Source organism: Tachyglossus aculeatus, chromosome 22, assembly GCF_015852505.1.
Source record: "Tachyglossus aculeatus isolate mTacAcu1 chromosome 22, mTacAcu1.pri, whole genome shotgun sequence".
NCBI classification, from domain to species: Eukaryota; Metazoa; Chordata; class Mammalia; order Monotremata; family Tachyglossidae; genus Tachyglossus; species Tachyglossus aculeatus.
In genome coordinates, this window is record NC_052087.1 from 43,367,389 (window position 1) to 43,511,567 (window position 144,179).

General features: G+C 44.7%; 1 protein-coding gene and 1 non-coding gene across 2 annotated transcripts; one reads left to right on the top strand and one right to left on the bottom strand.

Moving 5' to 3' along the window:
- Positions 1–5,716: 5,716 nt before the first annotated feature.
- Positions 5,717–97,902, bottom strand: RRAS2 (RAS related 2). The gene is made up of 6 exons (XM_038765351.1): positions 97,762–97,902; positions 22,193–22,280; positions 20,338–20,440; positions 16,953–17,061; positions 9,256–9,374; positions 5,717–7,105 (listed from the first exon to the last, which is right to left on the bottom strand). Exons 1-6 carry the CDS (start codon positions 97,900–97,902, stop codon positions 7,018–7,020), a joined length of 648 nt encoding a protein of 215 aa, XP_038621279.1. The 3' UTR covers positions 5,717–7,017.
- A 17,154-nt stretch (positions 97,903–115,056) lies between these two features.
- On the top strand, positions 115,057–115,194 carry LOC119944373. The gene has a single exon (XR_005455858.1). It is a non-coding gene; the product is annotated as a small nucleolar RNA SNORA7 (small nucleolar RNA).
- The last annotated feature ends 28,985 nt before the right edge of the window (positions 115,195–144,179 follow it).

Here is a 144,179-nt window from a genome sequence, read left to right on the forward strand (position 1 = left end):
CTAAATTTGGGTATAACAATAATAATAGTGGTATTTGTTATGCGCTTACTATGTGTCAACCACTGCAATGAGTGCTGTGGTAAATAAAAGATAATCAGCATGGCATAGTGGCTAGAGAATGAGCCTAGGAGACAGAGGGTCATGGGTTCTAATCCTAACTCCACCACTTACCTCCTTTGTGGCTTTGTGACATCTCTGTGTCTCAGTTACCTCTTCTGTGAAATGGGGATTGAGACTGTGAACTCCACAAGGGACAGGGACTGTGTCCAACCCAATTTGCTTGTATCCACCCCAGCGCTTAGGAGAGTTCCTGGCACATATTAAGCGCTTAATAAATGCCACAATTATTATTATTATCATCAGCCCTACATAGGGCTTACAGTCTAAGTAGGAAGGAGAACAGGCTTGAATCACCATTTTACAGTTGAAGAAACAGGGACATGGAGAAGTTAAGTGACTTGCCCAGGGTCACACAGCAGGGACGTGGCAGAGTTGGGATTAGAACCCAAGTCCTCTGATTCCCAGGTCCAGGCTCCTTCCGCAAGACACTGCTAGTGAAAGCACAAAAATGCAAGAGGCATGAAAAAATGGATTTTGAATTATCCAATGTTTTTATTCAACACCAACTGTTTTTCAACTATCCACTAGGCAGAGAGCCATTTCAAACTGCCCCCTAATCTGAATAAACCAACGTGTGTTCAACATCACCATCGTATTGAGTTTGCTACAGAGTTGGCCTCCATCATCATCATCGTCAATCGTATTTATTGAGTGCTTACTGTGTGCAGAGCACTGTACTAAGCGCTTGGGAAGTACAAGTTGGCAACATATACAGTCCCTACCCAACAGTGGGCTCACCTCCTTGCCTAGAGCCCCCCCAAAGTAGAGGGCTTTAAGAGTATCCTTATCTGTATATTTCTGTCGAGTTTTTCCCTCACATCAGAAAGATTGTTAATCAAACCACTTTATCCTGTTTTCCTATGAGGTAAGAAAGAAAGCAGTGTGACCTAGTGGTGAGAGCATAAGCCTAGAAGCAGAGGAGCCAGAGGAGAAATTCAGTTCTGTCACTTGTCTCCTTTGGGCCCTTGGCCAACCATTGAAACTTCCCTGTCCAAGCCCTCCTTTCCTCTTCTCCCACTCCCTTCTGTCACCCCGATGTGCTCCCTTTATTCATCCCCCCTCCCAGCCCCACAGCTCTTATGTACATATCTGTCATTTATTTATATTAATGCCTGCCTCTCCGTCTAGACGGCAAGTTCATTGAGGCAGGGAAAGTCTGTTTATTGTACTCTACTCTCCCACGCACTTAGTACAGTGCTTTGCACACAGTAAGCACTCAATAGATATGACTTGTTTTGTTGCCTGTCTCCCCCTTCTACACTGTGAGCCTGTTGCTGGGTAGGGACTGTCTCTATATGTTGCCAACTTGTAGTTCCCAAGCGCTTAGTACAGTGCTCTCCACTCAGTAAGTGCTCAATAAATGATTGAATGAACGATTGAATGAATGAACTGAGCCTCGGTCACCTCTTCTGAAAAATGGGGATTAAATACCCCTCCCTCCAATTTATGCCGTGAGCCCCACGTGGGACATGGACTGTATCTGACCTGATTCTCTTTGTATCTACCCCAATGCTTAGTACAGTGACTGGCACATAGTATTTAACAAACACCTTTAAAAAAAAAGAGGTGAGAGAAGATTATTAATAGAAGGCTTTTAGAAGGGTGTTCCATTAAGTCATGGGAAAAAGTTCTGTTTCTTCCATACATTAACATTCAGACAAGCTTTGTGCCCATTGGCACTAAAATAATGTCCCATTTTTTCTCTCCACTCCGGGCTGTATATCCCAGGCTGTTAAGACTGACTGACATCATGTTCATCCCCTCTAGACTGTAAGCTCGTTGTGGGCAGGGAATGTGCATGTTTGTTGTTGTATTGTATTCTCCCAAGCACCTAGTACAGTGCTCTGCACACAGTCGGTGCTCAAATACGACAATGAATCATCATCATCATCAACAGTATTTATTGAGCACCGACTGTGTGCAGACCATTGTTCCGAGTTGTTGGGAGAGTACAATACCCCAGAATTGGTAGACTTGTTCCCTGCCAACAATGTTGTTATATTGTACTCTCCCAAATGCTTAGTAGAGTGCTCTGCACACAGTAAGCGCTCAATAAATACGACTGAATGAATGAACAAGCTCACAGTTAATGTTCCAAAAGACAGGATCCCATAATCTGCAAAAGACAGCAGTGCTGGCTCTGCCCCCAAATAACAATTCAACTATATAAATATAATATATATGTTCTATTAAAATCCAAATTTCCCAATTCTTCTCAGGACCAGGGCCAGGATTTGGCAACAGGAATATCGATTGAGGGGCCCAAAGATAATAATAATGATAGCATTTATTAAGCGTTTACTATGTGCAAAGCACTGTTCTAAGCGCTGGGGGGGATACAAGGTGATCAGGTTGTCCCACGTGGGGCTCACAGTCTCCATCCCCATTTTACAGAGGAGGTAACAGGCACAGAGAAGTTAAGTGACTTGCCCAAAGTCACACTGCTGGCAATTGGTAGAGCCGGGATTTGAACCCATGACCTCTGACTCCAAAGCCCGGGCTCTTTCCACTGAGCCACGCTGCTTCTCTGTGGGTAGCGAGAAGGCATCCTTTACACTGGTCTTTCCTGTCTGTGAGCCCCTGGAACCACTTTCACAGGTTATAGGCGGGGCCCATTTGAGACTCGTTACAGAGGTGAGATTTGCTGGCATAGGTCTTCTACCAGGAAGTCTCACTCACTTCTAGAAGTGAGGCAAGAATTCAGGGTTTCCCTTTGAGCCTGGAATGAATGAAATTTGAACTCTCCTCCCTGCTGGCAAGACGAACATTTTGGAAACTTGTTACCTCAAACATTCTGAAGGCCACAGATAGCAACAATATTTGCCAGGCGTTTATTGCTTCTCTACTTAGGAGAGACTGGAGTAGAGCAAGAAGCGAGACAGATCTCACATGTAAGAACCTTTAGGATGGGGTGTTGAATGTTGGTGAAATGGCCCCGTTGTCCTCCTAGCTTGGGCAATGCAAAGGACTGGGCCGACTGCCATCTTTGCAGCACTTCCATGTCTGCTGCTAAGGCTTCTGGGTTTTTTATAATTGTGGTTTTTGTTAAGTGTATCAGGAACTGTACTAAACACTGGGGGGGCTACATGCAAATTGGGTTGGATATGGTCTCTGCCCCACATGAGGCTCACAGTCTCAATCCCCATTTTACAGACCAGGTGAGTGAGGGACAGAGAAGTGAAGTGACTTGCCCAAGGTCGCACAGCTGACACAGTTGGCCATTACTCCCATCTTTTTGTTTTTTTCTTGTTTTTATAGTATTTGTTAAGCGCTTACAATGTGCCAAGCGCTGAACTCAGTGCTGGGGTAGATTCGAGATAATTGGGTTGAGTCCCTGTCCCCTATAGGGTTCACTGTCTTAATCCCCATTTGACAGACGAGGGAACTGAGGCACACAAAAGGAAGTGACTTGCCTAAGGTCACACAGCACATAAATGACAGAGCCAGGATTAGAATCCAGGTCCCATTTTCTACTCTACCGTCCTCCTCCCACCCAACTGCTCTTCTCTCTCATTCAATTGTATTCACTGAGTGCTTCCTGTGTGCAGAATACCATACTAAGCTCATTGGAAAGCACAATACAATACAGTGGCAGACACAATCCCTACCCACACAGGGGGTTTTCAGTATTCAGGGGGAGACACTGAACTCTGCCAGGAGAGGTGGGTAAAGGTAGCATCTGGGTTTTCACTGCGAACCCATATAAGATGCCTCCTTTCTCAATGTCCTTTTCTTTCTCCCTGATCATCATTCAGCCAGTGGCATTTATTGAGCGCTTTTTAAATGGTATTTTTTAAGCCCTTACTATGCACCAAGCACTGTTCTGATTAATACAAATTAATTCTTTCAATTGTACTTATTGAGTGCCTACTATGTGCAAAAATCAATCAGATTGGACACAGTCCCTGTCCCAGGTGGAACTCAACAGTCTAAGTAAGGGAGAACAGGTACTGAATCCCATTTATTTATTTTTTTACAGTTGAGGAAATTGAGGCACAGAGAAGTGAAGTGATTTGCCCAAGGTCACAGAGCAGGCAAGTGGTGGAGCTGGGATGAGAATGCAGGTCTTCTGACTCCCAGGCCCGACCTCTTTCCACTAACTCAGGCTGCTTATTGTGTGCAGGACACTTAATTAAGCACTTGGGAAAGAACAAAAGTCAGTAAGCATGCTTCCTGCTCTTCATCAGTTTGCCATCAAAAGCCTGCCATGGTGGTTTGGTGGGCAGCGGAGGATATCATATTGCACTCTCTCAAGCACTTAGTACAGTGCTTTGCACACAGTAAAGCACGATAAATAAAACTGACAATGAATAAATGGATACTGGGAATTCGGCAAGAGAGAAAAGACAGTCATGTGGAGAAAGGGAATACCAACAGCCTACACTTCTATTTCAAACTCATTTACCTCTTGTGATTATAAGGGAAAGAGATCTTAAATTGCTTTTTCAGGTGAGAGTTAGCGGTGGGCTGTGGGTACTTAAAGAGAAGTTGGGGAAGCGAATTATACATCAGCTCATTAAAATTCTGGGTAAAGTAAAGAACATCTAATCCCACCTCCTCCACTGGTCTGCTGTGTGACCATGGGTAAGTCACTTCTCTGTGCTTCAGTTACTTCATCTGAAAAATGGGGATCGAGACTGTGAGCCCCATGTGGGACAGGGACTGTGTCCACCCCAATTTGCTTGTATCCACCCCAGCGCTTAGTCAGTGCCTGGCACATAGTAAGCACTTAAACACCACAATTATTATTATTATCATTACGACGGTTAAATTTAGAGGTTCCTTTCCACTGAACTCTTAATGCAGGGAAATTTTCTTGAATGGTCTACTTCGTTCCACAATGTCTGGGGTGAAACAAACGAGATTCTGGATCCTTATGAAGTACATTACATTGTCCTCTCCCAAGCACTTAGTACAGTTCTCTGCGCACAATAAGCATCCAAAAAATTCATTTGATTGTTCAACTGATTGATAGATAATCCAAATGTATTTTATGAGTGTCAAGCATCTCACCCTTTAAGGGAGGCTTCTGTGAAAAAACAATCACCTAAACTTCTAAAAACTGCATCCTTCTATTCGGATACACTCTCTTACCCTCTCAGTACACTGCCACAGAACCACATAACCACAACCGACCCTAGTTTGAGAGTCAAATCCATCCCGATTCCACAGACTGAGATTTCAACTGGCAGTCTTCATCGTGTTCTTTGGCTGCCAGGGCTGAAATACGACGGAGTGGGAAGAGGTTCAGTACTAGAGTTCAAGTAACTCGCCTTGGACGACTTCCGATCCACCCCATCTTTATCCGCCCCCTTGAAGTTGGTTGATCCTTAAGGAGCATAGCACAGATGATGGGACGGGGCATCGGGGGTAGCCATCGGGGGAGAACTTAGATCATCTTTAATTCTAGCACCTAAAGCTACGCACAGGTTCGTTTTATCAGTTTCATGGGGCTGGTGGACCCATTCGGTATGGTGACAGCCATGCAATACCATTTCATAACACTTAATAACTTAAAAGAAATTAGGGAACACACTCTTGAACTGATTAAAACCCAGATCCACTAGGACTCAAAAATCAGAAGCCATCCACATTTACTAATAGTAAAAAGTCTTGAACCGTTTAATACTTGACGTTTAAATGATCCATCTCTAGGAAGGGACACCAGAAATAATTTTCAATCTCCACCCTGTTAGTTGAACTCTGTGTAGTAGGGTTGGCCAGCAGAGAACTGGAGGGGATGGGGGCATGGGGGTTCAAGCAAAGCCAGAACAGTACGGAAAAAAGTTCCGTACAGGGTTGGCAACTTCCACACATGATTTTTGTCAGGTAAAAGTGAACTGTGAGAATTAAATACTCATCTTTACATATACACAAGTTATGCCGTGAAAGCATATTGGTTTACAAACATATAAAAATACTTGTTAACTAGTTTGATAAGAAAATAATGTATAAAAGTATATAGCAAAAACATTTAATCATCTCTGGCCCTGGAAAGATAATTTCCATTTTTTTTTATATTACATCAAAACAAAAGAAAAAAAAACAACTACAGTTTCAGTTTTCTTGAATCCCTTACCCAGAAACACTTGAATCAAAGGAAGACAGACAGGCATGATTAGTTTTCCCCTGACACACATATGAAAACATCTTAAAAAAACCAGAAATGGCTAAGTCCAGAATGAGCCCAGGTGTTTGGCCACATAGTTTTTAACAACAAAAACAATAATACAATAGCAATAATAATAGTAGTAGTAGTAGTAGGAATAGCCCCACAACTGTACTGGATTCATAAAATAAATACAGTAGACTATCTTGTGTTTTGGCCACTGGAAAACCCAAGCCGCAGCATTAGCAGGGTCTGAGACCCTTATTTTTGCTGACATAATTCAGTGTGTTTAAGGCAAAGAAGTTGAAATCAAAATTCTAGTTGATGGGGAGGAAAAGAAAGCTCAGTGACACTCTGTTTGTCTCAAAAAACTCTTTAGGCCCAGAATAGGATGAGAGTAGATGATGTGGTGGTGTCAGAAGTTACAAAAGAATTATTTCATGGAAGATGATTTCACCTTGGCAAACAATTTAGCTCGCAGGGCTGCTTCATCTATTCGCTGACTAAAGGCTTACGTAAACCCTGAAAATAATAAAACTTTTTTTAAAGAAAAAGAAAGAGGAAAGAGGTGGTCTTAGAGAAGCAGCCTTAGTGTTTTGTTTTAGTTTGTCCTTAAAAATGGCCAGAACATCTTCAAGGACTGGATTTAGCCAGCTTCTTCTACTAAGGCTAACCTGGTGGCTGTATGACATGCATGTCTAAGGCTAAAAAGATACCCAAAATGATGTAAACTGGAGGGAGGAAGGGAAGGGTTTTCTGGCAGTCGATAGCTAGAATTCATGGGATTCTTAGAAAATGACACAATGGCAGCCTTTCTTGTCTTTTTCTTTCCGTGCTGGTTCGGGCGAAGGAGGACATTCTTGCTCTTGAAATTTTCTGTGGACAGAAAAACATTTTTGAAATTAATGGCGCCTGGAGTAATAATATTTCCACATGTCTGTGTAGTGCACGGACTGCGTTCAACCTGATTAGCTTGTATCTCCCCCAGTGCTTAGTATAATGCCTGGAATATAGTAATATTACTACAGAGAGCTTTTTTTTCCCAAGTGAGAGTGAGAATTTTGCTCAAGTAAAGCACACATTTTAATACAGTTTTCTGTGCTTTCACAGCCTAGAGAGCCTCACCATGGTTGACAAATGCCCAGCTATCATAAGCTAATTCATGAGATTATTTTAATCAATAAAAAATAGAATCTAGGAGGCTTACGTAGCTTAGTTCCATTTAGTTTCACTCAAATCAATTCTCCATTAACACTTGTAATATTTAACTCGTATCTACCCCAGCGCTTAGAATAGGGCTTGACACACAGTAAGCGCTTTAACAACAACAACAAAAATGCCCTAATTATTATGAAAACACTTTTGCCTCCAGACTATGAAGCTCTCAGGGGTTAGATTTTGTGATTGCCTGAAAGCACCATAGAGATGAAACCAAAACAGAAATGTCAAAAAGGCGGTGATGGGAACTTTGTTTTGAGGAAGGAGTCTCACGTGAGTTAATGTGAAATCCTCCCGGTCTTTTTTGCTTCTTTGATTAAAGAAACAAAGTTGCTCTTGGTTGACTGTTGGTTCTTTTCTTCACTGGAAGGGGGGAGCCCGCGGGGAGGGCTGAGGGTGCCCAGGGGAGCTCAGTGGTGGGGACTCAGGACGGTGAAGGAAAGTGGCCCCCAGTTGAATCCTGGCTCCTTCCCCTGCTCAGAAGGCTGACTGGCTGGAGAAGCGCAGCCCCAGGAGATGGGGTTCAGGTGCCTGTGGGACCTGCGCTGGAACCCAAGTTTCCTCCCAGCACCCTCAGGGCCATTCACCTGCCAAACAACCCTGTTCAAGAAAGATCGACCTGACACTGCCAGAACAGGGACAGCACTGGATTTGAAGCCATGTGGCCTAGTGGATAGAGCGCTGGCCTGGGAGTCAGAAGGACCTGCGTTCTAATCCCGGCTCTGACGCTTGCCTGCTGTGTGACCATGGCCAAGTCACTTCACTCCTCCTCTGTCTCAGGTACCTCATCTGTAAAATGGGGATTAAGATTGTGAGCCCCACGTAGGGCATGGAATGTGTCCAACCTGATCAGTTTGTATCGACCTCAGAGCTTAGTATAGTGCCTGGCATATAGTAAGTTCAAATATCATTTAAAAAAAGGCCAAATCCCTAAAAGTCACATGCTTCAAAAAGGAAAGAGCGATCATTCTTCCAAACCCCTGTGCTGCTGGCTTCTTCTTCCTGTCTCTAAATAATAGTAATGATAATAATAACACTGATTATATTTGGTAAGAGCTTAACTATGTGTCAGACATTGTACAAAACTCTGGAGTGGATACAAGTAAATAGGGTTGGACACAGACCCTGTCCCACGTGGGGTTCACAGTCTAAATCCCCATTTTACAGATGAGGTAACTGAGGCTCAGAGAAGTGAAGTGACTTGCCCAAGGTCACACTGGCCTCCCTGCCTGTGTCTCAGAGCCAGCCGATTCCCAGGATTTCACCTAGGAAGGTTGATGTTGTGTGACTTGACCCGGATCCAGAAAGCAGAACTCTGGGATCCCCAAGAACGTGATGAGAAGGGCCGGTTCCCAGAGATTTTCGTTTTCAGTGGCCTTCAGCCACTGCTTGGTTCTGTTGAGGCTCCTCACAGTCCCCCGTCAATGACAAGCATTGAGTAATATCCGTTTTCCTTTTTCCATTTACTGCACAAAACCTGAAGCTAAAACCTAGTGGACAACATTCATGAAACCAGGTTTTTATTATTATTATTATTATTATTATCATTCTTATTATTAATAATAATAATAATGGCATTTGTTAAGCGCTTTCTATGTGCCAAGCACTGTTCTAAGCACTGGGGTAGATTCAAGGTAATCAGGTTGGACACAGTCCCAGTCTCCCATGGGGCTCCCAGGCTCAATCCCCATTTTACAGATAAGGCAACTGAGGCAAAGAGAAGTGAAGTGTCTTGCCCAAGGTCACACAGCAGACAAGTGGCGGAGCCGGGATTAGAACCCATGCTTATCCCCGAGCTTCTAGCCTACCTTATAACCCTGACGAGTTCATGGAAAGCTTGGTCTACATTCATTCTAATTTTGGCTGATGCTTCCATATATGTGACTTTTAGTTGTCGCGCTAGTTGTTGTCCCTCTTCTTGTGTTACCTGAAATTGAAAAACGAACATCCAGGTTAGAGCTGAGGCACGGACAAATAACAGAAGCTTTAGGGAAGGCTGTCTCTCATAAGCTCATAATTTTGAAGTCTATTTTAAAATGCATGTGACGCCATGTTCCTTCCAATGCAACCAAGTCATCAGGCTTTTCCTAAGTGCTCAGTACAGTGCTCTGCACCTAGTTAATGTGCAGTAAATACCACTGATTGACTTGGCTACAAATAATGGATGCAGTACACTTGTGTTTATGTGGTCTGAACAAGTCAGCAACCACTCTACCTCTAAAAACTAAAGCATTCTCAATCAGCGGATGGTATTTCTTGAGTGCTTACTAACCACATGGTAAAGGACAATACAACAAATTAGCAAACACATTCTAAAAGGCCATGCTGCTAATAGGGAAGCAGCTTGGTCAAATGGAAAGAGCACAGGCCTGGGAGCCTGAGTTCTAATCCCGACTCTACCAACTGCTCTGCCAATTGCTAGCTGTGTGACCCTGGGCAAGTCGCTTAACTTCTTTGAGCCTCAGTTTGTTTCCTCGACTGTAAAATGGGGATTCAACACCTGTTCTCCTTCCCGCTTAACAGTGTGAGCCCCATGTGGGACAGGGGCTGTATCTGACCTAATTGACTTGTACTTACCCAGCGCTCAGAACACTGTTTGATACATAGTTCATGCTTAATGAGTACCATCAAACCAACATTCCCTGTCCATAAACGCAGTAAACCCTCAGGCTTCCCAAGTACATTGATGATGACACCATTGCTCCAACCACCAGGAAAATAGTTCAGTGATGTCTCGTGGAAGCTTCCCCTCCACCTTAGAAGAGGTACTTCTCAAAGCCCAAAAGTGAGCCATTCAAGCGTGATAACTGATTGGCACATTGACCTTTGGATGCTGTTTACCCTAATGATGGTATTTAATAAGCACTGTGCTAGACACAAGCTAATCAGATCAGACCCACAAATCAGCCTAATAATAATGATGATACTTGTTAAGCACTTGCTATGTGCCAAGCACTGTTCTAAGCACTGGGGTAGATACAAGGTTATCAGGTTGTCCCATGTGGGGCTCAATCTTAATGCTCATTTTACAGGCCCAGAGAAGTTACATGACTTGCCCAAAGTCACACAGCTGACAAGTGGCTTACCTGGGATTAGAACCCAGGACTTCTGACTTCCAAGCCCGTGCTCTTTCCATTAAGCCTTGCTGCCCAATGCAGGGCTCAGACACTAAGGGGGAGGGAGACCATGTATTTCATCCTCAATTGACAGATGAGGACACTGAGGCCTGGAGTCATTTAATGATTTGTTCAGCCCCAACCAGCAGGCAAGTAGCAGGGCTGGGAACGGGACCCCGGTCTTCCTGCTCTTTTCATGAGCCCAAACTGCTTCCACTATTAAAGGAAACTACTCAAAAGGAAAGTAAAAATGAAGACTGGAAACCTGCAACTTCGTTTTCCCACAAGCCTTTCCTCAGCCAGCTTTACTGGCTATTGGCCTCCTGGCTCAGTGGAAAGAGCACAGGCTTTGGAGTCAGAAGTCATGGGTTCAAATCCCAGCTCTGCCACTTGTCAGCTGTGTGACTTTGGACAAGTCACTTAACTTCTCTGGGCCTCAGTTAACTCAACTGTAAAATGGGAATTAAGACTGTGAGCCCCCCATGGGACAACCTGATCACCTTGTAACCTCTCCAGCGCTTAGAACAGTGCTTTGCACATAGTAAGTGCTTAATAAATGCCATTATTATTACTGGTTGTCTTTCCCCTCAGTTCTCATTGACGAGATAAACAAACACTTTGAGGCAAACTAACTCAGGTCCTTCACTCGAGATAAAATAAGACCAAGCCCATTACAAGAATGGCAGGAGGGCCCAAGGGAGGGGGGCAGGGGGAAGAGAGGGGACGAATCATCCGTCTACATAAAAATAATACACCACTATGATCTCATACTTCATTGGTTCATCGCTTTAAAAAAAGGCCGGCATAAATCTATGCAAGTTTCTTCCAGGAACCAAGGTCAGAAAGAACTGGACAAATCACTCACAGTGTGAAACAAAAACATCAGCAGTATATAAAGCGGCTTTGTGAACCCTTGAACAACAACATATGGCCCAATTAGATCTAATGACTTCTAGTAGCAATTCTGTAGCCAAAGCTAACAAAAAGGAAACATAAAAGGACGCCCCTGTCTGGGATCACATGACAAAAACACACACAGGGGAATGTCTTTGCTTTTACTAAGCCAGAAATCCACAAGAGACTGGGGAATGTACAAAATGTCTAGACTCAGTTCACACAAACAAAACCCAAAGTTTTTTTTTTTAAAAAATCTGCTCAGATCCACGAAGTAACCCCAGTCTACCCAATGAACGCCTTTCATTCATTCATTCATTCAATCGTATTTATTGAGCGCTTACTGTGTGCAGAGCACTGTACTAAGCGCTTGGGAAGTACAAGTTGGCAACATATAGAGACGGTCCCGACCCAACAGTGGGCTCACAGTCTAGAAGGGGGAGACAGACAACAAAACATATTAACAAAATAAAATAAATAGAATAAATATGTACAAGTAAAATAAATAGAGTAATAAATATGTACAAACATGTGTACACATATACAGGTGCTGTGGGGAGGGGAAGGAGGTAAGGCGGGGGATGGAGAGGGGGAAGGGGGGAAACGAAAGAGGGGGCTCAGTCTGGGAAGGCCTCCTGGAGGAGGTGAGCTCTCAGTAGAACATGCTAATTGTATGCAGATTAACCTAAATCTACTATTTATCAAGTGAACACCTCAGGCTAGTTTTGGAATTGGGCATTAACCCTTTCAAGATCAGTTCACAGAAGTTGGGGGGACAGAAGGATATTTGGTTCGACTATTATTTTTTTTCCTTCAGGGCAAGATGGGTATCTTTTGGAGGTCTAATACTGTCACAGTCTAGACTCATTAAGAATATGCCGGATTAATAAATAAATTCAAAAAAAATTAGAGTAGGTTGGTTTGGGCAAAAGACGCGCTGTTACAAGAATCACTGCTTACATTTCTGAGAAACCTGATAAGCTGATCTTGAATGACCTCATAAAATTAACTGCAAGGCTCCCAACTGAGCACTGATAGCACAAGAGCTGTATTCCTTGAAATATCGATTCATCTTTCTACGTGGCTACTCTAGACTCCACATTTCACTCAAAATAGCCTGCAGTCACTCAAATTCACAGTGTGCACCAGTCGTTCACTTCCATGGGATAAAAATATCTGGCTTCCTCCGGTTCACTCATACTACAAAAGGACACCAAATCTGGTTAATAGTCCATTCTGAATGTGGGGGAGACAGATGAGGGTTGAGGATTCTTGGGCAATTTGGCTGCAGAACTGCCACAAGAATAATCATCAGTAACAAAGAGCTCCCCTGATTTTCAATTTAAACACCACGGAAAAGGAAGCTATTGCACTGCTGCCCAAAATTCTACAAAAGTAATTCTAATTATAACCAACTCCAAGAGCGCATCCAAAATCATCTGTTAATTTTAAAATCTTTAAGACGACCTATTTTTAAAGACTGGAGTCAATTAAGAGAACAAAGCTGCTTTAGTGCTGGGAAAAATAAAATGTCAAAAATAAAAATAACCTTAAAAACAACTGCCGCTTTTTTTCTCTTCTTCCTCCCTGCTGCTGCCTCTGGGATTTAGGGTAGGTGGGGCTCATGGATGCATCTCTGCCTGGCAATGGCATTTTACTGCCACCATGAGGGGGAAGGGGGGACCGGAGTACCCCAGAGTCACTGAGGTTGGGGTACTAAGGCAAGCGCTTAGTACAGTGCTCAAGCGCTTAATACAGTGCTCTGCAAACAGTAAGCGCTCAATAAATACGATTGATTGACTGATTGTCCTATGTCAGCTTCTCTCGACTTCAAGCGTCCAAGCTTAGAGTTTACGCTAGAGAAGAATGTGTCGGTTATACTGTTGTGTTGTACTCTCCCATGTGTCTGTTTATTGTTTTACTGTGTACCCTCCCAAGCGCTCAGTACAGTGCTCTGCACTCAGCGCTCAATACTCGGCTCTGCTCACAGTAAGCACTCAATAAATATGACTGACTGACTGACTGACTTGAGCCAACCGGAAGTTTGTCCTGAAGAGAAACCAAGGGTAGAAAATGGAAACGTGACCTAGTGGAAAGAGCGTGGCACAGGTAATCAGAGGATCTGGGTTATAATCCAGACTCTGCCAGTTGCCAGCTGGGTGACCTTGGGCAAGTCACTTAATTTCTCTAATGCCTCATTTTCCTCATCTGTAAAGTTGGGCTTCAATGCCTGTTCACCCTCTTCCTTAGCCTACAGGCCGGCCACAAGAGGGAGAGGGGCAGTGTTCGATAATAACAATAATGGCATTTATTAAGTGCTTACGATGTGCAAAGCACTGTTCAAAGCGCTGGGGAGGTTACAAGGTGATCAGGTTGTCCCACAGGGGGCTCACAGTCTTAATCCCCATTTTACAGATGAGGTAACTGAGGCACAGAGAAGTTAAGTGACTTATCCAAAGTCACACAGATGATAATTGGCAAAGCCGGGTTTAGAACCCATGACCTCTGACTCCAAAGCCTGTGCTCTTTCCACTGAGCCACGCTGCTTCTACCCCAGCTCTTAGAACAGTGCTTGACAAAGAATATAAGTGCTTAACAAACATGATAATAATAATAGCAATTAAAATAATAATCTTGGGGGAAGTGAGGTTGATATATCTCTGATTTGATTTGCTATTTTGAAATTCTTTGTTGTCTACTGAAATACCATTGGGGACAGAGGTTTTGAGGGGACTTTGTAAATGTCTTTGGGTGGTTTTTAAATGGTATTTGTTAAGTGCTAACTACATGTCAGACTGTTCATCCAAACTGCTACCACATTAATACAAGCACTTATCCTTTCCCTCAGTCTCCTTGCTGACCTCCCTGCCCCTATTTCTCCCCGTTTCTGTCCATACTTTGCTCTGCTGCCTGGATCTTTTTTTTTTTAATGGTATTTGGTCATTTATGGTATTTGTTAAGTGCTTACTATGTGCCAGGCACTTTAGTAAGCAGTGGGATAGATACAAGGTTGTCAGGTTGGGCACAGTCCCTATCCCACATGGGGCTCAGACTCTTAAATCCCCATTTTACAGATGAGGTAACTGAGGCACAGAGAAGGAAGTGACTTGTCCAAGGTCACTCAGCAGACAAGTGGCAGAGCCGGAATTTGAACTCAGATCCTTCAGACTCCCAGGCCCAGGCTCTATCCACTAGGCCACTGTGCTTCTACAAATGTTCAAGCCATGTTTCCCCACTCCTTAAGAACCTCCGGTGGTTGTCCACCCAGCTCCGACTGAAACAGAAACTCTTTACCATCCACTTTAAAGCCCTCAATAACCTTGCCCCCTCCTATCTCACCTCACTTCTTTCCCACTACAACTCAGCCCACACACTTTGCTCTTTTAATGGAGGTTCTTGAGAAGTAGGGAAATAGGGACTGAACAGTTTTGTATCAAAATGATCTGGGCAGCAAACAAAAGTATGGAGTGGAATGGGGAGAGGCAGGAGGCAGGAAGGTCAGCGAGGAGGCTGATGTAATAATCACAGCAGGATAGGAGAAGTGGATTAACGAAGTGGCAGTGTTGATGGAAAGCAAAGTTCAATCAGTTCAAACAATGAGGAAACAGATTTCCCCTGCCAACCATCTATGTTAGATTTCTAACTTGGTTGCCCAAGACTTCTGGGGCAAACGGAGATACAGATTCCACGACTCTGGTCACCCCCCTCTAAATGGGATTTGCTTTGTGATGGTCAAAGTCAGGGTTCCAAGCTCGCCCTTTGCACCAGGAAGATAACTAAAAGTGGTCCAATGTGCAAAATTCATCTTGACCTACTTCTGCTGCTCTTCCTACTTAACATTGATGCTCAAAAGACCCCATTATTTAACTAAGTTGACTTTCCTTGCCCTCTCCACAAATTTCTGGCTCACTGTGCTTCGAGGCTCTGATAAATGGCAAAAATCACAATGAAATTGAGAGAAAAATGCAGTGCATGGGACAGGATCTTAGTGGTATGAAGTGTAAGGCAAAAAAATGAGCATGAGGGGCAGCAACCCCTCAGCAGCCATTTCATCTTTGCGATGAGGACCCGCGGGTACATGGAGTTGGGAGCCTGATAGGGCAGAAAGAGGTGAGAAAGACTGACAGTCTGAAATGATCGGCTGCAGGCTGATTTGTGGACAGGGACAATTTTGTGGACAGGGACAAGCCCGGGTAGTCAGAATTGGGCCATCCCTGAAGCAAACATAATATTCACAATATTATGCAGGGACACTCAAAATGGTGACTGGAAGAACCATTGTTCTTGTTGTTGTTCCCATTGTTGGGAAAGGAAAGCTGTCCTTCAACTAAAGTTATGAAAATACCAACTATTAAAGTCCTTCCAACCGTGCCAGCTTCAGTGACTAATCAGAAATCTACTTCTCCCCATCATATAAAGAAAGAACAGGCTATTGGAGATTTTCAACTCTAGTCAGAATTTAATATTTTACTTAGTATTCTTCTCTTTCTTGGTAGAGAAGAATCAAGTCTATTGGTCTAGTGGAAAGAGCACAGACTTGGAAGTCGGAGGTTCCGCGCCATCTGCTTTGCGACCTTGGGCAAGTCACTTTAACTGATCTGTGGCTCAGTTACCTCATCTGTAAAATGGGGATTAATTCCTACTTCCTCCTACTTAAAATGAGAGCCCCATTTGGGAGAGGGGCTGTGTTTAACCTGATTAACTTGTATCTATCCCAGCATTTAGAACAGTGCTTGGCACACAGTAAGCTCTTAATAAATACTATAATAATAGTAATAATTTTTATTATTTCACAAGGAGATATTGGGAACCCAAACCACACAACTCAATTTGAGCATTCTCTCACAATATTCAACTTAAAACAAAGAAGATGGTTTAATAAAACTAAAGTTACAATTCAGAAGTAATCCTGTACTTCCGCAAGTATTCAATACTCACTTCCATTATGAACTTGCAGTAATACTAAGAGTCTGAGGGAAAGGGTAATAAAAGTTGGTCAGATTTTAAAACTGTCTGCAAAGCTGTGTGAAAAATATAATCAATGACATTTACTGAGTGCTTACTGTGTGCAGAGCACTGTACTGAGCATTTGGAAGAATGCAATAAGACAGAGTTGGTAGTCATGTTCCTTGCCTGCAACGGGCTTACACTTAGCAAAAGAACTATTTTTTTCTTTATTTCGCACCTGGAAGTATCTTTTGGCATCTTTTGGTATCTTCTGGGACATGGTGTGTCCCATGTCACACACCAAAATTTAAAGCAATCAATATTTATTAAGCAGCTACTATGTGAACAGCATTGTATTAAGCCCTTGAGAGAGTACCACAAAATTAGCGGACATGATCCCTGCCCTAAGAGAGCTGACAATCTACTCAGATGCTGAAATAAATTGCAGATGAGGCAGATACGGCAGAAGGAAAAAGCGATATGCAAACAGCATCCAACCTGGGTGACTTAGTAACAACTATTCTTTCAATTTTGTGATTGTTTCTTACCTGTCTTTGATGGTCGAGATCGGCTTTGTTACCAACTAGAATCATTGGAAACTCATCACGATCCTTCACTCTGAGAATCTGTCTCTGAAACTTATATACTTCTTCAAAACTAGAAGAAAATACACACACACAAAAAGTGAATCAGCTGACCAGAATTATCTTAGGGCACGTGTCAAAACATAACAATGAGCAATTCGCAGAAGTCATTTTGATTCATAAAGTTGTGGGGAATTTCCCCTGCCCCTCTCAAGAAAAAAAAAAGGCTAAGTTGTGATACAGGTCTGAGTAAGAGACTGGAGGCGATAACTGCATTATTGACATTCGTGTAAATTGATGTGGAGACTGAACACTACCCAAGTTAAAAAAAATGCACTGTTGATCGCCACATAATCTCTTGCAGACCTTTTGGGGTAACAGCTCCCCCAAAAAGCTCCTATTGGTTTGAAGAATATACGTCGTGTCAAACGCTTTAGGAATAACTTCATTGGTTGGGGGGGGGGGGGGGCGATGATTGAGCCAAATTCCACCCCCACTAGCCAATATGCCTCAGGCTAAGTTAACTCTCTCTCTTTTCATTGTACACCATTAGAGATACTTTAATAATAATAATATCAACAATAATAGCACTTGTTAAGCATTTCCTGTGTGCCAAGCACTGGGGTAGATACAAGTTAATCAGGTTGGACACAGTCTCTGTCCCTCAGGGGGCTCACAGTTTTAATCCCCATTTTACAGATAAGGAAACTGAGGTACAGAAAAGTGAAGTGACTTTCCCAAGGTCACATGGCAGACAACTGGCAGAGCTGGGATTAGAACCCAGGCCCTTCTGACTCTCAGGCCTGTGACCTATCCATTATGCCATGTCAGAAAGCAGAGGGAAGTGAGGTAACCTTTTGTCTAGTACTTCTGCATCCTCCAGACCTTCCCACTGGCTTGACCCAGAAGGGGAGAACTTCTGGGAAGTGTGGTTCTTTGGCCTCTAACTTTCTAGCTAACTTTGTGAGGAGGAAAAAAAAAATGACAGCTTATGGACATGTGTCAGCCTGCTTGTGGTATTTAGGTTTTGTTTTCTTCTTTCCTGTTTCTTCTAGCTACATCTGTCATTTCTGAATGTTTCCCTTCCCATTTCCTCCTGGCAGTCAGTGAAGAACCTAAGGAATACAGCAGAGACGAGCATCTATCTCAGCAGTGAACAAAGGCAAGTGGCTGAACTTCTGACTCCCAGGCCTGTGATCTATCTACTAGCCCACTGCTGCTTCTCCCAGTAAACACCATAGCAATTGAATACTTCAAAGCTCCTTGTGTAAATCAGCCTTAATTTTCTTCCAGGTCCTCAGATGTTTCCAAAAGGGCTAGCTAGGCCTATAGCTGGGAGGATGTCAGGCACAAAATAGGGCACGTCTGCCGGCTGGAAACAGCATGCTGAGAAGCAGCATGGCATAGTGGCTAGAGCACAGGCCTAGGAATCAGAAGGTCATGGGTTCTAATCCCAGCTCCACCGCTTGTCTGCTGTGTGACCTTGGGCAAGTCAGGATGCTTCTCTGGGCCTCAGTTACCTCATCTGTAAAATGGGGATTGAGAAAGAGCCCCACATGGGACAGGGACTGGGTCCCACTCAATTTGCTTGTATCCTCCTAAGTGCTTGGTATAGTGCCTGGCACATAGTCAGTGGGGCAATCATATTTATTGAGCGCTTACTGTGTGCAGAGCACTGTACTGAGCACTTGGGAGAGTATAATATAACAATAAACAGACATATTCCTTGTCCATGAGTTTACAGTCTAGAGAGGGAGACAGATATTAAAATAAATAAATTACAGATAGGGACATAAGTGCTGTGGGGCTGGAAGGCTAGAGAATTCTGTTAAGTACTCACTGGCACCTCCTCCATCTGTTGCTCAGAGATGTGTCTGCTCATGATAAGGTGGTAGAATGACCTAGCCGAGAGTGTCAGTCAACTGTATTTACTGAGCGCTTACTATGTGCAGAGCACTATACTAAAAGCTTGGGAGAGTACACTATAACAATAAACAGATACATTCCCTGCCTATAATGAGCTTACAGTCTACAGGGAGCACCAGATTGGTAGTCAAGAAACCCAGCCTCTAGCTCCATCTCCGTCGCTTGCCTGCCGTGTGACCTTGGACACGTCACTTCTGCTTACCTCAGCTTCCTCTGCTGTAGAATGGGGATGAGATACCCACTCTACCTCTTGTGCATGGTGAATGAACCGGGAAAGGGCCCAACAGACATCTAAGGCCCAGGAGCTATTCTACAACCGCGGGGTTCCAGAGAAGAATCCAGCTGCATCTGTACATTGGATGTGAGCATCTCACTCGACAACGGGTAATACACCAGATCAGGGCACAGCAAGGTTACTTGGGGAAGTGGGCACAAAGTGAAGTGCTGTTCCACTACCACAGAAATTTCCCTAGCCTAACCAACAATCTCCCTGTTAGCCACAGGGGACCAAGCAAGGGCCTGGTTGTCCCATGGCAACCTGTCATCACTACTGAATCTAAACTCAAGTGCAGCTCCTGATGCCACAACAACCACCTCAACAGCGCATGCGCGTGGGACAATCTGTGTGCAAACAATGTGAATGGGGCTCTTAATAATAATAATGATGGCATTTATTTAGCACTTACTATGGGCAAAGCACCGTTCTAAGCGCAGGGGAGGTTACAAGGTGATCAGGTGGTCCCATGGGGGGCTCACAATCCTAATCCCCATTTTACAGATGAGGGAACTGAGGCACAGAGAAGTTAAGTGACTTGCCCAAAGTCACACAGCTGACAATTAGTGGAGCTGGGATTCGAACTCATGAACTCTGAATCCAAAGCCCATGCTCTTTTCACTGAGCCACGCTGCTTCCCCATCAGCATGGGCTCTTGGTCCCATGCTGATCTCTTCAACTACACAAACACCCATGGGTGAACTTCCCCGTCGTGGATAGCACCTTCTTATGTGAACATACAACAATAACAATGATATTTGTTAAGTGCTTACTATGTGCCAGGCACTGTATTAAGGGCTGGGGTGGATACAAGCAAATTGGGATGGACATAGTCCCTGTCCCCAATGTGGCTCACAATCTCAATCCCCATTTTACAGATGAGGTAACTGAGGCCCAGAGAAGTGGAGTGAATTGCCCAAGGCTACACCGCAGACAAGTAGCAGAGCCAGAATTAGAATCCATGACCTTCTGACTTCCAAACCCTCTACACCACGATGCTGGATGTAAAGTTATGCCTCCATTCCTAGGTGTAGGCGTGCATACATTTAAAGGGTCTAAAAATGATAATACTTGGGCTTTTGATTAAAAAAAAGAGCTTAATGGAAATTCTCAGGCCGGTGGAAGTACCTTTTAAAGAAACTCACATACCTTCCTCGGTCAGTGACTGAGAAGACCAAAAGGAAACCTTCTCCAGTCCTCATGTACTGTTCTCGCATAGCCCCAAACTCTTCTTGTCCTGCTGTATCCAGAACTGCATAAAACGGAAAGAAAATAGGGACTGATTTGTCTGCATCCCTTCTCCAGTAGCAGTGGGCCTCCCCAAAAGTCCAGACTGAATAAACAATAATAGCAGCAATAGTAATGATAATAATAATAATAATGATATTTAAGTGCTTCTATGTGCCAAGCACTGTACTAAGCACTTAGAACAGTGCCCAGTGCTTAGAACAGTGCTTTGCACATAGTAAGCACTTAACAAATGCCATCATCATTATTATTATTATTATTATTACTAGGTAACTGAATTGGACATAGTCCCTGTCCCACATAGGGCTCACAGTCTTAATCCCCATTTTACAGGTGAGGTAACAGGCACAGAGAAGCTAAGTGACTTGTCCAAGGTCACAGAGAAGTGGCAGAGCTGGGATTAGAACTCAGGTCCTTCTGACTCCCAGGCCCGTGTTCTCTCCACCAGGCCACGATGATTCTCGTGCCTGGCCCTCTCTTTCTTCCTCAAAACATCAATCAAAAGGATTTACTGAGGACTTACTTTCTGCAGAACACTGTACTAAGCGCAATAGAGTTAGTAGACATGATCCCTCCCCTCAGGGAGCTTACACTCTAGATGGGGAGCCAGACACTACAGTCAATTACAAGTAGGAGGAATCAATCCCCTCAAAGTAATGAGCCAACATATATGCTAATCCCTGGCCATTTCCAAAGCATCTCTTAAATGTCTGGTAAAACCTTAGTGGGAAAATTTCCTTGAAAATTCAAAATGAAAATTGCTCAAGCTGAGACAGAATAATAATAATAATGATGGCATTTGTTAAGCGCTTACTATGTGCAAAGCACTGTTCTAAGCACTGGGGGGGATACAAGGTGATCAGGTTGTCCCATGTGGGGCTCACAGTCTTAATCCCCAGTTAACAGATGAGGTAACTGAGGCTCAGAAGTTAAGTGACTTGCCCAAGGTCATACAGCAGACAGGTGGCGGAGCCAGGATTCGAACCCATGAACTCTGACTCCAAAGCCCTTACTCTTTCCACTGAGCCACGCTGCTTCTCTATTCTATTCTGAATGCTCTCGGTCATTTTTCATGGAAAGAAACAGAAGAGAAAGGATACTGAATTGGGAAATTCCCTAGTGAAGAGTTGGCTCTATAGGTAAAATCCCAATTTTTATAGTTATGTTATAGTTTCCATCAGGAAAATGCATGGATGGAATCCATCCTTAAAGCTCTCCAACAGAAAACATGCATCAAAAATATGGGACTTTTATATGACGAGAAAAATGCAGTTATGCAAAAGAGTTAAGCCAACAAATAATGTTTAAGCAAACTTGTGAAAAACAAAACAGGAATGATTTATTTAAACATATCTGGGTCACTCAGAATGCTTAAACAAGATGTGGTGGCTATCCCAGCCCAATATAAAAGATTTTCAAGATGATATATTCAAAATCAAGTCTCACTCAGATAATTTTGGAAAAGTCTGAAAGGTTAACCCATTTGCTCAATACATTTAACACTCCAAATTCAATGAACAGTGTAGACTGGTACAAGAAGCAGGGCAAATGTGATAATCAACTTTATACTTGAGGTTTCAAAGTGACCTTGTCTGAATACTAGAAAATAAATTCATGAAAAATAATAGCAGGCTTGATTTTGGGACAGTTCTGAAAGTACAGAATTTGTCACCAAAATAAGATCTTTAAATAAACTAAGTTATGATACATTTATAAAGGGCTTTAGAGACTAGAGATTGAAACAAAAATAACTTACTATCTAGCCGAGCAGCTCTGTCATCTATCACACACTGTTTGGTATAAGAATCTTCAATTGTGGGATCATAATCTGTGACAAAATAGGACTGTAAGAAAGAAAAAACAGCAACATTTTAGAATTTATGTTTTATGTGGAAACAGAGAACTCATTAATGCCTTTATTCATTCATCAATTATCAAGGCAAAGTGGAACAGAGAAGGGGATAGTTTCCGGCCAAGAAAAAAAAAAATATCCATGTTATCTTTCATCTGAATCAACGTCACCAGCATACTGCTACAGCAAAGCTATCAGTTATGAGGCTATCAGTTAGGTCAATACCACTCAGCCTTGATAAGGTGAATTTATGCAGAATACCACGATATGATAGCTGTTTACCGATATGATAGCTGTTAACCAGCCACCCTCTGAGCAATGTGGAGGCTCCCTTATAACAGGTCCTCGGTTTCTACAGGCTCCTTGCCCCATTCATCCCTGTGCCTCCCCAAAAGTGAGGTCGGTGGACAGTGAAGCCAGTGGAACAGGCAGTGGAGAAGCAGTGTAGCCCAGTGGATAGAGCATAGGCCTAGGAATTGGAAGGACCTGAGTTCTAATCATAGCTCTGCCACTTGTCTGCTGGGTGACCTTGGGCAAGTCGCATCACTTCTCTGGGCCTCAGTTACCTCCTCTGTAAAATGGGGATTAAGATTGTGAGTCCCAGGTGGGGACATGGACTGTGTCCAACCTGATTAGCTTGTATCTACTCTGGCACTTAACAGGGCCTGGCACATAATAAGTGCTAAATGAATACCATGAAAAAAAAAATAGGTGTTGGTGCATGGCTGGGCCACAGTCTGACTCATGTCTACAGACTCCTTCTTCACAATAACATTTTGAGAAGATTCTGACATCTTGTCACTTGAAGCGTACCTGAGTACCCTGTCGATTCTTGATTGGGGCTACCCTTTGTCACCCATGGTGGGAGAAGAGTTTTAAACCAAGGCTACATTCAGGGGAAAGGAAGAAGGCCATAAAGGAGAGCAGAGAAACAAGAAGAAGCAGGCTTAAACCCACTGCCGATGAGACTAGACTCAGCTTTACCTCACGTCCTCAAAGTGATATCAATAACAATAATAATAATCACGGTATTTGTTGAGCGCTTATTGTGTGCCAGCCACCGTCCTAAGCCCTGGGGTGGGTACAAGTAAACTGGGTTGGACACAATTCCTCTCTCACATGGGGCTCACAGCCTCAATCCCCATTTTACAGATGAGGTAACTGAGGAACAGAGAAGTGAAGTGACTTGTCCAAGGTCACACATTAGACACATGGCAGAGTTGGCATTAGAACCCAGGCCTTCTGACTCCCAGGCCCATGCTCTATCTACGAGGTAGGGGAAAGTGAGGGAGCACCAGCACCACTGGCTTCAAACCACTAGCTGTTTCACACATAACTACTGTTCAGCCTTTATTCCCCAGCCCTCATGCCTCCTTTCTCCAAAGATGTCTGAACCGTATGTGGCTTGCAACTCTGTCGCCTCCAACCTCTTGCTCCCCTGGCCTTAGGCTTCCTCCCTTGCAGCCTCGACCAGATCATCTCTCTCCATTTTCAAAGCTCTCCTACATCCCCACCTCCTCCAGGCAGCGTTCCCTGAGTAATTCTCCACATTGCAGCCCCCACCACCCCGACCAAGCCCTCTTTTCCCTGGCTCCTTCTCCCTTATGCATCGTTTAAGTACTTGGATCTGTGACCTTTGGACATTTGATATTCTCCCCACCTCCCACCCCACAGTACTTATGCACATAGCTTTAAATTATATATTATATGCATTAAATATATTATAAATTACTTATTAATATTAATGACTTTTTCTCCCTCTAGACTGTAACCTCATTACAGATAACCTATTACCTTCCACTGAGGTAATTCACCCCAATCTCGACACACTGCCCAGACTTTTCTTCAGACACTCCTCTCACTGTATCCAGAGAGACACGTATTGTCAGTGGAATTTTCCCCTAATTCTGCTGTATTGTAACCTCCCAAGAGCTTAGTATAGTGCTCTGCACATAGTAAGCACCCAATAAATTCCATTAATTGATTGACTGATTGTGGTCACCTCGACCCAACGCCACCTTTTTGCCCTTAGGCATTTCATTTCTTTTCATTTCTTCATTTCATAAAGTAGCATGGCATAGTGGATAGAGCACAGGCCTGGGAGTCAGGCATTCATGGGTTCTAATTCTGGCTCCGCCACTTGTCTCCAGTGTGACTTTGGGCAAGTCACTTCATTTCCTCTGTGCCTCAGTTACCTCACTTGTAAAATGGGGATTGAGACTGTGAGCCCCATCTGAGACAGGGACTGTGTCGAACCCAATGTGCCTGTATTCACCCTAGCGCTTTGAACAGTGCCTGGCACAAAGTAAGCGCTTAACAAATGCCATGATTATTATTTTTATTATTATTTCTAAACATGGCAGTCACATGAGCAATTCAGTGCTCTCCTGCCACCCAACCTCTAGGGTCCACCTCTCGGGGCAGATCCACTCTACCCTCTCTCACCAGAGATTCCCACTGGCCCTCCAGTCCAGGCCGGAAACAACTCAGAAGAGCAGCTGCCCGTGTCCTCCTACACTTTTAGAATGTGAAAAAGGTCCCCATCGTGGCCACACCTGGGACTTCATCTAAGGTATGAAACGCCTGAAATCCAGCTGCTCTTTTGGAGTTGGCATCTTTTTTTTTCTTTCTCCAATCAACGGAATTTTACTGAACGCTTACCGTGTGCAGAGCACTATACTAAGCACTTGGGAAAATAGAAGAGAGTTGGAACATACATTCCTGGTCCACAAGGAGTTTAGAGGCAAAACCTTATGAGGTTACCAGTTAGGTAAATATGGTACAGCCTTCACAGGGCAAATTTATGCAGAATAACACAATGTGGTTATTATTTATCACCTTTTTATCATTTTGTTCACCCAGCCTTGAAATGGAAAATGTACACAGAATAATATACAGCGGTTGCTATTTATCAATTTTTATCTGTTCGTTCACCCTTCCTTGTGTGTCTGTCACCAAGCCCCTTGCCCCTCCTTATTCTTAGACTGGAAGACCCTTGGGGGACAAGAATAATCCCCCCTCTCGACTGTATGCTCATTGTGGGCAGGGAACATGTCTACCAACTCTGTTATATTGTACTCTTTCAAGCGCTTAGTACAGTGCTCAGTAAGCGCTCAATACAATTGACTGATTATACTGCATCCATGTACTTCTTTCCCAGAACTAGTAGTGTGCTTTGCGCATAGTAAGCACTTAAGAAATCCCACTGGAAGGTGATGGTATACCACTTAGTATTTTTACCAAGAAATCTCTAGGGATATACTACCAGAACGATTGCAGATGGAGAGTGGGGTGTTCTGGGAGAGATGTACCCAAGGAGTCACTATGGGTTGGAGTTGGCTCAATAGCAAAAGACAAGACTACTTCTACCCTTAGCATTTATGTACCTATGCAAATTGTACATTAATTTGTTCTCCTATAACATGTATTTTGCATTCTTGATGAACCTGACATTAAGGAAAACTCCCACTGTGTTAACTCACCCTGCTCCTGACATACGAGCCCGGATTTTTGTTCAAACTGCCCTCTCGCTGTATCCAGACAGATGCGTACTGTCAGAAGAACTTTCCCCTACTTCTGCTGACATATTCCAGCCAAAGCGTGTAATGCAAAAACACACCCTTGCAGAAGTGGGTGTACTCTAAATTTGTGCATAAAGGACAAAGAAACTTATCTAAGTTATGTCAATTCCCCAAACCTTTGAGAAAGACTCCACCTTCTAAGAACTATTATGGATATTAATAATAATAGCTGTCGTATTTGTTCAGTGCTTACTGTGTGCCAAGCACCGTACTAAGCGTTGGGATGGATACAAGCAAATCGAGTTGGGCATTGTCTCTGTTCCAGATTGGGTTCACAGCCTCAATTCTCATTTTATGGAAGAGGTAACTGAGGCCCAGAAAAGTGAAGTAACTTACCCAAGATCACACAGCAGACAAGTGGCAGAGCTGGGATTAGAACCCAGGTCCATCCTGACGCTCAGGTCTTTGCTCTAATAATAATTATGGTATTTGTTAAGAGCTTACTATGTGCCAGGCAATGTTCTAAGTGCTGATACAAGCAAATCAGATTAGAAACAGTCCCTGCCCAATTGGGGCTCACAGTCTCAATCCCCATTTTACAAATGCGGTAACTGAGGCACAGAGAAGTGAAGTGACTTGCCCACGGTCACGCATCAGATGAGTGGCAGAGCCAGGATTAGAACCCACGACATTCTGACTCCCAGGCCTGTGCTTTATCCACTTCACCATGCTGCTTCTCAATCCACTAGGCCAAACTGCTAAGTGCTGGTGGAGATACTAGCTAATCAGGTTAGACACAGTTCATATCCCACATGGGGTTGACACCCTTCATCCCCATTTTACGGATGAGGTAACTGAGGCACAGAGAAGCTAAGTGACTTGCCTAAGGTCACCCAACAGACAAGTGGCAGTGCTGGGACTAGAACCCAGGGCCTTCTGATTCCCAGGCCCGTGCTCTAGTACAAATAATGGGCACAAAGGAACACCTTGAGAGTGTGAAACGTGGACGATAACATTCCCTTTTTTATTGTAATTGTAAATCTTAATTTATTGTAATTTTTAATTTTATTATATTGTAATTATAATTGCAATTTTATTGCAATTGTATTATATTTATTGGAGGTAGCTACAAGCTAAACAAGTTCGACATAGTCCCTATCCCTCATGGGGCTCACAGTCTTCATTCCCATTTTACAGATAAGGTAACTGAGGCACAGAGAAATCAAGTAACTTGTTTGAAGCTACACAGCAGACAAGTGGCAGAGTCAGAATTGGAACCCAGGTCCTCTGACTCCCAGGCCGGTGCTCTATCTGCTAGGCCACACTGCTTCTCATAATAGGGAAGGCGATGATGACAATGTGAAGGTTAACAAAGTTAGGAAGGAAGAAAGACGAATGGAATCGCAATGGTGGCAAGTGGGATTTTATACTGAAGGTAAGATGTCTTCAGTGGGTACCCATACCATGCTTCCTTTCCTTTTGTGTTCCTCAGTTTTTTATTCCAGTGTATACATACACATAAACCCCCACACACCCACATGCTTTCCCCCCACACAAATTTCAATTGGTACCTCAGTGCTACAAATAAGTAGCACTGAGAAGCACTGAAGCAGCGTGGCTTAGTGGAAAGGGCACAGGCTTGGGAGTCAGAGGACGTGGGTTCTAATCCCGGCTCCGCCACTTATCTGCTGTTGACCTTGGGCAAGTCACTTTACTTCTCTGTGCCTCAGTGACCTAATCTGAAAAATGGGGATTAAAAGTGTGAGCCCCACGTAGGACAAACTAATTACTCTGTATCTACCCCAGTGCTTAGAACAGTCCTTGGCATATAGTAAGCACTTAACAAATACCATTATTATTATAATTATTATTATAAATAAGTGTGAGTCTTAGTTCTTCGTCCATCACTTTATGCTCTTTAGAAAGAGGCAATATACCAAATAAGAAATCTAGGCTTTGGGCAAGTAGCAATTTTAAACAACTGAAGAATTCCACAACAATCCCAACACTAAATCTTCAGACAAGTCATGGCCAAAGCCACCAGATGGCTAGGACATAGATGAAAACTGGATAATGAAATATTTAAGCACTTAATATACAACTAGCACTGTATTAAGCGCTGGGGTAGATGCAAGTTAGGTCGGACATAGACCCTGTCCCACAGTTTTTTATTTCACAGTCCAAGTGGTGGGGGTGGGGACAGATACTGAATCCCCATTTTATAGATGAGGCAACTGAGGCACTGAGAAGTTAACTAATTTTCTCCAGGTCACACAGCAGGCAAGTGGTAGAGTTGGATTTACAACCCAGGTCCTCTGACTCCCAGCCCTGTGCTCTTTCTAGTAGACCACACTGCTTCCTTATGAGAACTTTTTAAAAAACAAAACTATTTCCAAGACTGGCTGGGTATAATTTTACAAAATAACCCATGAAAAAGTCTTCTCTCCTTCAAAAATCATTTGTACATTTTCACAAATCTGATTTTTTAAAGGAATATTTTCATGTGGTTTTAAAAAATCTGATTTCAGTTGACTTATCAACTCCAGATCCTTAAAATACTTGCACACACAAAAAAGGATGTTAGTCACTGGGTAAGTTATCATTGTCTACTCAAATTACTCTACCAAGAAATGCTTTTATCTCTTTTTTTTTCCAAGAAGAAAAAGTTATTTGTGGGGTGTGGGGTTTTTTTGTGGGGGCAAAGAGGAAAGAGACTTAAGGTTTCTTTTTTAAACAAGCTCTGAGATAAACAAATCAATTTACCATCAAGTTTACATGAAAATAAGGTTTAGAAAGTCCATGTTTTTGTTCTTAATTGCACAGGGAGACAGTCCATACTTGCTCAATTAGAGGAGAGGATATTTTGTGGCCTGGAAAATTGACTCGGGAAAACCGCCAAACCTTCCTCCCAAATGTTGTTCTAACCAATTTTTCCCCACTGTCAAAGCCTTCTCTATTATATATGGATAGGTGTATCTATATTTAAACTCACCCACTTCAAGAAGTGCTTTATTTACTTAACAAAAATGCAAGCTTAAAAAAAGGGGGATGCCTGAAGACATTTATTAAAGAGAACACATAAAAAATTCCAAATTTTGAGTGTTTGTGATACAGCCACTTGCTGAAAGCAGTGAAGTCAAATGAAGTCCGAGATGCAGCGTGGCCTAGGGCCTGAGCCTGGGAATCAGGAGAACCTGGGTCCCAATGCTGGCTCTCCCACTAGTCTGCAGTGTGACCGTGGAGAAGTCACTTCACTTCTCTTCCCTCATCTGTAAAATGGGGATTTATGACTGTAAGCCCCATGTGGGAGATGGATTGTGTCCAACTTGATTAGCTTGCATCAACCACAGTGCTTAGTACAATGCCTGGCCCAGAGTATGCACTTAAACACTATTAAAAAATGTTGGTAGAGGTGAGAATGATCCAGTACAAGGGTCTCTGACTGTGTGTTCTAAAGACACAGAAATGAACACCTTTATCCTCCCGCAGAAAGTTTTACACCACTAACAACATAAAATTTCTTTTTATCTGCAAAGTTATTTGAATAAACAGCCTTTATGATGTGTTAGTTTGTTGCAATTAGTTATTTATGGCTAAAGAAATAAGTTTTCATGTTAACACTTTCTGGCTTCTATAACTTCCATAAAACACTTACCTAAATGACCTTCGCTTGTTGAAAGCTAATACTTTTGTGCTGAATAAATCTGGTACATAAGGCTTATTAATTCAGACCTCTATTCTTCCAGCCACAAAAAACATATTTTCTAAGTGCATGAAATGTAAAAGCATGAAGGGATTTGATGCAATTCATTTATTCTCAGATCCCATTAAACATTTTGCAAAACAAACAAAAAAAATCAGAGATTAAATTTAAGAAAGAGCCTCTCTCAATAACCTTTCAAATTATTTTAAGATAAGCTCATTGTGGACAGGGAATGCGTCTGCTAATTCTCTTGAATTGTACCCTCCCAAGCACTTACAACAGTGCTCTGTACATAGTAAATGCTCAATAAATTCCACTGATTGAGATGCATTTTCCAGTGCTTTTTTCCATTACCTGCCCAAAAGATTCAAAAAAGAAAAGAAAATGGTAATAATAATAAAAATAATAATAGCATTTAAGTACTTAATAATAATAATAATAACAATGATGATGGCATTTGTTAAGCATTTATTATGTGCCAGGCACTGTACTAAGCTCTGGAATGGATATAAGCAAATCGGGTTGGACACAGTCCTGGTCCCATGTGGGGCTCACAGTCTCACTCCCAATCTTACAGATGAGATAACCGAGGCACAGAGAAATGAAGTACTTGTCCCAAGTCACAGAGCTGACAAGCAGGGGCGTTACAATTAGAACCCATGACCTTCTGACTCCCAGGGCCGTGCTCTATCCACTATGCCATGCTGTTTCTCACCATAGTAACTGCAGGCACTGTACTAAGCGCTGGGGTGGATACACGCAAATTGGGAAGGACACAGTCCCTGTCCCACGTGGGGCTCACAGTCTCGATCCCCATTTTACAGATGAGATAACTGAGGCATCGTGAGGTGAACTGAGTTGCCCAAGGTCACATAGACAAATGGCAGAACTGGGATTAGAACCCATGACCTAATGACTCCCAGGCCCGTGCTCTACCCACATTTTATATGATAAAAAGAGAAGCATCGTGGCTCAGAGAAGCAGTGTGGCTCAGTGGAAAGAGCACGGGCTTTGGAGTCAGAGGTCATGGGTTCAAATCCTAATCCGCCAATTGTCAACTGTGTGACTTTGGGCAAGTCACTTCACTTCTCTGGGCCTCAGTTCCCTCATCTGTAAAATGGGGATGAAGACTGTGAGCCCCCCGTGGGACAACCTGATCACCTTGTAACCTCCCCAGCGCTTAGAACAGTGCTTTGCACATAGTAAGTGCTTAATTAATGACATTATTATTATTATTATTATTATTATTAAAACAAAAAAGATTTTATGCTCTTGTCCAGCTGAGTTTCCGGGAAACCAGGAAATTTTATCATTTCCTCCAGACTGCCCTCTCCAATCTCTGCAGGAAGTACAATAGGGGCTAAAATCTCAATTATATACTTCCTGATTTCAAGGCAGGGGAGATTTAAACATTACCCAGGTTTTGTTTGTGTGTGTGTGTTGTTGTTTTTTTCTAGAATGTTGGTTTATTCAATTTCTCTGCAACACTTTACTATGTAAAACAGACATTCAGCTCCAATCGAAAACTGGAGGGAGGGACAGGCATAGTGAGATAGTGGGGTCACAGTGAAGGACAGTCACGAAGAGAAGCAGTACGGCCTAATGGATAGAACAGAGGCCTGGAAGTCAGAAGCACCTGGGTTCTAATCCTGACTCCGCCACGTGTCTGCTGTGGAATCTTAGGCAAGTCAGCCAGCACTTAGAACAGTCGTTTCCAACCCACAGTGATACCACGGTCACATCTCTCCCAGAAAGCCCTGCTCTCCATCAGCAATCGTTCTGGTACTGTATCCATAGTTTTCTTGGTAAAACTCCGGAAGTGGTTTACAGTTGCCTCCTTCCGCGCAGTAAACTTGAATCTCCGCCCTCGACTCTCTCCCATGCCACTACTGCCTAGGACAGGTAAGTTTTGACTTGCAGCACATTGCCTTCCACACGCTAGCCACTGGCCAAGCTAGGAATGGAATGGACAGGCCTCTGCATGAATGTCCCTCCCGTAGTCGAGACTGGTAGAGTACTGGAAACTCTCCAGGTGAGACCCTGAGAGAGCGCCTGGCATAAAGTAAGCACTTAAATAGCATTAAAAAAGGAAAAAAAAAGAGGGGGGAGTTGGAGGAACAGAAGAACAAGAGAACTAGAACAGAGCAAGTGACAGGCAGGTTAAAGAAATCGCTAGACCAACAGAAATTTTAGCAGATGAGGAGAAATGGAGGAGAGAAGCAGGAGATAAGAAAATTACAGGAAGGGAGAAAAGGAGAGGGAACAGAAACTCAAAGGCTGGGTATTTCCACAAGTGTGTAGGAAAATATTCCACCCTATATAAACCAAAACCATGTGCATTTGAAGGTCTGTAATATCACTTGTTTCAAATGTAGAAAGCTATATGCTGGAAACAAAGTATACATCTAAAAATTCCACACGATGGAACATTTTGGCCTTCCATACACAAACGTAACGACATTACAATAATATTACTCTCCATCCATTCTCTCTCAGCAAAATGAAGTTTCTAAGCAATGCCACTGGCCTAGACACTCATCAACCCTTTGAAGAGAAATGTAAGGCTTTTGAGAATGTACAACTGGGGAGTCCCACATTAGAAGATCCGTGGTAGTATAATTTCTTTCCTGCCAGGGGGAGTAAAAGGCAACAGCTGGCCTTTGCAAACTTCTGATTTTAGGAGAGTTAAGGGAAGAACCCAATTAATTGCAGACAAAGTAGTGGTAATCAATATGTAATCTACTGCAACCCACTTTAACTAGAACATTGGTTGAAAAAACACGTCCTTCTAATTTAAAGAAGTTTGTAATAGTGTCCCCAGTTGAGTTAACAGTTACCACAACATTTGTGCAGGTGTTTGAATGATGTTAAGTTTAATGGGGAAAAAGCTTGAAGAGGCCACTAACAAGCTAAATTTGATTGGAAGTAGAGAGGTCAGTGAGGAGGGGGATATACACATACAATAACAATGATGGTATTTCTTAAGCGGTTACTATGGGTCAACCACTGTCATAGGCGCTGAGGTAAATACAAGATTAAGATAATCAGCTTGAACACAGTCCCTGACCCTCATGGGGCTCACAACCTTAATCCCCAATTGTATATCCACTTGTACATCAATTATTTACTCAGATATTTAGGCTGACATACTAGTATTACCTGTTATAATCTTGTATTTTCTTTTTAAAAAAAACGGTATTTGTTAAGCTCTTACCATATATGTCCCAGGCACTGAACTAGCCACTAGAGTAGATACTAGATATTGGGGAGGCAGCGTGGCCTTGTGGGTAGAGCTCAGGCCTTGGAGTTAGGAGGACTTGGGTTCTAATCTTGACTCCGCCATTTGTCTGCTGTTACCTTGGGTAAGTCATTTAACTTCTCAATTACCTCATTTGTACAAAGGAGACTGTGAGCCCGTATGGGACAGGAACTGTGTTCAACTGGATTACCATCTATCTACCCCAGCGCTTCTTAGTTCAATGCCTTGGCACACAGTAAGTGCTTAAATACCATAACAAAAAAAAATCAGGTAGGACACAGTCCATGTCGCACATGGGGCTTAAGGTTTTAATTCCCATTTTACAGATGAGGTAACTGAGGCACAAAGGAAGACACCCCACAGATGAATGTCAGAGCCGGGATTAGAACTCAGGTCCTCTGACTTCCAGGCCTGTGCTCTTTTCACTAGGCCACACTGTTCCACCTCCAACTCCATCTAGCAGTAAATAATTTGTATCTGCCTGGGCTTTCCTCCTCACTCCCCTTTTAGACAGTAAGCCTTCTGAGGGCAGGGTGCATTTCTTTTGATTCTGGTGTACTCTCTAGCCTGTGGGCAGGGGCCATGTCTACCAACTCTGCTGTACTGTACTCTCCCAACTGCTTAGCCATGGCACTGTGTGCACACCACTGTATTAAGCACACAGTAAGTGCTCAATATATCCCACTGATTGATTTTTTTCCACCTTTTGGCAGGGCGGGGAGGGTGGTCTATCCACTATTTTCACTCCTACAGGCTTTTGGGTTGTCCTTCCAACCTCTCCTCAAAGCCAGAGCATCTAAGCAGGGCTCAAAAGACTCCAAACTCGGTTTCTCTGGTACATTCATTCAATCATATTTATTGAGCACTTACTGTGTGCAGAGCACTGTACTAAGCACTTGGGAAGTACAAGTTGGCAACATATAGAGACGGTCCCTACCCAACAGCGGGCTCACAGTCTAGAAGAGGGGAGACAGACAACAAAACAAAACATATTAACAAAATAAATAGAATAGTAAATATCTATAAGTAAAATAGAGTAATAAATATGTACAAACATATATACAGGTGCTGTGGGGAGGGGAAGGAGGGAAGGCACGGGGGACGGGGAGGGGGAAGAGGGGGCTCAGTCTGGGAAGGCCTCCTGGAGGAGGCAAGCTCTCAGTAGGGCTTTGAAGGGAGGAAGAGAGCTAGCTTGGTGGATGTACGAAGCGAGGCCATTCCAGGCCAGGGGGAGGACGTGGGCCGGGGGTCGACGGCGGGACAGGCGAGAACGAGGCATAGTGAGGAGGTTAGTGGCACAGGAGTGGAGAGTACAGGCTGAGCTGTAGAAGGAAAGAAGGGAGGTGAGGTAGGAGGGGGCGAGGTGATGGACAGCCTTGAAGCCGAGAGTGAGGAGTTTTTGCATGATGTGTATAGGTTGATTGGTAGCCACTGGAGATTTTTGAGGAGGGTATACATGCCCAGAGCGTTTCTGCACAAAGATGATCCGGGCAGCAGTGTGAAGTATAGATTGAAGCAAGGAGAGACAGGAGGATGGAAGATCAGAGAGGAGGCTGATGCAGTAATTCAGTTGGGATAGGATGAGAGATTGAACCAGCAGGGTAGCAGTTTGGATGGAGAGGAATGGGCAGATCTTGGTGATGTTGCGGAGGTGAGACCAGCAGGTTTTGGTGACGGATTGGATGTGAGGGGTGAATGAGAGAGCAGAGTCGAGGATGACACCAAGGTTACGGGCTTGTGAGACGGGAAGGATGGTAGTGCCGTCAACAGTGATGGGAAAGTCAAGGAGAGGGCAGGGTTTGGGAGGAAAGATAAGGAGTTCAGTCTTGGACACAATGAGTTTTAGATGGCGGGCAGACATCCAGATGGAGATGTCCTGAAGGAAGGAGAAGAAACGAGCCTGAAGGGAGGGAGAGAGAGCAGGGGCAGAGATGTAGATTTGGGTGTCATCAGCGTAGAGATGATAGTTGAAGTCGTGGGAGCGAATGAGTTCAAAGGAGTGAGTGTAGATAGAGAACAGAAGGGGACTAAGAACTGACCCTTGAGGAACCCCTACAGTAAGGGGATGGGAGGGGGAGGAGGAGCCCGCAAAAGAGACTGGTACATCACAGCTCTGCCACTTGTCCCAGGTTACCGAACAGGCAAGTCACTTCATTTCCCTGTGCTTCAGTTTCCTCATGTGTAAAATGGGGATTAACACTGTGAGCCCCCATGTGGAACAGGGACTTTGTCCAACCTCATTTGCTTGCATCTGCCCAACCAGCACTTAGAACAGTGCCTGGCACATAGTAAGCACTTAAGCAATACCACAATTATTGTAATTATTATATGTGGGAAAGGGACTTTGTCCAACCTGATTTGCTTGAATCAACCTCAGCGCTTAATACTGTGCCTGGTACATAGTAAGCGCTTGAACACCACAATTAGGATTATCATTATTATTTCCTTCCCAAACCAGGGACGAAAAGGTGGCCTCGATGCCCCGAGAATGTCTCTGGTTCCCAGGCAGGCATGAGGGGCCCAAAGCCTCCATATACGGACTCCCCGGAAGTTAATGGTAGCCGTGACCGTCGGGAGCCCTGGAGGGGGATCCCAAAGTGGTGGATCCTCAGAGATTCCCCAGGGCCTGACTCACCACCAGGAGCCTCCTCAGGAGGCAGGAGCAGATTCCTCCTGCGCCGCTGCCACCCTGACAGAAGAGCAGGGCTGGGGCAGCCGCTCCTCACAGCTGTGCCGGCCCCCCTGGGCAGCCTCTTCCTTGGGTCCCTTTTCAGGGACAGCTGCCAGATCACAGAGCAGCTTTGTTCCCTCGAACACACTCCTGCAACGTCTTGTCAGATGGGTTTGTTGGAGTTTTTTGGGGGAAGCTGCCAGATTGGTTTGCACCCTGTAGGCTAGAACACTTGCCCCCTCATGATGTCTAATCCCCCAACTCCTTTCCTTTTTTTCTGCCCTGCAGAAACTTTGACATCAATTTGTGTTCAGAGGAAAGTGACCCGGGTGAAGGCGATGCTCTCTTCAGTTAAACTGCCTCTCTAATTTACAGTTCTAACGTTAGAGTAGTCGGCTTGCGGGAGACTTTGAGAGACTGACTGACTCAGGTAGTAGAATGGTCCTTTTCCCCAGTGCTCCGCTCCCAGAATTGAGTCCCGGGTTCAGAACTTCTTGCCCCTGTACTGCCTTGTATTTGAAACCCACAACTGGGTTTTTTGAGCAGCCCCCCGGCCTCTGAAATAAGCACAATTCCAAGCAAACTCTTTAAGCTCTAACATATACATGCACCACTTCTTCCTCCTTTCTTCAAATTGTCAAAGTGTCTCTCTCTCCCTCTACACTGTAAACTCTTTGAGCATAGGGAGAAGCAGTGTGGCCTAGTGGAAAGAGCACAGTCTTGGTAGTGAGGAGAGCTGGTTTCTAATCCTGTCTCTTCCACTTCCCTGCTGTGGAACCCAGGGCAAGTCACCTAACTTCCCTGGGCATCATTTACCTCAACTGCAAAATGGAGATTCGATACCCATTCTTCCTCCCCCTTGACTCTGAGCCCCAGATGGCTCAGGGATTGTGTCTGAGCCAACTATTTTGTATCTACCCCAGCACTTGATACAGTGCTTGGCCCATACTAAGTGATTACTACCACGATTATTATTATTACTACTGTCATCTTATCTACTCATCTAGAGTAGATCATCTCATCTCAGTAGATCATCTACTCATCTCATTATCTAGAGAAGCAGCGTGGCTCAGTGGAAAGAGCCTGGGCTTGGGAGTCAGAGGTCATGGGCTTGAATCCCGGCTCTGCCACTTGTCAGCTGTGTGACCTTGGGCAAGCCACTTAACTTCTCTGTGCCTCAGTTTCCTCATCTGTAAAATGGGGATTAAGACTGTGAGCCCCACGTGGGACAACCTGATCAACTTGTATCTCCCCCAGTGCTTAGAACAGTGCATCACACACAGTAGGCACTTAACAATTACCATCATTATTACTATTATCTACTAATTTAATGGCATTCTTCCATGAACACTGTACAGTGCTCTTCCCTCAGTGGACACTCAGTACACTTTGCAAATTGATGATGCCTATTCCAACTAAGCAGGATTCGGACACACTGCATGAGGAATTCCCACACACCTGAAATGTATCCCCAACTAATTAAATTTGGGTGCTTTGTGTACATAATCCTCTTTGGAGAGACACAGAAGCAGTATAGCCTAGGGGGTAGAGCACAGACTTGGGAGCCAGAAGGACCTGGGTTCTAATTCTGGCTCCATCATTTGTCCTCTGTGTGACCTTGGGCAAGTCACTTCACTTCTCTATGCCTCAGTTCCCTCATTGGTAAAATGGAGATTAAAAATGAGCTCCATGTGGGACATGTAGGGTTTCCAACCCAATTTGCTTGTACCTAGTGAAGCAGTGTGGCTCAGTGGAAAGAACCAGGGCTTGGGAGTCAGAGGTCATGGGTTCTAATCCCAGCTCCGCCACTTGTCAGCTGTGTGACTTTGGGCAAGTCATTTAACTTCTCTGTGCCTCAGTTACCTCATCTGTCAAATGGGAATTAAGACTGTGATCCCCACATGGGACAACCTCATGACCTTGTATCTCCCCAGCGCTTAGAACAGTGCTTTGCACATAGTAAGTGCTTAACAAATACCACTATTATTATTATTACTCCAGCACTGTACAGTGCCTGGCACATAGTAAGTGCTTAACTAAAATCACTACTACTATTGTTATTATTACTTCTCCAAAGCAAATATTTGCTCACATTTTATATACTGAAAACATTTTCAAACCTTGAGGAATAAATGTAACTGAAAAAAGTGATTTAAAATAACTGCCCCAGAGAAGCAAAGTGGTAGAGGGAAGATCTGAGAATCAGAGGACCTGGGTTTTAATCCTGGCTCTGCCACTTGCCTGCTGGTGTGAACTTGGGCAAGTCATTTCACTTCTCTGTGCCCTAGTTTCCTTATCTATAAAATGGGAATTATATAGCTGTTCTCCCTCCCTCTTAGACTGTGAGCCCCATGTGGCGCAAGGACTGGGTCTGCCCTGATTATTTTGTATCTACCTCAGTGTTTAGTACAGTGTTTGGCACATAGTAGGTGCTTAACAAAACCCACAATTATTAAGGCCCCCATCTGAAATATACATTATGATTATGATCCACTCAATAAATCTTTAGAACCTGGTTGATATATGAGCCCTAGTTCACCTGTTTCCATGTCATCCTGTCTCTATTTCTCTAATAATTTTCCCTTATAATGTACCTTTAGAAGAACCTTTAAGTACCTTGGAAATTTAAGATTTAAAGGTTTAAGATCCTTTGTAAGTACCTTTAGAAGAACCATTAAAAGGTTGTGGATTATAACAGAGGGCAGGATGTTCTGGAGAAAGTATATCCATGGAGTTGCTATGAATCAGAAACAACTCGATGGCACATAATAATAATAATAATAATAATAATAATAATTATGTGTCTTTGCTATTTACATTGGAAAATAATCACAACAGTCCAGAATCCTAACATTGATATTTTCTCTGCCAAACTGGATATATTTGATGACTCAAAAGTCAATCCCTAATATTGCTACATCATAATATTAATAATTGTGGTATTTGACAAGTGCTTCCTATGCACCAAGCACTGTTCTAAGCACTGGGGTAGACATAAGATGATCAGCCTGCTATTTAGACTGTGAGCCCCATGTGGAACAGGGACTGTGTCCAAACTGATTAGCTTCTTCTATCTACCCCATGACTTGGTACAGTGCCTGGCACAAAGTGAGCAAGTAATAAATGCCCCTGCCCTCCCACCCCCCACATACGTACATATCTATATGTGTGTGTATGCATATGTATATATGTGTAATAAGAATAACTGTGGTGTCTGTTAAGCACTGTGTGTTAAGCACATAGTAACTACAGAAAATATCTTTAAATTATACATTATAAATTATTTACTATATTAATGTCTGCGCCCCCCCCCACAAGACTGTAAGCTTGTTATAATTAGGTCCTCTGACAATTCACTGATGGTCTCTAGCACTGATGATCAGAGCACTGCATACAACTGAAGTTACCATCACTCCAAGACTGAAAGCAACAAAATTTGCCCAAAATATTTATTTGTTACTATTTCAAGAAATGGATTGATTCAAGATGTGGGTTTCAAGGAGACAACAAGAGTTTCCCATGGGATCAGAACTCAGGAAGATTGGGCGGCAATGGAAAATGCAAAAAGTACAAAGCCAAGAGGTGAAAACATTCAAATGCTTAGTACAGTGCTCTGCACACAGTAAGCGCTCAATACAATCGAATGAATGAATTCCTTTATAAACAACCTAATCTACAATGCAAAGGGGAACGTGCGCGCGCACACACACACACACACACACACGAGCTTGCGTGTGTGTGTGTGTGTGTGTGTGTGTGTGTGTGTGTGTTCATGCCTGGGCACCTTTAGCTTGTCTATTTCAGTCAAGGAGAGTGCAAGAATTTGCATTTAATTTTAAGTTAACTGTAACTATGTTCTTGCCAAAAATGTCTCTAACCCATAACTGCATTGCAATTGAGCCATCCAAAAATTTTGACTGAGACTCAAAATAAAAATCCAGCTCAGCCCTAGCACCTAAAAACCATTGGCAATCATTCCTTAAGAAAAAAAGGACACATTTTACTCTTGTCTGTCTTTTAAGGTGTGGCCTCTGTATTAAGTCTATCAAAGAGAAGGGAAGGAAAAAATGAACATGTGGACAGAGAAGCATTAGAATCTAGCCACGTTTTTTCCACCTGTTAAACTTTCTGGCTTTTTAATCTATACTAGTTAAATTCTCCACTGTCAAATTTGTAGTTACATATATATGAAGTGACTAAGAACTGCTCTACGAGCAAAATACACATTACATTTCTAAGGAGACTATTCTGCTATTTTGTCACTACATGAGTACTTTCCTCAGAAAAACAACCCAAATTAGAATGCTGTCAAAATAAAAAAGAATATAAAATATGATATTAAGAATGTGGTTTTATTTATGGGCATACCTTTTTTTTCCCTAGAAGCAGTGACGGAGGATCCATAACTAATAAATTTCTCATGCTTAGCTTTCTGGTTAGCTCAAATTGGTAAATGTCCTGCTTAACCCAAAAAAGCAAGAAAAAAAAAAGCCACAAAAAAAAAACCCCCATGGCTCTGTGGGAGGCAAGTGTTTCACATGCAATTCAGGAGATAAAGTGAAAATGTTTACACATGCAGCAATCCTTTAAGGTATTTGTTAAGCATTTACAATGTATAAAGTATATAATATACAGTAGTCATTCAATCATATTTATTGAGCGCTTACTGTGTGCAGAGCACTGTACTAAGCGTTTGGGAAGTACAAACTGGCAACATATAGAGACGGTCCCTACCCAACAGTGGGCTCACAGTCTAGAAGTCTATATACAGTGTATATACAGTATATACATAGTAAGTACTGTACTAAGTGTTAGGGTAGATACAAGCTAATCAGGTTGGACACAGTCCATGTTCCACCTGGGGCTCACAGTCTTAATCTGCATTTTCCATTCACTCATTCAATTGTATTTATCGAGTGCTTACTGTATGCACAGCACTGTACTAAACACTTGGAAAGTACAATTCAGCAACATATAGACAACCCCTAACCAACAACGGGCTCACAGTCTAGAAGGGGGAGACAGACAACAAAACAAAACAAGAAGACAGGCATCAATAGCATCAAAAATAGATAAATAGAATTATAGATATATACACATCATTAATAAAATAAACAGAATAATAAATATGTACAAATATACACAAGTGCTGTGGGGAGGGAAAGGAGGTAGAGCAGAGGGAGGGAGTAGGGGCGATGGGGATGAGGTAACTGAGGCACAGAGAAGTGAAGTGACTTGCCCAAGGTCACACAGCAGGTAAGTGTCAGAGCCAGAATTAGACCCCAGGTCCTTCTGATTTCCAGGCCCATGCTCTATCCACTAGACCACAATGCTTCTCTGGATTAGTCAATGGTATTTATTGGGCATTTACTGTGTGCAGAGGGGTTTGGACTACCCACTTGGAAGGGAACAATACGACAGAGTTGGTAGACAAGAGATCCCTGCCCATCACAAGTTTATAGTCTATCGTTTCATTGAGTTCTGTTTTCTAGACTCTCTGGGAAACACAAAGCCATCACTGAACTAGAGATCACTCTCTTCCCTCATTTCATTAGCTAACTAACCAATAATCGATTCTGGCCTTAGGGAGGTACAAGCAGTTCCTATTAAACAAACAAAAAAACCCCACCCAACTTCTCACTTGGAGTGGTCCAAATACAACTCAGTCAGGATTAATAATAATAAAAACAATGATTATGGTATTTGTTAAGCACTATGTGCAATGCTGTTCCAAGCACTGGGGTAAATACAAGGTAATCAGATTGTCCCAAGTGGGACTCACAGTCTCAATCCCCATTTTACAGATGAAGCAACAGAGGCACAGAGAATAATGATGGTGTTTCTTGCGCAGACTATGTTGCCAAGCACTGTTCTAAGCACTGGGGTAGATACAAGGTAATGAGGTTGTTCCAACGTGGTGCTCACAGTCTTCATCCCTTACAGATGAGGGAACTGAGGCACAGAGAAGTCAAGTGACTTGCCCAAAGTCACACAGTTGATCAGTGGCAGAGCCAGGATTAAAACCCACGACCTCTGACTCCCAAGCCCGGGCTCTTTCCACTTGCCCAAGGTCACACAGCAGACAAGTGGTGAAACTGGGATTAGAACCCACAACCTCTGACTCCTAAATCCATACGCTTGCCACTAGGCCCTGCTCCTCCATTTAAGATTAAGGGATCAATTTCAACTTTTTCAAGTAGAGGCTGATGCATTTGCTATCAAATGCCAAAAATTCACAGCCCTCTTAGTAAAACACCCAAATATGTAGGTTAAGAAACCCAAGAGATAAATAGCCTCTCTAAGACCCTGGTCACACTATTTCAAGCCACTAATTATATGGTGTCGGTACAAATATTCAGCCTAATTTCATGCTAAAGAATGCTTCGTTTATAGCAAGCCACATTAAGAGAATGTAAACATATATCTAAAATTATACATTCATGGGGGCCGTGCATGCATGTCTCTGTGTGTACTGAGAAGCAGCACGGCATAGTGGATAGAGCATGGCCCTGGGGGTCAGAAGGTCCTGGGTAAAGTAAGCGCTCCATAAATACAATTAAATGAATAATCCTGACTCTGCCACCTGTCTGATGTGTGACCTTGGGCAAGTCACTTCACTTCTCTGGGCCTCAGTTACCTCATCTGGAAAATGGGGGCTAAGAGTGTGAGCCCCATGTGGGACAGGGACTGTGTCCAACCTGATTAGCTTGTATCTACCCCAGCGCTTAGAACAGTGCTTGGCACATACTAAGCGCTTAACAAGTACCGTTATTATTTCCCCCCTTCTAGACTGTAAGCAGTTTGGGCAGAGATTGTCTCTCCTTATTGCTGAATTGTACTTTCTAAGTGCTTAGTACAGTGCTTTGCGAACAGTAAGCGCTCAATAAATACGACTGAATGAATGAATATAAGAGTAGCATACAAAATTCTAGACCAATTCCTACAATTCTTCTAGCCTGTAAGCTTACTGTGGGCAGGGAAGGTGCCTACCAACTCTATTATAGTGTACTCTCCCAAGTGGTTAGTACAGTGCTCTGCACACAGCAAGTGCTCAATAAAAGCAACTGGTTGATATAATCAAGCTACTTCATTTGGTGAAGAATCAACTGCTTCAGTCCGTGGAGAGGCTTATCCACCTGCAGATTTTGGCTCATTGCCCCTAGAAAAGCAGTGTGGCCTACTGGATAGAACATGGGCCTGGGAGTCAGAAGGTCCTGAGTTCTAATCCCATCTGCCATTTGTCTGCTGTGTGACCTTGGGCAAATCACTTCACTTCTCTGTGCCTCAGTTATCTCATCTTTAAAATGGGGACTAAGATTGTGAGCCCTATGTGAGACAGGGACTAGGTCCAACCTGATTAGCTTGTATTACCCCAGTACAGTGCCTGGCACTTAGTAAGCACTTAAATGCCATAAAAACCAAAAAAGAAAATAGTAACATGGCTATTGTTCCTTGTTTCCATCTACTACAATCTACTGAGCACTCACTAGGTATAATACACTGTATTAACCACTTTAAACCCACAAAACAAAGAAGTGACAGGTTCTCTGCTCACAAGGAGCTTACTGTGAAATGGAAAAGAATGACACAAAAATGCTTATAATCAATAAGATCAGGATTAAATAATCAAGAAAAATACTCAAATGTACAAGTGATTCACTACACAAGTACAGAAGTGCTAGTCAAATCCTGATTCTCCACAAGGCCTTGTTCCACCTGTCCCCATAGCCAAGCAAGTTGGAATGCTTCTCTCTACTGTTGGAACCCAGAGTTTTCTGACCAATTTTGGAACCCAATAATCACTTGTATTTGTAGAGCATTTTCTGTGTGCAGAGCACTGTACTAAGCACTTGGGAGAGTACAACACAACAGACACATTCTCTGCCCACAATGAGTTTTGGAGACTGCATTAAAATAAATATATGTTACAGATACGTATATAAGTGCTGAGGTGTTGAATAACAGTACATAAATTACTGTTGGTAACAGCTCAAAAGAGGTACGGACATTAACAAATGTGAGTGTAGGTTGTTCCATTGCGTGCTAGTTTATTTCTGACAGAAGGTTATATCCATCAATCGATGGTATTTACTGAGCGCTTGCTGTGGGCTATCCTTAAGTGCCTGGGAAAGCACAATTCAACAGAGTTCGGTGACATGCTCCCTGCCCATATGGGAAAGCACAACACAACAGAATTGGTAAACCCATTCCCTACCTAAATGGAGCTTACAGTCCAGAGGGGAAGCAACATTGAAGAGGCAACTTTGTTAGAGCCAATGGCAGTCAAGGAAAACCACCAATAGCTTTCTTTATATCCACTACCTGGGGGATAGACTTTACTTCAACGTTTTAAATAAAAACCATTTTCAGGATTTGTGTTTATAGTAAAGGAGCATACTCTCAAGACAAGGAAATCAGGGGTTTGCTACGGAAATTCTGATCAGACATTAATGAAATGTTTACTACAGTTGCGGGGGGGCGGGGAGGGGGGCTGTGCTTGCCCAGGGGGTTTCCAGTAGGGGGCTTTCCCTAGATTATTTTCAGGTCCTAAGTTGTTTTGGCTCTAACCAAAATTTACATACCTACTGGGAGTTCAAATTTAGAGAAAAAAACATTTTGAAGTTTAAAAAATGGATTAACCCAGCATCAATAACTTAATAAATTTAGATACACAACCATGTTCACAAAGATAGGGGAGATTTGTTTTTATATATATACAAGGTAGGAAATTTTCACAAAATTGGCATAGTAAAATAAAATATCACCAAAACACAGCATATTCACCAAACAACTGCCAAAACAGTACCAGAAAGCCCATGGCCCAAGAACATGAGGGGAAGCTTTAAAGAATTCAGGAAATGAAATCTGTGATTTAACTGTATTTTACAATAACTTGCAAGTGTTAAGCCCTTACTGCGATTTCTTGTAATTTCCTGAAAAGGCAGGTGTTTCTTAAAACTAAAAAAAAATTAACAAAAAAACTAAAACCACCTCTTAAAGAAAAAAAAACCAACCAAAAACAAAAAACCCTTCCTCCACAGGTAAACAGAACAAAAATTCGGCACTTTCAAAAGACTTGACTAGGCCCTAGATAAGCTTTCCTTATCGCAAATGAAAACGTAAAAGATTAACTTAAGAAAAACAAGAACAGCAAAGTGTTTTTTTCCTAATAGAACCCTGGAATTTCCAAAGCTTTGCTTTTTTTCTGACTGTTTAGTTATTATCACTTTGCTCAAAAGTGGGCAGCAGGGATCCGAGCTGTGGGAAGGTAAAGGGGATACGAGGTGTGCGTGTCTGGGACCCCACAATTCTGGAAAATGATAGTAGATGGTGCTGCAGAAAGCCCAGGCATTTCTGGGCTCAAGTCCTACAAATTTTTCTAAGAAGAAAGCCCTCAACCATACAGAAGCAGCATGGCCTAATGGATAGAATTTGGGTATGGGAGTCAGCAGGACCTGGATTCTAATCCTGGCTCTGTCCCTTGTCTGCTGTGTGACCTTGGGCAAGTCAGTTCACTTCTCTCCACCTCAGTTACCACACCTGGAAAATGGGGATGAAGTCTCAATCCCCATTTTACAGATGAGGTAAATGAGGCCCAGAGAAGTCAAGTGACTTACCCAAGGTCACCCAGCGGACAAATGGCAGAGCTGGGATTAGAACCCATGACCTTCATTCATTCATTCGATCCTATTTATCGAGTGCTTACTGTGTGCAGGGCACTATATTAAGCGTTTGACTGTGAGCCTGTTGTTGGGTAGGAGCTGTCTCTGTTGTCGAATTGTACTTTCCAAATGCTTAGTATAGTTCTCTGCACACAGTAAGCACTCAATAAATACAGTTGAATGAATGAATGAAAGTACAGTTCAGCAATAAAGAGACAAACCCTGCCCACAACAGGTTTACAGGCCCGGGCTCTATCCACTATACCAGGCTGACCAAAAATAATGGGGTCAGAGATGGATGATTCAGAAAGGGACTGGGCAAGAGGCATCCAGTCATACAGGAAGTACAACCAACTCATTGGGGGACAATGTTTTCACAGAACCATTCAAAAAGTACTGTGAATGAACGAAAAAGTTCATTCAAGATGGTCTCTTGATTATTAAAATTAAAAAAAAATTACTTTAAGCCATTATAAAAGCATCAGTAAGGATGTAGCTTAGTGGTAGAGCGCATGCTTCACATGTATGAGGCCCCAGGTTCAATCTCCGGCACCTCCAATTATTTAGAGAAGCAGCATGGCTTAGTGGAAAGAGCCCGGGCTTGGGAGTCAGAGGTCATGGGTTCGAATCCAGCTCTGCCACTTGTCAGCTGGGTGACTTTGGGTAAGTCACTTCACTTCTCTGGGCCTTAGTTCCCTCATCTGTCAAAGGAAGACTAAAACTGTGAGCCCCCCGCGGGGCAGCCTGATGACCTTGTATCTACACCAGCGCTTAGAACATAGTAAAAGCTTAACAAATACCACAAGTATTATTATACAGAAGCGGCGTGGCTCAGTGGAAAGAGCACTGGCTTTGGAGTCTGAGGTCATGGGTTCAAATCCCGGCTCTGCCAATTGCCAGGTGTGTGACTTTGGTCAAGTCACTTCACTTCTCTGGGCCTCAGTTCCCTCATCTGTAAAATGGGGATGAAGACTGTGAGCCCCCCATGGGACAACCTGATCACCTTGTAACCTCCCCAGTGCTTAGAACAGTGCTTTGCACTCAGTAAGCACTTAATAAATGTTATTATTATTATTATTATTATTATTATTATTATAGACATTCTCAAGTTAACGGTAGGAAGGAAATTTCTCAGATGAAATTGCCCTAAGGAAATCAAACTCTAACCAAGTCAGCTGCACTCAGGTAAAAGAAGAAACAAACAAACATATGTCCTCTATAGATCTGGGGTGGTGAATACATCAGTGATATGACAACATAAAAATGGGTGAGTTTGTAAACTCATATGATGACACAACAAAGCAACAGCATACATTTCTATGTGAGTGGGACATATAGAGATGGCTCTCCAAGCAGTAGGGCCAAGTGTAGAGAAACTAAAAGGCTATAATAATGACAATAACTGTATTTATTAATAATGATAATAATTACAGCATTTGTTAACCAATTACTATGTGCCAAGCACTGTTCTAAACACTGAGGTAGACACGATAATCAGGTTGTCCCACGTGGGACTCACAGTCTTCATTCCCATTTTACAGATGAAGTAACTGAGGCACAGAGAAGTTAAGTGACTTGCTCAAGGTCACACAGCAAAGTGGCAGAGCCAGGATTAGAATTCACATCCTCTGACTCCCCAACCTGTGCTCTTGCCACTAGGCCATTGTGTTTCTTGCAGTATTTGTTAAGCACTTACTATCTGTCAAGCTCTGTTCTAAACGCTGGGGTAGGTAAGGGATAATCAGATTGGACAGTCCCAGTCCCACCATCCTTATCCTATACAGGTTTACAACAGTTTGAGAAGTAGTGTTCCCTAATGGATATAGCATGGGCCTGTGAGTCAAAGGACCTGGGTTCTAATCCCCGCTCCACCACCTGTCTGCTATGCAGCCCCAGGCAAGTCAGTTCACTTCTCTGTGCTTCAGTTCCCTCATCTGTAAAATGGGGATTAAGACTATGAGCCCCATGTGGGACAAGGACTCTGCCCACTTGATTAGCTAGTATATGACGCAGCACTCAGTAAAGTGCCTGGCATGTACTAGGTGCTTAACGATACCATAAAAAATGTTTTTAAAAAATTAAAAAAAGAGATAGGATGGCTTTATTCTAAACTAGGAAAAGACCCCCTTCCTGGTAACAATAATGCTGGAAGGAGCATGGTCTAGTGGGAAGCAGCATGGTCTAGTGGATAGAGCACGGGCCTGGGAGTCAGAAGGATCTGAGTTCTAATCCCACCTCAGCCTCTTGTCCATGGTGTGACCCTTTGCAAGTCACTATTTCACTTCTTTGTGCCTCAGTTTCCTCATCTATAAAATCGGGATTAAGACAGTGAGACCCGTATGGGACAGGGGCTGTATCCAACCTGACTAGTTTGTAGCTATCCCAGTGCTTAGAATAGTGCTTGACACATAATAATAATAACTGTGGTATTTGTTAAGTGCTTACTTTGTGCTAGGCACTGTACTAAGTGCTGGGATAGATACAAACTAATCAGGTTGGATACAGTCCCTGTCCCACACGAATGAATGCTGGGGGATATACAAGCAAATTGGATTGGACACAGTCTCTGTCCCACATCGGGTTCACAGTCTTAATCCCCATTTTACAGATGAGGGAACTGAGACAAAGAGAAGTGAAGTGACCTGCCCAAGGTCACACAGCAGACAAGTGGCAGAGCCAGATTAAAACCTATGCCCTTCTGACCCCCAGGCCTGTGCTCTACCCATTAGGCCATGCTGCTTCCTAGTAAGCATTTAGCAAATACCATCATTATTATTATTGTTATATCTAGAAAGGGAGAAAATACACAACCAGAACTCAGAACAGTCTTGTGGGCATGTTTACTTAACCTGCTAGCAGCACATTCAAGAGGGCAAAGTTTGGGGTAATAATAATAACTGAGGTATTAATGGAGATTAATAATAATTATGGTATTTGTTAAGTGCTTACAATGCCAAAGACTGTTCTAAGTGGAGGGGCAAATAAAAGGTAATCAGGTTGTCCCGCCTGGGGCTCACAGTCTTAATCCCCATTTTACAGATGAGGTAACTGAGGCACAGAGAAGTTAAGAGACTTACCCAAGGTCACGCAGAACACAAGTGGTGGAGCCAGGATTAGAACCCACGTCCTCTGACTTGCAAGCCCATGCTCTTGCCACTGGGCCATGTGGTTAAGGGTGTGAGTCCCATGTGGGACAGGGACTCTGTCCAACCCGATGAACTTGTACCTACCCCAGCACTTGAACAGTGTGTGGAATATAGTGAGTGCTTAATGAATATTATTATTATTATTAATACTATTTTAGAGCTCTGAGTACCATTTAGTGCATTCAGCAGAGCAGATAAGGTAAGCAGCAATGCACTTCACAGTTCCCCAAACGTGACAGAGTGAACACTTCTCCCAAAGTACTTCACACAACCAGGTGATCAGCTTAAGCACTGGGAATGCTCAATATAATAATTATTATTATTATGGTACTGCTTACCATGTCCCAGGCACTGTTCTAAGCACTGGGGTAGATTCAAGTTGGTCAAATTGAACACAGTCCCTGTCCCACACTGGTCTCTCACCCTTAATCTCCAATTTACAGGTGAGTTAACCAAGGCCCAGAGAAGTGAAGTAACTTGCCCAAGGTCACACAGCAGACATGTGGCAGAGATGGGATTAGAATCCATAACCTTCTGATTCCCAGGCTTGTGGCTCTATCCACTAAGCTACGCTGCTTCTCATGCTGCTTCAAAATGTATGGTTTTAGAAATAGGCACCGTGAACTAGAAACCCCTGAGAATATCAGATCATAAGAAAAGCCCATCTTTTCATAGGAAAAGCCAATCAACGTAAAAAAATAAAGCCTTATCAGAAGCCCCTACTCAGGTTCCTGAGTCAGAGGAAGAAGCTTGCTCTAGAGGACAGAGCACGAGCCTGGGAGTCAGAAGGACCTGGGTTCTAATCCTGACTCTGACACTTGTCTGCCTTGTGACCTTGGGCAAAATCACTTCACTTCTCTGTGCCTCAGTTACCTCATTTGTAAAATGGGGATTAAGACAGAGTTCCATGTGGGACAGGGACTGTGTCCAACCTGATTAGTTTATATCTACCCCGGCGCTTAGTACAGTGCCAGGCACAAAGTACGTGCTTAAAAGATACCATTAAAAGAAAAAAAAAAAGATGCTTAGAGGGACAGGGTGCTTGCTGTTCTCCTTAAAATATTATTCATCCTTAATTCCCAAATCAACTAAAGAGGTGTTACATGGCTGTAATGCAGAACTAAGATTTGTCTTTAGCTGTCATGATGGAAAAATCCCATGTGCAAAGCAACAGTGATTTTTGTTGACAAACAGATTCTGGAAGGTTAATAGGCCAAGTGCCTACTTAAAAAATAGAGGGTAGGAAGATGCGCACCAGGCAGAAACTCCTCACCCTCGGCTTCAAGGCTCTCTATCACCTCGCCCCCTCCTACCTCACCTCCCTTCTCTCCTTCTACAGCCCAGCCCGTACTCTCTGCTCCTCTGCCGCTAATCTCCTCACCGTGCCTCGTTCTTGCCTGTCCCGCCGTCGACACCCGGTCCACATCATCCCCCTGGCCTGGAATGCTCTCCCTCCCAACATCCACCAAGCTAGCTCTCTTCCTCCCTTCAAGGCCCTACTGAGAGCTCACCTCCTCCAGGAGGCCTTCCCAGACTGAGCCCTCTCCTTTCTCTCCCCCTCATCCCCCTCTCCTTCCCCCCATCTTACCTCCTTCCCTTCCCCACAGCACCTGTATATATGTTTGTACAGATTTATTACTCTATTTATTTTACTTGTATATATCTATTCTATTTATTTTATTTTGTTAATATGTTTGGTTTTGTTCTCTGTCTCCCCCTTCTAGACTGTGAGCCCACTGTTGGGTAGGGACTGTCTCTATGTGTTGCCAACTTGTACTTCCCAAGCGCTTAGTACAGTGCTCTGCACACAGTAAGCGCTCAATAAATACGATTGATTGATTGATTGATCGATTGATGAAAGGTACCACTGAATAATTCTCAGGGTTAAAAATGGATGGAGAAAACCAAATAATGAGAGAAAGAGGGAGAGAGAGATGGAGAGAGAAATCAAACTCAAAATTTGGGCAAAAACCTAGAAATTAAAGAAGTCCTAAATACAGAGTTGGGAAAAGTCAAAGACAAAAATGAGATATGGAGTGACATAGCCTTACAAAAGGGGAAAAACAGAAGAAAGTAAGAGCTTTCAGGGGACACCCTGATAAAATTAATTGTAATCTTTTCAAGGAAAGGGGCCACACCTAATACTTTATCTGTACAGTCTAATACAGTGTTCTAACCATAGGACACAATCAATATTGTTGATTCTGGAAAATGAAGCTAAAACAATGAAACCCCACTAAAGAATTGCTGAAGAGTAAACAAACCAAATACAAAGGTGACATTAATGAATAGAGGATTTAGTTGACAAAAAAGCCATCCTAAATATCTTTAAGGGCTAAAAGTGACACTAAATGAGTGAATTTGCCACTAAATGTGCAACTCTTTAAAGGAGAAAAAAAAAGCCTTACTCCATGTCTCAATTTGTTTACTGTGTTGTAGCATCTGCTAAAAAAAAAACCCAGAAAAAAAAAAGACATGGCTTTGAGGTTGTTATTTTACCTTTTGCTATTTCCTTTTGGTATGCTTGCAAAGTAGTGTGATATGTGGTGATAGCATTCATTGAACAGAAAGAAAATGAGTAAAATATACACGCTACCAAGGCTATACAGCATGCTGTAAAACCACATAAAGAGTAAGATCATTTTTTTCTCATGTCTTGAGATATTAAAGAAAACAAGTTGTTTTCTTTAACTGTAGCACTTGTAAAATGACAAGACTCTCTAACCCTCACTGAGATTGTCTTATCACCAAATCCTGGGCCAACACACAACCTAGAAATTAATATCAGGAAAAAAAAGGAGATAGCCCATTTTATTTACCTTCTACTTTGGCCAAATTCATTCTATAAGAAGATAGACACAAGAAAGACCAAAGTGACTTTGTCATTTTCAAGACAGCCTGGTAAAAAATCTCTCAAAAGGCTCTGTTATCCAATGGAATAAGAAAAGCGTAAGCCCCAATTTACAGAATCTTAAAGTTATTTCCTTAGTTTAACCTAGTGGATGTAGCATGGGTTTGGGAGTCAGAAGGACCTGGGTCCTAATCCCAGCTATGACACTTGTCTGTTGTGTGACCCTGGGCAAGTCACTTAACTTCTCTGTGCTTCAGTTACCTCATCTATAATGGGGCTTAGACTGTTAGCCCCATGAGGGACATAGACTGTGTCCAACCTGATTATCATATATCTATTTCGATGCTATCACACTGCCTGGCTCACAGTAAGTTTTTAACAAATACCACCAAAAAAAAAAAAGTGGAATTTAAGCAAGGATGAAGCAGATTCAGTTCTGAATACTCTGCAATAAGCAGAGAAGCAGAGAAGCAGCGTGGCTCAGTGGAAAGAGCCTGGGCTTTGGAGTCAGAGGTCATGGGTTCAAATTCCGGCTCTACCAATTGGCAGCTGTGTGACTTTAGGCAAGTCACTTCACTTCTCTGGGCCTCAGTTCCCTTTTCTGTAAAATGGGGATGAAGACTGTGAGCCCCCCTTGGGACAATCTGATCACCTTGTAACCTCCCCAGCACTTACAACAGTGTTTTGCACATAGTAAGCGCTTAATAAATGCCATTATTAATTAATACCAAATCAAACACCTTTCCCAGCGAAGAAAAAGAAATCACATGGAACTGTCCTTCAGAGAAACTGAAAAATCCAAACTATGTAAGCGCCAAGCCTATTTCTCCATTCCCAAACATTTCACATTCATGAGGACCTACCCATTGGCCCTAACAACCCTTTCTTGTTCTTCCTGAAATTAGAAAATGAGAAAAAAAGGTGAAAAAAACCCTGTGACATTCAGTACTTTTAAGGCCGCTGAAAATAGCACCACTGACTTTTCACATGGAGCCATTCTGACCTGCGAGGTCAGAAGTTCAACAACAACAAAAAAAGCTCAGTTTCAACCAGATCCCACTGGAGATAGGTTGTTCTTATATTTTTTATTTTAAAAACAAAATGGAAACTGAAAAATCCAGTCAGATCTGTATTTATGCAGATTAGTTTATTCGTAAATTGCTTCCTGCAGGTCATTTCTAGGCCTAAGAAACATCCCTTTGAGTTTAAAGTGCCTAGCACCCTCCCAAAGAAACACCACAGACTCAATGATAAAGAAATAATGGTGTCTTCTAATTGGAGGCAACAAAGTTCAGTACCTTTTTCAAAAATCACAGAACACATCTCCAGTGGGGCAGAGGTCTAGATTCATTCATTCAATCATATTTATTGAGCGCTTACTGTGTGCAGAGCACTGTACTAAGCGCTTGGGAAGTACAAGTTGGCAACATATAGAGACGGTCTCTACCCAACAGTGGGCTCACAGTCTAGAAGATAGATAAACAGCTGGTTCACACGACTTAGTTCTTGTGGACAACTCATTTGGGACCACTGCCTTTTAAAGAGGCACTTGAGATACTTGTGCTATTCTCTCTCCTGAGTGCTCAGTCCAAGGCATTGCATGCACTAAGAGGGTGTTCAATAAATGCCATTACTTCTCCTACTATTTTAACAGTGAAGACAATCCCTATCCTCAAGCACCCTAAGGGAGAGAATAAACAAGGCCACCCACACTCACAAACATATCACAGAGCAGGTTTCTGGATCTGGCTAGGGATTTAGTGTCCTGCAAGGGTCACTTCTGTGGTCCTCCATGCCTTGGTCACCGCAGACCTCTTGCCCACAGTCAGCCTCTGGCCTGGAATGCTGTCCCTCATCATATCCAACAGACAATTACTCCCCCAGCTCCTTCAGGGTCTTATTGGAGATCCAAATCCTCGAAGGGTCTTCCCTGACTAAGCCTTCCTTTCCTCTTTTCCCACTCCCTTCTGCATCACCCTGACTCGCTCCCTTCATTCATCCCCCCTCACAACCCTTTCTGTCCATAACTGTCATTTATGTATTACTATTCATGTTTGTCTCCCCCCCTAGACAGTAAGCTCATTATGGGCAGGGACTATGACTGTACCTCGTTCTCACCTGTCCCGCGGTCGACCCCGGCGCACATCCTTCCCCTGGCCTGGAATGCCCTCCCTCCACACATCCGCCAAGCCAGCTCTCTTCCTCCCTTCAAAGCCCTACTGAGAGCTCACCTCCTCCAAGAGGCCTTCCCAGACTGAGCCCCCTTTTTCCTCTCATTCATTCATTCATTCAATCGTATTTATTGAGCGCTTGCTATGTGCAAAGCACTGTTCTAAGCGCTGGGGGGATACAAGGTGATCAGGTTGTCCCACATGGGACTCACAGTCTTCATCCCCATTTTACAGATGAGGTCACTGAGGCTCAGAGAAGTGAAGTGACTTGCCCAAGGTCACACAGCAGACATGTGGCAGAGCCGGGATTCAAACCCATGACCTCTGACTCCAAAGCCCGTGCTCTTCCCACTGAGCCACGCCGCTTCTCTCTTCCTCCCCATCCCCCCCACCCTACCTCCTTCCCCTCCCCACAGCACCTGTATATGTATTTGTACAGATTTATTACTCTATTTTACTTGTACATTTACTATTCATTTTGTTAATGATGTACATATAGCTTTAATTCTATTTGTTCTGACGATTTTGACCCTTGTCTACATGTTTTGTTTTGTTGTCTGTCTCCCCCTTCAAAAACTGTGGGCCCGTTACTGGGTAGGGATCGTCTCTTTATGTTTCCAACTTGTACTTCCCAAGCACTTAGTACAGTGCTCTGCACACAGTAAGCGCTCAATAAATATGACTGACTAACTGGTCCATTAGGACATGGTGTCCCAGGCTGGCCTATGCTGAACCAGAAGTGATTTCCAGGACTGTCTGCTACTTGACCTTGAGCAAGTCACTTAACTTCTCTGTGCCTCAGTTTCCCTATCTGGAAAATGGGGAGTAAAGAGCTGCTCTTCCTCCCTCAGACTGTGAGCCTGTTGTGGCCCAGGGGCTGTGCCCAATCTGTCTGTGCTATTTCCAACTCAATGTTCAGTGCAATGCTTGGCACGCTGTAAGCTCTTAAATACCACAATTATGACTATGGTATGACTCTGGGCCAACTTAGCACAGGAATGGTATACATCATCCAGCAAATAGTCTCAACTCACCAGGAAGAGAGAAGCATCATCAAATTCATCAATCAATCAAGAAAGCAATGGTATTTGCTCTGCGTCGCCTATTCAATCATTTATTGAGCACTTACTGTGTGCAGAGCACTGTACTAAGTGCTTGGGAGAGTACAATACAACAAGAAACACATTCCCTCACCGTATCAACTATGCACTTCAATCTGTGACCCTTGGACATTTGATATTTACCTGCTTCCAAACCCACAGCACTTAACGTACGTATCCTTAAATTAGCTATTATAAATGACTTATTTATTCATATTTAATTCACTCATTCATTCAATCGTATTTATTGAGCGTTTACTGTGTACAGAGCACTGTACTAAGTGCTTGTGAAGTACAAGTTGGCAACATACAGAGATGGTCCCTACCCAACAGTGGGCTCACAGTCTAGAAGGGGGAGACAGACAACAAAACAAAACATATTAACAAAATAGAATAGTAAATATGTACAAGTAAAATAGAGTAATAAATATGTACAAACATATATACAGGTGCTGTGGGGAGGGGAAGGAGGTAGGGCGAGGGGGATAGGGAGGGGGAGGAGGGGGAGGGGAAGGAGGGGGCTCAGTCTGGAGGAGGTGAAGTCTGTCTTCCCCTCTAGACTGTAAACTTGTAACAGGCAAGGACTACGCCTGTTAATTGTTGCATTGAGCACTTAGTACAGTGTTCCACACATAGTAAGCACTCAATAAATAAACTGATTGATTGACTGATTGAGCACTTACTGTGTGCAAGGCACTGTATGAAGCTGCTGCATACCAAACAGCAGCAGCCCCAAAATGCTCCAGTATTTTCTGTGGGGAAAATGTTCTCAGCCGAAGCATCTGTCACCTCCAACCTCTAGCTCCAATTCATCCAAGCCCCAGAAGAAGGTGACCCCGAAGAGGAAGAGAAGTACCGGAGACAAAGTCAACCATTTCCCAGCTCGGTTTGCTCTCCCGCATCCTACCAATCTGGAGAGCTGGCTGAAGAAGCAGAAGGGGCAAGGGAACAAAAATCTCCCTAGGGGGTGTGCCAGAGAAAATCAAAAGCAGGAACCAGAAGGGAGGAGAGAAGGAATCAGAGTTGGAGGTAAGGAGGCCTCAAATCAGCTACTGCGGCGGTAAGAACTATTGCACACAAATATGTTGTTAGAGCAACTAAAAGAGTAACAACAGAAGCCTATGATTTTGGCGCAATCCAAGGGCATAATATTGGTGAGGCAGATTTCTTTCCAGGAAATGACAAAGAAAAATGTTACCAGGCACACTTTGTGGTCAGTCATGCAACCAACTTGGGGTCAGACCAGCCCTACTGGGATAGTTGAACACTGCTGGCTCAATCTCTCATCCTATCCCGACTGGATTACTGCATCAGCCTCCTCTCTGATCTCCCATTCTCCTGTCTCTCCCCGCTTCAGTCTATACTTCACGCTGCTGCCCGCATCATTTGTGTGCAGAAACACTCTGGGCATGTTACTCCCCTCCTCAAAAATCTCACCTCCTCAAGGAGGCCTTCCCAGACTGAGCCCCCTCCTTCCACTCCCCCTCCCCATCCCCCCACCCTACCTCCTTCCCCTCCCCATAGCACCTGTATATATGTTTGTACAGATTTATTACTATTTATTTTACTCGTACATATTTACTATTCAATTTATTTTATGTTGTTAATAATGTGCATCTAGCTTGACTTCTATTTATTCTGACGACTTGACACCTGTTCACATGCTTTGTTTTGTTGTCTGTCTCCCCCTTCTAGACTGTAAGCCCATTATTGGGTAGGGACCGTCTCTATATGTTGCCAACTTGGACTTCCCAAGCGCTTAGTACAGTGCTCTGCACACAGTAAGTGTTCAATAAATACGATTGAATGAATAGTTCCACCAAAAGAAGCAGCATGGCTTAGTATGCAGAGCCCAGGCCTGGGAGTCAGAAGGACCTGGGTTCTAATCCTGTCTCTGCTGCATGACCTTGGGCAAGTCACTTCACTTCCCTGGGGCCTCAGTTTTCTCATCTGTATAGTGGGGATTAAGATTATAAACCCCATGTGGGACACGGACTGTTTCCACCTTGATTATTTTATCATCTACCCAGAGCATAGTACTATGCCTGGCACATAGTAAACACTTAAATCAAAAAAAAAAAAAAAGAGCCCTAGACTGCACTGTAGAACTAGCTAGATACATATACACTGAAAATCCTTAGTGGCAAGAGCCCAGGCTTGGGAGTCAGAGGTCATGGGTTCTAATCCCCCCTCCGCCACTTGTCTGCTGGGTGACCTTGGACAAGTCACTTCCCTTCTCTGGGCCTCAGTGACCTCATCTGTAAAATGGGGATAGAGACTGAGAGCCCCACATGGGACAATCTGATCACCTTGTATTTACCCCAGTGCTTAGAACAGTGCTTGGCACATAGTAAGCACTTAGCAAATGCCATCATCATCATCATCAATCAATGGTATTATTGAGCATTTACTTTGTGCAAGTGCTTGAGAGAGCACGGTTAAAAGCCACTTAGGCCTGAACCAGAATGATCTATCAATCAATCAACTGTATTTATTGAGCGCTTACTGTTTGCAGGGCACTAAGCGCTTGGTAGAGTGCAAACAACAATAGAACAGACACATTCCCTGCCCAGGAGCTTACAGATCTAGGTTTATTCAGCACCTTTCTATGAAATCACTAATTTCAAGAGGTTAAGCCATCATAAACACTAAGTAACACAGACTTTAGGGAAAAAACAAAACAATCATATCAACTGACCTTTCCAGAGGCAATCAAAAAAGCAAAGTAATAGGAATGCAGCTGATTATTGGCTTAGCACTTGCTAAGATGTCAAATGAATCCACAGCAGTTAAAAGCTCGTTGTGGGCAGCGAAGGTGTCTACCACTCTGTTATATTGTACTTTCCCAAGTGCTTAGTACAGTGCTGTGCAGACAGTAAGTGCACAATAAATGACATCAACTGATTGACTGAAACACTTTCAAAAGCTAAAACTTTGCCAAGTACTGAACAATACAAACTCATTCCTGTTCACTTTGATGCCTAACCTTTCATACAACCTTCATTAATTGGGATATTTCTTGTTGGTCTTCCCCATGGTTGATGGCTACCCCTGGCCTGAAGTGGCCCAATTAGAAAAAGTATGGTCAACTAATCATGCGCACTCTGAGTTTTGGTTATGGCCATTTTTTAAACGCTTCCTTTATCTTAACCGCAACAAGATGCTAGAATGAGCCCGTGGATGAGGTAACAGAGCCCGGGCTTGGGAGTCAGAAGGATCTGGGTTCTAACCCCGGCTGCTCCGCCACTTGTCTGCTGTATGACCTTGGGCAAGTCACTTCACTCTCTGGGCCTCAGTTCCCTCATCTGTAAAATGGGGATTAACATCCTGAGTCCTTTGTGGAACTGTGTCCAACCTGATTATCCTCTATCTACCCTGGCACTTAGTACGGTTCTTGACACATAATAAATGCTTAACAAATACCACAGTTACTATGATTATTTCCCTGGAGATCTTCAAGACTGCCACCTGTCATTCACTTTAGGCGACTGGGTATGCTCCTGCCTTAAAATAGAACCATGTACTAGATGACTCCTAGAATTACAGGTCAGTATGACCAAAGCCCCACCTGGGCCTCAGTGCTGGCGATGGAAAGGCAGGCTGGGGCTGACTGAACTCCTCTGTTCTCCCTCACCATTCTCATCTTGGGTTACCTCAACCAAAATCACAGGGCAGGAGAGTGACTAAGACATCGTCAGACACAGATGTATGTCTATTTGGGTGCATATAACCATACATACCGTAATCTCCCTCCCCTACACTGTAAGCACCTTGTGGGCAGGGAGTGTGTTTTCCACCTCTTTTGCATCATAATTGCCCAAGAGTCAGTCAGGCAATCTTATTTATTGAACGCTTAGTGTGTGCAGAGTACAGTACTAAACGCCAGGGAGAGCACAATACAACAATAAATGGACACATTCCCTACCCACAACAAGCTTACAGTCTAGGGAAGCTTAGTACAATCCTGTGCACAATGTAAGCGCTCAATAAATAGGACCGACTGATAGATGGAAGTCGCTGTGCCCGTAAGAGAAACTATGCGTCAGCAACTAACAATTCCTTTCCCCTAACCCCCTAGAAGTGAAATGAGTCCATCTGAGGGAGGGGCTGAGTACAAATGGAAGCAGCATAGGGAAATGGATAGAGCCCGGGCCTGTGAGTCAAAAGGTCATGGGTTCTAATCCCGGCTCCACCACTTGCCTGCTGTGTGGCCTTGGGTAAGTCACTTCACTTCTCTGGGCCTCAGTTACCTCATCTGTAAAACGGGGATTAAGACTGTGCCACCATGCAGGACAGAGACTGTGTCCAACCCGATTTGCTTTTATCCACCCCAGCAGTTAGTACAGTGTCTGGCACATAATAAGCACTTAACAAATACCGTTGTGTGTAGGGACTGTCTCTATCTGTTGCCGAATTGCACTTTCCAAGCGCTAAGTACAGTGCTGTGCACACAGTAAGCACTCAATAAACACGACTGAGTGAATGAACAAATGAAATACCACAATTATCATCATCATTATTATTATTACTACAAGCCCTACATTCCTTGGGCAGGGCTTGGGGCCTGATTTGGGACCTGGAAGGCTTTTTCTTATGGCCACTCACTCCAGAAAGGACTTGAGTTGAAATCACAAATTATTCACAATATTCATTCATTCATTCAATCGCATTTATTGAGCGCTTACTGTGTGCAGACTGATGCTTTGCATGTTCCAGACTAAGCCCCCCTTTTTCTCAGCTCCATCTCCCCTCCCTATCACCCTGACTCCCTCCCTTTGCTCTACCCCCCTCCCCACCTCACAGCACTTGGGTATATGTACATACCTAAAATTATATGTACTTATATTAATGCATGTTTACTTGTTTTGATGTATACATATCTATAATTCCATTTATTTATATTGATGCTACTGATGCCTGTTTACTTGTTTTGATGTCTGTCTCCCCAATTCTAGACTGCAAGCCTGGTGTGGGCAGGGATTGTCTCTATTGCTGAATTGTACTTTCCAAGTGCTTAATGCAGACTTCCGCATACAGTAAGCGCTCAATAAATACGACTGAATGAATGAATAAATGAATGTCCTAGATTAGATCTCTAATTTGAATATGAATATATATATATAACATTATTTCTGAATGATGACTGTCCGAAGCTATTTTTCGAACACCTGAGTAAGAAAACCTAAAAGCAATTTCTGTCTAATTTTTTACTTACGTACTTTTTCATAATAATAACAATAATAATAATAATGATACTGAAACTCAAGCTTTATATAGCACAGAGTGCTCTCACCCATGAGATGATTAATTTTCACAACAGTCCAATGAGGTACCTGTGGAGGAAATGAGACCTAGGCTGGATTTACCCTAGCCAACTATCTGGTTAATTCAAGGCTAAGAATATTCTTTGGCATCACTTATCAAGACACCTCAGACTAAGAAAACACTTTCACTGAGGTAAAAGAAAAAGAATAGTGATTTCTGAATTAGAATTTTCAAAGAACTGTGAAGATCTAAATAAAGATAGGTTGCCAGTTTCCTTGGGTCCAAAGTCAAATGGTTAATTAGTGGTCAGATCTAGGGGACTGGCACAACTCCTCATCCAATGCTTAATCCATTATTAATAATGGTAATTATAACAATAATGGTATTTTTAAGCACATACTATGTAGTAAACGCTGGGGTGGATACAAGCTAATCGGTTTGGACCCAATCCCTGTCCCACGTGGGACTCACAGTCTCGATCCCCATTTTACTAATGAGGCCACTGAGGCCCATACAAGTGACTTGCCCAAGGTCATACAGCAGACAAGAGGCAGAGCTGGGATTAGAACCCATTATCTTCTGACTCCTAGACCTGTGCTCTATCCACTATGCCATGCTGCTCCTTAAGCCACAAGGTTCACCATTTCAAACAATTTCTCTGGGTTTGACTCTTACATTTAGTTCACTAAAATACCAGGGCAAACAAATTATACAATGGCCTGGAATCTTTTCACTTTGGAATAGAATATTCCAAATATTTCCTCTAGAATGTAACCTCATTATGGGCAGGGAATGTGTCTGCTGTATTGTTATATTGTACTTTCCCAAGTGCTTAGTGAAGTGCTCTGCACACAGTAAGCATTCAATAAATAGGACTGACTGAGAATATGGGGTGTCTTTTGCCAAGTGTGTATCATTAACTGTATGAACAGTCTGGAACCAACTTACAAAAGGGGAGAAGCAGTGTTGCCAACTTTGTACTTCCCAAGTGCTTAGTACAGTGCTCTGCACACAGTAAGTGCTCAATAAATACAATTGAATGAATGAATGAGTGAATGACAGAGCATGGGCCTAGGAGTCAGAAGGATCTGGGTTCTAATTCCAGCTCCACCACTTGCTGCTGTGTGACCTTGGGCAAGTCAGTTCATTTCTCTGTGCCTCGGTTACCTCATCTGTAAAATGGGAATAGGAATGTGAGCCCCCTGTGGGACATGGACTGTGTCCAACCTTATATATATCCCAGTGCTTAGTTCAGTGCTCGGCACAATTAAGCTCTTGACAAATACCATTAAAAAAAAGGGCAGGCTTGGAAGGAAAACAGATACCCACATGGGGTAATTTCTTTGAATGACTGAAGTCATTTGCTCATTAGTATTCTTCGTGTGAATAACAGTAACAATGTCTGGTGCCCAAAATCATCCATCCATGACATACCAAGTGTTTTACAAATATTTAAAAGATTAAACTTTCCAAATCCCTGGGAGGCAAACAGGTGGCAATTATTAACCTTCATTCCATTTACAAAGAGAGGAAAACTTGAAGGAATATGGATTACTCCCTTACATCTACAGCATTCAATGTCAAAATTCATGTCAAAAACAGATATCCTGTCTGTTTTAATCCTCTATTTTGGTATTTAGACTTAGAATGCAATTAGAACACTGCCATTTGCTAGCTAAGGAAATGTTCTGACAACTGCTGGGGAAACATTGATTTACTAGAAACAAATACTAAGCTAGCAAGATGCTATTTTGATGACAGTCTCCTTGCTGACCTCCCTGCCTCCTGCTGCCTCTCCCAACTTCAGTCCAGACTTCACTCTGCTGCCCTGATCATTTTTCTTAAAAAAAAAACCCAAAAAACCAAAGGTTCAGTCCACATCTCCCCACTCTTCGAAAAGCTCCAATAGTTGCCCATCTACTTCCCCATCAAATGGAAACTCTTTTCCATTCATTCATTCAATCAATCATAATTACTGAGTGCTTACTGTGTGCAGGGCACTGAACCAAGCTCTTGGGAGAGTACACTATAACAATAAACACACATTCCTGCCCACAATGAGCTTGCAGTCTAGAGGGACCAGCTTCCATCACCTTAAAGGCATTCAGCTTTCCCCCTCCTACAAGAAGCAGTGTGATCTAGTGGAAAGACCTCGGGACCTGGGAGTCAGAGGACCTGGGTTGTAATCCCGGCTCCATCACTTGACTACTCTGTGATCTTGAGCCAGTCACTTAACTTCTCTGTGTCTCAGTTCTCTCATCTGTAAAACGGGGATTAAGACTGAGCCTCTTGTAGGACATGGACTGTGTCCAACCTGATTATCTTATCTCTACCCCAGCCCACAGTATAGTGCCTGGCACTGTAAACACTTGATAAATCCCATTAAAAACAAACAAACCTCACCTTGCTGATCTACTACAGTCCAGTCGGCACACTTTGCTCCTCTAATGCCAATTTATTCACTGTACCTCAGTTTCATCTCCTTGGCCATATCCTCCCCTAGAACTCCCTACCCATCTATATATGACAGACCACCCCTCCTTCAACCAACTCTCCCCATCTTCAAAACCTTATTAAAATCACATCTACAAGAAGCCTTCCCCAATTAAGTCCTCTTTTCCTCTACTCTCCCTCCCTTCTGCTTAGCCCATGATCTGTACCTTTTAAGCACTTGATGTTCACCCCACCCTCAACCCCACAACATTTATGTACATATCTGTAGTTTATTACTTTATATTATTCTTCCAATAAGCGCCTTGTGGGCAGGGAATTTTTCTACCAACTCGGTGGAGAAGCAGTATGGCCTAATGAATAGAGCTAGTGGCCTGGGAGTCAGAAGGACGTGGGTTCTAATCCTGGCCCCATCGCCTGTCTGCTGTGTGACCCTAGGCAAGTCACTTAACATCTGTGCCTCAGTTACCTCATCTGTAAAATGGGGATTAAGACTGTGAGCCCCATGTGGGACAAGCACCGTGTCCAACCTGATAACCTTGTATCCACCCTGGTGCTTACTACACATAATAAGTGCTTAACAAATACCACAATTATTATTATTATTGTACCGTACTTTCCCAAATGCTCTGCACACAGTAAATACTCAGTTAATCCCATTGATTAATTAACTCACCCAGGTTGTTACACTCAGTTGATCCTAAAAAGGCTACATCCTAAAATCTTTACTGACCAAACCTCTCCTATGATCTTCACTGTTAAACAATGACACTGAGTAATAGTAATCTAGTGAAACGTGTTGAATAATGTCACAGTGCTTAACTGTATTATATGTTTAAATATTGGCATAATGGCATAAGTTTTTGTTGAAACTATGAAAAATTAATAGGAGATGCATAATGGGCCTTGATTTGAAAAGGGACTCAAAATTCTACGTTATTTAATGTTTTAAAAAGTGCTTTTTCTTTAAAGAAATGTTATTTACAAATTATTTTTCTGCGCAAACATTTTCTACCTACAGTTTTAATTACACAAAAATAACTTCCACAAGTGGCTCCCTCCATCTTTGCAGATTTGCTACAATTTAAGGACCAAATGTTTACATGGATACTGTTATACATTTTCAGTCTCAAAGTTTCTCCCATGTCACTAAGGAGCAAAATGAAACAAAATCATTACCAGTACTCCAGGAAGGTAGACCTTCACAGAGATGTCAAACTGAATCACAATAAACCACTAAGCAAATTTTAAATGCATGTTACACACTCCCACACTCTTTTTTTTCCCACTTAAACCAAAAATTCTATTATCACAAGCTGGTTTAAACCCACCAAAGTCACAGGCTGGCTTTCCAGTAAATTTAAGAGCTTGTTCAGCATACACTGAGCAGTTAAAGGTTAACGCTCTACTGTCTCGAAAACCAAATGAACTTTCAGATAGGCTCGATAAAAATGCAATGCACTTTTATGAGAGAGCCTTTTACAGACTCAAAGATTTGTTTTGTACGGCCTCCAAAATGCAAACAACTGCAAAAAGAACAAGTTCAATTCAAAACACCTTATTTCAGACACCTTATTCCACTCGTTAATGTGGGAAACATTATCTGAGACCTACTGCAATAGTTTAGCATAACACTGTTAGTTACCATTGAATCGGGAGTATAATATTTCTGAACTGTATTAGGAAATTCAGCTACATCGATGAAATGAAGTAGAAAAGACCCAAGCACATAGTACAGTGCTCTGCACGCAGTAGGTAACATTGACTTATGGAAGGGGGTTGATGGGTAGAAGGATAGAAGCAACATAGTCTAGTGGAAAGAGCACAGGCCTGGGCGTGAGAGGACCTGAGTTCTGATCCCAGCTCCACTTCTTGTCTGCTGTGTGACCTTGGACATTTTGCTTTTTAATGGTTTTTTTAAACACTTACCCCATGCTGGGCACTGAACTAAGCACTGGGGTAGATACAAGTTTGAACACAGGCCCTGTCCCACTTAGGACTCACAGTTATAATACCCATTTTACAAATGAGGTAACTGAGGCGCAGAGAAGTTGACTTGCCCAAGGTCACACAGCAGACAAGCCAAGGAACCAGGGTCAGAACCCAGGTTCTTCTGACTTCTATACCTCAGTTTCATCAGTGATATGGGGATTCAATACCTGTTCTTCGTCTTATTGGACTGTGGGCCCCATGTGGGACCGGGTATCTGATTAACTTGTGCTTTCTCCAGTGCTTGACACAGTAAGCACTTAACGAATGCCACAGTCACTCAGAGAAAGAGAAAGGGGAATGCCAACGATCCCAGGCTGGTAACCCATAATCCTTGGAGAAAAATGCTAATTCAGTAGGCTGTAAACTGGTTATAAGCAGGGAATGAATCTACCAACTCCGTTGTACTATTCTCTCTGAAGTGGTGCTCTACACAAAGTAAACACTAAATATCACTGATTAATTGATAATAAAGTATGAATTTGGGGATGCATCACAACAGCGATTACAACATTCTGTCAAACCAAACCAAAATAATCCACAAATCACATACCCAACTAAATACGATAAGGCCAAAGATTCATTCCCCTTTAAGGTGAATCAGACACATTTATTTAGACTTATTTATAAAAACCCATTGTCAACCATCCTCAGCTCACTTCCCCCTCCTCCCACCCTGAAAATGCACTCAGACACACGTATAAAAATCACACATGCCTATTTTTGAACAGCATACCAGGAACTAACACAGCTTCAAAACAATATATTTTTACAAAGCCGCATCAGAGGAAAAAAAATGATTCAGTTGCTTTGTTCAGAGAATGTCTAGCTTATTTCTCTCTGCTTACCCTTTCTTTATCTCCTTAAACTGATTTTTCTGTGTCCTTCTATTCTCACACACCAATCAATCAATCCATGGTACTTACTGAGCACTTACTATGTGCAAATCACTATACTAACCGCTTGGGAGAGTACAATATAATGGAATTAGCAGAAACATTCCCCAACTCTCCACTGGCCACAGGGCCTGTGATCCCTTGGAAGTCCTTTTTTGTTTTATTTTTTAATAGCATTTGCTAAGCCCTTTCTACGTGCCAGGCACTGTTCTAAGCGCTGGGGTGGATACAAGCTAAACAGGTTAGACGCAGTCCCTGTCCCACATGAGGTTCACACTCTTAATCCCAATTTTACAGATGAGGTAACTGAGGCACAAAGAAGTGAGTTGCTCAAGATCACACAGCAGACAAGTAGTGGAGCTGTAATTAGAACCCAGGTCCTTCTGACTCCCGAGCCCATGCTCTATCCACTTGGCCATGCTTCTTCTCCTGTAGTTGCAATACTCGGCTTAGACTTTAAATATCAATCAATTGTAAGTATTGATAATAATAATGGTATTTGTTAATCGCTTACTATGTGCCAAGCACTGTTCTAAGCACTGGGGTAGGTACAAGGTAATCAGGTTGTCCCATGTGGGGCTCACAGTCTTAATCCCCATTTTACACATGAGGTAACAGGCATAGAGAGGTTAAGTGACTTGCCCGAAGTCACACAGCTGACAAGTGGTGGAGTCAGGATTCGAACTCATGACCTCTGACTCCCAAGCCCGTGCTCTTTCCACTAAACCATGCCGCTTCCTTACCGTGTGCACAGCACTGTATTAAGCAGCTTGGGAGAATGCAATTTAACAGATACATTCCCTGCCCACAACGAGTTTACAGTCTAGAGGATTGTAGGGCCATGTTCCAAACCTGCCTGTTCCCAGGCCAGTGCTGAGGGCAAGAAGCCAGCAGCATTCATTCATTCAATCGTACTTATTGAGTGCTTACTGTGTGCAGAGCACTGTACTAAGCATTTGGAAAGTACAATTCGGCAACAGATAAGAGACAATCCCTACCCAACAACGGGCTCACAGTCTAGAAGGGGGCAGCCTCTTCCCTCACTTTAGGAGGGCACCACCTGGCTCAGTCAGTTAGTCAATCATATTTATTGAGCACTTACTGTGTGTACAGTACTGTCCTAAGCGGTTTGGTAGCATACAACAATAAACAGACATGTTCCCTGCCCAGAATGAGCTTACAGTCTAGCAGGGGAGAAACATTCAGAAAACCATTTGGAAATACTCTCAACAGTGCTCCACAGCCACTTCCCTCACTTTAGGAGGGAATTGCCTGGTTCAGCCAGTCAGTCGTATTTATTGAGCGCTTACTGTATACGGAGCAAGAATTAGCAGACATGTTCCCATAATGCCCCATGTCTCTACTTCGGAAGGAGGTATGCCATAGTCTGATTGCTGAAGGATTGGAAAGCATTCGAGTGTAAGCTCCCTGTGGTCAGTGAACACATTATTTCACTGTTTCATACTTCTCAGGCCCATAGTACAGTGTGTTGCACAAAGTGGCTGCTCAATCAATCAGTTGGTCGTATTTACTGAGCACTTACTGTGCGCAGAGGACTGTACTAAGTGATTGGGAGACTACACTATGACAGAGTTGGTGGACCATTCCCTGCCCACAATAAGCTTACAGGGGGAGATAGACATTCATATAGGTAAGTAAATTATGGATATAATAATAATGATGGCATTTATTAAACACTTACTATGTGCAAAGCACTGTTCTAAGTGCTGGGGAGGTTACAAGGTGATCAGGTTGTCCCACGGGGGGCTCACAGTCCTAATCCCCATTTTACAGAGGACGTAACTGAGGCACAGGGAAGTTAAGTGACTTGTCCAAAATCACACATCTGACAATTGGCAGAGCTGGGATTTGAACCCATGACCTCTGACTCCAAAGCCCGTGCTCTTTCCACTGAGCCACGCTGCTTCTCTAAGCATATGGATATGTATATAAGTGCCATGGGGTTGAGGAATGAGTGAATAAAAGAAGCAAATCCAAATGCAAGGATGATCTCGAAGGGAGTAGGAGAAGAGGAAAGGAGGACTTAGTCAGGGAAGGCCTCTTGGGGGAGATGTGCCTTCAATAAGGCTTTGAAAATACTTCCACTCATCAGCTCTTCCAAAGCAGGTACAGAGAGTGGGATATGCATTAGTGGCACTCTCGACTGTACGCTCGATGTGGTCAGGGAATGTGTCTGTTATACTATAATGATGCACTTTCCCAAGTGCTTAGTACCGTGCTCTGCACACAGTAAGTGCTCAATAAATATGATTGGCTGGCTCTCCCGCAGGTGAGCAAGCCAGCCCTTTTGGTATTTGATCCTTCTTAGGGAAGCAGTGTGGACCTACTGATTCAGAGGATCAGGGTTCTAATCCCGGCCCTGCCACATGCCTGTTGTGAGACCTTGGGCAAATCACTTCACATCCTCTATGCCTCAATTTCCTCATTTGTGAAATGGGCATTAAATTACTCTTCTCCCTCCTGTTTAGACTGTGAAAACCCTATGGGTCAGGGTCTGTGTTTAACCAGATTAACCTGTACCTATCCCAGCGTTTAGTACAGTGCTTGGCACATAGTAAGCACTTAACAAATATCACAATTATTATTACTACTATTCTCTTTCCCTGGGCCATGGCTATTTTTGGATCTCTCTCAGTCCTGGACAACCAGGATTCATAGGATTGTATTATACTCTCCCGCCCCCTTTCAAAGTCTTATTGAAGGCACATCTCCTCCAAGAAGCCTTCCCAGACTAGGCCCCCCTTTTACTCTTCTCCCACTCCATTCTGCATCGCCCTGATTTACTCCCTTTGTTCTTCCCCCCCTCCCAGCCCCACAGATATGTACATTAATCCCCATTTTACAGATGAGGTAACAGGCACAGAGAAGTTAAGTGACTTGCCCAAAATCACACATCTGACAATTGGCAGAGCTGGGATTTGAACCCATGACCTCTGACTCCAAAGCCTGTGCTCTTTCCACTGAGCCACGCTGCTTCTCTAAGCATATGGATATGTATATAAGTGCCATGGGGTTGAGGGATGAGTGAATAAAAGAAGCAAATCCAAATGCAAATCCAAATACTCATGTACATATCTATCATTTATTTGTATTGAAGTCTGTCTCCCCCGCCAGACTGCAAGCTTGTTGTGGGCAAGGGAATGTGTCTGTTTACTGGTGCATTGTACTTTCCCAAGCGCTTAGTACAGTGTTCTGTGCACAGGAAGCACTCAATAAATATGATTAAGTGAATGGATGCTTTCAACTGAAGGTGAAGAGCTTAAATGTCATGAGATCTGTACAAGGCTCTTGCACAAATTTCATTTGTATGAATTTGGGTGAAATTGTGTGAATTTCAGTCACTACCACAATTTTAACAACTGAGTAAACAAGTACTGAATTGTCACTGAGATACTGAAGTGTGGAAACACCCTTAAGCCACTGGGGCACTTTCGCAAAGGCTGGCCAAGTCATGTACTCCTCCTCTCTCAATTTCATTGGTTCATTCAGTGACGGACCAAGACACTTTGGAGGAAGGAAATGGCCATGTGATTTGGGGGGTTGTTTTTCAGAACATTAGAAAATTCCAGAAGTTTGAAGTTTCTCGCTGTTAGAAACAAGTTCATAACAGTGTAACAAAAGGTGTGGCATGACAGCTACAATATCTCCTTCAAGAGGACTTCCCTAAGGGCTTAGTTGCCCTATTTGCCCTGCCTCTCTGTCACCTAAGCATTAGTGTCTGTACCCCTTAAACACTCTGACATTCACCTCAGACCCACAGCACTTTGGTACATCTCCTTATACTCTGCTGCTTCCCCTAGTTGGAATTTAATTTATTGTCTGTCTCGCCCAATAGACTCTAAAGCTCTTTATTTGTTAACTTTTAAGCACTGGGGTATATACAAATTGATCAGGCTGGACAGAGCCCATGACCCATATGGGGCTCACAGTCTTAATTCCCATTTTACAGTCGAGGGAACTGGAGCACAGAGAAGTTAAGTGACTTGGCCAAAGTCACACAGCAGACAATTAGCAGAGCTGACATTAGAACCTAGGTCCTTCTGACTCCTAGGCCCATGCTTTTTCCATTAGGCCATGATCCTTCTCAGTACAGAGTACAGTACAACAACAAACAGTCACCAAGTTTACAGTCTAGCGAGGGGGGAGACAGACATTAGTAAACCAGCTCTGTAATATTGTACTCTCCGAAGCATTAGTACTGTGCTCTGCACATAGTAAAAGCTCAATAGAGACCACTGAGGACCATGAGATCTAATAGAGGCCATTAGGAGAAGCAGCGTGGTTTAGTGGCAAGAGCACGGGAAGTCAGAGGTTCTGGGTTCTAATCCCGGCTCCTCCATTTGTAAACTGTGTGACTTTGGGCAAATCACTTAACTTCTCTGTGCTTCAGTTACCTCATCTGTAAAATGGGGATTAAGACTGTAATCCCCACGTGGGACAACCGGATACCCTTGTATTTACCTCAGTGCTTAGAACAGTCCTTGGCACATAGTAAGTGCTTAACAAATACCATCATCATCATCATCAACAGTGAGCTTGTTGCGGGAAAGGAACATGTCTGCCAACTTGGTTATATTGTACTCTCCCAAGGGCTTAGTACAGTGCTATGCACACAGTAAATGCTTAATAAATATGATCTATTGATTCTTGCATTGGAGTGGAGGCACACTCCAAGGCTCAGTTTGGCTCTCAAAGCCACTCAGGACACATTATTTCCACTGGTTCTGCCCCAATCTGGATCCATATGATCAAGATTGTCTGTAAACCAAGTCAGTCTCCATGGGTGCAGGGAACGAGTCTGTTTATTGTTATACTGTACTCTCCCAGGCACTTAGTACAGTGCTCTGCTTACAGTAAGCGCTCAATAAATACAGCTGAATAAACTAAATGGGTGAGAAGGCAGGATAGCCACGTGCCCCAATTTTCAGCTAACAGCACTCAAAGCCACGCAGTTTGAAGCAGTACATCAAGAACATACCATCCTCTAGACTGTATGTTAGTTCAATGTGAGCAGGGAATATGTCTTTTATATTGTACATTGTACTCCTCCAAGTGATTAGTCCAGTGCTTTGCACTTGGTAAGTGCTTAATAAATATGACTGACAAGAACTTGACTCCTCAAAATACCATGATACTAAACCTTTCCTTCATAAAGGCATCATCCAGTTTAGGATAGACATTGATGTATGTGCATTGTGATGGACAAGAGCGATTTAACAATGGACAATTCAATCTTATCTTCTGCACATAATGATTGCTACCATTCATGACCCAGTGAAATGAATAATAAAGAGCTTCCTTTTTATACATAGAGTCAAAGGCAGAAAAGAGTATGCAGATTTGCTCAATGTGCTAATGGTCAAGTTCAATCAATGTTATTTATTGAGTGCTTGCTGAGTGCGTGCTATGTGTGTAGCGCTGTACTACGCGTTTAGGAGAATACAATATAACAGACTTATTCCCTCCCTTACATTCCAGCTCCTGGTGGACAGGGAACATGTCTGCCAACTCCGTTATCATAATTATTTTTATTATTATTATTATTATTATGGCATTTGTTAAGCACTTACTATGTGTCACGCACTGTTCTAAGTGCTGGGGTAGCTATAAAATAATCAGGCTGGACACTGACCCTGCTCCATGGGTTCACAGTCTAAGCATGGGGAGCAGGATTTAATCCCCATTTTACTGTTGAGGAAACTGAGGTCCAGAGAAGTTAAGTGACTTGCCCAGTCTCACACACCAAGCAATTGGAAGAGCCATGATTAGAGCCCAGGTCCTCTGATTCTCAAATCCATGCTCTTTCCATAGGGGATGCTGCTTCTCTTTTAGATTGTACTCTCCAAAACTCTTAGGCGAGTGCTCTGCACATGGTAATTGCTCAATAATATGATAACTGATTGATTGGATAATGGATTGATTATAGAAACAGCACAGGGTAGTGGTTAGAGACCGGGCCTGGGGGTCAAAATCTAATTCTAATTCTAATTAGATTCTAATCCCGGTTCCACCACTTGTCTGTTATGTTACCTTGGACAAGTCACTTCACTTCTCTCTGCCTCAGTCATCTCATATGTAAAATGGGGATTGAGACAGCGGGTCCCATGTGGGACAGGGACTGTGTCCAGCTTAATTTGCTTCATTCATTCATTCAATCGTATTTATTGAGCACTTACTGTGTGCAGAGCATTGTACTAAGCACTTGGTAAATACAAATCAGCAACATATAGAGAGGGTCCCTACCCAACAGTGGGCTCACAGTCTAGTTTTGCATCCACCCAAGCACTTAGTACTGTGCCTGGCACATAGTAATCACTTGACAAATATCATCATTATTATTTTTAGAGCTTTTGGAGTTGAATCTGTAATCTTTAACATACCAGGTCTCAGATAACATTTGAGAGTTTCCAAATAGGGATGCAGAGAGCTACAGTTTACAAGCGGAGTTGAAGAGATTCAACATTGAGTATCTCACCCATTAGTTCTTTGAAGCCTGTCAGGGATTCACACAGCTTCCCCTAAAATGACAAGGTGGCACCTATGAACATATGACCAAACAGGTTTTAATCAGTCGATATTTTCCCATCAATCAATAGTATTTATTGAGTGCGTACTATCTGCAGAGCACAGTAAGCTCATCGTGAGCAGGAAATATGTCTGTATGGCTAGTGGATAGAGCATGGGCCTGGGAGTCAGAAGGTTATGGGTTCTAATCCTACTCCACCACTTGTCTGCTGTGTGACCTTGGGCAAGTCACTTCACTTCTCTGGGCCTCAGTTACCTCATCTGTAACGAGGATTGAGACTGTGAGCTCCACATGGTACAGGGACTGGATCCAACTTGATTTGCTTGTATCCACCCAGCACTTAGTACAGTGCCTTGCACATAGTAAGCACTTAACAAATACCATGATTATACTGTATTCTCCCAAGCACTTGGTTCAGTGCTCTGCACACAGTAAACACACAATAAATATGATTGACTGACTGACTGAACTGTTCACTTGGGAGAGTGCAATGCAACAGAATTGGTAGACACCTTCGTTGCCCACAAGGGGCTTACAGTCTAGAGAAGACAGACATTAATATAAATAAATAAATTCCGGATATGTACGTACGAGCTGTGGGGCAATGGAGGTGAATATCCACTGTTTAACTGGTCCAGATCTAAGTGCCAAGATGATACAGAAGGGAGAAGCAGTGGGGAAAAAAGAGGGCCAGCCAAGAAAGGGCTCAAGGAGATATGATCTTAATGCTTAACAGAATGAGAGTAGCACTGTGCATAGAGCACTGGCCTGGGAGTAGGAAGGTCGGAGGTTCTTATCCTGGCTCCGCCACTTGTCTGCTGTGTGACCCTGGGGAAGTCACTTGACTTCTCTGTGCCTTAGTTCCCTATCTGTGAAATGGGGATTGAGACTGTGAGCTCCACATGGGACAGGGACTGTGCCCAACCCAATTTGCTTGTATCCAACCCAGTGAGTGCAGTGCTTGGCACATAGTAAGCACTTAAATATCATTATTATTATTATTAATGTCTTGAAGGTGGGAAGAGTGGTGGTCCGGTGTATATAATAATAATAATAATGTTGGTATTTGTTAAGCACTTACTATGTGCCAGCCACTGTTCTAAGTGCTGGGGTAGATTCAAGGTAATCGGGTTGTCCCACATGGGGCTCACAGTCTTCATCCCCATTTTCCAGATAAGGGAACTGAGGCCCAGTGAAGTGGGTTGTCCTAAATCATGGATGGGAGGTGGGATTAGAACCCATGACTTCTGACTCCCAAGCCCAGGCTCTTGCCACTGCTTAGTAGCTTACACTGCTTCTCCTGTATACGTATATGTGTACATATTCATTATTCTATTTATTTTATTAATGACATGTATATAGCTATAATTCTATTTATTTACATTGATGTAATTGATGTCTGTCTGCTTGCTTTGTTTTGTTTTGTTGTCTGCCTCCCCACCGCCCCCACGAGGCACGGTGAGGAGATTAGCGGCAGAGGAGCGGAGGGTGCGGGCTGGGCTGTAGAAGGAGAGAAGGGAGGTGAGGTAGGAGGGGGCGAGGTGATGGAGAGCCTTGAAGCCCAGGGTGAGGAGTTTCTGCCTGATGCACAGATTGATTGGTAGCCACTGGAGATTTTTGAGGAGGGGAGTAACATGCCCAGAGTGTTTCTGGACAAAGACAATCCGGGCAGCAGCATGAAGGATGGATTGAAGTGGGGAGAGACACGAAGATGGGAGATCAGAGAGAAGGCTGATGCAGTAGTCCAGACGGGATAGGATGAGAGCTTGAACGAGCAGGGTAGCGGTTTGGATGGAGAGGAAAGGGCAGATCTTGGCAATGTTGCGGAGCTGAGACCGGCAGGTTTTGGTGACGGCTTGGATGTGAGGGGTGAATGAAAGAGCGGAGTTGAGGATGACAGCAAGGTTGTGGGCTTTTGAGACGGGAAGGATGGAAGTGCCGTCAACAGTGATGGGAAAGTCAAGGAGAGTGCAGGGTTTGGGAGGGAAGACAAGGAGTTCAGTCTTGGACATACTGAGTTTTAGGTGGCGGGCAGACATCCAGATGGAGATGTCCTGAAGGCAGGAGGAGATGCGAGCCTGGAGGGAGGGGGAGAGAGCAGGGGCAGAGATGTAGATTTGGGTGTCATCAGCGTAGAGATCATAGTTGAAGCCGTGGGAGCAAATGAGGTCACCAAGGGAGAGAGTGTAGATCGAGAACAGAAGGGGACCAAGAACTGAACCTTGGGGAACCCCCACAGTAAGGGGATGGGAGGGGGACGAGGAGCCTGCAAAAGAGACCGAGAATGAAGGACCGGAGAGATAAGAGGAGATCCAGGAGAGGACGGAGTCTGTGAAGCCAAGGTTGGATAGCGTGTTGAGAAGGGGGTGGTCCACAGTGTCGAATGCAGCTGAGAGGTCGAGGAGGATTAGGATAGAGTATGAGCCGTTGGATTTGGCAAGCCGGAGGTCATTGGTGACCTTTGAGAGGGCAGTTTCCGTGGAATGTAGGGGATGGAAGCCAGACTGGAGGGGGTCGAGCTCATTGTGGGCAGGGAATGTGTCTGTAATATTGTTGTACTGTACTCTCCCAAGCGCTTAGTACAGTGCTCTGCACACAGTGCTCAAAAAATAGGGTTGATTGGGCCAAACCACCATGCTCCAGCAAACCTCCCCATCCCTACTCCAGGCCATGGGGGAACCCACGGGAATGGCTTTGGAGGGAGTGGGGTAACTTGGAGGGGGGTTGTGGAGGGGGGGGGGTGTCACTGCAGTCTCAAGTGGACAAACCAGGCTCTGGGCTTCCCAGGAAAGGTGAGTTTCAATACTGAAATATGAGTCTGCCTTACAGTGAGCAAATCCACTCTGATCTACCAGGAAATTCCAATGTGAACTTCTAACATTCAAAACATCACTAAACTCTGACTATAATAGGACAAAGTGGGTTTTTTTATAAGTACACAGAGAAGAAATGATCTTTCTCCCCAGGGAGGAAACTCCTAATGGATATATTGCCTTGTCAGCCAACATCACGATAATGCTTTTAAACCAAGGTCAGAGTTTTTTCATCTTGGCTATAGCTATGGCTATATTCTTCCAGCTCCTCTTCAGAATACATTTACTTTCTAAATTACTAGCGTTTGAATTTCCAGCTTTCTCACGTTCTTTGAAAACAGATTCTAGGGAGGGGACATCTTAGCTTGGCATCAAACTGACTTTCATAAACAGTCACCATTAGCAGAGTTGGAACAGTACAATGTAATGCACCTGGAGTGCACTTTTTGTGCGATTCTAATTCTTTAGTGCTGTTGTTTAACTCTTTCTGATAATATTGTCAAAGGGAAGGGAGTAACAGACTATACTCAGTGAACATGTCTAACGACTGTTTTATTGGACTGCCCCAAGCTCCTAGTATGGTGCGCCTGTTTATTGTTGTATTGTACTCTCCCAAGTGCTTAGTACAGTGCTCTGCATACAATAAGTGCTCAATCAATATGATTGAATGAAGGAATGAATGCTCTGTACACAGTAATCACTGAGAAAATACCACTGATGATGAATAAACAGTGAAGACAAGAAGAGCCTCCTGAACAGATACTCCCGGGCACTACCTTTGGAGAGAGTTGGTATTTCTGCACTTAGTTAACATGCCACTTAATCTTCATGTGAAAATGTACACACTCCAAAGTTGAAGGGGAAATTAACTAATAAAAAAGCAACAATTTACCTTTCATGAACCTGGTCACTTTGAAATCAAAAAGAGACCAAGTACTTGAATGGTAACTCCATTTAAAATTGATCGTATACTTGGTTATATCGATTGTAAATAACTGATGCCAGAGTGAAGTAACAAATGCAATCATATGGTCTCATTTCTTACTGATTGTGAATAAAATTTACTCAGGAAGGTTTCGCTTATTTGATTTTTTGTTTTTCAATCCAAACTTTTCTCAAATACTCCTCCGAAAGGTAAGGGCTAAATGGTAAATAAATCATTGTGGGCAGGGAATATGTCTACCAACCTGTTGCACTGGACTCTCCCAAACACTTAGTTCAGTGCTCTGCCCACAACAGGGCTCAATAAATGTCACTGTTATTATCATTATCATTATAATAATAATTGTGGTGTTAGCCATACTGTGTGCCAGGCACTGTATTAAGTGTTGGGATGCATACATGCAAATTGGGTAGAACACACAATTGATTGCTCTGCACACAGTAAGCACTCAATAAATACCACTGCAATAATGATGATTCATTCAATCGTATTTGAGCGCTTACTGTGTGCAGAGCACTGTACTAAGGCTTGCACTGTTAATAATAACAATAATTATGGTATTGTTAAGAGCTTACTATGTGCCAGACACTGTACAAAGCGCTGGGCTGGATAAAAAAAAATTGGATTGGACACAGTCTCTGTCCCACTTGAGGCTCACGTTCTTAATCCCCACTTTACAGATGAGGGAACTGAGGCCCAGAGAAGTGAAGTGACTTGCCCAAGGTCCCAAAACAAACCACGTGGCAGAGTCGGGATTAGAACCAGGGTCCTTCTGACTCCGAGGCCAGTGCTCTAACCATTACGCCATGCTGCTTCTCTTTGAAATCTCCCATCAGGAACAAGGGACAAACATCGGACCTGAGCAGGACAGAGCCCATGTGCGGAGGAACTGATTTTAGTGCTAGGAATTTGCCCAGCCCCATTCATGGTCTCTCGCCCCCACTAGCCATGCTCCCACTGGGCCCCAGACTAGCAGGTCAGGGGGCAACGGACAGCAAAGCCGGGGTAGACACGAGATCCAGTAAGAACCAAAGTGACCATGGCACGGTGCCCATGCTGACAGTAGTCAGTCAATCAATCGCAATTATTGAGCGCTTACTGTGTGCAGAGCATGTTACTAATGTTAATGTTAATGTTACAGACATTAATAGAAATAAATAAATGACAGATATGAACATAAGTGCTCTGGGACTGGGAGGGGAGATGAATAAAGGGAGCAAGTCAGGGTAATGCAGAAGGGAGTGGGAGAAGAGGAAAGGTGGACTTAGTCAGGGAAGGCCTCTTGGAGGAGATGGGCCTTCAACAAGGCTTTGAAGGGGGGAAGAGTAAACGTCTGTCAGATATGCGGAGGGAGGGTGTTCCAGGCCAGAGGCGGGATGTGGACAGGAGGTCGGCTACAAGATAGACGAGACGAGATCAAAAATCTCCAGTGGCTACCAATCAATCTGCACATCAGGCAGAAACTCCTCACCCTCGGCTTCAAGGCTCTCCATCACCTCGCCCCTCCTACCTCACCTCCCTTCTCTCCTTCTACAGCCCAGCCCGCACCCTCTGCTCCTCTGCCGCTAATCTCCTCACCGTGCCTCGTTCTTGCCCGTCCCGCCATCAACCCCCAGCCCACGTCCTCCCCCGGGCCTGGAATGCCCTCCCTCTGCCCATCCGCCAAGCTAGCTCTCTTCCTCCCTTCAAGGCCCTGCTGAGAGCTCACCTCCTCCAGGAGCCCTTCCCAGACTGAGCCCCTTCCTTCCTCTCCCCCTCGTCCCCCTCTCCATCCCCCCATCTTACCTCCTTCCCTTCCCCACAGCACCTGTATATATGTATATATGTTTGTACATATTTATTACTCTATTTATTTATTTATTTTACTTGTACCTATCTATTCTATTTATTTTATTTTGTTAGTATGTTTGGTTTTGTTCTCTGTCTCCCCCTTCTATACTGTGAGGCCACTGTTGGGTAGGGACTCTCTCTATATGTTGCCAGCTTGTACTTCCCAAGCACTTAGTACAGTGCTCTGCACACAGTAAGCGCTCAATAAATACGACTGATTGATTGACTGATTGCGATGGTCCTGCAATGCATCGGACTGAAGGCTGGTTGCCTCCAGAGCCGCTGCGGTCTTCGCCACCTGTGATAGCCAGCTCTTTTTCGGGATTCCTGCTTGGTCTGTCCACCTCATGGAATGTCCAGATTATTCTTTGGTCAGAAAAATTCACCTCTGATGGCAGAGCCCCCAGGAGACAAAACCGGGACTAGGGCACTTAACAGCGTGTCTTAGTGGAAAGAGCCCAGGCTTGGGAGTCAGAGAATGTGGGTTCTAACACAGGCTCTATCACCTGTCCTCTTTGTGACCTTGAGCAAGCCACATAACTTCTCTGTGCCTCAGTTACCTCATCTGTAAAATGGGGATTAAGACTGTGAGCCCTACGTGGGACAACCTGATTACCTTGTAACTACCCCAGCACTTAGAACAGTGCTTGTCACATAATAAGTGCTTAATGAATACCATAATTATTATTATTATTACCACCCATGTGGCACTGGTGGCTGCCATTCCATGGTAGAGCTGGACTACTGAGGGTACTCTAGACTACAGACTGTGAGCTTGTTGCGGGCAGGGACTGTCTCTCTTTATTGCTGTATTGCATTTTCCCAAGCATTTAGTACAGTGGTCTGCACACAGTAAGTGCTAAATAAATACAATTGAATGAATGAATGAATGAATAAATGAATGAACCCAAGGCCTCCTGACTCCAGAGTTGTGCCCTTTCCACTGGATCAACAGCACGGTTCAACCACAGTCAAGCCAATGACAATTTTTTTTAATTTCATTTTTAAGTGCTTACTATATGCCAGGCACTGTACTAAGCACTAGGGTAAATACAAGCTAATCAAGTTGGACACAGTTCCTGCACCATGTGGGGCTCACAGTCTCAATCTCCATTTTACAGATGAGGTAACAGGCACAAAGTTAAGTAACTTGCCCAAGTTCCCCCAGCAGACAAGTGGAAGAGGAGGAATTAGAACCCAGGTCCTTCTGATGCCCAGGACTGTGCTCTATCCACTAGGCCATGCTACTTCTCCAATTGAAACACTGTATTCCCTTGGGGAAGGAGACACTAGAGAAAATTGTGTAGAAGCACATCCAACCTCTTGGATTCTACAAGGAATTCAGAAGTATGATGGCAAAATGATCTTTGGAGGGATGGCAGATCACCCTTACTTCTTTCCAACTTTGGAAAAAGGGGTGATTTAGTGGGAAGAACCCCCTCCCCCAGTGAAAGCAAAACAGTAAATGCGAGATGAGAAGCAGCATGGCTTGGTGGATAGAGTCTGGGCCCGGGAGTCAAAAGAAAAAGGTTCTAAACCCTGCTTGGACACTTGTCTACTGGGTGACCTTGGACAAATCACTTCTCTGTGCCTCAGTTACCTCATCTGTAAAATAGGGATTAAAGAGTGTGAGCCCTATGTAGGATAAGGATTGTGTCCAACCTGATTAGCTTGTATCTACCACGATGCTTAATACAGTGCCTGGCACATAGTAACCACTTAAACAAATTCCATTAAAAAAAAAGTGGATAAGGACCGCTTTCCTTTGTGGGTTATACACTGTTCATTCAAAAATTGCCAAGATAACTGCAAGAAAAATTACGTGCTGAAGTTTAATGAATTGAAAGCAAAGGCATGATAAAAATGAAATTCCCTTTTTGGAACGATAAGCATTTATAAATCCTGTCAGTTCCCCTAAGAACATCAAGAAAGAAAATTAAAATGTTCTTCTGAAGATAAAAAAAAAATACTTGGACTTTATAGTCATGCTGCAAACGGTGGAAGAGAAAAAAAAGTCCTAAAATAAAAACTAGTGAAATCTTCGAGTGAGGGGCCAGCTCTGTCACCGACTAAATAATTCAGTTTTGGGCATGTACTACGTACTGTGTGTTATGTTAAACGTCAGTCAGAGTTCTAATCCCAGCTCTGCCACCTGTCTGCTTTGTGGCCTTGGGCAAATCACTTCACTTCTCTGGGCCTGAGTTACCTCATATATAAAATGGGGATTAAGACTGTGAGCCCCATGAGGGACAAGGACTGGTGTTCAACCCAATTTGCTTGTATCCACCCCAGCACTTAGTGCAGTGGCTGGTATATAGTATAAGTGCTTAACAAATACCACAATTATTATTATTTTCATCATTATTATTATTATTATTATTATTATTAAAGGCAAGGAGCAGCGCTCTTTCTGACATCTTCCTCCTCCACTACTAAACTCCTTTTGCACCAAACTGAATTCAGGATATGGTTATGACTTTCAGAAGATTCAGTTATAAAAGCATTCTGGAAACCACTATTCTGGAAACCACTATTCAGTAAATTCAATCCAAAAAAAAAAAAAAAGCAGCAAAAATTCCTTAAACTGTGGTCACAAAAGAAATAGTCAGTTTTAGTCAGTGTATCTTAGACTTTCACCCTTTAGGTTGCTTTTTCTCTTACTACTGACAGAGGCAGAAATTCAATGAAACAACAGACGCTAATCTGAATTCCGTATAAAGAGTTTTCACAGGAAAAAAAAAAAAATCAGGCAACCAAATCTTAACTGTTAATTATTTTGTAAACGGTTATAGCTTCAAGGCACAAAAGGAAAGCCTTGCTTTCTCTGACCGGAACCAGCAGTTAACGTGTTTTATGTTTAAAATGATTTAATGAAGATCATGAAGGAAAGGCTCTCAAGCTACTTTTTCAGTTGTATGGATGAGCCATGACATTTGAGATTCAATTCCTTCTGCCACACGCACATTCAATGCAGGCCTCCCAGCTCCAGGAAGTGCAAAGATTCACCTTTGAGAGTTTCTGATCATACATAATTGGATGAAAGAATCATTCCACACACATCAGTTGTCTAAACAATGGCTCTGAATACAGTTCTCTATTCACCCCTGGGACGCCAACAGGAGCAGTAATAATAATAATAATAATTGTGGTACTTCTTGAGTGCTTACTATGTGCCAAACACAGTTCCACCCCAGCGCCTAGTACAGTGCCTGGCACATAGTAAGCACTTAAGTACTACAATTACTATTATTATTATTCTAAGCACTGGGGTAGATACAAGTTAATCAGGTTAGACACAGTCCCTGTCCCACATGGGGCTAATACTCTTAATCCCGATTTTACAGATGAGGTAACTGAGGTCCAGAGAAGTTAGGTGACTTGCCCAAGGACACATGGCAGACACAGGGTAGAGCCAGGATCAGAATCCAGGCCTCTGTCACTCCCAAACCCATGCTCTATCCATTAAGCCATGCTGAGGGAGATGGATTGAGTAGCTATGAAGCAGTGATTTTCCCAATCCCAAACTAATGCCAGTGGGGCACTCAATCAAATCAACCAACCAATCATATTTATTGAGTGTTTACTGTGTGCACTGCTCTGTACTAAGTGCTTGGGAGAGTACACTCTATACGCTAAAGGCCAACCCTGTGCTTTGTGCAGGGATTTGTCAGGGAAGGGCTTGTCTGAAACAGAGGGTTCTATCTAGATGTGTGGAGAATATTACTTCATTAGTACTTAATAAATGCCACAATTATTTTCAATATTTTCCTTTTCAGTCAATGGTATTTATTGAGTTCTTACTCTGCACAGAAGAGCCACCCTAAGCAAGGGCAAAGATCAAACCTTCATCCTTCTGTAAAATAATAATAATAATGATGGCATTTATTAAGCACTTACTATGCACAAAGCACTGTTCTAAGTACTGGGGAGGTCACAAGGTGATCAGGTTGTCCCATGGGGGGCTCACAGTCTTAATCCCCATTTTACAGATGAGGTAACTGAAGCCCAGAGTAGTTAAGTGACTTGCCCAAAGTCACACTGCTGACAATTGGAGGAGCCAGGATTTGAACCCATGACCTCTGACTCCAAAGCCCATGCTCTTTCCACTGAGCCATGCTGCTTCCCTAACACTGTGGTGTCAAAAAAACATTTTTCTTCCTCACAAATTTTTGACCCAATATTGATCATGCATAAAAGTCCAACAGAATTATAGCAACATGTCATATCGGTTTCGGTTGGAGATCACATGATTCCATTTCTGGGCGAGCAGAATTTATTTTTCTGAAACTCCAAGAGTCCCCTGCCATCAGGACAGAACTGTTTGGCAGGGGCGGAGGGAGGCATCTTTTTCTTATGGCATTTGTTAAGTGCTTATTATTTGTTAAGGCACTGTACTAAGCACTAGGGTACATACAAACTAATCAGGTTGGACGCTGTCCCTACTACATGGGGCTCACAGTCATAATCCCCGCTATTGAGATGAGGGAACTGAGGCCCAGAGAAGTGAAATGACTAGCCCAAGGTAACACAGCAGACAAGTGGTGGATACGGGATTAGAATCCAGGTCTTTCTGACCCCCAGGCCAGTGTCTCCAGCCCATGCTGCTGGCTGGGGGCCTCTCCCTAATATGTTGGAGCCCACTTGGCAGCTCCAACCCTGCACTTCCACCCCACTGGAGAGCGGGTGAAACTGTATTTTGAAAAACATTTTGAATATCAGGGACTTTGCAGCTCTGGACTGAGGAAGAGGGAGATGAAGATTAAGACTGGTTTGAAAATTCCCCTCCCAGGCTCACAGTACTTATGTACCTATCCGTAAAGTTTTTATTTATATTAATATCTGTCTTCCCCTGTCTAAGTTCATTGTGGACAGGGAATGTCTGTTCATTGTTGTATTGTACTCTCCCAAGCACTTAGTACAGTGCTCTGCACATGGTAAACACTCAAGAAACACAACTGAATGAAAGAAAATTCAATTTTTATGTATTTCTCTCCCTTGCCCATGCTTCTCCCAATGTCCCCTTCCCACTATCTAGACTATATGCTCCTTAAGGCAGGATTTCTTTAATTTAAATTTCTTGTATCTTGTGTATTTATATTTCTTGTATCTTCCCAAGAACCTAATGCAGTTACTGCAAACAAATAAGGCACTCAACAAATGCTGTTACAATTAACAATAATAATTCAGTGCTAGAACCGTGCTTGGCACATAGTGCTTAATGCCATCATCATTATTATCATTATTATAATTCACATCAGGAAATACCTATCAACATCTCACGTTACAATAGAGTAAAGGAAATTTCAAATCCAACAAGAACTCTGAGAAGAAATTAGAAATGAATGTTGCATGATCAGATACATCCTACTTATTTCGGCAGATTCCTTAAGTCTCCAGAATACTTAATGGGTGGCCCCACTTTTGTAACAAGCTTTAATTTTTGCTTTTCACAATTGGCAGATATAACATAAAGGGACAATTGTGACAAGACTTCAAACTGAGTTATCCACTCTAAAAAATCCAAGCGGAACATCAGAAAACCAAACTAAGCGAATGCCAGCTGTAAGAATAAGGGTCATGAAGTAATCCATCACCAGGGTCCATGTCTTTAATAAAATAGAGAATGCTACAAGTGCTAGTAAGAAGGGAATGTGGGGTATTGTACGAAAAGGTCAGTGCCTGACAGCTGGAGAAAAGCTGTTGGGACAACAGCTGTGCTTGCGTAGTATACTGTTCATCACAAACCACAAAACTCAAGACTTCCCGCCCCCCGCTCCAGCCCATGTTACACTACTTGGCATTACTAACTGGCTCAGCTGGCGATGGCTCTCTCAGGCCACAGGCCTACTGCAGCACAAATCTGAGCCAAATCCAGATTTCCCCAGAGTCTGAAGAAGAGGGAGGTTTAAACCAGCATTTCACATTTAAGCTTGGCAGAGCTAAGTGAAAAACTGAAGCTTCCAGTTTAATTTCAGAAATAAGAAAACGTTTTATATCATAACAGAACCCAACACAACTGTGGGTGGTAATGCTTAAAAAAAATTCCCTCATTTTCTTTAACAGTAAAATAACAACTCCGCCACCTGCAGCTATATTCCAATAACTAACTACACCCTCTCTACTTAAACTTTCCCTGGAGGTTCAATAAGGTGAAATTTTCTTCATGAATTTAATCGCTGAAAATTATTCATTTTATTTCAGTTAATTATCAGAGTGGCCAGTGAAGAAGGGAATACATTTTGAAGTGGATAGCTGGCCTGGAAAGGCTGCATATGTCCGTGTGCAGAGAGACTCAAATGAAAGCACGGAGCAGATTATTTTCAAGGCATTCCTACTGTCTCTTTCCACGAATGATTCTGTCTATTCTAGGTTTTTCACACAACCTCTCTTTCCATTTCATCTCAGCTCTTTGATCCCTCCAATCGATTTTCTCTCTCAGGTTTCCCACATTTCATTTTTATTCCCCCTTTTCTTTCACTCAATGGCCATGTTTCAGTTTGTCACAGCTATGGCTGCTCTCCAATCCCTGGATGCTGAGGAACAAAAAGCTAAGAGGACAACCTTTTTTTTAACGGTATTTACTAAGCACTTACTATGTGCCAGGCCCTGTACTAAGCACTGGGGTAGAGACGAGCTAACCTGGTTGGATGCAGTCCATGTCCCATATTGGGCTCACAATCTCAAACCCCATTTTACAGATGAGGTAACTGGGGCACAGAGAAGTGAAGTGACTTGCTCAAGGTCACACAGCAGACAAGAGAAGCTGGGATTGGAACCCAGTTCTCCGACACCCAAGCCCGTGCTCTTACAATTAGGCTACTCCGCTTCTCAGCAATCCTATCTCCAGAGCAAAAACTACTTGCCTTGAATTTAGCTCACCTAGATTTGAATCCAGGTAAAAGAGTAGTTCCATTAACTCCTACCTATGCAGGTCTCCTTTTCAATTCTATTCCTTAAACCTGAAAATCACCAACCTTTCTCTTCAAGCCTTGGCTCCACTGACTGCCTGTTCATTTCCTTCCACTTAAAATATGACTCAACAGTGTAATCTCCGCCACCCGTCTCCCAAAGTCAAAGAATAGGAGAAATTCAGGAAATGGCCAAAGATAATAAAAGCCACTAATTGCTACCAAATTGGCCAGTATGTCATGAGTCTATTTCCAAAGTAAAAGGAAAAGAGCTCCCTCTCTTCTCTCCCCTTAAATAAAGCTGGCTGGTGGAAGGGAGAACCTCTCTCCCACCCTCTCTCTCCGGACCCTTCCGCCTTACCCCAAGAGACAGAAATTACTGGCATGCACAGGATGCCTCTGACTGGGCTAACGTAATGGCATGAAGAGAGCTGCCCTTGTTAATATGTTAGATTTGTGAAGTGATCCCTTTCAGATTTTAAGAGAATATTTCTTAGCTTTTAACTGTTGGTGACCCATGGCAAAATGAACTCATCTCTCTTTCCACGACCCCATCTGTTACTTAGAATTAAAACAAGTTCAGCATTTGTTAAGTATTATCTAATCCCGGCTTTGCCACTTATCTGCTGAGTGACCTTGAGCAAGTCACTTTGCTTCTCAAAAAGCAGCAGGGAGTAGTGGATAGAGCACGGGCCTGGGAGTCAGAAAGTCACAGGTTCTAATCCTATTTCTGCCATTTGTCTGTTGTGTGACTCTGGGCAAGTCATTTCACTTCTCTGGGCCTCAGTTACCTCATCTGTAAAATGGGGATTAAGTTTGTGAGCCTCATGTGGGACAGGACTGCGTCCAACCCAATCTGCTTGTATCCATCCCGGAGCTTAGCAGAGTGCCTGGCACATGGTAAGTGCTCAACAAATACCATAATTATTATTACTATTATTCTCTGTGTTTCAGTTACCTCATCTGTAAAATGGAGATTGCACCTGTTAGCTCCATGTGGGACAGGGACTATGTCCAACCTTATTTGCTTGTATCCACCCCATGACTTAGTGCAGTGCCTGGCACATAGTAACTGTTTAACAAATACCACAATTATCATTATTACTATTATTAGCTAAATTTGGGAAGGAGTTTGGCCTAGTGGAAAGAACACAGGACTGGGAGTCAGAGGATCGGGGTTTTAATCTCTGCTCCGCCACTTGCGTGCTATGTGACCCGGGGCAAATCACTTACTGTCTCTGTGCCTCAGCTACCTCATCTGTAAAATGGAGTTAATACTGGGAGTCCCATCTGGGACACGGACTCTGACCAAAACTGTATCTAGGCCCTCTGTCTGGCACATAGTAAGCACTTAAAAAATATCATTTAAAGAATAAAAGTACTGAACAAATAAGAATTGACCTGACCCTTGCCCACAGGATCTCAAAAATCTCAATTTGATGCCCAGTTTACATAAAAGTAGAAAGGAGGGAGTCAGCTTGGCACACAAGCCAGTAAAATAAACAACTGTTGAGTTAGTTCTGCTTGTGTCCTGGGTGCTAAGAGAACGTAGGATATACGCCACAGGGCAAGAATATCCTGCAGGAGAAATCAAAGGAGAAAAATGGAGGTGCATTGTGAATTTTGCTTGGAACAACACTTTACCTATTATTGCACAAGAGTCCACAAAAAATACTTGGACTATGAGGTGGTTGGCAAATCCTCTAAACATCATTGTGGAACTCAACATAAAACATAGTGATGAACACCAAAGGTGACAAGGAGCCCAAAGAATGTTTTCTGGTGCAGCCTCAGGTATGAAGGTTCGGACGGGGGAGATCTCAGCAGTGGGGAGGATACAGAGTGGTCCTGACCATCAACCAGCATTATTTACTGAGCACTTACTCTGTGCAGCGTAATGTACTGCTGCTTGGAAGAATACAACAAAGTAAGTAGACACAACTTCAGACTAACAGACAACCAGAAGGCTGGTGGATTAGGTGCCAGGACCGGCCTAAGGTCTGCTCTGAAAGGTGCATTGGGGGGTCCTGTCCATCATCATCAGTGGTATTTATGGAGCGCTTACTCTCCCCATCTACAAAGCCTTATTGAAGGTACATCTCCTCCAAGAGGTCTTCCCTGACTAAGCCCTCATTTTCTCTTTTCCCACTCCTTTCTGCGTCACCTTGATTTGCTCCCTTTATTTACTCCTCCCTCAGCCCCATGGCACTTCTGTATATATCCATAATATGTTTACATTAAAGTCCACTCCCCCTCTAGACTGTGAGCTCACTGTAGACAGGGAATGTGGCTACCAACTCTGTTGTACTGTGCTGTCCCAAGTGCTTACTAATAATTGTGGCATTAGGTGCTTACGACGGGCCAGGCACTGTACTAAGCACTAAGGTACATTCAAGGTAATCAGGTTGGACACAGAAGATGTCCCACACAGGACTCACAGTTTTCATCTCCATTTTCCACAGATGAGGTAACTGAGACTCAGAGAAGTGAAGTGATTTGCGCAAGGTGACACAGCAGACAAGTGGCAGAGGAAAGATTAGAACCCAGGTCCTTCTGATTCCCATGCTCGTGCTCTATTCACAAAGCCATGCTGTTTCTCTTCTCTCAGTATGGTGCTCTGCACACAGTAAGAGCTCAATAAACACGAATGATTGCTATGTGCAGAGCACTGCACTAAGTGCTTGGGAGAGCAAGACGACATCAGTAGAAACATTCCCTGCCCATAACGAGTCCAGGAACAGATCCCTGGGTCTGTCCTAGAATAGGCCTGAACCCCCTGATCCCTCCATGGAGTGATGGTGGTCCTGAGCTGAAAGCGGGTGGCGAGTCATCCCACAGGGATCACAAGAGGGTGAGGCAGAGGAGAACTTCCAGGCGCACGCGCGCGCTTCTCTCTCTCTCTCTCTCTCTCCTCTCTCTTGTCAGTCCAGGGAACAGATGGTATGAGGAGTGAAATTACGGGAGTGGCAGGTGATTCTGCTCTTTATACCCTTCTTTCTCTCCCTTTCCCCATGAGAAGTAGTACATCATAGTGGATAGAGCATGGGCCTGGGAGTCAGAAGGTCAAGGTTTCTAACCCCAGCTTCACCACTTGTCTGTGCTGTAACCTTGGGCAAGTCACTTCACTTCTCTGTGCCTTCCAGCTCTTAGTACAATGCTCTGCACACCATACGCGCTCAATAAATATGAATGAATGAATGAATGTGCCTCAGTTACCTCATTGGGAAAATGCCCCAGGTGGGGCAGGGACTGTGTCCAACCCGATGTACTTGTATCCATCCCAGAGCTTAGTACAGTGCCTGGCACATAATAAACATTTTAAAAAATACCACAATTATTATTATTATTGTTATTATTATTACTATTATCATCATTAGACAGAGGCAGTCAAAAATCTATGCCACTGGGGAGATGGAAGAAAAGCAGGGCAGGCCGGAAGATTCCCCTCAAGGTCTCTGCCCTCAGGAACTCTGCTCGTCCCTCTAAACTGTAAACTCATTGTGGTCAAGGAATATGTCTGTTATACTGTACTCTGCCAAGTGCTTAGTACAGTGCTCTGAACAGAGTAAGTGGTCAATAAGTATGTTTGGCTGACTGACTGAGCCACGGGCTGGGAAGGGCAGGGCCCAGAACAATAGTCCCTCTGAAGTGCTCACCCCTAAAACCAGCCCTGTTGCTGAAGAACTGATGGGCCTGTGGAGAAGCCATCTCTAAGCAGAACTCTCTAATGGACAGGTTACTAGGACTCACTCTGCTGACTGAAAGGTAGTTAAGCAACACAGAAAGAAGAGGAAAAAGGTAAAACAAAATGAAACAAAACAAAAAACAAAGAGCAGGAAGATAAGTTGATGCAGATCACTCAATTCCTCGAATAGCTGCTATCCAGAATAAAGCAGATTACTTCACTTTTTCAGCCTTTCATCTGTCCTGCAAGGACTGTATTACACTCATTAAAATCAGTGTTGGACCCCAGCACATTTAACACTATCATTTTCCCTCCCCTAACTGCAGCGCTCATTGCTTTCTACCGCAATCCTTGTTCTTCGGTCAAGAGAATATAAAAACCAGGCTGTGAGAACTCACTCTGAGTTACCCACAGTCAGAGATTTTTGTAAAAGCCCAACTAAGGGAAATGGAAAGGAGAGATAAGATTGCGTTGGGGTCCACCCTGGTTTCTTTCAAGCATCTGGCTCACATACTCAGGGCCTGCATTCATGGCGGGGTTAAATAACTTAATAAACTAACTGAATTTCCAAGCCTTCGAGGAGACGTCGGTGAAATGTCAAATTGAAGACTCAGTGTTGCTTTGAAATAAGCAGTGCCAGCTTAGTCCTTTCTCCTGGCTGAAATATCCCAAAGAGAGGTTTCGGCGATATGGGTAGCCCACACCAAGCCAGAAAAAGCAGCAGATTGTAACAACTTGTTTGACTTCACCAGCTACTTAATGCTAAGGAAAACATCACTACTCAAAATGTTCTCTTGAATGGAAAGAGTGAAGTCAAAGCAAAATTTTACAAGTGCTCTAAGAAGATTTAATTTTGTTTAATTGTCTCTCTGCTACAGAAAAGTTACATACACACTTTCTTGCCATAAGCAAGTGCCCTTTATCCCAGATTACATCAGAATGGGGTAAAGGAGAAAGGGTCTTTGCAAAGATGAGTTTGAGAGTTCGAGCATGAGGTTCTTCCTGAAGTAAACCTGCACCCCTGGACTCTCACAAAATTCCTGCTTTTATCTGAAATAATGGGAGACCAGACCTCTCAAGAATCCAAAGACTTGCACAACTGATCCCAAGAAGTCTGCAGGTATGAGTTTCAGGAAGAGCATACACAGTGAAACTCTCCAATCTCCTGGAAGCAGCATGGCCCTGGGCCTGGGAGTCACAGGATCTGGGTTCTAATTCCAGCGCTGCCACACTGCCTGCTGAGTGACTTTGAGCAAGTCACATCACTTCACTTGGCCTCCGTTTCATCTGCAAAATGGAAGTTCAATAATTGTTGTCCCTTCCCCTTAGCCTGTGAATGCCATTGTGTGCAGGGACTGAGTCATACCTGATTAGCTTGTAATTACCCCAGGACCCTACCCCAGGACTCCGTACAGTGCTTGGCATAGAGTAAGTGCTTAACAAATATCATAATTATATTACCCACACTCTCTCAAGGAATATGGGAACAAAAAACTACAAGTATATGAATCACGTGGTGTTGCTATAGTTCAGTGCACTACACAAAAGGAAAAAAGAAGCATTCAATAAATACAATTACTACCGATGCAAAGGAGAATAACAATTAAGAATAAATCAATCAATCAATTGTATTTATTGAGCGCTTACTGTGTGCAGAGCACTGTACTAAGCGCTTGGGAAGTACGAATTGGCAACATATAGAGACAGTCCCTACCCAACAGTGGTCTCACAGTCTAGAAGGGGGAGACAGAGAACAAAACCAAACATATTAACAAAACAAAATAAATAGAATAGATATGTACAAGTAAAATAAATAGAGTAATAAATATGTACAAACATATATACATATATACAGGTGCTGTGGGGAAGGGAAGGAGGTAAGACGGTGGCATGGAGGGGGCTCAGTCTGGGAAGGCCTCCTGGAGGAGGTGAGCTCTCAGTAGGGCCTTGAAGGGAGGAAGAGAGCTAGCTTGGCGGATGTGCATAAGGAGGGCATTCCAGGCCAGGAGGATGACGTGGGCCGGGGGTCGACGGCGGGACAGGCGAGAATGAGGCACGGTGAGGAGACTAGCGGCAGAGGAGCGGAGGGTGCGGGCTGGGCTGTAGAAGGAGAGAAGGGAGGTGAGGTAGGAGGGGGTGAGTTGATGGAGAGCCTTGAAGCCGAGGGTGAGGAGTTTCTGCCTGATGTGTAGGTTGATTGGTAGCCACTAGAGATTTTTGAGGAGGGGAGTAACATGCCCAGAGCGTTTCTGGACAAAGACAATCCGGGCAGCAGCATGAAGTATGGACAGAAGTGGGGAGAGACACGAGGATGGGAGATCAGAGAGAAGGCTGATGCAGTAGTCCAGACGGGATAGGATGAGAGCTTGAACAAGCAGGGTAGCGGTTTGGATGGAGAGGAAATGGCGCATCTTGGCAATGTTGTGGAACTGATACCGGCAGGTTTTGGTGACGGCTTGGATGTGAGGGGTGAATGAAAGAGCGGAGTCGAGGATGACACCAAGGTTGCGGGCTTGTGAGACGGGAAGAATGGTAGTGCCGTCAACAGTGTGGTAAGGCAGCAGTTCAAAAGTAACTCTTTGGTCTTTTGGTTTCTTTAAATGGTATTTGCTAAGCACTTACTATGTGTCAGACACTGTACTAAGTGCTGAAGTAGATACAAGTTAATCAGGTTGGACACAGTCCCTGTCCCAAATGAGGCTCACTGTCTTAATCCCCATTTTACAGATGAGGTACCTGAGGCACAGAGGAAGAGAAGTGACTTGCTCAAGGTCACACAGCAGACAAGTGGTAGAGCCTGGTTTTGAACCCAGGTCCTCTGACTCTCAGGCAGGTGCTCCTTCCACTATAATAATAATAATAATGGCATTTATTAAGCACTTACTATGTGCAAAGCACTGTTCTAAGCGCTGAATAATGATGGTATTTGATAAGCGCTTACTATGTGCAAAGCACTGTTCTAAGCGCTGGGGAGGATACAAGGTGATCAGATTGTCCCATGTGGGGCTCACAGTCTTCATCCCCACTTTGCAGATGAGGTAACTGAGGCCCAGGGAAGTTAAGTGACTTGTCCAAAGTCACACAGCTGACAATCTGCAGAGCAGGGATTTGAACCCATGACCTCTGACTCCCAAGCCCGGACTCTTTCCATTGAGCCACACTGCTTGTCACACTGCTTCTCACTAGGCCACACTGCATTTCACAGAGACTACTCAAGGAACGTGAAAATGGGAATATTGGTCCCCTTTCTAGTATTAGTAGTAAATAGTATTTAAGTGTTCTGAGAAGAGCACTGCACTAAGTGCTGGGAGGGAATACAAAGGTGGGAATTAGACCTTGTCCTTGGGCTTCAGCGGGGCTGCAAATATGTACTTACTGTTGAAACTCTGAATACACAATCTCAAGCTTCCCTTGAAAAAGATCAAAATCCCATCCTAATGATTAACAAAATGTCATCACCTACCAAACTCCTTAATACTAATGACAAAGAGCAACAACATTCTTTACCTGTTCAATAGGAATCCCCCATCAATGAAATAAAAGCCTGGCCCAATTAAAAAAAAAGATAAGCCTTATATCATGACCCTGAGGTCAAACAATCCTTCCGCTGGAATTTCCTTTGGCTCCTAGTCTGACAAAGACAAGGGCCCTTGACAGAAAATGTTCTTCCTTCAGCCCATGGAATTTGCAACTAGGAACGTTCCAGCTGACTTCAGCTACCACAAAGAGGAAACTTCTCGGAGGCGTCTTGTCTTTTTAGTCACAAGCCCTTCATTGATAAATTGTTCTGAAAATGCAAAACTAATTCCTGGGAGCTAGAAAAGTAAAAGTCATTGTACAGCCTTTTCCTATTTCAAAAATGAAAAATAGCTCAGTCTGAGGGATTCTGGGGACTGCAAGTTGATAGCTGAGATGTGTTTTAGGGGGGTGGAAGGTGGAGAATAGAATAAGAATTTAGGAACCTCATTGATTGCTTGGGCATCCAAAGTATCAACATGTACACCTGGTTCTTCTAGAACATGGACTCGGAGTTCTTGCAAAACACCACAATAAAGGGGAAAAAAAAGAAAATCAATTGTACTCTTCCAAGTGCTTAGTACAGTGCTCTGCACAAAGTAAGTGCTCAATAAAAACGATTGGCGGACTGAGCCCCATGTGGGACATGGACAGTGTCCAACCTGATATCTTGTATCTACCCCAGTGCCCAGTATAATGCCTGGCACATAGTAAGCACTTAGCAAATGCCATAAAAAAAAAGCTGAGTGTAGTAATAGCATGCTAACCTTCTAACTGCTATGGTTCTGCTAACCTTCTAATGCTAACCTTCTCACTACGCCCCGATCACATCTATCTCACCGCCAACCCTTTGCCCATGTCCTGCCTCTTTGCACACAGCAAATACTCAATAAATATGATCAAAGGAATGATGGTCTCTGGCCTGGAACACCCTCCCTCCTCAAATCTGGCAGACAATTACTCTCCCTGCCTTCAAAGCCTTATTGAAGGCACATCTCCTCCAAGAGGCCTTCCCAGACTACGCCCCCCTTTCCTCTTCTCCCACTTCCTTCTGCGTTGCCCTGACTTGCTCCCTTAGCTCTTCCCTCTCCCAGCCCCAAAGTACGTACGTACACATCTTTCATTTATATATTTATATTAATTTCTGTCTTCCCCCCACTCCCAGACTATAAACTCATTGTGGGCAGGGAATGTGTCTGTTTACTGCTGTAATTTACTCTCCCAACTGTTTAGTACAGTGCCCTGCACACCATAAGCACTCAAAAATTACGACTGGATGAATGAGTAAATATCTATTGAACACCCCCTGGAGGCACTGCGCTGTATTAAATGCTTGGGAAGTGGAGTGTTCTCTGTCCAGAAGGACCTTACACTCTAATGGGGGAGGCCAACATGAAAGTGTTTACAAATAGAGTAGCTAAAATAGTTGAAGGTGCAACTGAAAAGACGTATACAAGTGTTCTCAGGATGGAGATTCCTGGTGGGTTTGTAGGACCTGGGGCGCTGGGAGCACATCCAGTAAAGACTAGGTGGAGGTGGGATTTCAGGAGGGCATTGGATGTAAGGAGTAGCATGGTCAGTCGGATTTGGGGAACGTTCTTAAGACTCCAGTCAATGACTGGGTCGGGGAGAGCAGACCATGATCAGAATAAGGGCACTGTACAAAAGAAAGAACATGACATATACTACTGCTGATGCGCAGGAAGACAAGTCCCAAATGATGGGTTAGTCTTCCCAATTTGGTTCAGACCGAAAACTATGGCTACCCAGGCACAAGCCAACCCCACAAAATTTCCCCATTTCTTCCCATTTTACAGATGGCCAGTGGCTGAATAAGAAATTAAGATTCCTCAAGAAGAATGGTGGCTGGAAATTTTCTCCAAGAGACCCTCGAAATTTCCGAAGAATGCAGATGGGATCGTCCCTTGTGGGAGCTGCCTGACTTAAGAGTCAGAGGGCTTCAGTAATGGAGAGTACTTCTCCTCCAGTACCTGTTTTCACTGCCCATTCTGGAAAGAACATGACGGCAGAATTACATCAAGGAATTTATCTCTCGCCACCTAGAGCACAGAAGATGAAAAACTGAAGTGATAAGGGAGACCTAAACTGCTCATATCCTGGCTCTATATTAACCCTTTCAGGTTACTAAGGAGAGAGATGTTTGGCACTCTGAGATAATTTTCTAAATGGACTCTACTGAGCCATTGTCTTTACATCTTTATAGATGTACTGCTGTTTCTAAAAATTTGCATGTTCTTCCTGCGTTCTTCATAGACATTTATTAATGAACTCATTCATAAAACCTGCCTGCAAAAGCTCTATTACCATCATAATTTTGCACCTGAAGACACAAAGAGGGTAAACAACTAAATGCTCCAAGTCATAGCCAATGCTGAAGTAGGATTAAAATGCTAAAACATCTCAAACCCTAATCCTAAATCAAGTTTACAAATCCCCCTGCTTCTACTCAACACCTATTGAAAAGGGCTACGGAACGGACAATAGGTACAGAAAACTGTAAGCCTGGTATTCCAAATTAAAAAACAGACAAAACTAAGAGAAGAAAAGCAACGCCATTCATTCATTCAATCAATCGTATTTACTCAGTGCTTACTTTGTGCAGAGCACTGTACTAAGCGCTTGGAAAGTACAAATCGCAGCCCTCTGAAAAATCGTAATTAATGCGACCCGAAAACTACAAAAGGAAAGAACTGACTTCCTAATATTGGGAAGTTAACCTTTCCTTGTCTTTCCTTCCCCTCAGTTAATACTACTTTAAAGTCATTGTAGAGGGTCTGAATTTGTTTGCCTGAGTTCAGCTGTATCTCAGGCCACCCTTCCAAATTTAAATCTGAATGGTGGTCTGTGAACTTTGGGTTCAGTCATCCATGGATAAACTCATTATCTATGTCAAGTAAACCAGTTCCAAAAAGCACAGAGACAAGAAACACCACTATCTTAACCTCTTCTCACTCCAAATAGGTGATACCTGTTACTACTCTGGGTCCCTTTAAAGAATATATGCCAAACTCCAATCTGAAATCTGCCAACTCCCTCTTTCTGAAATGCTTGTGGCTTTGTGCACTTTGGATCACCCAATCGGTAGGACTGGAGATCGGGAATGGAGTGGAAAACACAACCCAGAAGTCCCACTTCACACCTCCCCAACCACCCCCCCACCCACCCCCAAACCACACTCCCTAGAGCTAGGACTGCTATAAATTGCTTCGCTTGGCTATCAGTTACTTAATGCTTCTAGGCCCTTGGGGAATAGCTGGATGACAGCATCCTGAGTTCAGAGCTCCACACTACCAAACCAATCAGATCTGGATTTCATTCTTCTCTTACTCAGAGTGGGATTTTTTTTTTTGAATCTGCTAATGATCATACACTGAGCATAAGTCATTGCCCAGACAATCCCTTTCGTGGGGTACTAGAAACAAGTTTCAGCAGCCACTCACCAAATCCCGGCTCAAACTGGAAACTTACAGGGCCTCTTTTCAGAGTTGTGGCTCACCCCAGCAGTGTGACAGGTGTCACAGATCTAGATCTTCACACATTTCTCAAATCTGGGTTTTTAATACCCATCATTGCACTTGTATAAGTGTCAAGTGAAAAATAATACTTGGGGAGAGGATACACAAGCACCCACTTATAACAACTGTGGAGAAAAAGCAAACCGATAGGTAGGTAGCTCACAGCATTCATTCATTCAATTGGATTTATTGAGTGCTTACTCGTGTGCAGAGCACTGTATTAAGTGTTTGGAAGAGTACAATATAAAAATAAACAGACACATCCCCTTCCCACAGCACAGTACCTTCTTCCCACTATTTAAAGCGCTCTTCAATCTACCGTAAGCTCTTGTCAACATTGCTTTCTCAAAACATAGCCCAGAAGCAGCGTAGTATAGTTGCTAGAGCCACAGCACGGGAGTGAGGCCCCGGGTTCTAACCGCGGCCCCATCACTTGTCTGCTGTGTGTGACCTTGGCTGAGTCACTTAACTTCTCTGGGCCTCAGCTGTCTCCTCTGCAAAATAGGGATTCATTCAATCACTTTTATTGAGCACTTACTGTGTGCAAAGCACTGTACTACGTGCTTGGAAAGTACAGTTCATCAACAGAGACAATCCCTACCCAACAACGGACTCCAATGCCTGTTCTCAAATCAATCGTACTCACTGAGTGCTTACTGTGTATAGAGCATTGTACTAAGCACTTGGGAGAGTACAGTATAACAGATACATTCCCTGCCCACAATGAGCTTACAGAACAGCGCGGGGGACGGACATTAATATAAAAAAAATTATGGCTATGTACATAAGTACAGTGGGGCTGAGGGGGCGATGAATTAAGGGAGCAAATCAGGGTGATGCAGAAGAGAGTGGATGAAAATAAAATGAGGGCTTTGTCAGGGAAAGCCTCTGGGAGGAGATGGGCCTTCAATAAGGCTTCACGGGTGGGGAGAGAAATTGTCTGTCGGGTATAAAGAGGGAGGGGTGTGTTACAGGCGGCGAGGAAGATGAGATTGAGGTAGAAGGAGTAGGCTGGAATTAGAGGAGCCAAGTGCACGGGCTGGGTTGTAGTACTTGGACCGTGGGCCCCCGGTGGGACCTGATTATCTTCTATCTACCGCAGTGCTTAATACAACGCTTGACAAAAACCACAGTCATTATTATTACTATTATTATTATAATCTTCAAAACCCTCAGATAATGAATGAATAAATGAATTCAAAAGGGTGGGTTCTGCCCCAACTACCTAACCATAGACATTCCTTGCTAAAATTTAGCAAGTACTGATAAGAAACTAACATTTAATTATTTCTTCACAGAAGCAGGAAGAGTTGAATTCCAGGGGGAAAGACTGAATTTTGGATGGGAGAACACCTTGAAACAATAAAGTGCCATTTCTGATACCAGCACTAAGTTCACAAATAACAGCATTATGCTTCTTTGACCCGTTTCTCTAAAGAGCTCGGTGGGCGCACTTTCAGATAAAAGTTGGGAGGGCTTTTCTGACTCCTTTCAAAGCATGGGTGGGGGGACAGGGGAGGATCTGTTGCCCCTAATTGTTGAACATCCCCTTGTGGCCCTGCACGGGGTGGGGGTGGGGATTTGTTGGGGGTTTGGGAAGGGGAAAAAAGACTGACTCACTCAATACATGGACTGTATGTATTGTATTGCACATGGAGAAGCAGGGAGAAGCTGCGTGGATTAGTGGAAAGAGCCCGGGCTTGGGAGTCAGAGGTTGTGGGTTCTAATCCCAGCTCTGCCATTTGTCCACTGTGTGACTTTGGGCAAGTCATTTCGCTTCTCTGGGCCTCAGTTCCCTTATCTGTAAAATGGGGATTAAGACTGCGAGCCCCATGTGGGACAACCTGATGACCTTGTATCCACCCCAGCGTTTAGAACAGTGCTTGGCACATAGAACGCGCTTAACAAATACCATCATTATGTATGTAATACTATACATGGGACAATACATGTGCACATTAAGGTAGGTCATCCTACTGTCCGGGACGGACCCATCCCAAATTTATCCTGGGCCCGGGGGGTGAAGGACCATGGGGGGTGGGGGGGTCTAGAGGAAATGTTTTCCCCCCGTTGTAAGAGAAGGGAAGAGAATTTGCCACAAGCCACCATTTCCCTGCAGCCCTGCAGAACCCCTCCGGCCAAGGACGGGGCAGGGCGGGGGTCTGGGTGTCTAGTCCCCTGATGCTGGACTAGAAGTGGTCCGGGACCCCAGTTCACGTCCGGCTTCAAGCCCCCACCCCCACCGGCCGGACTCGGGTTACCTCGAAGAAACCGGGGAGGAGATGACCCCTGGAGGGTCATAAGTCCGCAGTCTTTGCCCAGAGGAAAAGCCGAAGCCCACTGGCCGGGGCGGGCTGCGGACCCCCAGCAGCCCCTTCCCCAGCCCCACACCCCCCATAAGCCCCCCCACCCACACCCCCATACCGCCCCCAGGGGGCTGAGGATGGGGTCGGGTGCACTGGGCAGGGCCACCATGGGGTGGTCACCGACTGGGGGCAACGGATCCTCCCCCTCCCCAAGGCCAGAGCTGCCCCTCGGGTGGGCCAGGAGCCGGCCCAGGCCCGGGCCCCGTCGGGCAGGGCTTGCTGCCCACCCCGTCCCCTGTGCCCCCGGGGCTGGCTGACCGCCCCCTGCCCCCCGGGAGGCACCGGGCAGGGCCACGAGGGGGTGGTCAACTATAAGGGACAACAGATCATCCCCCTTCCCAAGGCCAGAGCTGCCCCTCGGGTGGGCCAGGAGCCGGCCCAGGCCCGGGCCCCGTCGGGCAGGGCTTGCTGCCCACCCCGTCCCCTGTGCCCCCGGGGCTGGCTGACCGCCCCCTGCCCCCCGGGGGGCACCGGGCAGGGCCACGAGGGGGTGGTCAACCATTAGGGGCAACGGATCCTCCCCCTCCCCAAGGCCAGGGCTGCCCCTCGGGTGGGCCAGGAGCCAGCCCATGCCCCGTCGAGCAGGGCTTGGTGCCCGCCCCGCCCCCTGTGCCCCCGTGTCCGCCGGGGCCCCCGGGAATTACCTGGATGAACTGGATGGTGAGCGCTGACTTTCCGACTCCGCCGCCCCCGACCACGACGAGCCGGTACTTCTCCTGCCCCGAGCCGTCCCGCTCCCGCTCCCGCCACGACGACCCCGCCGAAGAGCCCGACCCCGCCGCCATCCGGGACGGCGCCGCCCGGCCCCCGGCCCGGCTCCCCGGCGGCCCCCGGCCCGGCCCTGGGCCCGGCTCCCCGGCGGAGGAGGAGGGAGGAGGGAGGAGGGCGGAGGGCGGAGGGAGGAGGAGGGCGGGGGGCTCCCGGATGGCGGCGGCCCGGGCCCTCCCCGCGGGCGGGCGGAGGGGCAGGGGCAGGGGGTCAGCGGGCGGCGGGCGGCGGCCCGGCAGGGGTCGGCGGTCCGGGGTCCCGGGTCCGGGGCTGCGGGGGGTCCGCGCACCGCCTCCAGCGCCGCCACAAATGGCCGTCCGGGGGGCGGGGGCTCCGGGGAACCAGGAATATTCATAAGGGGGTGGGGCGGGGCGGGGCGGGGAGAGGGAGGGTGGAGGAGGGAGGAGGAGGAGGGAAGGAGAGAAAGAGGGGGAGGAGGGAAGGGGGAGGAGGAGGGGGGAAGAAGGAGAGGAGGAGAGAAGAAGGGGGGAGAGAATGGGGAGGAGCGAAAGAGGAGGAGGAGGGAAGAAGGAGGGGAGGAGGGGGAGGGAAGAAAGAGAGCAGGAGGAGGAGAGAAGAAGAAGGAGGGGAGGAAGAGGAGGAGGGGAGGAGGAGGAGGGAAGAACTGGGGAGAGAATGGGGAAAGAGGAGGAGGAAAGAAGAGGAGGAGAAGGAGGAGGAAAGGAGGAGGAGGGAGAGAATGGGGAGGGGAGGAGGGGAAGAGGAGGAGGAGGAAGGGAGGAGGGAGAGGGAAGAAAGAGGAGGAGAGGAGGAGGAGGGAAGAAGGAGGGGAGGGGGAGGGAAGAAAGAGAGCAGGAGGAGGAGAGAAGAAGGAGGAGGGGAGGAAGAGGAGGAGGGAAGAAGGAGAGGAGGAGAGGGAGGGGAGGAGGAGGAGGAGGGAAGAAGCGGGGAGAGAATGGGGAGGGGGGAAGAGGAGGAAGAGGGAAGGAGGAGGAGAAGGGAAGAAGGAGAGGAGGAGGAGGAGAGAGGAAGGAGGAGGAGAGGAGGAGGAGGGAAGAAGGAGAGGAGGAGGGAAGGAGAGGAGGAGAGAAGGAGGAGGAGAGGAGGAGGAGGAGAGGAGGAGGAGGGACGAAGGGGGGAGAGAATGAGGAGGGGGAGGAGGGAAAGAGGAGGAGGAGGGAGGGAGAGGGAAGAAAGAGGAGGAGGAGGGAAGAAGGAGGGGAGGAGGGGGAGGGAAGAAGGAGGGGAGGAGGGGGAGGGAAGAAAGACAGCAGAAGGAGGAGAGAAGAAGGAGGGGAGGAAGAGGAGGAGGGAAGAAGGAGAGGAGGAGGGGAGGAGGAGGAGGGAAGAATTGGGAAGAGAATGGGGGGAAGAGGAGGAGGGAAGGAGAGGAGGAGAAGGAGGAGGAGGAGAGAAGACGGAGGAGTAAAGGAGGAGGGAAGAAGGAGGGAGAGAATGGGGAGGGGGAGGAGGGAAAGAGGAGGAGAGGAGGAGGAGAGAAGAAGGAGGGGAGGGGGAGGGAAGAAAGAGAGCAGGAGGAGGAGAGACGAAGAAGGAGGGGAGGAAGAGGAGGAGGAGAAGGAGGGGAGGAGGAGGAGGGAAGAACCGGGGAGAGAATGGGGAGGGGGAAGAGGAGGAAGAGGTAAGGAGGAGGAGGAGGGAAGAAGGGGAGAGAATGGGGAGCGGGAGGAGGGAAAGAGGAGGAGAGAAGAAGGAGGGGAGGAAGAGGAGGAGGGAAGAAGTGGAGGAGGAGAGGAGAAGGGGAGGAGAAGGGGAAGAGAATGGAGAGGAGGAGGAGGGAAAAGGCGGGAAAGAGGAGGAGGAAGGAAGAAGGAGAGAAGGGGGAGAGAATGGAGAGGGAGGAGGAGGAGGGAAGTAGGAGAGGAGGAGGAGAGATGTAGGAGAGGGGGAGAAGGAGGAAGAGGAGAGGAGAAGGGGGAGATAATGGGGAGGGCGGAAGAGGAGAAGGAGGAGGGAAGTAGGAGGAGGCGGTGAGGGCTGGCCGCCGACCCCCGGGGGCGCGCCCCAAACCGAGACGGGGGCCGGGGCCCCGCTGTCCCTCTGTTTGTTCGACTGTCTGTGATCATGGGGATGGATTTGTTAAGGGCTAACTCTCTGCCAACCACTGTTCCAAGCGCTAGGATAGGTGTGTGTCTGTGTGCCTGTAATAATAATAATGGTGATAGTATTTAAGCGCTTACTGTGTGCCAAACACTGTTCCAAGCACTAGGATAGGTGTGTGCGTGCCTGAAATAATAAGAATAATAATAACAATAGTAGTATTTGAAAATCACTTACTATGTAGCAACTGTTCAAAGCTCTAGGATAATAATAACATCTGTAATCTGTAATAATAATAATAATGGTATTTGTTAAGGGCATACTATGTGCCAAGCACTGTTCCAAGCCTTAGGATGTGTGTGTGTGTGTTTGTATGTGTGCCTGTAATAAATAAGAAATAATAATAAATATGACAGAATGAATGGGTGTGTCTCTGCAGGGAGGGATGGTGCCACAACCTGATTATCTTGTAATTACTTATATTATATTTATATAGAAATAGATTGATATTAATGTCTGTCTCCCCCTCTAGACTGTTGACCTATTATGAGCAGGGAATGTTTCAGCCAACTCTGTTGTATTGTCCTCTCCCAAGCACTTAGTACAGTGCTCTACATATAGTAAGAGCTCAGTAAGTACCACTGATTGATGATTGACTGATAGAAGTGGAACGGGTGTGTATCGTGGCTGTGGCAGTGGCAGAGAGTGTGGGACAGGGTGTGAGTGAAGGGTGGTGGGTGTCTTGTCAGGTGACCGTGTGTGGCCATGGTAAGGGTTGCCCTAGAGGGGTACAGGCAGTGTGCACGTGGTAGAGGAATAGTTTGTGGTGCCAGAACAATGGGGTACGGACCGAACCGGGGGGTCCTGTCCTTGATAGCTGCTGTAAGTCAGCGTGGTCAGAACCCCCTGGCCTGATGGTAGAACTGGGCTCGCAAAGGGTAGCACAGTCATTCAATCAATCAATCAATCAATCGTATTTATTGAGCGCTTACTGAGTGCAGAGCACTGTACTAAGCGCTTGGGAAGTACAAGTTGGCAACATATAGAGACAGTCCCTACCCAACAGTGGGCTCACAGTCTATAAGGGGGAGACAGAGAACAAAACCAAACATATTAAAAAAATAAAATAAATAGAATAGATATGTACAAGTAAAATAAATAAATAAATAGAATAATAAATATGTACAAATATATATACATATATACAGGTGCTGTGGGGAAAGGAAGGAGGTAAGACGGGGGCATGGGGGGGCGAGGGGGAAAGGAAGGAGGGGGCTCAGTCTGGGAAGGCCTCCTGGAGGAGGTGAGCTCTTAGTAGGGCCTTGAAGGGAGGAAGAGAGCTAGCTTGGCGGATGGGCAGAGGGAGGACATTCCAGGCCAGGGGGATGATGTGGGCCGGGGGTCGACGGCGGGACAGGCGAGAACGAGGCACGGTGAGGAGATTAGCGGCAGAGGAGCAGAGGGTGCAGGCTGGGCTGTAGAAGGAGAGCAGGGAGGTGAGGTAGGAGGGGGCGAGGTGATGGAGAGCCTTGAAGCTGAGGGTGAGGAGTTTCTGCCTGATGTGCAGATTGATTGGTAGCCACTGGAGATTTTTGAGGAGGGGAGTAACATGCCCAGAGCGTTTCTGGACAAAGACAATCCGGGTGGCGGCATGAAGTATGGATTGAAGTCGGGAGAGACAAGAGGATGGGAGATCAGAGAGAAGGGTGATGCAGTAGTCCAGACGGGTTAGGATGAGAGCTTGAACAAGCAGGGTAGCGGTTTGGATGGAGAGGAAAGGGTGGATCTTGGCAATGTTGTGGAGCTGTGACTGGCAGGTTTTGATGACGGCTTGGATGTGAGGGGTGAATGAGAGAGCGGAGTCGAGGATGACACCAAGGTTGCAGACTTGTGAGACGGGAAGGATGGAAGTGCCGTCAACAGTGATGGGAAAGTCAGGGAGAGGGCAGGGTTTGGGAGGGAAGACAAGGAGTTCAGTCTTGGACATGTTGAATTTTAGGTGGCGGGCAGACATCCAGATGGAGATGTCCTGAAGGCAGGAGGAGCTGCGAGCCTGGAGGGAGGGGGAGAGAGCAGGGGCAGAGATGTAGATTTGGGTGTCATCAGCGTAGAGATGATAGTTGAAGCCATGGGAGCAAATGAGGTCACCAAGGGAGAGAGTGTAGATCGAGAACAGAAGGGGACCAAGAACTGAACCTTGGTGAACCCCCACAGAAAGGGGATGGGAGGGGGAGGAGGGGCCTGCAAAAGTGACTGAGAATGAACGACCGGAGAGATGAGGAGAACCAGGAGAGGACGGAGTCTGTGAAGCCAAGGTTGGATAGCGTGTTGAGGAGAAGGGGGTGGTCCACAGTGTCGAAGGCAGCTGAGAGGTCGAGGAGGATTAGGATAGAGTATGAGCCGTTGAATTTGGCAAGCAGGAGGTCATTGGTGACCTTTGAGAGGGCAGTTTCCATGGAATGTAGGGGACGGAAGCCAGACTGGAGGGGATCGAGGAGAGAGTTGGTGTTGAGGAATTTGAGGCAGCACGTGTATATAACTCGTTCAAGGAGTTTGGAAAGGAATGGTAGGAGGGATATGGGTATTCAATCCTATTTATTGAGTGCTTACTGAGCACTGGACTAAGTGCTTGGGAGAGTACCATACAACAGTTAACAGACACATTCCCTGACCACAACGAGCTCACAGTCTAGAGAGGCACTGGGTTCTAATCCCTGCTCCTCCACTTCTCTGCCGCATGGCCTTGGGCAAGTTGCTTTCACTTCTCTTTGCCTCAGTTCCCTCATCTCTATGAGACGCGGATGGCGTAGTGGATAGAGCATGGGCCTAGGAGTCAGAAGGTCATGGGTTCTAATACTGGCTCTTCCTCTTGTCTGTCGTGTGGCCTTGGGCAAGTCACTTCATTTCTCTTTGCCTCAGTTACCTCATTTGCAAAATGTGAGTCCCTGGCAGGACAGCGATTGTGTCCAACCCAATCTGTTTGTATCCACCCCAGTGCTTAATATAGTGCGCGGCATGTAGTAAACGCTTAACAAACACCACAATTATTATTAGCAGTAGAGTAATAATAATAATAATAATAATAATAATAAATGGGGATTAAGAGTGTGAGCCCAATTCGGGACAGGGACTATGCCCAACCTAATTTGTTTGTATCCACCACAGTGCTTAGTACAGTGCCTGGCACATCATAAGTGCTTAACAAACACCACAATTGTTATTAGCAGTAGTAGTAATAAAAATAATAATAAATGGGGATTAAGAGTGTGAGCCCAATTCGGGAGAGGGACTATGCCCAACCTAATTTGCTTGTATCCACCGCAGTGCTTAGTACAGTTCCTGGCACAAAGAAAGTGCTTACTAAACACCACAATTATTATTATTTTATTGGGGGAGAGAGAAAGGTGGGATCTGATTTTTGGAAGGGGGTCGGGTCTGCTCTTTGAAGGGCTGCCTGTGCTTAGTACAGTGCCTGGCACATAGTAAACATTAAACAAGTACTATAATAATTATTATTAATGGGGCGGGGGGGAGACACTGTACCGCACCTACCCAGCGTGAGACTGTTTACCTAGGAGCGGCAGTGTGGCTTAGTGGAAAGATCCTGGGCTTGGGAGCCAGAGGTCGTTTGTTCTAACCCTGGATCCACCACTTGACAACTGTGTGACCTTGGGCTCTGGACTTTACTGCTCCGTGCCTCAGTTACCTCATCTGTAAAATGGGGATAAAGACTGTGAGCCCCACATAGTACAACCTGATTACCTTGTATCTTCCCCAGCACTTAGACAGTGCTTGGCACATAGTAAGTGCTTAACAAATACCATTGTTATTATTATCTGTCTCCTCATTTTACACAGAAACACCTCGCACAGACCAGCATTCAGTACAGTGCCTGGCACATTGAAGGCGCTTAACAATACCATTAAAAAAACTCCAGCACCCAAACAATCTTCCACTCAGGACCCAGCACAGACCCAGAGGAACAGGGTAGTACCCAGGGGCTGGGTTCTGTCCGCTGGGCTCTGCCCCTTCCCTCCATTATGATAGAGTAGCCACTGTTTCCTTGCAGGCACCGGCTGTCTCGGGCGGAAGGGAGGATTTAAAATTCCTAAATTACCCAGCAGTGCCGGGCCTCTTTCCAGAGATGACCTCCTCCTTCCTCCTGTAACCAGGCAGAGCTCTACCTAATTCAATGTGAACCAATGGATATTTTATATTCTTATAAAACCAAACAGGAGCGCTCGCCCCCACAGATTTCTGATCTGGACTTTTAGGCTTGCTGATCCCGAGTCCCTGTCAAAACTTGAGAGCTGCCAATCAAGGCTGAGAAGACCCCCTCTGCCCCCAAATGGTGGCTTTTTGACCATTTGACCACACAAGAAGTAGCGTGGCCTAGTGACTATAGCATGGGTCTGGGAGTCAGAAGGACCTGGAGGAGTCCCTTCTAGACTGTGAGCCTGTTGTTGGGGAGGGACCATCTCTACATGTTGCCAACTTGTACTTCCCAAGAACGTAGTACAGTACTCTGCACACAGTAAGCGCTCAATAAATACGATTGAATGAATGAACGTGGGTTCTTCTCCCGGCTCTGCCACTTGTCTGCTATGTGACCTTGGGCAAGTAACTTCACTTCTTTGGGCCTTAGTTACCTCATCTGTAAAATGGGGGTTTAAACTGCGAGCCCTGTGTGGGACAGGGACTGTGTCCAACCCGATTATCATGTAACTACCCCAGCTCTTGGTACACCCGCCCCCCAACCCCCAGCTTCAGCCATAAGAGGAAACCCAGTGGAGAGGGGCTCGTCTTCCTGTAGCCCCTTGCAGACTGCCTCCCAGCATGCCCTTGGGGGTCGGGAACCTTGCCAGACTATGTCACCAGGAGTTGAGAGGGGTTAAGTGCATCCCACCCTCTCTCCTCAAATCTGACAATTACTCTCTCCACCTTCAAAGCCTTATTGAAGGCACAGCTCCTCCAGGAGGCCTTGCCTGGCTAAGCCCCCCTTTTCTTCTTCTCCCACTTCCTTCTGCATCGCCCTGACTTGCTCCCTTTGTTCTTCCCTCCTCCCAGCCCCAAAGCACTTAAGTACATATCTGTCATTTTTTATATTAATATCTGTCTCCCCCTCTCTAGACTGTAAACTCATTGTGTGCAGGGAATGTGTCTGTTTATTGTTGTATTGTATTCTCCCAAGAGCTTAGTACAGTGCTCTGCACTGGGCAAGGGCTCAGTAAATATGACTGAATGAATGAATTAATTAATTAATGCTGTGTGACCTTAGACAAGTCACTTCACTTCTCTGGGCCTCAGTTCCCACATCTGGAAAATGGGGATCAAGACTGTGAGCCCTATGCAGGACAGGGACTGTGTCCTACGTGATTATTCATTCATTCATTCATTCATTCCTTTTAGACTGTGAGCCCACTGTTGGGTAGGGACTGTCTCTATATGTTGCCAATTTGTACTTCCCAAGCGCTTAGTACAGTGCTCTGCACATAGTAAGCGCTCAATAAATACGATTGATGATGATGATGATGATGATTCACTTCATTCAATTGTATTTATTGAGCACTTTACTGTGTGCACAGCACTGTACTTAGCACTTGAGTACAACACAACAATAGACACATTCCCTGCCCACAATGAGTTTACCATCTAGAGTGGGGATTATCGTGTAACTACCCTAGCGCTTAGTTCAGTGCTTAGCACAGAGTAAGCAGTTAAGACTGTACCTCATTGTGGGCAGGGAATGTGTCTCTTATGTTCTCCCAAGGGCTTAGAACAATGATCTGCACACAGTAAGCACTCAATAAACACGACTGACTGACTGACTGACTATCTATACCTAAATGCTTGAGAGAGTATAATACCATTATTATGTACAGAGCCCTATACCTAAATGCTTGAGAGAGTATAATGGAGTTAATAAACATGATCAGTCAATCAATAAATTGTATTTATTGAGTGCTTACTATGTACAGGACACTGTATATAGAGCTTGGGAAAGTACAACAGAACAAAACAACCAACACATTCCCCACCCAAAACGAACTCACACCGCCCTCAGGGAGCTGACAACCTCATAGTAGGGGACTGGGGGGCACCACACTGCTCTTAAGTGTGAGGAACGAGGCACTTCCATCATTAACAATAATAATTATTGTGGTATTCGTTAAGCTCTTATTATGTGCCATGCACTGCACTAAACACTGGGATGGACACAAACTAATCCTTCTGGACGGGAGGCCCCACCATCTTGGTTGGCATCATTTTGCCGTCGTAAATGGCTGGGCAGCGCTGGAGCCGGACTCCAGCTATCTGGGCGGAAGAGTAGGTGAGGGGAAGAAGGAGGAGGAGGCAGGAAATGTGGGTCCTTCATGGCCCTGATGGACCAGATCTGGACCCCTGGGGAAGTGACACCTACAACCCTGACAATAAAGTTAAGATAGTCAACAGAATATGTCAACAGAGAAGCAGTGTGCCTAGTGGGTAGAGGACAGCCCTGGGGGTCAGAAGGACTTGGGTTCTAATCCTGGCTCCTCTACGTGTCTTCTGGGTGACTTTAGGCAAATCACTTCCCTTCTCTGGGCCTCAGTTACCTCATGTGTAAAATGGAGATTGAGACAGTGAGCCCCTTGTGGGACAGGGACTGTGTCCAACTTGATTAGCTTGTTTCTAGCCACAGAGTAAGCACTTAACAAATGCCATAAAAGACAGGCCACCACTCGTCCCATCTTCAAAACCCTAATAAAATCCTAATTCCTCCAAGAGGCCTTCCCTGATTAACCCCTCATTTTCCCACTCTATCTGTCCTCTTTCTTGCAACTCATAAGTGCTTCAATACTCACCCCACCCCCATCCCCCAGCACTTACGAACATCTCGTAAAGAACATCTCGTAGAGAAGCAGTGTGGCTCAGTGGAAAGAGCACAGGCTTGGGAGTCAGAGGTCATGGGTTCGAATACCCGCTCCACCACTTGTCAGCTCTGTGACCTTGGGCAAGGCACTTAACTTCTCTGTGCCTCAGTTACCTCATCTGTAAAATGGGGATTAAGACTGCGGGCCCCACGTGGGACAACCTGATCACCTTGTATCCCCCAAGCCCTTAGAACAGTGCTTTGCACATAGTAAGTTCTTAACAAATGCCACTGTTATTATTATCTCTTTATTCTCTGCTATTTCCCCTATCTGTAATTTGTTTTAGTGCCTATCTCCCCCCTACAAGATTTCCAGCTCCTTGTGGGCAGGGATCATGTCTACCAACTCTATTTTACTGTACTCTCCCAAGCTCTTAGTTCAGTGCTCTGCACACAATAAGTGCTCAATAAACTCCACAAAAAAACCCCAGTGGTTGCCCAGCCACCTCCGCAAAAAATGGAAACTCCTCACCAATGACTTTAAAGCAGTCCACCACCTTGCCCCCTCCTACCTCGATTGGCTTTTCTCCTACAATCCAGCCTGCACACTTCGTTCCTCTAGTGCTAACCTTCTCACTGTGCCTCCAGCTCTCCTGTCTCACCACGGATCCCTTACCCACGTCCTGCCTCCGGCCTGGAACACCCTCCCTCCTCAAATCCACCAGATAATGACTCTCCCCTGCTTCAAAGTCTTATTGAAGGCACATCTCCTTCAAGAGGCCTTCCCTGACTAAGCCCTCCCTTTTCTCATCTCCCACTCCCTTCTACGTCACCCTGACTTGCTCCCTTTGCTCTTCCTCACTTCCAGCCCCATAGCACTGATGTACATATCTGTCTTTTAATTTATTTGTACTGATGTCTGTTTTCCCGCCTCTAGACTGTAAGCTTGTTGTGGGCAGGGAATATCACTGTTTATTGTTGTGTTATACTTTCCCAAGCACTTAGTTTGGTGTTCTGTACACCGTAAGAGCTCAATAAGTATGATTGAATGAGTAAGCACTCAATAAATACGATTGAATGAATGAATGAACAAATACCATTGATTAAAGTTGCACTGGCAGGTGCAGGCTCTCTGTCTCTAGACTGTACACTCCTTGTGGGCCGGGATGGCATCTACCAACTCTATTGCATTGTACCCTCCCAACCTCTTAGTAGAGCGCTATGATGATGATGGTGTTTGTTAAGTGCTTACTATGTGTGAAGCACTGTTCTAAGTGCTGGGGGAATACAAGGTGATCTGGTTGTCCCACATGGGGCTCACAGTCTTAATCCCCATTTTCCAGATGAAGTAACTGAGGCCCAGAGAAATTAAGTGACTTGCCCAAAGTCACCCAGCTGACAAGAGGCAGAGCAGGGATTCAAATCCATGACCGCTGACTCCCAAGCCTCTGCTCTTTTCACTGAGCCACGCTGCTTCACATGGCACACACTCAATAAATACCACTCATTGATTGATCGATTGACAGCATCACCACAGGGCCCCTTCTGGCCAAATAAATGAGACCAGCGGGGTCCATGTGCCAGGCTCTTTCTTTTCTACCCATGATTTTCTCTTTCTGGGAATTTCATATGTGGTTGGTGTATGTTCGATCACCTTGGGAAATAGCCCAACTATATCTCCCTATGACAGTACCATCTGTGGAAGCAGTATGAACCCTTTACTTAGAGGTTTTGACCATTAAAAAGGCAGAGATGACATACTATAGGACCAAGCTTCTTAAATTTAACAACCAAACTCCTAAGGATTATAGAGAATGGAGGTCTTCATGGTCCCTGGAAGCAAAAGACAAACTGAACATTCAAAGCCCCAGGAGGGTGGTTATGGGGATTGGGGGTAGCGGGTAGGGGGTGGAAAGTGAGAGTTATATTTTGTAGGAACTCAAGCAGGAAAAGGCCCCAACCCAGCTTAGAACAGTGCTTGGGACATAGTAAGTACTAACAAATGCCATCATCGTCATCATTCTCTTATTAACAGGGAGGTGATAAGCACATCTTGGGCAATCCGCAAACAGTCTGTGACAATGAGCAGGGCATGGGAAAGCAAAGGATGAGTGGAAGAAGAAGTTTTTTGAAAAAAACAGCTGTTCAAGCCCTCACCAGGCCCCCAAAATAAGACCAAGGTTATTGAAGAATCCCCCTTCTACACCCCAATCCATCTCCCCAGCAGGCTCAGCCTGGAAGCCGACAGCCGGGCTTGGTGTGGCCTAGTGGAAAGAGCATGGGCCTGGAAGTCCGAGGACATGGATTCCCATCCCAGCTCTGCCACATGTCTGCTGGGTGACTTTAGGCAAATCACTTCACTTCTCTGGACCTCACGTGTAAAAAGGGGATTAAGACTGTGAACCCCATGTGGGACAAGGACTCTGTCTGATCCGATTACCTTGTATCTAACCCAGTGCTTAGAACAATGCTTGGCACATAAATAAATACCCCAATTATAATTACTAGAAAATCAGTCAATCAGTTACGTTAACTGAACACTTACTCTGTGCAGAACGTTGTTCTAAGCGCTTGGGAGAATACAATAGAGTTGGCAGTCAACCCCTGGCTTCAAGGAGTTTACAATCCAGAGGGGGAGGCAGACACTCCGCCGCCCAGCCCCACAACACTTATGTCCATATTCATAATTTATTTATTTATATTAATGTCTTTCTACCCTCTGGAGTGTAAGCTCATTATGGGCAGGGAATGTGTCTGTTATACTGGTATATTGTACTTTCCCAAGTGTTTAGTAGAGTCCTCTACACACACAGTAAGCACTCAATAAATACGATTGACTTACTGACTGACACTAAAATCAATTAGAGGTAGGAAGTCCTGTTAATTCCAGGTGGAGGAAGAAGCTGAAGGTCAGTTCAGGCCAGGACCTTTTAATCTTTAAATGTTCCCCTGCTTATGGGATGGTATTCCCCTGCATTGGGATGGGGTCATCGGTTTTGATTTATCCCACTGGGTAGGAAGTAGTAGTGGAGAATACTCATGTGAGAATTACACAGGATGGGAATTAGACAGTCATTCATTCAATCATATTTATTGAGCACTTACTGTGTGCAGAGCACTGTACTAAGCGCTTGGGAAGTACAAGTTGGCAACATATAGAGACGGTCCCTACCCAACAGTGGGCTCACAGTCTCCCTCTCCCTCCCTGGGGTGGCTAACAATCAATCCAACAATCAATCATTGGTATTTACTGAGCGCTTACTATGTGCAGAGCACTGTTCTAAGCGATTACAATCTAAGAAAGGTGTCGTGAATTAATTAGGAGGGGCTGAAATTTAGGAAGGTTTGAAAAGGTGGGAAGAGCTTGGGTCTGGTGGATTAGGGGAGGGGGGAAGTCACTCAATTAATTAATTAAGTTTGAGAAAGTACACTAGAAATCAGCTCTTTCACTTCTACCTTCCTTTAAGCATCTCCTACTACAATACATCCTGCAGATGGGAATTCGACAGGCCCTTTTTTTAATGGTATTCGTTAAACTCTTATTATGTGCCAGGCACTGGACTAAGCTCTGGGGTTAGATACAAGCTAGTCACATTGGACACAGTCCATGTCCCACAAGTGACTTGCTGTCTCATTCCCCATTTTACAAGATGAGGTAATTGAGGCACAGAGTAGTGAAATGACTCACCCAAGGTCATACAGCAGATGAGTGGAGAGCTAGGATTAGAAACCAGTTCTTTTTGTCTCCCAGGCCCATGCTCTATCCATTAGGCCACGCTGCTTCTCAGTCCCTTGGGGTTCCTTGTACCTCACAATCTAAGGTAGCCTAGTGAATGAGCACCTGGCTGGAGAGGGGGTGGGGAAAGAGGGTCTCTGAACAGGACCCTGCTAATCAGAGCTGGGGGCCAAGGCGAGGAGCTTGTTGCCCCTCCCCATCCTCTTCCACCCTACCACCCACTGACATAAACTTCAGACCGGAAAGGTAAACCCTAGGGCCCAGATTGCTGCAGGAAACAGAGGGAAAGGATGGGAGGGGAGAGAGAAAGAGGCTAAAATGAAATTCAAGTGTTGGAAATTCTTAGTGTTCTTCAAGTGCTTAAGAGAAAAAAGGCAATCACCATCAATCTCGATATAGAGAGGGTGAGCTAGTGATGAGAAGTAGTGTGGCTTAATGGAAAGAGCACAGGCTTGGGAATCAGAGGTCCTGGGTTCTAATTCCGGCTCTGCCACTTGTCAGCTGTGTGACCTTGGGCAAGTCACTTCACTTCTCTGGGCCTCAGTTACCTCATCTGGAAAATGGGGATGAAGACTGTGAGCCCCGCGTAGGACAACCTGATTTCCTTGTATCTACCCCAGTGCTTAGAACAGTGCTTGGCACATAGTAAGCGCTTAACAAATACAAACATTATTATTATTATTATTTTCCCAACGGTGAGTATCTCTCTGGAGATGCTCAGCGTCGATCTATTCTGAAGACCCCTGAGCCCTTTGAGTGGTCTCTGGTGCCCAGGAGGGAGGGAGTGAAGACAGGCAGAGGATGGTCTCCCCAGACCAGATAAGGACTGGGAACCAGGGGAGGAAGAGGGAGGAAATGGGCGGCTTGCCCAGATGGGAGGCAATCATCCTTCTCGGTGGAAGAGCAGCAGCTATTTATTTCCCTAATGGGCCAATGTCTTTGCTTGGAATGAATGGTTGGTGAAAGCTGAAATCGCCGAGCAGGCCTTTGCACACAACGGAGATGGGACAGACACACAAATCTATTCCTTGTTTAAAGATCACAGCTAAGAATAGACATGCACCCAGACACACTCACTCTCACGCACGCAAGCACACACACAACACACGTGCGTGCATGTGCGTGTGCACACACACACACACACACACACACACTCACACACACACACACACACACACACACAAACCATACCCAAAGGAAAGCCAAACTGCACATAAGATGAGCCTGGCACATTACCTAACTTAACTGTGAAAACATCAGTGTTCTCTGGGAGAAAAGTGGAGAGCGGGGGAGGGCTAGAGATGAGGTACACAAGCTGACTACCCGATTGAAGTTGGAAGCATGAGGCATCAGGAAGACTGCCAGAAACAAAGCCAGAGGGAGATGGGGGATGTGGAGGGAGACATAAAGATAGATTTCATAGCCCCTGTGCTGAACTCAGTACCCTGAGTCCTCGATAAAAGAATCTATAATATTTATTGAGTACTTTCCCTATGCAGAACACTGTACTGCTTTCATTCATCCATTCAATCATATTTATTGAGCCCTTACTGTTTGCAGAGCACTGAACTAAGTGCTTGAGAAAGTACAACGTAACAATAAACAGACACATTCCCTGTCGACAATGAGCTTCCAGTCTAAGGGGAGACAGATATTAATAGAAATAAATGACAGATATGTACATAAGCACTGTGGGGCTGGGAGAAGGGATGAATAATAATAATAATAATAATAATGGTATTTGTTAAGCACTTACTATATGCAAAGCACTGTTCTAAACACTGGGGGGATACAAATTGATCAGGTTGTCCCACGTGGGGCTCACAGTCTTAATCCCCCTTTTACAGATACAGGTAACTGAGGCACAGAGAAGTTAAGTGACTTGCCCAAAGTCACACAGCTGACAATTGGTGGAGCCAGGATTTGAACCCATGACCTCTGACTCCAAAGCCCAGGCTCTTTCCACTGAGCCACCCTGAATAAAGGGAGCAAGTCCAGGAGACTCAGAAGGGATTGGGAGAAGAGGAAAGGAGGGCTTAGTTGGGGAAGGCTTCTTGAAGATGTGCCTTCAGTAAGGCTTTGAATTGGGAGATAGCAATTATCTGTTAGATTTGAGGAGGGAGGGCATTCCAGGCCAGAGACAGGATGTGGGTGAGAGGTCAGTGGCGAGGTAGACGAGATGGAGGTAGAGTGAGAAGGTTAGCATTAGAGGAGCTAAGTGTGCGGGCTGGGTTGTAGTAGGAGCGTAGCAAGGTGAGGTAGGGTGTCCCCTTTTAGACTGTGAGCCCACTGTTGGGTAGGGACTGTCTCTATATGTTGCCAATTTGTACTTCCCAAGCGCTTAGTACAGTGCTGTGCACACAGTAAGCGCTCAATAAATACGATTGATGATGATGAGGTAGGAGGGGGCAAGGTGATTGAATGCTTTAAAATCAGTGGCGAGGAGCTTTTGTTTGACGCCCAGGTGGATTGGCAACTACTGGAGTTTCTTGAGGAGTGGGGAAACATGACCCGAATGTTTTTGTAGAAAAATGATCCGGGCAGCAGAGTGACGTATGGACTGGAGTGGGGAGAGACAGGAGGAGGTGAGGTCAGCAAGGAGGCTGATACAGAAATCAAGGTGGGGTAGGATAAGTGATTGGGTTAAAGTGGTAGCGGTTTGGATGGAGAGGGAAGGGCAGATTTTAGTGTTGTTGTTGAAGGTGGAACAGACTACGTGCTTGGGATAGAACAGTAGCATTAGTAGATGTGATCCCTGTCCTCAAGGAGCTTACAGTCCAGCAGGAGAAGCAGATACAGATGTCAATTATGGATAGCAGGAAGCAACCAACTATAAATATAGGTACATAAGAATTGTGGGAGTAGGGTGAGTGCTTAAGTGCTGAAAGGGTATGGAGTCAACTGCATTGGTGATACAATAGGGAGGAGAATAGGATAGAGAGGTAGTGGTTAGCTAGGAAGGTCTCCCGGAGATGGGATTTTCATTGAACTTTGAAGATGGGGAGAGAGGTGGTCTGTCAGGTGTGAAGGGACAGAGAGTTCCAGCCAGGAGGTAGGGCGTGAGTGAGGGATTGGCTAAGAGAGAGGAGGTCGAGGCACCGTAAGCAGATGGCTATTAGATGAGCGAAGTGCACAGACTGAGTTGAAGTGGGAAAGGAAGAAGGCGAAATACGGGGGAGAAAGAGATGATTGAGTTGTTGAGTGCCTTAAAGCCAGGGGTGAAGAGACTGTATGCTCCTTGTGGGCAGGGAATGTGTCTGTTTACTGTTGTATTGTACTCTCCCAAGCACTTAGTACAGTGCTCGATAAATAGGATTGAAAGAATGATCGAATAGTAGAGAGAGATGGATAAACACTGGAGATTTTTGAGGACTGGGGGGACATATGCAGGATGACATTTTAGAAAAGTGATCCAGGCGATTCTCCTGGTTTTCAGCCTTCCCCGGGTAGGGATGAAGGGGAGACGAGCATCAGAGTTTTACTGGGTGGAGGTGGAGCCAAGGAGAAGGAAAGAAGGGAGAAGAAATGTCTTTCGCAGCTCCTGCCACCTCCAAAGAAGGTACGGTCTGAACCGAGGTTCAGTCCAGGCCAGCCCGGCCCACCTTCACTCTGGAATGCAGCAGCAACATCTGTGCTGCTCTGGACTGCTTCCTTCCCTTTTTTATGGTATTTATTGAGTGTTTACAGTGTACCAGGCACTATACTAAGCACTGGAGTAGACACAAGCTAATCAGGCTGGCCACAGTCCCTTTCTCACCTGGGGCTTACAGTCTTAATCCCCATTTTACAGATGAGGTAAGTGAGGTACAGAGAAGTTGAGTGACTGGTCCAAGGTCACCCAGCAGACAAGTGGTGGGGATAGGATTAGAATCCAGGTCCTTCTGACTCCCAGGCCTGTGCTCTAACCACTAGACAACAGAGCTTTCTTACCTCATTGGGTATGTAGAGGATCAAACTGATTGCATAGAGCATTTTCTAATAGGGATTTATGAGATAATAATAATAATAATAATGTAAATAATAATAGGGGTATTTGTTAAGCACTTTCCCTGTGCCAAGCACTGTACTAAGCACAGGCCTGGATTCTTTTTCCTTTTTTATGGTACTTGTTAAGCACTTAGTATGTGCCAGGCACTGTACTATAAAAGTGCTCGGGTAGATCCAAAATAATCATGTTGGACACAGTCCCTGTCTCACAGGGGGTTCACAGTCTTAATCCCCATTTTACAGATGAGGGAAATGAGTTAGTCAATCACATTTACTGAGCGCTTACTGTGTGGAGCACTGTATTAAGAGCTTGGGAGAGTACAATATGACAATATAACATACTCAATTCCCTGCTCACAATGAGCTTACAGGCTAGAGGGGCAGAAAAGTGAAATGACTTGCCCCAAGTCACATAGCAGACAAGCGGCAGAGCTGGGATTAGAACCCAGGTCTTTCTGCCTCCCAGGCCCGGGTTCTATTCGCTAGACCGTGCTGCAGACCTGGAAGAAAGCAATCCAAATGATCTAATGGATGGGAATCTGTGACTATTTTAGCCTAGGTAGAAAAAGCTTACCCCTCTCAGGGTTGCACCTAGGGAGTTTCCAGTCCTCTACCATTCTCGGCTATGGGAGGGAGAGTCAAGCAGAGGTCTACCCATTCCATTCCTAGCTTGGCCAGTGGCTAGCGAGTGGAAAGTAATCTGCTACAAGTCAAAACTCACATGTGCTGGGCAGCAGCGGCATAGGAGAGAGTCGAGGGCAGAGACTCAAGTTTACCGCACAGAAGGATATGAATCCACTACCAGAACGATTGCAGATGGAGGTGAGGTGTTTTGGGAGAGATGTGTCCATGGTGTCGCTATGGATCGGAGATGACTCGACAGCATAAGATAAGAAACAGCTAATTGTTTCCTGGTATACGAAAGGACAGTTTAACAAATGGGGCGATCAACTATTCAGCATCTCCAGTGAGGAGCCATCTGTCAATCAATAGCACTCATTGAGTACCTACTGTGTGCAGAGCACGGCACTTGTATATATTTGTACAGATATATTACTCTATTTATTTTACTTGCACATATTAACTATTCTATTTATTTTGTTAATAATGTGCATATAGCTTTAATTCCATTTGTTCTGATGATTTTGACACCTGTCTACATGTTTTGTTTTGTTGTCTGTCTCCCCCTTCTAGACTGTGAGCCCACTGTTGGGTAGGGACCATCTGTATATGTTGCCAACTTGTACTTCCCAAGCGCTTAGTACAGTGCTCTGCACACAGTAAGTGCTCAATAAATACAATCGAATAAATGAATGAATGAATGTACTAAATGTTTGAGAGAGTGCAATAGAACCAGGAGACATTACCACAGGCCCACAAGGAGCTAACAATCTCATGATAGGAAGACATACACAAAAATAGGAGGAAAAAAAATGGGTATAAAGACAGGGACCTAAGAGCTAAGGGGAGAAAGGGTAGGAGGGGGATTGTGAGTCTTGTCTGTCAGTCATTCTGTTGTGTGACCTTGGGCAGGTCGCTTACCTTCTCTGTGGCTCAGTTACCTCATCGGTAAAATGGGGATTAAAAGTGTGAGCCCCACGTGGGGCAACCTGATTACCCTGTATCTACCCCAGAGCTTAGAACCCTGCTTGGCACATACTAAGCACTTAACAAATACCATAATTACTATTATCATTATTATGTTTATTGAGCACTTACTGAGTGCAGAGCACTCCACCAAGCACTTGATAATACACACATCCCCTGCTCACAATGAGCTTACAGTCTAGATGGGGAGACAGGCATTAATATAAATAAACAAAATGACAGATATGGACATAAATGCTGTGGGGCTGGGTGGTGGGGATGAATAAAAGAAGCAAGTCAGGGTGATGCAGAAGGGAATGGGTGTTTAGGTGACACAGAGGTATGGAAGTGGCAGTTGGCAGATAAAGATCAGTTAGGGAAGGCCACCTGCAGAAGATATGATTTCCAAAGAGCTTTAAATGTCACGAGACTCAGATTAGACAACAGGAAGAATTTCTTGGAAGTAGGTGTGGATAGGCTTACTGGATCAAGCTCTGGGAATGGCTAAGGACTGTCCTCCTTTGATCCTTAGAAACCTGGGGTAGACCCATTTTACACTAGTGTACCTGGCATTTTTTATTTATGTACATATCTCTATGTGCATTCGTGTGTTTGTTCAGCTGTTTCTGCCCTGGTGGGCTTGTTCTACCTCCGGTTTTATCATTGTTCTTCTTCCTGCTTTCATTATCTGTACCTTACTTGAGAAGCAGCGTGGCTTAATGGGATGAGCACAAGCTTGAGAGGCAGAGAACATGGATTCTAATCCCAGATCTGCCACTTCTCTGCTGTGTAACTTTTGGCAAGTCACTTCACTTATCTGTGCCTCAGTTCCCTCCTCTGGAAAATGGGGATTAAGACTGTGAGCCCCACGTGCGTTAACCTGATTACCTTGTATCTACCCCAGCTCTTAGAACAGTGCTTGGCTCAGAGTAAGCAGTTAACAAATATCATCTTCATTATCATTATTATTATCACTTGGAACCCCACTAGACTGTAAGCTCCTTGAGGGCAGGGATCATGTCTACCAGCTCCGTTATATTGTACTCTCCCAAGTGCTTGGTACAGTGCTCTGCACACAGTATGTGCTTAATCAATCAATCACATTTATTTAATCAATCAATTAATTGTACCTTATTGAGTACTTACTATTGATTGATCAATGAATAAATAAGATTGACTGATTGATTGAGTGCTTACTTTGTGTAGAGCACTGTACCAAGCTCCTGGGGGAGTACAGTACAATAGAGTTGATAGTCACATTCCCTGCCCACAATGAGCTCACAGTTTAGAGGGGGAGACAGACATATTATTATTAATTACCATTGTTCAATTATGGCCTAGTTGGATAGAGCACGGGCCTGGGAGTCAGATGGTCATGGGTTCTAAACCTGGATCCGTCACCTGTCTGCTGGTGACCTTGGGCAAGTCATTTCACTTCTCTGTAAAATGGGAATTAGGACTGTGAGCCCTGTGTGAGACGGGAACTGTGTCCAACACAATTATCTCATATCTACCCCAGCGCTTAAAACAGTACCTGGCACATAGTAAGCACTTAACAAATACCATTATTATTATTATCTAATAATAATGAGTCTCTCAAGGGCCAGAACCTCCCCAGTCTTCCTTAGACTCCGTCTGTAACCCCCCAGCTGTACAGAGAGCTCTGCACTGGGCAAACCTGCTACAGTAGACAACTTGATTACCTTGTATCTACCCCAGCGCTTCGAACAGTACCTGGCACATACTAAGCGCTTAACAAATACCATAATTATTATTGTTATTAGGTGACTGACTAACACTGAACATCTCTCCCAACTCCTTGAACCACTGCCCCCTCCCCCCTGCACCCCATCTCTACATTGTCTCCTCCAGGGAGATAGTGCTTGGCCCACAGTAAGCGCTAAGTAACTATGCCTGAATGAATGAATGAATGAAGGTGGGTGATTCAGACTTCCAGTCCATCCAATGCTTCAGCGCTTAGAACAGTGCTCTGCACATAGTAAACGCTTAATAAATGCCATTAACATTAATAAATGGCAATAAATGCCATTATTACCAACAAGGTTCGTAAACAGTCAGAAGAAGTTGCCAAAACAGCAGATCTCAATGAGATTGGGCAGGATTTCTTGGGCTGGGCTGGACCCCCAGAGCAGGGGGGGATCTAGACTTAAAGGCGTCTTGATTTGGGGGCCGACTTGGCTCGGTGTGCCAAATGAATGAGCTGTGAAGCATGGGCCCCTCGTGGGGCTGCATGCAAGCCCTGGACCACTTGTACCTTCTCTGACAATGCCTGCTGCTGCCACAGCCACTATGCTTTTCACAGGGCCTTTCTCTTTCTCTTATTCCCTCCCTTTCTCTTTCACCTCTCTTCCTCTTTGTCTCCTTGTTTCTCCCCACCTCTTTCTCTCTTCCCCCCTTTCTCTCTCCCTCTTTCCTCTCTCCCATTTTCTCTCTCCTTCTTTCCCTCATTACTTCCCCTTCTTTCTTTCCCTCCCTGTCTCACCTCCTCTTTCTCTCCTTCTCTGTCTCCCCACTTCTCTTCCTTTTTTCTCTCTCCCTTTCTCTACTTCTCTCTCTCAACCTCCTCTTTCTTCCCGTTTCTCTCCCCCTTTTATATCTCCTTTCTCCATCTCTCCCCTTCTTCCTCTCCTTCTGTCATTCCTCCTTCTTTCTTTCCCCCTTTCTCTCTTCCCCTTTCCTTTTCTTGCTCCCTGTTTCTCTTTTCCTCTTTCCTCCCTATCTCTCCCTCCTCCTTTTCTCATCCCATCTTCCCTCTCTCCCTCTCTTTCTCTCCCTCCTTCTTCTTCCTTTCTTTTCTTCTTTCGTTTTTCTTTTCCTTCCTTCCTTCTTTCCTTTCTTCTGTTCTATAGCTTTCTTCCTCTCCCTCCCACTACCGTTTTCCCTCTCTATCATTTTCTTTTTCCCCTTTACTCTTTCTTTCTTTTTCATTCTCTCTTTGAATTTATTTTAATCTCTTTCTGGCTCAGTTTCAATCCCTGTGATTTTTCTCTCTGTTTCAGTAAGGGTTTCTCTCTCTGTGTCTGATTTTCTCCCCTTCTATTCCTATTTTTGCATCTATTCTGCTTTCCTCTCACCTTCGTTTTCAGTTCACTGCTGTGAAATTTCCTTTACACTTCTGAAATAGAAAAATGGAGAACGTAAATCACAGATATGAATTCCAACAGTGTCTTACCCACTGTGTGTGCTTAATTCACAAATGTTATTGCTTCTTTCAGCCTGCTGAAAAGCTATGTTCACCATTCAGAGACTCAATCCCAGTCTCTTTGCTTTGGGAATTTGAGAAAACTGGGTGGGAAGAGCAATTCCCAAAGGAATGGGGTGAAATATCCAAACAGGGAATCATGGGAGAAATGCATGAGGAAAAGATGGAAAGCAAAGGAAAAAAAATGAACAAAAATCCCTCGGAACTTTTTTGTTCTGGTTTCCCTAAGAGCTAACGAATCAGCTGCGTAATCTGTCCTGTGACAACAAGTCTAGTTCTGTTGGTGGGTAACTTGAACACACTCTGACTGTAGCTCAAACATGTTAGAGCCTTGGGCAGGAATTCTGCTGGTGTGCTGATGATATGTTGAAATAGCAAAAGTATGAACCCATAAGCCCATGAAAAGCTGGGTAAGTGAAGAGGTAGTTTCTTCTCAAGACTTTAGAATACTGTAATGTCAAATGCTCTGTTGGTTCAGTTAACTGGTGAATAGTCAATGGTGGAGAAGCGTTAAATTAAGCAAAGAGACTCCAGGAGCCCTTCTTCATAAATGTTGTTTATTTTTTAAGAAATGAAAAATATCCTAGCAGGGTGGAATTACTCCAGGGTTCTACAAACACTGTTTCTGGATTTGGGGTTCCTTCCTTCATTTCCCAAAAATAAACTCTCTTTCTAAAAGAGAAACAGAAGTTGAATATTTGAAAAATACACTTTCAAATGGCTTCCCAGAATCCTGAGGAGGAACTTACGCTTAGAACAGTGCTTTGCACATAGTAAGTGCTTAATGAATGCCATAAAAAAAACTGACCTTCTAAGGGTCATCAAATCCAGCTTCCTGCCTCCATGCAAGATTATCCCAGTCTCTTGAGCTAATTCATAGGAAAAACAGTGGAAATTGACTTTTTGTTTTGAAAAGAAAATAATAATTTCAGTTTCACTAAAGAGAAAAATTATAATTATTATTGTTAAGCATTTACTATGTGCCAAGCTCTGTACTAAGCACTGGGTTAGACACAGTGCTTGATTTTAAATCACAGATCAAGGGAATGAAAACTTACGGAGGGAAGCCAACTGCTCTGCCCTGCAGATAGAACAAGTCGAAATAGTATTTATAAGTAATGGAGATCCAAGATAACCAGATCAGATGCAACAGGACTCACAGTCTAAGAGGGAGGGGAGAGTGGCTATCATACCCATCAGAAAACTGAGTCCCAGAAAGGTTAAGCAACTTGCCCAAGGTCACAAACCAAGCTGGAAGCAATGCTGGGCTTAGGACCTGGGTCTTCTGAATCCCTTTCCTCTATTCTTTCTACTCTAGAGCTTAGAACAGTGCTTGGCACATAGTAAGCACTTAACAAATGCCATCATCATCATTAGGCCACAGTGCCACCTTATTGCCATAGTAAGTAAGCACTTAACTAATACCATCATCATCATTAGGCCACAGTGCCACCTTATTGCTCCCACCAAATTTTTACCATCAAAAGAAAAATTCAAGTTGAAATTTCCTGACCACCGAAACAGTTAAACAACTAACTAGGCTACCAGACATAGCAGTACAAATGGTTGGAAACCCTTAAGAATATGAGTGGCTTTCCATGCCAATCTACCATTCCATGGGGGATGGTGGAAGTGTCATTCATTCATTCAGTCATATTTATTGAGTGCTTACTATGCACAGAGCACTGTACTTAACACTTGGAAAGTACAATTTAGCCTGAAAACATAGGCAGAGACCAGATGAATTCTAAAGGCCCTTCCACATCCTTAATTCCGTGGACCCATTAGCCAAACGGTAACTTCTCTAGGAAACACGTCTACTAACTCTTATATTGTATTCTCCCAAGCACTTAGTACAGTTGTCCACACAAAGAAAGCACTCAATACAATTGATTGATTGATCTCTAGCTAGAATCCCTGATGGTGTAGTCTAGTGGGCAGAGCATGGACCTGGGAATCAGAAGACTTGAGTTCGAGTCCTGGCACTGCCACTTGCCTCAGGGAAAGTCGCTTAACTTTTCTGGTCCTCAGTTTCCTCACCTGTGAAATGGGGAAGAGATAGATCGCGAGCCCCATGTGAGAAAGGGGCTGTGTCCAATCTGGTAACTTTGTATGTGCTTAGAACATACTAAACACTTGAGAAACACCATCATTATGAGAAGACTCTGAGCAGAAACATATGAGAGTGAAAATTCATGTGATGATCCTCCCTCTGCCACCAGGCAGAGGGTTTGATATGGTGCATAAAGTAATCCCTTCAGCATCCCAATGCATCTGAAAGCTTTTATAGAAAATAGGATGCACCAGGAACTCCAAAAAGTGCTAGGAAAATCAGATGATATTCAGCAAACTCTAAAAAATGCCGACCCTGTTATTGCAAACAATAGGCCATTGAGTAGGCATATGTAGTTGTGTTTCTAATTTCCCTCACTTCTGTGCCCTCAACTGTTATGTGAGAAGCAGAGGGTTCTCTTCCATCAGAAACATTTAACACTTTCATTTGTTTGCGTGTGTGCATACACACACACATCCTCAGGCCCTCTGCAGCTTTTTGTCAGGTTCAGGAACCTTCAGAAGTGGGTTGTTGTAATTCCTCTGAACCCTGAAATTCCCCCCACTCCTCAGGTGGGCAGTATGAAAGAGGCAGACAAAGAAACAAGGAGACAGAGATGGAGAGAGAAAGAGAGAGAGAGAGACAGGAGGAGAAGCAGAAGGTGAGGTAGAAGAGAAGAGAAAATGAGAGACGTGTTACTGTCCCTGGAGACTTCAGCAAAGTTTCCCTTCCCCCAAGCTCCACAGGCCCCGGGGTTTCTCAACCCCCACCCCAGGCCCATAGAAGCTCTGGGGTTTTTCCTTCCCCAACTTCATATAAGCACCTAGGTCCTTGACAAGTTCTCTTTCCCTCAGACCTCTCTGACTGATGCTCCATCCACCATTTTATTAGGCCCTCACAGTCAGCCCTCCTTTATGATGAAACTGTAAGCAGGGCAACTCTCACAAGAAGTCTGCTTTTTTCCTTTCTATGTGGCCTCATTGATTTGATGAGAGCTTTGCTTTCTCGAAGCTTCCCAGGGTGGCAATGGCACAAGAGGATAGGGCTAGGGATTGACAGAAAAGGCCTGATGGGCATTTTGTCAATCAGGCAGGCTTGCTGTTGTCACGGCTCCCAAGTGGAGCCCTGAGGCAGGGCAACTGATTCTTGTTCAAAAGATGCTGTGTTCTTCTAAACAGGGCAATCCCCACAAATATTTGGCTGAGATTTTTCATACCAGGGCAGGTCTGGGGAAAAAATGGCTGTTTTTGCTCAGAAATACATTTGGATGCCATGGAAGGCCCTGAATGGGGTTCTGTGTCAAATGTCAAATTTCCTCTCTCTCCCTTTCCCTCCAATCGGATCCTTGTCCTTCCCAAATCAAACAAGTTCCTTCTCCTACTATGGCTTTCTCTTCCCATTAAGTCACAGTCAGTCTTCCCAAGCCCTTCAACTGCCCCTTCCACTTCAACTCCTCTGGCCTCAGCAGCCCCCAATTCCCCTTAGCTGATTGATTGACAAGACTCTCTCGGGCCCCCGATGTCAGGCTGATTGGAAGCAGATGGAACAAAAGAGACAGCCCTTGAGGCTGGGAAGATTAGGATGACAACAGCCTTTCGGTCTGGCGAGGTTCCAGGGGAGCGATACGGAAGCAGAGTTATGAAGAGTGCTACGGATGCAGTCTATTTTCATCAGGTGGCCTGGAGGGGAGGGAAAATAACAACATGAGGGGAAAAAAAATCAAAGCAGAAGATGCATTGCGGATCCCAGCCGAAGTAGCATGCTCTGCTGGATAAAGCACAGGCCTGAGAGTCAGAAGGACCTGGTTTTTAATCCCAGCTCCACCGCTTGTCTGCTGTGTGAGCTTCGGCAAGTCACTTACTTTGGCAAGTCTGTAAAATGGGGATTAAAGACTGTGAGATCCAAGTGGAACATGGATTGTGTCCAACCTGATTACCTTGTGTCTACCCCAGTGCTTAGAACAGTGCCTGGCACATAGGTAGTGCTTAACAAATGCCATTAAAAAAAAAAAAACTATTTCTCAGGCAGTCCTTCTCCAAAGCTGTTTCCTTGACGCCAATTCGTGCAGTCCTCTCTCAGTTTTCTAGCCTCTGACAGACCATCTTGCACCCAATCTGATCTTTCCTCCAGCATGATATTTTTCTGTCATCCATGCTACTCGACCAGTCATTCAGTAGAATGGGTCATTTGCCTGGTTTCATGCTGGATGGTCCAATTTTCAGCTGGTCTGGCTCTTGGTCTAAAATGGACATGTCACTGGGTGACTTTTGTGTCCTGAACTTCACCATCCAGTTCCCTTCTGTCACAATCAATTAATCAATCAGTGGTTTTACTGAGTTCTTACTGTGTGCAGGGCACTGAACTAAGCGCTTGGGAGAGTACGATATAACAATATAACAGACATATTCCTTGCCCACAGTGAGCTTTTTGGCTAGAGAGGGAGACAGACATTAATATGAAAACATAAATTATGGACATATACATAAGTGCTGCAGGATTGAGGAAGGGGCTGAATAAAGGGAGCATGGCCTAGTGGATAAAGCCTGGGCCTGGGAGTCAGAAGGACCTGGGTTCTAAACCCAGCTCTGCCAATTACTTACTGTGTGACCTTGGGCAAGTCACTTTAGGTCCTCTGGACCTCAGTTTTCTCAACTGCAAAATGGGGATTAAATGCCTGTTCTCCCTCCTACTTACACTATGCGCCCCTTGTAGGATAGGGATTGTGTCCGACCTAATTAACTTAAACATACCCCAGCGTTTAGAACAGTGTTTGACACATAGTAAATGTTTAACCCCCTCTCAGGGTTGCACCTGGAGAGTTTCCAGAATTCTACCCATCTCGGCTATGGGAGGAAGAGTCAAGCAGAAGCCTACCCATTCCATTCCTAGCTTGGGTAGTGGCTAGCGAGTCAAAGGAAGTCTGCTTCGAGTCCAAACTCACCCATGCTGGGCAGCAGCGGCATCGGAGAGAGTCGAAGGCAGAGACTTGAGTTTACTGCATGGAAGGCGGCAATGGTAAACCACTTCCATACTTTGACCAAGAAAACTCTATGGATCCACTACCATAATGATTGCAGATGGAGAGCGGGGTGTTCTGGGAGAGATGTGCCCATGTTGTTGCTATGGGTCAGAAATGACTCAAGAACATAAGACAAGAGAAGACATGTTTAACAAATACCATTTTTTAAAAAGGAGCAAATTAGTGTGACGCAGAAGGGAATGGGAGAAAAGGAAATGAGGGCTTAGGGAAGGCCTCTTGGAGGAGTTGTGCCTTTAATAAGGCTTTAAATGTGAGAAGAGTCATTGTCAGGCTCCCACAGCTGAGTTCTGTGTCTCAGAACCGGGGTGCTCCGGTCTATGCCTCGCCGGGGGGTCGGGGAGGGGAATGTCAAGGGTTCCCCCCAAAAAATGCTCTAGGTTCAGAAGAACTTGGAGTACTCCTGCAAAATGGTGTGCGTGGGTATTTATTAAGCACTTTCTATGTACCAGGCACTGTACTAAGCCCTGGGGTGGATACAAGCAAACTGAGTGGGACACAGTCCCTGTCCCATGTGGGGCTCACAGCCTCAATACCCATTTTACAAATGAGGTAAGTGAGGCCCAGAGAAGTAAAGTGACTTGCCCAAGATCACACAGCAGACAAGTGGTGGATCCGGAATTAGAACCCATGACCTCTTGACTCCTTGGCCCGGCCTCTATCCACTACACATATGGGGCGTCTAACGGCTAAACATAATGCTGCGTTCCTGACAAAAGGCAGGTGAAGTCATGTAGGTTTCATTCATTTCATTCATTCAGTCATTCAATCATATTTATTGAGCGCTTACTGTGTGCAGAGCACTGTACTAAGTGCTTGGGAAGTACAAGTTGGCAACATATAGAGATGGTCCCTACCCAACAATGGGCTCACTGTCTAGAAGGGGGAGACAGACAACAAAACAAAACATATTAACAAAATAAAATAAAGAGAATAGTAAATATGTACAAGTAAAATAAATAGAGTAATAAATCTGTACAAACATATATACAGGTGCTGTGGGAAGGGGAAGGAGGTAGGGCAGGGGGGATGAGGAAAGGAAGGAGGGGGCTCAATGTCCGATATTCTCCAGGACCTTAAGGGGCCACCCAACCACTCATTCAACACAATTTCTCAAATGTCTGGGGTCACTCAATAGTGTTTATACAGTGCCTTCTCTGGGCCAAGTTCTTGGAAGTTGGGCAGCACAGTGCTGATGCTCTGAGGTTGGTGTCAGAAAAACATAGGCCTCCCGGAGCCCTCACCGAGCAACAACCTTGTAGAGGAGACAAAGCTTGGGAAGCAGTGTGACCTAATGCATAAAACACAGACCTGGGAATCAGAAGGACTTGGGTTCTAATCCTGGCTCCACAGCCTGTCTGCTGTGTGACCTTCGGCAAGTCGCTTCACTTCTCTGTCTCAGTTCCCTCATCTGTAAAATGGGGATTAAAGACTATGAGCCCCATGTGGTAATAATAATAATAATAATAATGGCATTTATTAACCACTTACTATACGCCAAGCACTTTTCTAAGTGCTGGGGAGGTTACAAGGTGATCAGGTTGTCCCACCGGGGGCTCACAGTCTTAATCCCCATTTTTAAATGTCCAAAGTCACACAGCTGACAACTGGCAGAGCTAGGATTTTAATCCATGACCTCTGACTCCAAAGCCTGTGCTCTTTCCACTTAGCCATGCTGCTTCTCTAATGGACTCTGTCCTACCTGATTACCTTGTATCTATCCCAGTGTTTAAAACAGTGCCTGTCAAACAGCAAGTGCTTAACAAATGCCATTAAAAAAACCCCAAAACTATTTGGTGATGATGATGGTATTTTTTAAGTGCTCACTATGTGCCAAGCACTGTTCTAAGTACTCAGGCAACCCATCACCAAAGCTGCTTCTGCAGTGTGACCTTGGGCAAGTCACTTCACTTCTCTGTGTCCCAGTCCCCTCATCTGTAAAATGGGGATTAAGACTGTGAACCACATGGGGGACAGGGACTGTGTTCAAGCTGATTAACTTGTATGTACCCCACTGCTTAGTACAGTGCCTGGTACATAGTAAGCGCACAGCCACCCAGTCAACATAAACGTGTATAAAGAGTTTCAATAATTACACAAGTGAACTGAAATAGAGGAGTGAATCATAGATTGGGTGGGCAGATTAAAAACGTCATTTCTTCCTTTCCTCCTTCTTTCTCTGCCTTCTTCCCTCCTTCTTTCCCTCCTTCCCTCCTTCTTTCCCTCCTTCCCTCCTTCTTCCCAGAGTGCTGTACTAAGCACCTGGGAGAGTACAATATAGCAAAGTTGGTAGACATGTTCCCTGCCCACAATGAACTTATAGTCTAGAGAGCATTTATTGACCACCATAACTGAATGGTCACTGTGGCCTAGTGGAAAGAGCATGGGCTTGGGAGTCAGAAGGACCTGGGTTCTAATTGGCTCTGCCACTTGTCTACTAGGTGACAAGTCACTTCACTTCTCTGTGCCCCAGTTTCTTCACCTGTAAACTGTACACTGCTATCAGGTTAATACAATCATTTATCTGACCCCGCCTTGTTTACTTATCTGATCCCATCTTGGTTACTGTGTCCTTGCTGACCTCCCTGCCTCCTACCTCTGCCCACTCCAGTCCACACTTCACTCTGCTGCCCAGATCAGATCATTTTTCTACAAAAATATTCAGACGTTTCCTCACTCCACAAGAAACTCCAGTGTTTTCCCATCCACCTCCTCCTCAAACAAAAACTCACCTTTGGCTTCAAAACATTCAATCACCTTGCCCCCTCCTACCTCACCTCACTATTCTCCTATTGCAACCTAGCCTGCACACTTCGCTCTTCTAATGCTAACCTTCTCACTGTGCCTCCATCTTGTCTATCTTGCCACTGACTTCTCGCCCACGTCCTGCATCTCACCTGGAACTCTCTCCCTCCTCAACTCCGACAATTACTCTCCTATGCTACAAAGCCATAATGAAGGCTCTTCTCCTCCAAGAGGCCTACCCTAAATAAGCCCCCCTTTCCTCTTCTACTACTCCCTTCTATGTCACTCTGTCTTGCCCCCTTTATTCATTCCCCTTCCCAGCCACCAAACACTTATGGACATATCTGTAATTTATTTGTGTTAATATCTGTCTCTGCTCCTACACTGTGAGCTCATTGTGAGCATTCATTCATTCAATCATATTTATTGAGCACTTACTGTGTGCAGAGCAATGTACTAAGCGCTTGGGAAGTACAATTCTGCACAGAGACAATCCCTGCCCAGAACAGGCTCACAATATAGAACAGGGGAGACAGACATCAAAACAAGTAGACAAGCATCAGTGGGAATGTGTCTGTTATATGGTACACTCCCAAGTGCTTAGTACAGTGCTCTGCACAGAGTAAGCTCTCAATAAATATGATTGAATAAATTGAATGAATGAATGAATGAAAGGATTAAGACAGCCCCATGTGGGACAGGGACTATGTCCAACCTGATTAGCTTACATCTACTCCACTGCTTACCTCAGCATCTGGCACATAGTAAGAACTTAACAAACACCATTAAAAAGAAAAAAAAAACACCAAAAGGAGATATGGGATTTTCCAGGCTCTCTGCCCCGGTCCCATGGCCATGATTTAAGTGAGTTCATGTCTCTCAGTTTGCAGCCACCAGAGCTGACAGGACTCAGGCAGAATCAGACAGGGCTCGGGTTCAGGTTGTGGCTCATCTATCAGGCGGACACTCTGTGCCTTGTTTGTTAGTCTTTGTGTAGTTGTTCTCTTCCGTCTCCTCCCAACTCCCCGCCCCAGTATTGTGTGGGCCAGATCAGGGCTGCCTTTATTTACAACCCGCTTCCTTCCTAAAGAGGTGTTTTCTCATGCTTCCCATTCATTAAAATTCACTTCATTGTTCTTTGAAGATATAAGTGAGCCTGCATGGGTATCTACTTTGTCTGTCTTTGTTGCACAGTATTCTGGGAATTGTGCAAAATCTCCAAGAGCTCCTTATTAGTACCTTGTAGTGCTAATTTAGTGGAAATAACACGGAAGGGGCTGGAAAATTGCTATCCCAGCAACAATTGCTTGACATCTCTCTCCAGCTCAACTCCCCATTTTTCTTCCTTTTCTCCCATTTCTCTCACCTTACCTAAGAAGAAAGATTCGGGGGTCCACCCCTCCCTCCCTATGTGATTTCTTCCATCTGCTAAGTTGTGTCTGTATCTCAACAAACCATTTATTTCCCCTTTAGGTTCTTTAGGACACAGCTGATTCTGAAGAACCCAGGGTGGAAGGCTGGAAGGCTGGACTCTTCCTGTGAGCTTGGGATGCCTGGTCACCTTATTATAATTAATACCAATAATTGTGGTAATTATTATTATTAATAATAAGAGTAATTGTGGAATTTGTTAAGCACTCACTTTGGGTCAAGCACTGCTCTAAGCACTGGGGGAGACACAAGCTAATCAGGTTGGACACAGTCCACATCTCACAAGGGGCTCAGTCTTAATCCTCATTTTACAGATAAGGTCACTGAGGTCCATACAAGTGAAGTGATTTGCCCAAAGTCACACAGCAGGCAACTGGTGGAGTGGTGACTAGAACCCAGGTTCTTCTGATTCCGAGGCCCATCTCTAACCACTAAGCAGCATTGCTTCTCCAGCATTGTTCCCCCTAGTTCTCAGGCTCAGACTCCCATGGGCCCCCTCTTGCCCCATAGATATCTGAGGCAGGATTAGAACCCTAGTCCTTCTGACTCAGAGAAGCGGTGTGGCTTAGTGGAAAGAGCCTGGGCTTGGGAGTCAGAGGTTGTGGGTTCTAACCCTGGTTCCACCACTTAGCTGTGTGGTTTTGGGCAAGTCACTTAACTTCCCTGTGCCTCAGTTCCCTCATCTGTAAAATGAGGGATAAAGACAGTGAGCCCCCTGTAGGACAACCTGATCACCTTGTAACCTCCCCAGTGCTTAGAACAGTGCTTTGCACATAGTAAGCCCTTCACAAATACCAAAATTATTATTATTATTACCCCAGCACTTAGTACAGTGCTCTGCACACAGTAAGTACCCAATAAATAAGACTGAATGAATGAATGACTCCCAGGCCCAGGCTCTATCCACTAGGCAACACTGCTTCTCTAAAGTACTTACGATTATTGAGTGCTTCCTGTGAGTAGAGCACTATACTAAGCACTTGGGAGAGTGCAATAAAGTAAGTAGACAGTCCCTGTCCTCCACGAGTTTGCAGTCTAGCAATAGCACTGCCTCTTCATGAAATCTAGTCTATCTCGCCACCATCCTTTCGCCCGCATCCTACCACTGGCCTGGAATACCTTCCCTCATTGATTCAGAAAGGTATTGCTCTCCCCTACTTCAAAACCTTATCGAATGCAAATCTCCTGCAAGAAGCCTTTCCTGATTAAGCCCTCCCCTCTTCTTCTCCCACTCCCTTCTGCGCTGCTCTTACTAGATCCTTCATTCATCCTCCCTCTCAACCCCACTGCACATATGTACATATACATCTATATCAGTATAGATCTGTAATTTATTTATCTTTTGAAAATTTGTTTATTTATATTAACATCTGTCTCCCCCTCTAGACTGTGAGCTCGTTGTCGGCAGGAATGTGTCTGTTGTCATATCATACTCTCCCAAGCGCTGTCTCTAGACTGTGATCCCATTGTTGGGTAGGGACCATCTCTATATGGTGCCAATTTGTACTTCCCAAGCGCTTAGTACAGTGCTCTGCACACAGTAAGCACTCAATAAATACTATTGAATGAATGAATTGCTTTGCACACAGTAAGTGCTCAGTAAATACTATTGAATGAATGAATGAATGAATGAATGAATGAATGAATGAGGGGCAGTTCCTGGTGGGGGTGACTGAAGCAGAAGTCTGCAGGGTGGGAGAGGGCACCCTTTCATTCCCTTGAACATGCTCAGAGGAATTATTGGTGGATGATTGGTTGAGGACCTGGACTTCCAACTCCGTTTTCTCCCACTCCCTTCTGCATCACCCTGACTTGCTCTCTTTCTTCATCACCCCATTCCCGGCCCCACAACACTTGCAAATATTTCTGTAATTTTATTTATTTCTGTTAATGTCTGTCTTGCCCTCTAGATTGTAAAATTGTTGTGGGCAGGGAATGTGTCTGTTAGATTGTTGTATTGTACTCTTAGATTGTATTGTATTGCATTGTTGTATTGTACACTTAGTAGCAGCATGGCTCAGTGGAAAGAGCATGGGCTTTGGAGTCAGAGGTCATGGGTTCAAATCCCAGCTCCACCAATTGTCAGCTGTGTGACTTTGGGCAAGTCACTTAACTTCTCTGTGCCTCAGTTACCTCATCTGTAAAATGGGGATTAAGACTGTGAGCCCCACGTGGGACAACCTGATCACCTTGTAACCTCCCCGGTGCTTAGAACAGTGCTTTGCACATAGTAAGTGCTTAATAAATCCATTATTATTATTATTATTATTAGTGGGCTGGAAGCAGCATAGCCTAGTGGATAGAGCATGGGCCTGGGAGTCAGAAGGACTGGGTTTTAATCCCAGCTCTGCCACTTTTCTGCTGTGTGACCTTGGGCAAGTTACTTAAATTCTCTGTGCCTCAGTTCCCTCATCTTTAAAATGGAGATTAAGACTGTGTGCCCCACGTGGGACAGGGACTGTGTCCAACCTGATTAGCTTGTATCTACCCCAGCACTTAGTACCGTGCCTGGCCCATAATAAGCACTTCACAAATACCACAATTATTAGACCAGTGCTCTGCACACAGTAAGCACTCAGGAAATAGGACTGACTGACTGTTTTCCTCTGAGCCCTGAGTGCCCACCTGCCCGTCCGTCCGTCTGTTTGCCCCCTCTCAGCCCCCTTCCCTGGGTGGCGTCAGCACTGCAGAAGGGCTGAGCGATGTCTGGTCGCTATGAATCACTGGGGATTGGCTCTCCTCCCAGGTACTTGGCCGGGCAGCTGTCTCTTCCGCCCGACGTGCCAACTGTTCTGTGTCTGGCGAGCCCCTGGGCCACTGTCCCTCTGCCACAGGCCTCTCCGGACCCACCGAACTGACCGGCCAACAAGTCCATCCCCTTACCTCTCGCCCGTCAGGCCTCGAGCGGCTGTGTCTGGGGCCAGAGAGGGAGAGCTATGATTTGGGCAGAGAATGTGTCTGTTTATTGTTGTATTGTACTCCCCCAAGTGCTTAGTACAGTGCTCTGCACACAGTAAGCACTCAATAAATATGAACTATGGATGAATGAGTTCGGCAAGGCAGGGCAGCAGGCCTAGTCTCCAAAGTGCCTGGACTGTTGACTAATTTGCTTGTTTCTATATTGCTTTGGGCAAATTATTGGAGAAGCAACATGGCCTAGAGGATAGTTCATTCATTCATTCGTTGAATTGTATTTATTGAGCCCTTACTCTGTGCAGAGCACTGGACTAAGAACTTGCGTGAGTACAATATAACAATAAACGACACATTCCCTGCCCACAGTGAGCTTACAGTCTAGAGGATGAGTTTAGAGCATAATAATAATAATGATGGTATTTGTTAAGCTCTTACTATGTGCCAAACACTGTTCTAAGTGCTGGGGGAGATACAAGGTGATCAGTTTGTCCCATGTGGGGCTCACAGTCTTAATCTCCATTTTACAGATGAGGTTATTGAGGCCCAGAGAAGTTAAGTGACTTGCCCAAAGTCACACAGCTGACATTTGGCAGAGCCAGGATTAGAACCCATGACCTCTGACTCCCAAGCCCGTGCTCTTCCCACTAAGCCATGTTGCTTCTGTCTGCTGTGTGGCGTTGAGTAAGTCACTTCACTTCTCTGTGCCTCAGTTACCTCATCTGTAAAATGGGGATTGAGACTGTGAGCCCCAGGTGGGACAGGGACTGTGTCCAACCCCATTTGCTTGTATCTACCCTTGCGCTTAGTACAGTGCCTGGAACATAGTAAGTGCTTAACAAACACCAAAATTATTATTATTATTATTATTATTATTAGAGGGGGAGGCAGACATTAATATAAATAAATAAATAAATAAATAAAATTACAGCCTCACAGTGTCCTTTTGGTCAGAGAGGTGCAAGAAGTCTATTTTCTCCATTTTCTGGGAAGGGGAGGTGACCGCCTAGAGAGGCCAATTGTCTTTCATTCATTCATTCATTCATTCAATCGTATTTATTGAGTGCTTACTGTGTGCAGAGTACTGTACTAAGCACTTGGGAAGTACAAGTTGGTGACATATAAAGTCCCTACCCAACAACGGGCTCACAGTCTAGTCTTGTTCGAGATCACACAGCCAGTCAGTGGCCCCCTCCCCCACCTCTTTCCACTGCGCCGTACTGCCTTCAGCCATGAGAGGAATCAGAATCCGAGTGATGGCATTTGAGCAGAGCTCCGCGGGTGAGGCTGGCAGTCCTCCAGGAGAAGTGTGGCTCCCTCCATCTGTGCCACTTAAACATGAGCATGAGCGGAGAGAAGCTTGCTAGAAAGAGGAGGCGGGTGGCCCTGGGACTGTGCCAGGCAGTTCTGGGCGAGTCTAGTCCCTCCTGGGCTATGCCAAGCTGACCCAAGCCCTGCCAGGCTCTTCTGGGCTACGCAGGCTATGCCATCCAATAGCATGGGCCTTCTAGAAATCTTTTAGAAGCATTCATTGAGCACATAACAATAATAATAATGGTATTTGTTAAGCGCTTACTGTATGTCAGGCACCGTACTAAGCTCTGGAATGGATACAAACAAATCGGGTTGGACACAGTCCCTATCCCAATTTTACAGATAAGGGAACATCTCCATTTTACAGACTAGGTAACTGAGGCATAGAGAAGTGAAGTGACTTCCCCAAGGTCACACAGAAGACATGTGGCGGGGCTGGGATTAGAAGCCAAGACCTTCTGACTCACAGGCCTGGGCTCTATCCACTATGTCATGCTGCTTCTCATGAAGAATGAAGTGCACTCTGCTAGTAGGAAAGTTCAGCAGAATTCATATGCCCGATCCCTGCCATTAGAGACTTGCAAAGACCCCTCCTTTAGACCGTAAGCTCCTTGTGGGCTAGTAAACATGTCTACCAACTCTGTTGTATTGCAATAATAATTATGGTATTTGTTAAGTGCTTACTTTGTGCCAGGCTCTGTACTAAACACTGAGGTGGATACAAGTAAAACAGGCGGGACACTGACCCTGTCCCAGGTGGGGTTCACAGTCTCAATCCCCATTTTACAGATGAGGTAACTGAGGCCCAGAGAAATGAAGTGACTTGCTCAAGGACACCCAGCAGACAGGTGGTGGAGCTGGGATTAGAGCCCATGACCTTCTCACTCCCAGACCTGTGCTCTATCCATTATGCCATACTGCTTCTCACCATGCCATGTTCTTTCAATTGCATTTATTGAGTGCTTACTGTGTACAGAGCACTGTACTAAGTGCTTAATAATAATGGTATTTGTCAAGCGCTTACTATGTGCCAAGCACAGTTCTAAAATGGCTGGGTTGGATACAAGGTAATCAGGTTGTCCCACGTGGGGCTTACAGTCTTAATCCCCATTTTACAGATGAGGTAACTGAGGCACAGAAGTTAAGTGACTCACCCAAAGTCAAACAGAAGACAAGTGGCAGAGCCGGGATTAGAACCCATGCCCTCCTAACTCCCAGGCCTGTGCTCTATCCACTAAGCCACGCTGCTTCTCAAGCATTTAGGACAGTGATTAATACCACTGATTGACTGATTGCAACGGAGTTTATAATCTGCACCAGTTCCTGAGAGGAAGAAGACTTGGGGTTGACCGGGGGTGAGGTGGGGTGTTGGATGATGGCACAGAGCAAACAGCCCCAGCCGTGGTGAGAATCAAATGGATCAGGGAGCCTCTCTGATTGACAGTCGCTAGCATTTCCAGCAAATGTTGTTGCTGCTTTGTCAGTCGGAGACACAGCTCCCGGCACCAGCTGTTGTGTTGCTGAAAGCTGAGGAGAGGAAGAGAGCTACAGTGTTCTTGGATCTCGGATAAACACACCCACGGCTAATCCCCTTGGTAAGTCTTGGAACAGGGTGAAGGCCCAGGAGTGTGGTGGGGAGGAGAGGGTAATAATAATGATAATGATAATAATAATGCTATTTGTCAAGCGCTCACTAAGTGCCAGGCACTGTTCTAAGCAGAGGATGGTGAGGAGGAAGGTGTCTGAAGTGATGGAAGTGTCTCCCTCACATGAATCTGGATCTGTTCTGTTCTGAATCAATCGACTAATCGATCAATCCATCGAGCGTATTTACTGAGCCCCTTAGGTGTGCAGAGCACTGTAGAGAAGCAGTGTGGCTTAGAGGAAAGAGCCAGGGCTTGGGAGTCAGAAGTTGTGGGTTCTAATCCCAGCGCCACCACTTGTCAGCTGTGTGACTTTGGGCAAGTCACTTAACTTCTCTGTGCCTCAGTTACCTCATCTGTAAAATGGGGATTAAGACTGTAAGCCCCCCGTGGGACAACCTGATCACCTTGTATCTATCCCAGTGCTTAGTAAAAATAATAATAATAATAATAATAATAATAATAATAATAATAATAATGGCATTTATTAAGTGCTTCCTATGTGCAAAGCACTGTTCTAAGCACTGGGGAGGTTACAAGGTGATCAGGTTGTCCCACAGGGAGCTCACAGTCTTAATCCCCATTTTACAGATGAGGGAACTGAGGCACAGAGAAGTTAAGTGACTTGCCCAAAATCACACAGCTGACAATTGGCAGAGCCGGAATTTGAACCCCTGACCTCTGACTCCAAAGTCCATGCTCTTTCCACTGAGCCACAGGGCTTGGCATATAGTAAACACTTACCATCTTTATTATTATTATTATTATTTATTATTATTAAGTTCTTCAGAAAGCACAGTAGGGAGAAATTTTTTATGGCATTTGGAAAGCGCTTACTATGTGTCATGCACTGTTCTAAGCAATGGGGTAGATGCAAATCAATCAGGTTGGACACAGTACCTGCCCCACATGGGGCACGGTCTATGTAGGAGAGAGAACAGAGAAGCAGTGTGGCTCAGTGGATAGAACACAGGCCTGGGAGTCAGAAGGTCATGGGTTCTAATCCCAACTCTGCTACTTATCTGCTGGGTGACCTCGGTCCAGTCACTCCAGTTCTCTGTGCCTCAGTTACCACATCTGTAAAATGGAGATTGAAATTGTGAGCCCCATGTGGAACAGGGACTGTGTCCAACCCAAGTTGCTCGTAACCTCCCTAGTGCTTAGTACAATGCCTCAAACATAGTAACCACTTAACAAATACCATAATTATTTAAGAACCTGGGTTCTAGTCCTAGATCTGCCACTTGTCACTTGTGTGTCCTTGGGCAAATCACTTCATTTCTCTGTGCCTCAGTTCTCTCATCTGTAAAGTGGGGATAAGACTTGTGAGCCCCATGTGGGACAGGGACTATGTCCAACCTGATTATCTTCCATCTACCCCAGTGTTTAGAACAGTGCCTGGCACAGAGTAAGTGCTTAATAAATACCATTAAAACAAATGAACAAATGAAAAACAGATATTGAATCCCCATTTTAAGGTGGCAGAATCTGAGGCACCAAAAAGTAGGTTGACTTGTCCAGGGTCACATAATAGGCAAGTGGCGGAGCCGGGGTCAGAATCCAGAAAAGACATAAGCCTCTTATAGGGGAGGCGGATATGGAAGAATTCACAGATAGGACTGGGAAGAGAGATAGGTGCCTGAATAGTAGAGTATGTAAATTGATAGGGAGGTACAGAAGGGCTATGGGTGGCTGTGGGGGCCTGAGTGGAAGCTGTGAGGAAATGACCTGCGGAGAAGAAAGTTAGTCAAGGAAGATTTCCTGGAGGAGGTGGGATTTCAGGAGGGTTTGGAAGATGGGCTCTGAGGATGTGGGAGTTATCATTATCATTATCATCATAGTAATCATTATCATCATATTAATAGAGAAGCAAGCAGGGCATAGTGGATAGACCATGGGCCTGGAAACCAGATGGTTATGGATTCTAACCCTGGCTCTGCCACTTCTGCTGTGTGACCAGGGGCAAGCCACTTCAGTTCTCTGTGCCTCAGTTACCTCATCTGTCAAATGGGGATTAAGTCTGTGAGCCCCACGTGAGACAGGGACTGTGTCCAACCCGATTTGCTTGTATCCACCCCAGTGCTTAGTATAGTGCCTGGCACATAGTAAGCACTCTACAAATGCCATAATTATTATTAGTGTAGTAATAACATGGATATTTATTGAGCACCCACAGGTTCAGCAAACTGTACTAAGTGCTTGGAAAAGTACAACAGCACAAAGGAAATGGTACCTGCCCACCGGGAGCTTAGACTCTAATAGGTAATCTACTGAAGCCTGTCAGGGCCAATAAGCCTTTTTTTTTTACCCCCCTCCTGCATCCCCACGCATTTACATCCTTATCCATAATTTATTTATTTATTTTATCGTCTATCTTCTCCTCTAGACTGTAAGCTTGCTGTGAGCAGGGAATGTGCCTACCAACTCTGTTGTATTGGACTCTCTCAAGCATGTAGAGAGATTATTATTATTACTCTATTTATTTTATTACTCTATTTATTTATTTATTTTACTTGTACATAGCTATTCTATTTATTTTATTTTGTTAGTATGTTTGGTTTTGTTCTCTGTCTCCCCCTTTTAGACTGTGAGCCCACTGTTGGATAGGGACTGTCTCTATATGTTGCCAATTTGTACTTCCCAAGCGCTTAGTACAGTGTTCTGCACATAGTAAGCACTCAATAAATACAATTGATGATGATGATGATGATGATGTAGGGCAGTGCTCTGCACAGAGTAAGCACTCAAAAAATCCCACTGATTGAAGCCCAAAATGGATCCTGAAGTGGGCCCTTGGGAGAAAGGCAGGTGGTCTACATGGGGTCCTCAATGGGGTATGGGAGCCCCATTGCCCAGGGGGTGTCGGCCCCAAGATGGAAGTATGGAACCATCCTTGTTTATCCAGTGCTTAGTACAGTGCCTGACACATAGTAAAAACTTAACAAATACCATTAACATCATCAATCAATGCTTTGTATTGAGTGCTTACTGTGTGCAGTGCACCTACTAAACATTTGGGAGCGAACAATACAAATAGAGTTGGTGGACACGATCCCTGCTCTCAAGGAGCTTACGATCTAGTGGGGGAGACAGATGTAAACAGAAATTACAGATGGGGAGCAGTAGAGTGTAAGGAGATGTACTTGAGTGCTGGGAAGTTGGGTGACTATTAGGGCAAGTAAGTTCATAGACAACACAGAAAGGAGGGAGGATAGGGCGGGGAAATGAGAGGTCAGTCAGGGAAGGCTTCTTGGAGAAGATGTGACTTTAGGAGGGGTTTGAGGATGGAGAGAGAGGTGGTCTGTCACATACAAGCCAGTGGAAGGACGTGAACAAGTCCGTCAACAGTGAGATAGACAAGATGGAGGTGCAGAGAATAGGTGGGCGTAGGAGGAGCGGAGTGTGTGGGCTGGGTTGAGTGGGAGGTGATCGAGGCTAAGTAGGAGGGGGAGAGGTGATTTTCCCCAGGTCAGCTTCCCCCTCTCTGTGACGTCCTGCTGGCTACAGTCTCCTCATCAGGAGCCACAAACTCAACTACACAATCTCCCATCCCATCCCTGCAGGACGTGGGAGAGCCGAGGAAGCTGGGAAGGCCTTAAAGACACTCCCTTCACCTTGGGAGTTTCCCCCAGGCCCAGTAGACGTTGCCTGCGGCTCTCTCTCCCTCCTCCTGGGCTACTCATCCCAAAGCCCCCCTCACCACCTGCCCTGCCTCTAATCACTTAACTCATCCCATGAGTCACAGAATCTGCACAAATGTCAAGTCAATACCTAATGCTGTTAAGGTCGGAATTGAAAAACCTCATCTCACATGCCAGTCTCCGTTGGCGATGGTCATCCCTGAGTCACGGTCCTGGGAATCTGGAAGGAACAGCTCAACGGATCAGAAAACTCCCTCTGTGAACTCAGAAAGGAGAAGAAAAACACAAAACTTTCCCTGTTATTCCCAGAAGACTTACCAGAGGCAGAGAGCCTTGGGGTGGGGTAGGGGGAAGCAGAAGTGCTTCATCATTTGTGATTAGTTTCAGGTGGCTTTGGGGGAGGTGGGGGGAGGCGGTGCGTGTGTGTTGGGGGAGTGAAACAGAACACTCATTCATTCATTCATTCATTCATTCGTTTGTTGTTCATTGTTCATTCATTCATTTGTATTAAAGAAGTGTCTACTGTGTGCAGAGCACTGTACTAAGCATTGGGGGAAAATACAAAAATGATTATTCTATGGCTGTTTCCACTCCTCAGGAGGCTCACAATCTGGGAATGGGTGGATGGACACAGAAAGAGAGATGGACATGATAAAACAAACCAACAGCAGCAAGAAGCAGCATGGCCTAATGGAAAGAGCACAGGCCTTGGAGTCAGATGATCTGAATTCTAATCCCGGCTCTGCCACTTGTCTGCTGTGGGACCCGGGCAAATCACTTCACTTCTCTTTGCCTCAGTTACCTCGTTGTAAAATAAAGGCTTAGACTTTGAACGCCTTGTGGGACATGGACTTTGTCCAGCCTGATTAGTTGGTATATGCCCCAGAGTTTAGTAGAGTGCCTGGCACATAGTAAGCGCTTAACAGATATAAAAAAAGAAATCAAATGCAACCAAATGAGATTAATTCAATTGTATTTGCTGAGTGCTTACTGTGTGCAGTGCACTGTACTAAGCACTTGGGAAAATATAATACAATAATAAACAGTAACAGTCCCTGCCCACAAAGAGCTCAGCAAATGGAGTCATTTGACAAGAGCAGGAGGAGATCTGGTAAAGGAGCAGAATTCCAGGTGTTTCACGGCTCAGGTAGGGTCATGCACAGAGTCACAGATTTCACCTTCTTCCCTGTTAGATGGGAAGCTCCTTGAGGACAGGGGTCAGGTCTATCAATTGTATTGTGCTCTCCCAAGAGCTTAGTACAGTGCTCTGTAGAAAGTATGTGCTTAAATACCACTGATTGACTGATCTAAAAGGTGGGAAGACCAACTACCTCTGCTGCTCTTCCTAGCTCTGAGTCAGCAGGTCTTGGACAGAGGTGGGGGAAGGGGGTCCCGGAAGGTGTCAACCCTCCCTCAGCCCCCAGAACTTATGTCCATATCCATAATTTCTTGATTTATATTAATGTCTTGTCTCCCTGTCTAAACTGTAGGCTCATCGTGGGCAGAGAACGTATCTACTGACTCTGTCATAGTGTACTCTCCCGAGCGCTCAGTATAGTGCTTTGCACACAGTAAGTGCCCCATAATGGATTGGAGCTGGAGAACCACGGTCAGAGTCAAATGAAGTCCAACAGCCTTGGGCCTAGGGCCTCTAGACTGTAAGCTCTTGTGGGCAGGGAATGTGTCTGTTTATTGTTCTATTGTATTCTCCCAAGTACTGTGCTCTGCATACAGTAAGCCCTCAATAAATGTGATTGACTGACTGAAAATCTTCACCCCCGGAATCAACATGCAAGGGAGGACCTCCGATTTCTCTGTCCAAATTATACTCCGTGACAAGGCTGGGCTGCAGGACTCACAGCCCCATAGTAGGAGGGAAAACAGGTATCGAATCCCCATTTTACTGATGAAGAAATTGAGGTCCAGAGAAGTTAAGTGACTTGGATAGAGCATGGGCCTGGGAGTCAGAAGGACCTGGGTTCTAATCCCAGCTCCACCATTTGCCGCTATGTGACCTTAGGCAAATCATTTCACTTCTCGGTGCCTCAGTTACCTCATCTGTAAAATGGGGATTAAGACTGGGAGCCCAACCTGATTAGCTTCTATCTACCTCCTTGCTCAGAAGAGTGTCTGGCTTAACAAATGCCATAAAAAAAACTTACCCAAGATCACAAAGTAAACAAGTGGAAGAGGCAGAATTAGAACCCATATCCTCATTCTTTCCATTAGGCTGCACTGCTTCACCTTGGCCTTATAGGTTAGCGCTGGGCACAGCAATCACATCTCTGACCTGTTTCCTCTGTTCTTCTTGGAAGTTTTTCCCTAGCAAGACCCCTGGCTTGATAAACTTTGCCATTCAGGTTTTATGTTTTGTATTAAATCCCTCTCAAGTGCCCTTCCCAGGACCCCAGCTTTCTTTTAAGATTGTTAGCTGTTTGAGGTCCAGCAACTGTTATTATTTATTTATCCTTCATTGTATTCTTATTCTTGTATGTGCCTTGCACATAGTAAGCGCTTAATAAATGCCATCATTATTATTATTATTCTTCCCCAACCCTTAGTTAAGGGTTTTGCACAAAGTTGATGTTCAATAAATACCAATGAATGAAACATCTAACTTCATCCCCTCTAGACCTTAAGCTTCTTAGGGGCAGGGAATGTGTCTGGCTAAGCCTCTTGTATTATCCTTTCCCAAGCACTTATTGCAGTGTTCTGCACGTAGTAAGTGCTCAATAAATACCATTGGTTGATTGATTGATTGATAACCTCTACAAATCCTCTCACTAATCAATCAATCAATGATATTTATTGACTTTTACTCTCCCTCCCCTACACCTCACCCTACACGGACACATCTACAGGCATGCCCGTGGACCTAGACTCCAGGGGTGGGCGCACGTGTACACACACACACACACACACACACACACACACACACGCACGCACGCACGCACACACACACGAACACCCCCCCCCCCCCCACAACCCCCACTTACTGGAAAGAGCCCCGGCCTCGGAGTCAGGAGGACCTGGATTCTAATCCCAGTTCTGCTGTTTGTCTGCTGTATGACCTTGTACAAGTCATTTCACTTCTCTGTACTTCAGTTACCTCATCTGAAATATAGGGATTAAGACCACGAGCCACTTGTGGGACAGGAACTGTGTCCAACTTGATTACACTGTATCTACCCCAGGGCTTAGAACAGTGCACCACGCAGAGTAAGTTCTTAACAATTACTATTAAAAAAATCACAAAGATCCTGCACTCAATAAATATGACTGATTGATTGATCTTTGGACTCCCAAAAACATGCTTTCCCCTAGATGACAAACAATGAACTTAGGCTGCCAGAGTGAAACAGCCACAGACAAGGAAACATGCACCCAGAAGTTCACAGGCCTACCAAGTAACATCTCTCCTGACAAATTACCTGGGAGAGAGAGAAAATAATAAAAATAATAATAATAGTGGCATTTGTTAAGTACTTACTATGTGCAAAGCACTGTTCTAAGCGCTGGGGGGATACAAGGTGAACAGGTTGTCCCATGGGGGGGCCCAAGGTCTTCATCCCCATTTTACAGATGAGGGAACTGAGGCCCAGAGAAGTGAAGTGACTTGCCCAAAGTCACACAGCTGACAAGTGGCAGAGTCAGGATTAGAACCCATGACGTCTGGCTTCCAAGCCCAGGCCCTTTCCACTGAGCCACGCTGCTTCTCTCTATTGATGGAGTTTATTGAGCACTTATTGTGTGCAGAGCACTGAACTAAGAGCTTGGGAGAGTACAGTAAAATAGAGTAGGTAGACATGATCCCTGCCCACAAGGAGCTGGCAATCTTGTAGGGGGGAGAAAGATACTAAAACAAATTACAGATAGGGGAAATAGCAGAGAATAAAGAGATAATAATAATAATAATAATGGTGTTTGTTAAGCGCTTACTATGTGCAAAACACTGTTCTAAGCACTGGGGACGTTACAAGGTGATCAGGTTGTCCCACGGGGGCTCACAGTCTTAATCCCCATTTTACAGATGAGGCAGAGAGAAGTGAAGTGACTTGCCTAAAGTCACACAGCTGACAATTGGCAGAGCCGAGGTTTGAACCCATGACCTCTGACTCCAAAGCCCGGGCTCTTTCCACTGAGCCACGCTGCTTCTATTGACTACATTTTAAGTGTAAAAAACCCAGCATTTTTACCACCATTTTCCTTTTGACACACTCTCAGGGCAGTAAGATTATGAATTATTCCTGCTGAGTTATTGCCCAGGAATTCCTCTACCTCCCTGGTCTAATAAAAGGGCCAGGTTTGAGTCCCAGCTGTGCTGTTAGCCTACTGTGTTACGGTGGGTGAGTCGCTTAACTTCTCTGTACCTCAGTTTCCCCATCTGTAAAATGGGGCTTATAATACCTGCCTTGTGTCCCTACCCTTACAAGCTTGTTGTGACGGTTGAAATGAACTAACTAATGTGAGAGCGCTTTGGTAATAAAAGCACTACAGCAAACTCCTATAGTGTGAGCTCGTCTGTAGACTGTGAGCTCATTGTGAGCAGGAATGTGTTGGTTTGTTGCTATATTGTATTTTCCCAAGAGCTTAGTTCAGTACTTTAAGCACAGTAAGTGCTCAATAAATATGATTAAAAAATAATAATAACAATGATATTTGTGGTATTTGTCAAAAGCTTATTTTGTGCCAAACACCGTTTTAAAGCTGGGATAGATGCCAACCTAATGCCAACTTACTCACTGCACCTTGATCTCATCTACCTTGCCCCTGACCTCTCTCTCACATCCTGCCTCAGGCCTGGAATGCCATCCCTCTTCATATCCAACAGACAATAACTCTCCCCACATGTGAAGCTGCGTTGAAGGCACATCTCCAAGAGGCCTTCTTCGACGAAGCCCTCATTTCCTCTTCTCCCACTCTCTTCTGTATTAATAATAATAATTGTGGTATTGTTAAGCACTTACTATGTGCCAGGCACTGTACTAAGCGCTGAGGTGGATACAAGCAAATCGGGTTCGACAGAGTCCCTGTCCCATATGGGGCTCACAGTCTTAATCACCATTTTACAGTTGAGGGAACAGAGGCCCAGAGAAGTAAAATGACTTGCCTAAGGTCACACAGCAGACAAGTGGCAGAGCCAGGACTAGAACCCATGACCTTCCGACTCTCAGGCTCATGCTCTATCCACTACACCATGCTGTTTCTCTTGCCACTGACCTTGGATTTGAACCCTTTATTCTCCCCTCCTTCAGCCCCACAGCATTCATGTACATAGCCATCACCTATTCATTTATATTAATGTCTGCCTCCCCCTCTCTAAACTGTAAGCTTTTTGTGAGCAGGCTATGTGTCTACCAACCCAGTTATAGTATACTCTTCCAAGCCAATAGGACAGTGCACACAGTAAGTGCTCAATAAATATGTGCTCTAACCACAATAATAACACAATACAATAATAAAGGTATTTATTAAGTGCTTACTTTATGCCAGGTACTGGGCTAAGTGCTGGGGTGGATACAAGCAAATCAGGTTGGACACAGTCCCTGTCCCTTTTGAGACTCACAGCCTCAATCCGCATTTTACAGATGAGGTAACTGAGGACCAGAGAACTGAAGTGACTGATTGATTGATTGATTGACATAACCTCTTTGGGCCTGTTTCCTCATCTGTAAAAAGGAATCAAGATCAACCTGTTCTCCCTACTTCATAGGTTGTGAGCCTGCTGTGGAGCAGGGGAGGTGACTGTCCATCTTGTACCCATTGCAGCACTTAGCACAGTGTTCAGCACACAGTATGCTAACTGAGAGCAGGTTGTCACCGATTTTCTGTGAGCCCCAGCCCAATTTCTTTCAGGATCTTGGTGCTGCTGGCAAGGATGGCCAGGTGATCAGTTTCACCAAAAGCCCATTGGGGAACTTTTCTTACCTCCCCAGTGGCCCCCCACCCATACTGGGAAGCAGCATAGCCTAGTGGAAAGAGTCTGGGCCTGGGATACGGAAGATTTGGGTTCTAATTCCTGCTCTGCCTGCCACTTGTCTGCAGTGTGACCTTGGGCAAGTCACTTAATTTCCTTGTGCCTCATTTCCCTCATAATAATAATAATAAT

Bases quoted from the DNA above. Each gene is read 5' to 3' on its own strand.
- RRAS2 (XM_038765351.1), bottom strand. From the start codon at position 97,902: ATGGCGGCGGGGTCGGGCTCTTCGGCGGGGTCGTCGTGGCGGGAGCGG. The intron at 20,441-22,192 runs GTAAGTTATTTT...CGTTTTATGCAG, and splicing joins CAGAGCTGCTCGGCTAGATA to TTCTGGATACAGCAGGACAA. The intron at 17,062-20,337 runs GTATGTGAGTTT...ATTTTCTTCTAG, and splicing joins TCAGTCACTGACCGAGGAAG to TTTTGAAGAAGTATATAAGT.